At 46.8% G+C, this 143100-nt stretch overlaps 7 protein-coding genes across 13 annotated transcripts in view; 4 read left to right on the top strand and 3 right to left on the bottom strand.

Moving 5' to 3' along the window:
- LOC142501504 (uncharacterized) overlaps positions 1-28685 on the bottom strand; it is a 34590-nt gene extending 5905 nt beyond the window's left edge. The window contains exons 1-2 of one of the 2 annotated variants that reach the window (XM_075611482.1): positions 28404-28685; positions 23221-23303 (exon numbers count right to left, since the gene is read on the bottom strand). The gene's annotated coding sequence lies outside the window, so the exon portion shown is untranslated. Of the gene's footprint in view, positions 1-23220; positions 23304-27795; positions 27844-28403 lie in introns of those variants that run through there. The other variant, XM_075611481.1, reaches the window with a different exon arrangement.
- Positions 27918-51707, top strand: PTBP1 (polypyrimidine tract binding protein 1). 3 transcript variants are annotated; one of them, XM_075611485.1, is made up of 15 exons: positions 27918-28024; positions 30633-30663; positions 35786-35855; positions 38039-38211; positions 38740-38886; positions 39914-40084; positions 40478-40588; positions 40757-40928; positions 41288-41359; positions 42109-42254; positions 44440-44473; positions 45231-45323; positions 47150-47366; positions 47873-47950; positions 48879-51707. In XM_075611485.1, exons 1-15 carry the CDS (start codon positions 28017-28019, stop codon positions 49009-49011), a joined length of 1656 nt encoding a protein of 551 aa, XP_075467600.1. In that variant the 5' UTR covers positions 27918-28016; the 3' UTR covers positions 49012-51707. The 3 variants fall into 3 exon arrangements, with proteins under 3 accessions (XP_075467600.1, XP_075467598.1, XP_075467601.1); XM_075611483.1 differs by having other exon boundaries at positions 40757-40949; XM_075611486.1 differs by lacking the exon at positions 27918-28024 and adding an exon at positions 28094-28241 and having other exon boundaries at positions 40757-40949.
- On the bottom strand, positions 51381-67294 carry PLPPR3 (phospholipid phosphatase related 3). 3 transcript variants are annotated; one of them, XM_075611479.1, is made up of 9 exons: positions 66576-67294; positions 64579-64676; positions 62182-62367; positions 60198-60327; positions 59857-60052; positions 59219-59276; positions 58364-58537; positions 57839-58012; positions 51381-57341 (listed from the first exon to the last, which is right to left on the bottom strand). In XM_075611479.1, the coding sequence occupies exons 2-9, from the start codon at positions 64657-64659 to the stop codon at positions 56223-56225; spliced, it is 2118 nt and encodes a 705-aa protein (XP_075467594.1). In that variant the 5' UTR covers positions 64660-64676; positions 66576-67294; the 3' UTR covers positions 51381-56222. The 3 variants fall into 3 exon arrangements, with proteins under 3 accessions (XP_075467594.1, XP_075467593.1, XP_075467595.1); XM_075611478.1 differs by having other exon boundaries at positions 64579-64706; positions 66576-67293; XM_075611480.1 differs by having other exon boundaries at positions 64579-64706; positions 67062-67293.
- A 14168-nt stretch (positions 67295-81462) lies between these two features.
- On the top strand, positions 81463-91650 carry LOC142501506 (myeloblastin-like). Its single transcript, XM_075611487.1, has 5 exons — positions 81463-81649; positions 82008-82161; positions 83210-83351; positions 88200-88433; positions 90865-91650. Exons 1-5 carry the CDS (start codon positions 81583-81585, stop codon positions 91012-91014), a joined length of 747 nt encoding a protein of 248 aa, XP_075467602.1. The 5' UTR covers positions 81463-81582; the 3' UTR covers positions 91015-91650.
- An 18171-nt stretch (positions 91651-109821) lies between these two features.
- LOC142501502 (myeloblastin-like) lies at positions 109822-112618 on the top strand. The gene is made up of 5 exons (XM_075611477.1): positions 109822-109955; positions 110314-110467; positions 110813-110954; positions 111112-111345; positions 111690-112618. Exons 1-5 carry the CDS (start codon positions 109889-109891, stop codon positions 111837-111839), a joined length of 747 nt encoding a protein of 248 aa, XP_075467592.1. The 5' UTR covers positions 109822-109888; the 3' UTR covers positions 111840-112618.
- On the bottom strand, positions 112619-138667 carry LOC142501500 (serine protease ami-like). Of its 2 annotated transcripts, none has more exons than XM_075611474.1 (5): positions 138508-138667; positions 138199-138355; positions 137677-137827; positions 131555-131812; positions 112619-112935 (listed from the first exon to the last, which is right to left on the bottom strand). In XM_075611474.1, exons 1-5 carry the CDS (start codon positions 138563-138565, stop codon positions 112747-112749), a joined length of 813 nt encoding a protein of 270 aa, XP_075467589.1. In that variant the 5' UTR covers positions 138566-138667; the 3' UTR covers positions 112619-112746. The 2 variants fall into 2 exon arrangements, with proteins under 2 accessions (XP_075467589.1, XP_075467588.1); XM_075611473.1 differs by lacking the exon at positions 112619-112935 and adding an exon at positions 130850-131164.
- On the top strand, positions 126824-130847 carry LOC142501501 (myeloblastin-like). Its single transcript, XM_075611476.1, has 5 exons — positions 126824-126986; positions 127345-127498; positions 127832-127973; positions 128134-128367; positions 129867-130847. The coding sequence occupies exons 1-5, from the start codon at positions 126920-126922 to the stop codon at positions 130014-130016; spliced, it is 747 nt and encodes a 248-aa protein (XP_075467591.1). The 5' UTR covers positions 126824-126919; the 3' UTR covers positions 130017-130847.
- Positions 138668-143100: the final 4433 nt, after the last annotated feature.

Here is a 143100-nt window from a genome sequence, read left to right as displayed (position 1 = left end):
CTCTCTGCACTGCCTGCCCTCGCGCCGACCTCGCGCTTGCGCTGCCCTCCGTCACCGCAAAAATGGTAATACCGGACTCATATGGGTCCGGTATTACGTCCGATTTTATACCGGACAGGCAACAGAATTACCGGCCTGTCCGGGTGAAAACCGGACACCTGGCAACCCTATCCCTGTCACGTAAGCCCTAGTAGCTACAGACAGTGACAGGCTATCCTATGGGGGGTTTCCCCTTCTCATACTGACTCTCTGAGAGACAGGAGGGAGGTGACATAGGAATCTGTGTACAGCCTATCATGGTGCAGATCCTGTGCCCTCCTCTCTAAGCCTCAGGGAGGAAGTGACCAAATTATAGGAAAGAGCTCAGCTCCTTAGAGGGGAGTGAGAGTGCAGTCCAGTCCAGTTTCCCCCTTCATGGGGTAAGGATGTACAGTCTCCTCCCGGCTGCGAAAGAGACATGCTTTCAGCCCCTCATGGGCTGATTGCAGCAAGAACTAATATAGCAAGGCCTCAAGATTGCCAGCAGGCCACCACCATTTAGAAGCCTGGGACTTACCCTGACAACTAATGCATTCGCTGTAATGACATCAACAGTGGCAGCTACAATAAAGCATCCCTTTTTATACTTCTGGCTAAGTGGCAGTCTATTGGACAGGAGTATGGGAGTAAACACTGTTATAGTGGGGACTGCTTTCAGCTCTGCTGAAGCCTACTATGACTGGAGGCGCTGTCACCAAGGAGAAGAACACCAAGAAGCATCGTAAGCTTGTCCTGTTTCCCCATGTAATCGTGGAACTCTCAGCATCTCCTGAGCCAAACAGGTACAGAGCATCATACAGACCCTGTAGCAAGGCAAGATCTCCCTTGTATCCCTGATCATCCTGACCTCTCCTACCCCGACCCGGCTACCTTGACCTATCTACACTCCAGATGCGCCCTCGCGGCTGTGGGTTGGTGTTTATCAAATCCCCACCTCGGCCTTGCGGTCACACCTTATTTGTGGTGAGCGCATCGTTACACTAGGATTGGAGAAGTCGGATGGTCGTTGTGTAGCCGAGGTCAGGTGTCAGAGAAGGCAGCGGTCTGGGTACAAGCTGAGGTCAAAGGTAGAGAAATCAAGACAGAATGCAAGAGCAACAGCAGGGCAGCAGGATGCTTGAGGCAAACACTTCGAAACATAAACAGAAGTTTATGCTCAGCCAAATTGGAGGAGGATTTGGTGAGCATAAATAGGGCAGGGAGCCAATAGCAGGTTAGTACAAGGCTGCAGGGTAATGAATGAGAACCGCCCCCTCAGATGTATTCAGTTCACCGATAAGCAGGGGCAGGAATAAGAGCAGGTGCAGAATAATCGATGTTGTTAACCCCTCGCCTGTCCCTGGGGATGCAGCGTCGGCGTGGAGTGTGAGCAGGAGCGCCCTTTATTGTGTCACGGGACGCGGTGTGGGGCGGAGCCTAGGTCCAGTCCTGGTAGTGGGAATGTGGCGCTTGTGCGACAAGCGTCACCCATGAAGTCACGGGGCAGGGCCTAAGGCCGATCCGTGAGGTGTCCCCCTGACTGACAGCACGACTCCTGTGCAGAGCCTCAGAGTGAAGTGCGTCACCCCACCCATCGCAGGGCACGTCACGGGGGCGGGACCGAGGTCCAATCCTCACATTAGACACAAAAATACAGTATGTACAGGGGCTCCAAGTGGTCACATCTCCAGCTACTTACAAATATGGAGAACGTATGCAAGTACTGGATGTCTGAAACAGTGAAACGTTTGGGTTTTATGCCATCCCAATGCTAAGCAAGCGGATCACAAACTTTCCACACAGATTCTGCTACCTTGTGTGTGGTGCAAATACCTGTTATGGTCATGAGAGCTGAGTCTGATCTGCGATAGTTGGAGATCAGGACAGGCTTAGGTTCTTCTCTGAGCTCTTCTCAGGGTGCTTAGCGCCTCCAGCAGTAGTGGACTCCAGGGTGTTCGGAGGTCAGCCCCCACTATTGCACTCTTTCTTCCTCTGCCCAAGGACTGATACTCAGACTGAGGTACATTATGAACAAGGTCTTTATTGGGGACATCCACTGCAGATCTTCTAAGGCCTCGGTCCCGCTGCGCTTGTTGGCGCGGGCGGCCATGTCGCGAGTTCCCCACCAGCAGGGGAATCCTGCTGAGCCGGTCCCGGTCCCCCCTGGCGGCACAGAGCACTACACGCTGTGGCGCGTCAGCCGCTAGGGGACACAAGAAAATGGTGATGTCTAGCGTTGACGCGTCACGTGGTGTGGCTGTGAGCCAATGGGGAGGGGAGGCTTCGGGAGGAGGAGAGGCTTCGGGGATCGGGGAGGAGTGTGGAGTGAAAGCGTGAGTGCCTGTCTGTGTGTGTGTCTGAGTGCGTGCGTGCCTGTCTGTGTGTGTGTATGTCTGAGTGCGTGAGTGCCTGTCTGTGTGTGTGTCTGAGTGCGTGCGTGCCTGTCTGTGTGTGCCTGAGTGCGTGAGTGCCTGCCTCTGTCTGTCTGTGTGTGTGTGTGTATGAGTGCGTGAGTGCCTGCCTGTGTGTGCGCGTGTGTGTGTATGAGTGTGTGAGTGCCTGCCTATGTGTGTGTGTGTGTGTGTGTATGTATGTATGAGTGCCTGCGTGTGTGTGTGTTTAATACTTACCATCAGCAGCTCCAGCCCGAGTCCGTGGAGGGAGGGGGGGGGGAGAGTAGCGGGTCCCTCCGCTCAAGCCACGCCCCCCCTCCCTGTCAAACCTCCCACTCCCACCCACCTCCCGCTCCGGCTCCCGCTCCCTACAGACCGCATATCGCGGTCTGTGTATGTCAGCGCACCGCCTGTCTGCAGTGCGGGCGAGCGGACTCTGGGAGCGGGGCCTTAGCCTTACAGCGATGCAAAGTCTCAAGAGGCTCCATACCTCTGATTGGGGCTCTGCCCCTGTTAGTATTGGGCATCTGTGGCTGAATGAGATGTTCCCCAAAGGCTGCAGGTGAGCACACACATCCCGCCATGGGAGAGTCTGATAGCTCTACTGCTTCCTCTCTCCTCCAGAGCAGGAACAGGACTGACACTCTAAATTTGGCATTCCCCTAATTATGACAGAAGGAGTGGGCTCATGGTCTATACCTATCCCTGATAGGCTTACACAGGCCATGAGTCACCACCTTACTCCTGTCCATCATAGAGGAGCATGGGTGGGGTCACAAACCCATAAGATTAACCCCTTACAGCCTGCAGCTAGCAGGACTTACATAACAGGGCGGGGAAAGATAGGCAGAATGACATACCCTGTTACATATACATATATATATATATAGTGGTAATAACGGAATAATTTAATTTTTCAGAAGCTCTGACAGATTATACAGCATTATATAAAAGTATTTACAATACTGTGTGTGTGTGTGTGTGTGTATATATATATATATATATATATATATATATATATATATATATATATATATATATATATATATATATATATATATATATATATATATATATATATATATATATATATATATATATATATATATATATATATATATATATATATATATATATATATATATATATATATATATATATATATATATATATATATATATTAGACAGAGAAATAACATCTGACATGATAATATCAGAGGACTATAAGCTCTCACAAGCAGGGTCCACATTACTTTATGTATGTATAGCCATGCATAATAATGGTATATTACTTTCCTCTCTGTTGGCAGTAAGTCCTGAAAAGAACAGGTATGCCAGCAGTAGTTATGGAGGTTTTCCCTCACACCCTGGTGAGGTGCCCTATGTATGGATGGGAGTGGCTGTATGCTCTGAGTCCCTGGATAGTGACATCAGGGATGCGCCTGCCTCCTGAAGTATATAAGGCCCAACACTGTCAGTTAGTTACAGTGTGTTCCAGCAGCTGTGGGAAGTAGCTGGTAACTTGTATTTTCCTGCATAAGGGATTGTAGGAACACTTTGTGACCCTAGTGCAGTAACTAGCGGTCCGGGTTGACCAATCAAGCCTGTCTAAGCCACTCTGTGTCCAGGGACCTGGCACAGAGAGGGTCTCCCTAGGAGAAGAGGGAATCCCACTTCAATACGGGAGGGCGTACCTGGCAAAGGGACAGCACGGAGAGATGTGCGGCTAGAGCCGGCAGCTGCATGGGGCAGTCTGCTACATCCCAATCTACAATAAAGATGACCTTGTTAACGAAACCCCCACTGTGTGAGCGTGAGATTACTCAGCAGTGGCAGTCACCACCAAGAATGAGTTCCTCACCAGGACCATCTCCCTGCGGAAGCACAGATCCTGATGAGGTGGAGGCGCTGCACATGATGTAAGTTGAACTCGCACCCACTACCTCAGCTACCTGTCCTGATGACATCCCCTAATACCAACACGCGGGAGACTCAGGAGTCCTGTTGCCTACAGGTGCACCACCAAACACAAACACGTAATAGGGGTTGGTTAGACTACCCGGGCCAATGTGAGATTGGGGGGGGAAAACCTGTTACATATGTGTTTGTGCTTGTTGGTCCTTGTTTGGTATATCATGCTGTTTATGTCATTTATAAAACTCTCTTCCCTCACTGTACCACGCTGCAGAATATATTGGCGCTTTATAAATAAGTGAGAATAATATCGGAAGCGCATAAAACGTGTTTAGCTCTTGCGTATGTTGGGGTCTCCTGCGCTGTTCAGGACGACCTGCAGAGGGAGCTGTATATTCCTGAATGAGTAGACCGGCAGTGCACGGCCCATACAGGAAATAACTCAGCAGTCTGCAGTGCTAACCCCTTCCTGATACCAGTGTGACTGGATACATTGCACAAGGTTAGGCTGTTAACAATTCAGTTACAGGAATATCCTGAAAACCTGACCTGTTGGTGGCCCTTGAGAACTGGAGTTTCCCACCTCTAGTTAAACACATAGAATGTTAGTATCAGGCCTCACCGAGCATGTCCTGTTATTTGTAAATACAGGCATACCCCGCATTAACGTACGCAATGGGACCGGAGCATGTATGTAAAGAGAAAATGTACTTAAAGTGAAGCAATACCTTTCCCCACTTATCGATGCATGTACTGTACTGCAATCGTTATATACATGCATAACTGATGTAAATAACGCATCTGTAACAGGCTCTATAGTCTCCCCGCTTGCGCACAGCTTCGATGCAGGTAGGGAGCTGGTATTGCTGTTCAGGACGTGCTGACAGGCGCATGCGCGAGCTGCCGTTTGCCTACTGGGCGATATGTCCTTACTCGCGAGTATACTTAAAGGGAGTGTCCTTAAACCGGGGTATGCATGTAATGCTTTTCTTGTATTAAATGAGAACACTACTGAACTTCTGTGATCACCATGATAACCTTTAGATGGACTCCCCGCTGGCGCTGAGCGCGCACATGCTTAGAGCACAATTGCGGGCTAGCTGAGCAAGCGGGAAAGTTTAAAAAATGTATTTACAAAAGCGCAGAGTGTGTGCCCGCACATGCGCGCGCGCATCGCTTGAGCCGGAACTTGCATATATATATATATATATATATATATATATATATATATATATATACAAGTAACCGCGCCAAGCACCGCCCGCTCAGCGAGCTCAGCACCAGCGGGACTCAGCCTTAGACTGCAATGGACTCTAGTTTTAGAGGTTCATTGTAAACTCCCAGACACTTAATATTTAAAACGTTTATATCTCCTAAACAAAGCACCGGATTAGAAAAGGTAAGAAGAGATTTTAGAAGTTAAGTAAACAAAATATGCAACACAAAAATATGTTGATCAGCGCAGATTGCTGCTTTACGTTTTGTGTATCAGTCGAATTATTGATTTTGGAATAGAAGGTTCTGAACTTAAAATTACTTTTTTTTCTCTAGATAATTTAACCCTACAGCTGCCAAAAAGACCTGCAACATTTGCTCCTTTCCTGGATTTGCACACATGCTATTGCAGGCCCGCTGGCCGCAAATGGGGTTGAATAACCTGGTAAAAAGGAGTAGAAATGTAGAAAAACTGTCACAGAATGAACGAGGCCTTTAATTGATGAACCAAGTTCAAATGCTAGTGTCCGCTATTGTTGTTACGCTACTCTCTCGGTGCCTCCGGCAATAATAGATTGTTAGGTCATTGAGACAGAGCTCATCGAGCCCGCAAAAATTCTATGTACAGCAATGCGTGCACTGTCAGCATTATATATAATAAAAATATTCTTATTATTAGAATGCTTACTGGTATTAGGATTTTTATTATAACTAATATTATTATTACTACCCCTTTTTTTGTTGACAAGCAGTAAAAGCCATTAGTAAACAGAGCTTGGCAAGTACTAAGGATGGGTCAGCCTGCAAAGTTCTGGCACCAGCCAATCCACGGACCCAAAACATCTGCTCCCTGAGACCTCATTAACACTATATCCTTGACTCATTCTTTGCAGTCAAGTAGCCCCGGAACAAGAAGACCTTTCATTTGCAAAAGGAGCTTTTGTGCGAAGAACAAGAATGGTGCTACGAATATGTGGTGTTTTGTTTTTTTACAGCTGCGGACCTGCAGTGATGGTCTGCAGGGAGCCTTAGGCGGCCTAATTACTTTGTGCAGGGAAACCAGAAACGAGATGTGTGTTAAGAGATATCGCTACCCGTGCTGAGATGTTCTTTCTGCTGCCGTGTAACTGACGTCATGCAGTGGAGATGGGGACACAAGGTAAACATTGATGCACCATCACGGAGACGAGTATGGGTCTTCTGGATGCAAAACTCATACATAAAACAGTACCAGATTATGAAAGGACGAGAAAGAAATCGCACTAAAATAATTAGGATTTCTTCATATGGTTCTGTTCTTTTTTACAATTTATTTTTTGGGGACAAGTTTTGCCCCCTGAGATAACTAACCCTTTGCTATCAGATGGGACAAGTTGGCATTGCAAAGCTTAGTCTGATTTCTGACAATGAGGAGTAACATTGTACGAATCCCTGACAAACCGTTTGTTGTAACAACGGATTCACTTTTTCTTTGCCTATTTTACAAATAGCATTTTTTAATAAAAAACTGATTTGCCTCTTAGGCCCCAGCTAGACCCTAAGTCCCCTCAGCGAAGTGCTACAGGGAAGGCCCCAGATAGGGACGCTTCCCCTTAGTATATCCTAGTGCTGTTGTACCGGTGACCGGATGGCCACGCGGTGCCCTGCCGTTTGGGACCAGGCCACAGGCCACAGAGACATTGTGTGAGACCTTCCAGCTGGAGCTCGCACCTCACACAGCGGATCGGAACTCATAAGGAGAGAAGAGATTGTTGGAGGCCCCACGTCGTGGGACCAGAGTGATCCTCTGTCTCACCAGCCGCACCTGGGTACAGGAGTGCCCAGGCAGGTATAAAGTGCACCAACAGTTCACAAGGGTAGTGCTACCTCATACATTGGGTGGGACTGATATTGGGAAGGACACCATGGTTATTGGTGCCACCATACCCTCCGTACTTTGGGGGGGACTGCAGAGTGTTGGGCTATTGAGTGTATTCTGGGGGTTACCACTGTTATCGTGTTGCTATTGTTACTATATTTGTGTGTCAGTAAACCGTTGTTATATACCTGTGTGTATTATTCATCACTGTATTGGTTCCTGTGAAGGGTTATCCCGCCAACGCTGGGATCCCTCATAGGTGGAGGCGCTGTACCGAGAGAAGAGCTCACCCCAGGCTCCCAGTGGTGGAGGCTTAGGCCTCCTGTGAGCAACAGGTATATCAGCACTCGTAGTTCCCTTAGTCATAGGGAAAGGGGGCTACACTTACACTGCATCTGATCTCAGACGCGCTATTAAAGAGGGTTGGGGTTCCTTACAATGCATCTGATCTCACACGCGCTATTAAAGAGGGTTGGGGTTCCTTACAATGCATCTGATCTCAGACTCGCTATTAGAGAGGGTTGGGGTTCCTTATAATTCATCTGATCTCACACGCGCTATTAGAGAGGGTTGGGGTTCCTTACAATTCATCTGATCTCACACGCGCTATTAGAGAGGGTTGGGGTTCCTTATAATTCATCTGATCTCACACGCGCTATTAGAGAGGGTTGGTTTTCCTTACAATGCATCTGATCTCACACGCGCTATTAAAGAGGGTTGGGGTTCCTTACAATGCATCTGATCTCAGACTCGCTATTAGAGAGGGTTGGGGTTCCTTATAATTCATCTGATCTCACACGCGCTATTAGAGAGGGTTGGGGTTCCTTACAATTCATCTGATCTCACACGCGCTATTAGAGAGGGTTGGGGTTCCTTATAATTCATCTGATCTCACACGCGCTATTAGAGAGGGTTGGTTTTCCTTACAATGCATCTGATCTCACACGCGCTATTAGAGAGGGTTGGTTTTCCTTACAATGCATCTGATCTCACACGCGCTACGTCGGGGTTTTGCAGAATTTCACAATATAATTATAGGGTTCCTTAACCAAAAAAAGGTTGGAAACCACTGGTCTAACCAGGAGTGCACAAACTTTTGAGTTTGTGTCCTCTGTCTGCTCTCCCCCCTCCTTACCGGCTTTCTGGAATAGGCGACGTCATATGATGTCACGACGTCATGTAGCAACGCATTGCCATTTGACGCCGAGTTGTCATGGCTATGCGTCACCGAAGAACAGGCTGAGAGCAGGTAAGAGTGTTATAGAGGCCTTGCGCCTCCTCCGGCATTTAATTTAAATGTTGTGGAGAAGTGCACAGGACCTCTAAACGCTGCACGGCCCCCCGAAAATCTTACGCCCCCCAGTTTGCGCACCCCAGGTCTAGCCTTTAAACCCTGAAGTTCCGGAAGGGCCTCAACACAATAAAAGAAAACATAGGAGGCTCTTTTAGTGAAGTTACAAAAATGCATTTACATTGATGCTAATGGATTTAGTCAAGCAACAGCTTTTCTCCACCTGCAAATCAGCTTGTGTCATATATAACAGCAGTGCGCAAACTGGGAGGTGGGAGATTTGTTTGGGGGGGCGCGGGCGGTTGCAGAGGTCCCGCGCTCTTCCCCCAGGCATTTAAATGAAGTCGCGTGAGTCCCCTGCAACAAAAAAAAACTTACCTGGATTCAGAAGCGGTGACGCATCTCCATGGCAAAGCGGTGTCAAATGATGCTGCGCGGTCGTGACGTCACAGGCGTGAAATGACGCCGTGGATCACGTGACCTTGGAACGTCATTTGACGCAGAGGTAAAGGTAGGAAGGGGGGTCGCAAGCTCCGGGGCAGGCAGAAAAAGGGGCGCAGCCGTAAAAGTTTGCGCTCCCCTGATATATAACACGATGGATCAACTTCTGCTTCGGTTATTTATTTGTAGTTTTTTATTTGTGTCAACAAATCTCTGCATCAAATTTAATAATGTTTAAGTTTCATGTGAGGCAGATGGATGGAAGAGGAAATGTCGGCAGACATTATAACTCCAGTGATTTTCTGTGTCTCACTAATTTATAGACAGTCGACCTTATAAAAATTAAATGTTGGAGTTGTTTGGCCCAGAGCCTCCAAATCTTACAGATTTTGGTCCTTGGAGGATGACATCTCTATCTTAGCCTGCGCTTATAGTGACTGCGACGCGATGTCGCGGCAAAACAAATGTATTGCCGTCGTTGCGTGCGCTTATAGTAAGCACGACGCGACGCTGGCGGCGCGAATTTCTGAAGCCGGTCAAATTTGATTTTTCAGAGGCTGTCGCCACATGTGACCGCCTCTGAACCAATCAAAGACCTGGTCACCTGCGACGTCGCTGGAAAGCGAATTACAACTTTTGCTAGCGGCGGCGGTGACGTCATCCGTTGCGTCGCCATCACGCGCACTATAAGCGTGGCCTTAGACCATGTGCGTGATAAATATACGCCAGGAGAAAGCCTTGCGCTGAGCACAAGGAGAAAGCGAGACTTTAAAGTACGTACTGATGTAGAGTAAAAACTATTATTTTCTTGGAAAAATTAGGAAAACAGAATCCCAGCTTTATATCGGGTTGCTCCTGGAAATGGAGCCTGTTTGTGTGAGCTGACTTGGACACACAATCCTCCACACAAAGGAGGTTTTTCTGGCCTGACCTCAGTGAGCAGATGACAAGCTCATGTTTCAGGTAGCGATACCTGTAATCTGACAGGTGAGCGGTGCTGAGAGCTCAGGAATAATGTATGAGGGCTCCATTCAGTTTCTGTCTACACTGCACACCTGCCGCATGTCAACCGCTAGCCTGGTGTCTTACACAATGCCAGCTCGAGGGGCGGGGGGGAGGGAATTTAATCATGGAAAAAACACGGCAGCTTCAGGAATATTGTATTGAAACAGGTTTTGCAGTGTGCTAAAAGACAATGACCAAATTATTCAGGTACCAACCAGGAGAAGGGCATTACTGGATTTGGTGATAACAAATATTCAAGGAAAACAGTGATAATAACAGGGTCTCATTTGAAATAAATAAAACCATATTACAGGGGTTCAACAAAGACTCTTAATTTTAGAAAAGCCAATTTTAATAAACTAAGGAATAATCTACATTAGGATCTATTTGGATTACACTGGTGCAGGAGAAAATGTGGAAGATAAATAGGTAGTCTTTAAAACACTGTTAGATAAGTACGCCCTTGGGTAATAAATATAAAAGAAAGTCTAAACCAATGTGGCTAAATAAACAGGTAGGGGAGGAAATGGAAAATTAAAGGCAGGCGTTTAGATTCTTAAAGTCAGAAGGGACGGAGGAATCATATCAGAATGATAAGGAATGTAACAAAAGTTGCAAAAGGGCAATCAGATTAGCATAAATGAAAAAAAGGATTGCAATAGAAAGTAAGATCAGCCCTAAAAAGTTAAGTACCTCAATAACAAAAAATATTATAAAAGAGAATATAGGACCATATCGATGGGCAGGGAAATTGTTGCACCTAAGGAGAAGGCAGGGACATTAAATACATTATTTGCTTCAATATTTACCAAGGAGGAGTCCATTGCAAAAACATAGCAACAGGAGGAAGCCACAACCTCTATATTAACAAACAATTGGTTAACAGAGGAAAAAATTCAAAGGTGGCTAGATAAAATTAACGGTTCTTAAGGAGTGAAATTCCGTAATAGGCAAACCCGTTATATATAATATTCAAGGCCTCCATTTCCACAGGCTGAGTAAGATTGTATGTATGTATGTATGTCTTTATTTGTATAGCGCCATAAATGTACATAGCGCTTCACAGTAGTAATACATGTCATATAAATAACAAATATAAATAACAGATCATGGGAATAAGTGCTTCAGACATACTGTAAAAGTAACATTAAGGAAGGAGTCCCTGCTCCGAGGAGCTTACAATCTAATTGGTAGGTAGGGAGAACGTACAGAGACAGTAGGAGGGAATACAAGTAAGTGCGTCTGCAGGGGGCCAAGCTTTGTGTCATGTGTCCATGATTATCCAGTGCTACTCATATGCTTCTTTAAGCAGATGTGTCTTAAGGTGGGTCTTAAAGGTGGATAGCGAGGGGGCTAGTCGGGTATTGAGGGGAAGGGCATTCCAGAGGTGTGGGGCAGAAAGTGAGAAAGGTTTAAGGCGGGAGAGAGCTTTAGATACAAAGGGGGTAGAAAGAAGACATCCTTGAGAAGAACGCAAGAGTCGTGATGGTGCATAGCGAGAAATTAGGGCTGAGATGTAATGAGGGGCAGAAGAATGTAAAGCTTTAAAAGTGAGGAGAAGAATGGAGTGTGAGATGCGGGATTTAATCGGAAGCCAGGAGAGGGATTTCAGTAGGGGAGATGCGGAGACAGATTTAGGAAAGAGTAGAGTGATTCTGGCAGCAGTGTTTAGGATAGATTGTAGGGGAGACAGGTGAGAGGTAGGAAGGCCGGACAGCAGGAGGTTGCAGTAATCGAGACGTGAGAGAATGAGGGCCTGAGTCAGAGTTTTAGCAGTTGAGTAACAGAGGAAAGGGCGTATCTTTGTGATATTGCGGAGGAAAAAGCGACAAGTTTTAGAAACGTTTTGAATATGAGAGGAGAATGAGAGAGAGGAATCAAGTGTGACCCCTAGGCAGCGTGCTTGGGCTACTGGGTGAATGATCGTATTTCCAATAGCAATGTGGAAGGAGGTAGTAGGGCCAGGTTTGGGAGGTAGTATAAGGAGCTCTGTTTTTGCCATGTTAAGTTTCAGTCGGCGGATGGCCATCCAGGATGATATTCCAGAGAGGCATTCAGAAATTTGCTGTATAGCAGATTGATGTAAAGCCGACGTGGTGCCTATATTTAAAAAGGGAGCTAGACTACAACTAGGGAATTACAGACCTATAAGCCTACGAAGGTTTAGTACGGGATAACATTCAGGAATACCTAATGGATAATTAATTATTAGTAATAGTCAGCATGGATTTATTAAGGATAGTTCGTTCCAAACTAACCTTACTAGTTTCTTTATTGGTAGGAATTTAGATCAGGGTAATGCAGTTGATGTGGTCTACTTAGATTTTAAAAATGCTTTTGATATGGCACCACACTAGATGTTACTGTACAAAATAAAGAAAATGGTTCTAGATAAAATTATCTGCACATACATTTAAAACTGGCTTCAGGATAGACAGCAGAGAGTTGTCATAAATGGAACATTTTCAGGGTGGACTAAAGTTGTAAGTGGACCACCTCAAGCATCGACACTGGGACCCCTGCTTTTTAACTTGTTTATTAATTACCATGAGATTGACATAGAGAGCAAAGTCTCCATCTTTGCTGATGACACTAAATTGTGTAAGGTAGTAAAATAAGAGCAAGATGTAATTTCTCTGCAAAAGGACTTGGATAAACGGGAAACTTGGACAGGTAAATGGCAGATGAGGTTTAATACAGATAAATGTAAGGTTATGCATTTGGGAAGCAAGAATAAACAGACTACTTGCAAATTAAATGGGACAAAATTAGGTAAATCCTTGATGAAGAAGGATTTAGGAGTGCTTGTAGACACCAGGTTTAGCAATAGCGCTCAAAGTCAGGCATTGCATAAAATGTGGTATGTGCAACAGGAAGAAAACGCAAATCTAAAACACTTAATTTGAAAATAATAATAAAAAAACTTAAAGTACAGATGTTTATATCACCATGTAAGGGAGATGAAGCTAGTAGAAGGGTCTTTCTCAACAACCCTTAGGTAGACATCACAAGAAACTCCAACACGCAAACTCCCCTCAAACATGTAAAAAGAGAAAAACTCACATGCCCCACGTATAAACAAGCATTTAGACCACTCTGGGTCTGACAGTGTCGGTGTCCTAATCAAGCTCGGCTGGTGTTCAATCTCCTGGTGCGTCTCACTTCTGGGTTTCCCCGGCGGGTGACGTCACGATGGCAATTTGACCAATGGAAACCTCCAATTCCAGCTGCTTTGATGGGAGCGACAGAGAAGGGCACGGCGGCGCTTGTAGTTCTCGCGGTTCCAAGGGACCACCCAACGCATTTTATTTCATCCGTGGGAGGAGAGTCCACTCACTGTTCGCGTTTTTTATGTAGGTTAAATAAATTGTTTTTATTTTCTCTTTGCTGGTGAGTTTCCATATTTTTTCACCTTGTGGAGCAGCTGTTATTTTGATCTATTTTTTGTTCCTAATTTGCATTATATATTATACATTGTCAAATGCTTTATATATACACAAATAATAAAAAAAAGTAACAAAAGAAAAGTTGGAAAGTAGTATTACTGCTTTAACGAACAAGCTAGGCACATTATAAAGTGCTTGAGACAGAGCAGGAATTATGGTCCAAAATGCTTAAATAAAATGTTTCCTGATAAAGGATGGTCGCTAGGAGGACTCAAAAAATGAACTAGTATAAAAACATATAGTTCAGGAGTGCGAGCAGCTGGATCAATGCGTTATCGATTACATAATCAGACAGGGGCGTTCTCGTCTTCGGGCGTGCGTTTCAGCAGAAGGACATTTACAACACACACTTTGAACCAGACTTTGAACTCACTTTATAGAATCTTAGTGTTTCAGATTAGATTACAACAGTTTAACACATTAACGAGCTACAAAGGGAAAACGCCCATTTCTTGTTTACTGAATATGAACCTACCTCGGTGTATCTAGTACTTGTTGACATAATACAGTGACATCAATTTAGTTAACATCACTTGATTGTCTACATTGTGCTTATTATATAGTGTTAAACTACATAACAGACTGTGACGGTAGGGGATAACCAGGCTCTCAAATAAAGGTAAAGCCCGTTTGGTTACCCCTGATCGGTGTATAAGGGTCCAAGAGAGTTAGCTCTTGGGCCCAGTAACATTGCAACTTTCCAATGAATGACATGTAATAAAAGTATTTGATGTGTTTTTCTCTTTCCGGGCATGCCAGGGAGCAGAGATTGCTAGGGTATGGGTTTCAAGTGGGGTTTTGCGGAGGAATTGTTGTCAGAATGTGTAGGTTGGGGTCCGGAGTTTTGTTTTCCCCATAAATGTACCCGGAAATCATGCCTGATCCTCGGATACATGTAGGCACATTATTCCGGCAAAATCTCCCCTTGAAAACGCAAGTGTGGCTCGCCACTAGGGTACCTTGCTTCAGCAGCGCCCAGAAAGGTGAATGAGGCACATGGATGAATAGGTATCCCTGTAGCTGAGGGAATCCCTAGGTTAAGAGGGGTACCCCAGGTAGTGAAAAGGTGACCCAGAACCAGTGTAGGGTTTGCGGGTGCCCCAACCGTATGTAAGGTTGAGGGGGGGGCTTTGAGTCTATAAGATAGTGTATGGGGAATAAGGCAGCTAGGAATAAAATTACAAACATCTTTCTTATTCTGTCCCCTATACCCAGAGACTCAGGAGTATATTAAAACAGATACCTTAGTGTATTAAAATATACTTTATTCATGTACTGTAATGTAATGTGCTTTTACATTCGGAACCCATGTCCAGACAGGCTGCCCGAGCTAACCCATAGGCGCCGGTAAGTCTGCTGGACATAGAGTTCAAAGCCTTCAGAGGATGCCAGGTGTGTGATATGCAAATGGGCAGCGGAGAAGGGTGAAGTACCAAGGTCCGGAGAATAATGGCAGTCGTCCGGGCTGCCATTTGTTCTGCCAGACCTGGTGGAGCCTGCCCCAGCGGGTGGCATAGAGATAGCCAGGGACGGAAGTGGCAAACTTGCGCATGTCTCTTGGCAATTTCATATTTCCTGCTGACCCGGCTTTTCTAGCCGGCTTGGCTCTGATTGGGTGCTGGGAATTTTCCCACGCGATGATTGGCTGCTAAGTTTTGTGAATGAAACCTCTGAGCCAATCATATTCGAGTCTTCCAGTAGTAAGAGCGCGGGCGGGCTTTTCAAAGTTGCTCTTGCGCGAATAGCAGAGCAACCGGCTTCGATTTCAAGCCAGGAAAGCCTGCCCGCCAGAGACTAAGTCCCGACTTTTGCGCCCAAGTTCTCAAAATCAAACATAGCGGACGCGGCTGGGATTTCATGCCGATTGGAGTTCCAGAAGATGATTGGTGGTAACTCACGGTCAAGAAAGTCCAAGTTCGCAGAAGAGAAGGGATCGGTGGTGTATGGAACTTCACGCCGATTTGAGTTCCAAGGAATTCCGGGCTAAGTTCCGGTCAGGGTAAAACTCTTATTTAGTGTTCCCTGCACCTAGGAAAGTCTAGTTTTCGACCCCAGAGCCCCAGTAAGTGTGTCTTTTGGTCGGTATTTTGTGTTCCATTGTGTGTAAGCGAATTTGTGCGAATAAACTTCAATTTATTTAATTACCTTGTTTTGCTCAGTGAATGATCCTGGTAAAAAGGTGTAAATTGCCTGGTCTCCCATGACACAGACTTACAATTGTTCACATTTTCATGGGGATTGAGCGAGAAATATATACGATATGATGAAACACGAAAGGGGCTCTTATTTTCCAGAACACTGTGTATATTCATACAAGAAGTATGGTGTTATAGGCAGCACTCCAATTTTAAACTAAAAATAGAGTATGTGAGGTGCAGAGGAACAAAGAGAGGGACCCTGGACATTCCCAATACTAATATAGAAAATTGGTGGGTGTTCTCAGCACACAAAGAGAAAATAAATGTTAAAATAATAGTTCAACACTGTGTTAAATCAAAAACCGAAATTGTATTTGTAATCAAACAATTGAACGCAATATATACAGTGGCGGATGCTACATGAATTCACACATCTATGGATCAAAGTATACAAACAGAGGAAAGCCTAATCACAGGGTGAAAAGATTTTCCAAAAGAAAAACCAGGACACAAAAAATTATTAATACAACAAATGACTTTACTAAAAAATGAATATTATAATGATATTTATCTAATAGTGTCACCATTGATGCTGTATTTATTCATTCTACCTCTTCCCATTCTCTCTCTAACCTTCTCCCCGTTCTCTCTCTACCTTCCCTTTATTCTCTCTATCCCTCGCCTCCCCCATTTTCTCTCACCCCCCATTTTCTCTCGCCATTCCCCTCATTCTCCCTCCCCTTCCCTCGTCTCTCTCCCTTCCCTCCCCTCCATTATCTCTCCCTTCCCTCCCCTCCATTCTCTCTCCCTTCCCTTCCCCATTCTACCTCTCCCATCCCACCCACCATTCTCACACTTTCCTCCCCCTTCCCAACCATTCTCTCCCCATCCCCCATTCTCTCCCTTCCCTCTCCCATTCTCTCCCTTCCCTGCCCCCAGTCTCTCTCTTTCTCCGCTCCTCCATTCTCTCTCACTCCCCCCCCCATTCTCTCTCCCCCCTCCCCTCTCTCCTCTCTCCCTCCATTTTCTCTCTCTCCCCTCTCCTCCATTCTCTCTCTACCTCCCACCCCCATTCTCTCTGACCTGCACAGACACACAGCTACTGATCTGCATAGACACTCACACAGACAGGCCAACACAGGCACACAGACACTGACCTGCACTGACCATGCACAGACACCCACACAGACTGACCTGCAGAAACACAGCCACTGATATGCAGACAGACCTGCACAGACACTCACATAGCCACTAACCTGCACAGATACACACACAGCCACTGACCTGCACACACTGAACTGCAGACACACACACAGCCACTGACCTGCACACACTGACCTGTACAGACTTTCACACAGCCACTGACCTGCACAGACACACACACACAGCCACTGACCTGCATACACAGAACTGCAGACACTCACACAACCACAGACCTACAGTCAGACCTGCACAGACACTCACACAACCACTGACCTGCAGACACACACACAGCCACTGATCTGCATACACTGACCTGCACAGACACACACACAGCCACTGACCTGCATACACAGAACTGCAGACACTCACACAGCCACTGACCTAGTCAGACCTGCACAGACACTCACAACTACTGACCTGCACAGACACGCACACAGCCACTAACCTGCATACACTGACCTACACACACACAAATACACACACACACGAAAACAGGGACATTTTAAACATTTTCAAATAATTGTCGTTGCACCGGGACATGTGCAGTAAATCCGTGACTGTCCCGGCTAAACCGGGACGTCTGGTCACCCTACCTAATCGGCATAAGCGGGAGGGAGGGGAGGGAGGGGAGGGAGGGGAGGGAGGGGAGGGAGAAAAGGGGAAACAAAAAAAGGGGAGAAAGAACAAATAGGGGGAAAAAATGCCAAAAGGGCAAAACAAGGAGCTGATGTGGTGGAATAAGGCTGCGTCCCCCGTGCCGCTGATCGCGCTCATGCTTGAGAGTGGTGACGTCACCAACTCTCCAAGCATGATTGTTCGGCTGTCCGGCAACTTTTTTGGTAAGCGCGAGTGGGGGGGCCGGGGGCGTGGCCGAGCAGTGACTGGCGCTGATTGGCTGAGGAGGTAATGTGACCCTTCAGCGCACCTCAAACACAATTTGATCTGTCTCGGTAAGCGACTAGCCCCCGCGCGCACACCACGTGAGCGTGGCCGGACAGATTAAAATGGATTGTGCTGACCACGCTAAGCGCATGGTCAGCTGCCACATACTGCGTGCAACTGCACAGATGGACAAACATCACTGATCGTGTTGTCACATATGGCCTATACATTATATTTTTTAAGTGGTATAGTGGTCGTTCTGCTCAATTGTACCTTCTTAACATTATTCATTAGGACTTTTACCTTGAACTTATTGCTTGCTATTGGGCAGACTGAGTATAGGGTTAGTGATTACCTAAGAGGCCATATCTTGGAGTGCTTTCTAGCTAGTGACTGTACAGATATCACCTGTGACTTATTTCTCTAGAGGTTGTTCCCACAATAGTCCTCTCCCTGTCTTGGAAGTATATCTTGGTAGATCTTGGTAGAAAAAGAGTGTTTTTACTCCAGAGACTTTCAAGAGCAGTATATATAAAAAAAAAATCTCGGCCTCATTAAAACATTACTGTGCGGGATTCATGTTGGGGGATTGTTTTTGTATTAAAAATGTATAAAAAAGAAAGAAAAAAAAACACTTCCTGGAGTGCTACTGCAGAAAGTTATAACCAAAAGCAAAGAGGTCTGTCCCATCCCTTTGGAATTGAAGAGGTTAATTGCGGTTGTAGTGACTCCGTTATTTTTACGGAGGGAGACCCTTGTGGTATGGGCTAAAGGGAAGTACCAGGGTTGTGATTGAGTGTCTGTTCTCTCTGTGTTGGTTGTGATTGTGTATGTGCATGTTGTGTCTGTGTTGGTTGTGATTGAGTGTGTGTTGTGTGTTGTGATTGAGTGTATGTATCTGTGTGTTGTGATTGTGTTGTGTCTGTGTTGGTTGTGTTGTGATTGGTTGTGTTGTGATTGAGTGTGTGTTGTGTCTGTGTGTATTGTGATTGAGTGTGTGTTGTGTGTTGTGATTGAGTATGTGTGCTGAGTCTGTTGAGTGTGTGTGTGTGGGGGGGTCGTAATTGAATGCAGCGGTGCGCAAACTGGGGGGCGCAAGATTATGTAGGGGGGGCGCAGGCAGCGTGCGGCGAAACCTGGTGTGTGCAGGGTGGCAGAATGTGCGCGGGAGGGCAAAAAAGCTGTGTGCAGGCGGCCAAGAAGCTGTGCGCGGGCAGGCAGCCGAAGAAGATGTGCGCGGGCGGCCGAACAGGATAGTGCAGGTTGTGGCCATGTGATGGTGTGTGTGTGCACGCACAGGGGCTTCGGAGGTACGGGGGAGGAGTACGCCCCAGCGCTGTGATTTCAAACGCCCCTCCTTCCCGTGTCTGCCCTGCAATAGTGCTGTGGTCCTGCTCTCCTCCTGTTACGCCGGAGTAGCCCGCAGACCAGACCTGTCCCTAGAACTGAGGTGGCAGGTATGAATACACACACCGACAGAGCGAGGGACGTGTCCGGGTTGTGGTATTAGATGGTGCCAGGCCAGATGGGGTGTATTGCGAGAATACTTGCCGATACCGTTTTCCCAGAAGAATGGTCGTTGCCGTTGCCAAGATCAGGGGTAGGAGATGTATGGAGGAATCGAGATGAGTGCCGAGGTCGAAGAGAGCCAGAAGGTACTTAAACAGGAACAATCCGAAGTCGAGAGCCAAAGGGGGTAGTCTGCCAAGCCGCGTCTAAACCGAGAGAATCAAAGAACAAGCACTGTGAAACACCCATACAAAAACTATGACGAGCGAGGAAGCACAGAACAGAGAGGGTATATAAAGCTGGACCAGCCAACCAGGAGAGGGGGCGTGCCTGGAGGAGCCCAGGGAGCTTCAGTGCATTGGCTGCTGTTCTTAGAGCTCAGGTGACACTCAGCAAGAGCCAGATTGTAACCGTGCGGTGTTTGGGGGCGGAGCCTGAGTGGGGATAAGTTCAAGGGCTTTTGTGTGTGCACTGTAAGTCCGACGTGTGCATGAGAGGAAGCAACGTGGGGTGCGCACGTGCGTGCGGGGCGGCGATTCCGCGCCGACGGCTGCGGCGCAGAGCGAGGAGGAAGAACCTCGTGGAGCGTCCCACCATGCCGAGGGGTAAGTGATGAAGCTGAAGGGGGCTTGCGTGGTTGTAGTGGAAGGGTCTGAGCAGTGTAAGGAGAGAGCCGTGAGCTCCGCCTGAGACGCTGTGTGCTCACATTCCTAACACCTCCGCTGGCAACCTGCTTCGATGCGATCCTCTGCAAGTGAAAGGGTCGTCTGCCACTATATCAGTCATACTATGAATGTACAGAAATAATTTAAAAAAAAAAGTAAAAACACAACATTGAAAACGGAAATAAATAAATAAATAATACATAATACTGTTGGTAAGAGAGCAGGGAGAATAAAAAGGCAAATGGGAGAAGGAAAAAAGGGAGGGGAAGGGAAAAAAAAGGGGGGGGGAGAGAGGGAAGGGAGGTAGCAAAGAGGTGGATGAATGCCCCCCCAAAAGGATTGCCTTTGTGCATGTACTCTCTCCCAAGCTTGGCGCTTGGGGAGACAAACAAAATAGACTTTGAAGCGCGCTCAGCAGCAGTCAATGCGCACACACAACAAACACACACAAAAATAGCCCCAATCCACGCCCTCCCGCTCGTGCTTGCAAAATTATGCAGGACACCCTGTGCTCATGCTTGGAGAGTTGGTGATGTCACCGCTCTCAGCGGCAGCATGGACGCAGCCTAATTTTGCAAGTGCGAGCTGTTGAAATATGTAAGTATTTAGACATACAGTATTTGTATTTACATTGTATACCGTTTAATAAAGGGTTTTTTTCATGTGATTTTGATTACATCAGGCAGGGGGGGGGGCAAGAAATTTAATGGATGAAAAGGGGGGCTCGGCATAAAAAGCTTTCTCACCCCTGCCTTAAGGTTTGAGGAAAGGAGATTTCACCAGCAACAAAGGAAAGGGTTCTTTACAGTAAGGGTAGTTAAAATGTGGAATTCATTACCCTTGGAGACTGTGATGGCAGATACAATAGATATCTTCAAGAAAAGGTTGGACATCTTTTTAGAAAGGAAAGGTATACAGGGATATACCAAATAAGAAAACATGGGAAGGATGTTCATCCAGGGAGTAATCTGATTGCCAATATTGGTGTCAGGAAGGAATTTATTTTCCCCTTATGAAATATCATTGGATGATATTTTCACTGGGGTTTGTGTTTGCCTTCCTCTGGATCAATAAACTGTAAATACAAATATAAGATAAGTATCTGTCATCTTTATTTAACATAGGTTGCACTCGATGGACATATGTCTTTTTTCAACCTCACTAACCATGTAACTATATATGATTCCACTTTATGTTCTTAAGCAACTGCAGGTACAATCATAACCACTCCTCGGAATAAGGGAGGCCAAACCACTCGAATTTCATCGACTTCTATCCCTTTGCGGTCAAAGGAGCTGCATGTTATTATATCGTTCTGTGTGTTATTTACTCTGCAAGTAATTATATCGCTCTGTGTATTATTCACTCTACAAGTTATTAAATCACTCTGCATGTTATTCACTCTACATGGTATTATATTGCTCTGCAAGTTATTATATCGCTCTGCAAGTTATTAAATTGCTTTGTGTGTTACTCACTACAAATTATATCGCTCGGCATAATATTAAATTGCTCTGTATGTTATTCACGCTGCAAGTTATTAAATTGCTCAGCAAGTTATAAGTTTCGGATGTAAAAAAATGCCACCCTGAGGCATCTACCTGGTGCCGTCCTCATCCTCCAGCGCCGCGCCATGGCAATGCCATGCCACATTGACGGCCGCGCATGCGCGATCGGTGCTTGCTGGCCGCGAATGCGCATGCTGCCTCAAACTTTTGCCGCCTTAGCCCAGAGCCAATCAGGCCTAATGGAAAATCTGCAAATGCATGTTATTACAACGCTCTGCATGTTATTCACTCTGCAAGTTATTCACTCTGCAAGTTATTACATCGCTCTGCATGTTATTCACTCTGCAAGTTATTCACTCTGCAAGTTATTACATCGCTCTGCATGTTATTCACTCTGCAAGTTATTCACTCTGCAAGTTATTACATCGCTCTGCATGTTATTCACTCTGCAAATTATTACATCGCTCTGCATGTTATTCACTCTGCAAGTTATTACATCGCTCTGCATGTTATTCACTCTGCAAGTTATTCACTCTGCAAGTTATTCACTCTGCAAGTTATTACATCGCTCTGCATGTTATTCACTCTGCAAGTTATTACATCGCTCTGCATGTTATTCACTGCAAGTTATTCACTCTGCAAGTTATTACATCGCTCTGCATGTTATTCACTCTGCAAGTTATTCACTCTGCAAGTTATTCACTCTGCAAGTTATTACATCGCTCTGCATGTTATTCACTCTGCAAGTTATTCACTCTGCAAGTTATTCACTCTGCAAGTTATTACATCGCTCTGCATGTTATTCGCTCTGCAAGTTATTACATCGCTCTGCATGTTATTCACTCTGCAAGTTATTCACTCTGCAAGTTATTACATCGCTCTGCATGTTATTCGCTCTGCAAGTTATTACATCGCTCTGCAAGTTATTCACTCTGCAATATTCACTCTGCAAGTTATTCACTCTGCAAGTTATTACATCGCTCTGCATGTTATTCACTCTGCAAATTATTACATCGCTCTGCATGTTATTCACCCTGCAAGTTATTACATCGCTCTGCATGTTATTCACTCTGCAATTTATTAAATCTGCAATTTATTAAATCGCTCTGTATATTATTATTTTTATCTGTATGTTATTCACTCTGCAAATGACAATCATTCTGTATGATGTGCACTGTGTGCCATTATATAGGTCTGCATGGTATTTGCATGTTAATATATTGCTATTAATGCTTTATATTTCTCTGCATGTTTTATATTTTGCATCTTATTATATTGCATTGCAGAGTTGCAGGCTGCTGCGGTAGTTAAGTGGTTAATGACTGTAGCACTGCTAAGAATCTATCAGCTGCAAACCCATACTATGCAAACCAAAGCTAGCCCTTCTTACAAATACAGTGTCCACTCATCTCCAGAAAGACAAGAGCAGAAGGGAGACAAAATAGCACCAAGGCCCTTATTCTATCAAGTGTGAGAGCGCCGGTCCAGTACAATCTCAGGGAAAGCCCCTTAGAAGTCAATGGGGATTTATAAGATAAGGGCCAAAGAGTCCAACAGTGAAAGACTCAGGGTCTAATGACCTTAATATGTACATCTGTGAAGACAGGAAGGAAAAAAGGAGTTATATGACTTTTCAAAAACCTCCACTCCATGTTATATAATTAGCTACAGGAGGGAAGCGGAGGAGGAGGTCTTCATACATTGACATGTTGGTGGGTGCGTGGAGCAGCTTACCGGCACAGGAAGGTGGGAGAAAATACAGTCACAGGATTCAGTTTATTTTTGCGATGAGCTCTAGGAAGAGGCAATCTAAGCACCTTTAAAAAAAAAAAAAAAAAAATTACCTTTATTGAAAACTATAGTACCTAAGGTGCCGATCAATTGGTAATCCCATGATCAATCAGCAAAATCCTGTTTCCCAGTGTTCATTAAATGGCTGCCTTCCAGTTTCAAATGAATCCTTCAGTAAGTGTAACTCAGCAGCTACAATGTATTCTTATATTACTAAGGTAATATTATCTATTGTTACAGTTTACAGCTTAAACTGCTGGGAACATTGGCAACAAATGATCACAAACGTGAAAGTGTTACAAATATCTTGCACTGCTGGGGAGGTGGGCTAAAGCAGGGGTGCGCAACATTTTCTGGGAGCTTGGTGCTTACAGGGGCCTACGCTCTTCCCCACAACATTTAAATAAAATGCCGGGGAGTGCGCGAGGCCTCTCTATGACCCTTACCATCTCTGTGTCGCCATGACGGAGTCAAATGACAACGTGATATCAAATTATGCCAAAGGGGACGCGAGCAGGCAGGGGGTCGCAACCAAAAAAAGTTTGTAGACCTCTGTGCTAAAGCACGCTATAGAAATCAAAAGATTCTCAGTATATTAAAACTCAAAAATGGCATCAAGAGTTTAATTATAAAATTTAAAAAAAGGTAGTATTATCTAATACTACCGAACTAATAAAAAAAACGCATGTAGGGATATTGCTTGGATCACTCCTTTAAAGAAATGTGTTGTGAAACTGGAAAATGTAGTGACCTGTGATTTTACTAAGGCTGGGTGGTCCTGTCAACTTTCTATACATTTTAAGTTCCTAAATTAAACATTTGCAGGACTCTTCCACTGAATTCATCAGCGATGAGGTCATTTTGTGTACACCCATGTATATAAATTGTTGCCATCCAGATAAACAGAACATCCTGCAGAGCATGGGGGGAGGGAATCATTGACTTTAATGTCTAACCTGCCACAGTAGACTGTGGACCCACTGCTTTGCAAAGCAGGCCTCTTCGGCAAGCAGGGAACCCACATCTTGAGCACTGGTGGGGACCTATCCCAGTTAACCCCTTCACTTCCCAAAGGTCCAGACTCGCATTGCAATGCATTTTTTTTTTTGCAATAGAATAACCTTTTTATTTTCTTCTGTTTTTTTTGTTTTTTTACCCTGATCACGAAATGCACCGGAAAATCCCTGAGCAGTGTTGGAGAAATGTCACAATGATCAATATAAAGCAAAATTGCAGCAGCATTTTGGAACCCCTTTAAAGCCGTGTGTTATATATCCCCTGAGCGCTGTGAATAGTTAGAACAATTCTGCAAATATATGGAACACATCTTATATTAAAAAAAAAACGGCAACTAAAAAGTAGAGGAGGTGTTATATGGTGAAGCGTTCAGAGTTACAATGCTTGTTCATACGTGGAGTTCCACCTTTAAAGTTTGGGCAGAGCAAACCTGCTTGTAGAGAAGTAATAAAACTCTGCTCATTGTTCCAGGGCAAATCTCAGATTGCAAAATCCTGCTGATACTACTTCTCTTCCTGTACTCTGAGAAATGTTCTTTCTTCCCGTGGCCCTCAGACTAATGGGGGGGGGGGGGGGGGGGAGGAGAAAAGGTTTATTTGTATAAATAAATGTTCAATCTTCAGGCCAGGGAATGCAAAGTATGCTGCAGGATTTGGAGACAAACCACTTTGTGAGGCCAGAGGAAGGGAGGGGGGAGGAATAGATGGATGTAGCCTTCTTTGGGGTCGTTTTAAGTCACAGTTTTTCTCATGCAGTCTCTCTCTCTCTGCGCAAGGAGGGGGGTTTAACCCTTCCACTGCCAAAGGGGTACACAATGCATTCGGGCCTCTACTCCCGCCTCCAACCAAACGTTGCTTATTTTAGAGGTCACATAACTTCTAACCTTCAGATGATGCATCCGTCTAAACCTGATTAATTTTTTTCCTGTATCTAAATTCTGAAACTGTCCTTGGGGCCTGCAATTTATTGCAGTACTAGAGCCCTCTGTCAGCCAAAGGGTTAATGCAGGACACACCCAAATAAACCAACTTTGTCTACAAACTTTGAGGGTTCAGTTTGGGGATGGGGTTCTTAAAGAAGCTGCTTCTGGTAAAAAAAAAAAAGGAACCATTTTAGCTTGCTGAGGACGGTAACACTCCTGTTTTTCAGGCAGTGGGACCCTTCAGGGTAGAACAGAATCCATGAAATGAAAGGAAATCCCAGCAGCCCTCTGTTGAGGAGGAGGGAGGGGGGGAAGGGGCATTATCAAGGCACATCTGAAAACTATTATTGTCCTTGTAGAAGTTTGCTGCAAAAACAGGATACAGAGAAACTAATCTCTCCAAGATGAGCAGAGCTAAATAAGGACACATGCAGAGGGGTCCCCAGTACGCTAGTTCCAGGCCGCTGGGGCAAAGCTCTGGAGTCAACCGAGAAAGAGCAAAACTGGGTATCGTGCCAGACGCCCACTGCAGGAAATGAGTAAGAGGATAGAATAGTGAGCTGGGGGGGGGATCTACAACATGCTGAGCGTTTTCATTGTGTCTGATCGGTTTACCAGCTCCCACCGCCTGCCCAAGACTCCGCTGTGTCGCTTGGAAGCTTCTTGGCCCAGGAACTACCCACTTGTACATCTATCCCTGCATCATTGTACCTTTTTGTTTCAAGTCTCCCTCATTCCTTAGGGATGGGCAACTCCAGTCCTCAAGGGCCCACCAACAGGTCAGGTTTTCAGGATATCCCTGCTTCAACACAGGTGGCTCAGTCAACGATTGAGCCACCTGTGCTGAAGCAGGGATATCCTGAAAACCTGACCTGTTGGTGGGCCCTTGAGGACTAAATTTGCCCCCCCCCTGCTCTAGATTGTCAGCTCTCAGGAGCAGGGCCCTCATTACCTTCTGTATCTGTTTGTGCAAGTTTGTCCGTAAGTGTATGTAATTCTGTTCATGCAATTATCACATATCTGTACCGCACTGTGGGATATGTTGGCGCTTTACAAATAAACTATAATAATAGAAATCATTGAATGGTCCATCTGTAGTCGCTAGCTACTTGTGTATATATACAAATTATGGCGGCGCGAAGTAAGAAATCAAATAAAATGTATATTGATCTTTGCTATATGTCACCCATGTTTATGAAGGTGTGTCTGCTTTGTTACAAAGCTGTGTTGTTGTTGTTATCAAGTTTTGAAAATGCAACGCTCTAGTGCAGGGGGGCGCAAACTTTTTTTCCTGCCCCCCCCTCCCTGCTGGTGGTCCCCTCACCTCCGCACTGGCGTCGTGACGTCACGTTGCCATAGCAACGTGGCGTCACATGACCCTGACGCCGCGTTGTCATGGCGATGCGTGTGAGAAGCCGCCGGAGCCAAGGTAAGTTAGGTTTACAGAGGCCCTGCAGCTCCCCCGGCACTTAATTTAAGTGCCTTAGGGAAGCGTGCTGGGCCTCTGTAAACCCCACTCTCAGTCTTGCGCCCCCAGTTTGCGGACCGCTGCGCTAGTGCTATCTTACTGCTTCTTCAGTGACCGTTATTCTGCTATAAACTGCAAAATATTTTATGATATGGTTTAGCTGTGTGGTTTGGGAAGCTCTGTACACGTGAAGAAGAGACCTGTGAGGTTTGGGGAGCTCTGTACATGTGAAGAAGAGACCTGTGAGTGTTGGGAAGCTTTATACACGTGAAGAAGAGACCTGTGAGGTTTGGGAAGCTATATACACGTGAAGAAGAGACCTGTGAGGTTTGGGAAGCTATATACATGTGAAGAAGAGACCTGTGAGGTTTGGGAAGCTATATACACGTGAAGAAGAGACCTGTGAGGTTTGGGAAGCTATATACATGTGAAGAAGAGACCTGTGAGGTTTGGGAAGCTATATACACGTGAAGAAGAGACCTGTGAGGTTTGGGAATCCCTGCACACATGAAGAAGAGACCTGTGAGGTTTTGGAAGCTCTATACATATAAAGAAGAGACCTGTGAGGTTTGGGAAGCACTGTACATGTGAAGAAGAGACCTGTGAGGTTTGGGAATCTCTGTACATGTAAATAAGAGACCTGTGTGCTTTGCGAAACTCTGTACACGTGAAGAAGAGACCTGTGAGGTTTGGAAAGCTCTGTACATGTGAAGAGACCTGTGAGGTTTGGGAAGCCCTGTACACTTGAAGAAGAGACCTGTGTGTTTTGGGAAGTTCTATACACATGAAGGGGAGACTTGTGTGGTTGGGGAAGCTCTGTACACGTGTAGAAGAGACCACCTTTTCTATTGCCTCCATAGTTTTTCAATTTACTTTTATGCACTATTTTATTTGGTAGTCTTCCCTCACACATTGTACAGAATATGTTTGTGCCATATAATTAAACATGTATGCGTGTGTATATAAACTGTTTGTAAGGTAAAATGATCTATATTTGATGTGAGATGTGACTGTATGTACTGTATATGTATATATTTATACACACAGCATATATTAATATATAATGAGAGCGCTAGTTTTTTAATGGGCTGAGCTCGCAGCGGTGACGCACCTCCTCCTCACTTTAGCGCGGCGGGAACAAAAGAGGCGGGAGCGCTCTACGGTGACCCCGCCCATGGGAGGTGACTGACACCTCTGCCGACCAATGGGCAGGTAGCAGCACTGCGTCAGCGGGCGTCGCCGCCATTTTGTGAGTGTATATGAGGAGGCAGACGCTTCCCGCTTGGTTATTGCAGCGCCTCCTCTCCCTTCAGGGCGGGTCTCGATTGTGCAATGGAAGGGTAAGTAACCGTAAGGCAGCGGGGAACAGCGGGCCTCACCATACCCAACTAGAGCACGTGCCCCACCCTCCCCCGAGTCATAACCCCCTCAGACAAGCGGGGTTACACGGTGGGGCTAGCACCTCCCCCTCCCGGGGGTACACTCGGTGACTGCAGTGGTACTGGCTTAATGGCAACAAGTGGTTAAATACGACATTTGGGTAGTATTGTATTTACAGTAAGTGGTGTACTAGTTGTGTTGGGGGATATAGGTGGGACTATGGATATTGGGGTAATGCCCGTAGTGTAACCCCGTAGTGTATTGAGTATGATTGGGCATTTGTTGATGTAGCAGGAGTAATGGTGGGGTATTGTTGGTGGGCACTCTTTGAAGTATTACCTGATAGTAATGGGTTTCGATGCGTTACTCGCTAAAGTTACCCCCCCCCCTCCTCTCCATGACTAAGTCGCCCTCACTTCCTCCGCCTCCATCGTTCACGTGGCATTCTGGGGTCTATGTTGTCCCCTCGGGACTCCTGTATAGACTGGGGGTCACCACGGTGTCCTGGAGGGGTAGCTCATGTCCCCCTAAGGTTCCTGGGAGCCGTTTTATCTAATTACCCCAATGTCCACCTCTAACTTGTGCCCTTCAGTAGTTGGGTTTCTCCCAGACACCCCTCGCCTCAGGGTGTGGGGGGGAGGGGAGGGGGGTAGTAGGTAATAGCTAGGATCAGTGCTAACACGTGTAACGTGACTATATAAGCCCCGGTGTTTCCAGTGCACCCCCATCAGCTAGTTTCCATTTTGATTTGCATACGTGGTTCTTGTGCCTTTCTTTTTTTGCCCTGGGGCCGCTTAACCCCATCAGTGCCGCAGCGCTTGATTGTCCATCCCGCCTTTTTTTGTGATAGGATTCGGTTTATTGCCTTAAGCCTAAATTGTTAATAAAAAAAATATATTGGTTACTTAAAGACGACGATTCTTCCCTTGGGCTGATCACATCGTGTCTCCTAGCGGTCTCCCACCATGTCGTGAGTTTGCCTTATGTTGCAGGCTCACTTCAAAGCCCCCTATCGCTTTATCTCGTGTCTGTGCTCTTATCCACTTCTTGAGGTGATGAGGGTGACATTTTCAGGGAGGCGATGAGGGTGACATATTTAGTTGAGGATAGCCTCATGGTTGCCTTTTTATTGTAATCTGCTCATGAAACACTTCGCGGCTGCTGCTCACACGTGATGATGATTCAGGGTCGTTGGGATGATGCCTTTGTTCCCACAAATCTTGGCTCTTCTATCTCTCCGCTTCAAAACTTTCTCTTTTCAGTAAAGGGTTAACCTTTGCAAGAACTTTTGGATTCTTTAGTTTTATACTTGTGAGCAATAGTTTTAAATCTACGTGCAAATACTAGCCAATCCTCCCCACCACTTTCAAGTGTACGATATGGATTAAAATATCTAAGGTACATGTTGTGTACTAAACTTGACTGTTGCGTGGCATAAACTATCCCCCAAATTCTGCTACTGGAAGTGTTGTGGTATTTTTTTTTAGTCCCAGCTGCAAAAAGTTTCTGCACAGTTTTAAGCCATGCCCGGCTATTGGTGAATAAATTTGACCATGGTATAGCAGATAATTAATTGGCTTTGTGTGGTAGATATTTGTATTCATATGATGTACTGTCTTGCTTGGTACATTACATGGTTTACTCGTTATGTGGTAAAGGTGTTGCATGGTTTGGTGCTGCAGAAACGGCACATGTGATTAGTGAAGTAGGTGTTTATTTTCTATTTAAGATTGCTCTGTGGGACTGTGCTTGCTCACATCCTGTGGCTGTTGTATGTAACCCACATGTATCTGGTTGTGCAACTAGACTCCATTTTGTGATGTTGCTCGTAAGCCCTGGCAGTTTTTTTTATTTATTATAACTGCGTGAGCTTTGAACTGTCCATAAACAAACAAGTTCTGTGTGAGTTCAGAACTAGTTTGTCTAGTACTTTGTAACCCAGATAACCACTTGGCAGAGGCTATTTCCTGTAACTTTCAGCAAATATCACATGCAATGGCTGCTTTATGTAAAACATTTCCTGTGTATTGAGGCTCTTAAAGAAAGGGGGGAGGGAGTGAAACCAGCTTTGGAAACCTGATATGCTTGTTCTGGCTTTTTCTCTGCTTACTACTTTTTTTTTTTTTGAGCAGCTCGATGGCTTCTCATTTTGTCAGTTGACCTAGCAAAACTGTTCTGGGTGATCCTAATTTTGGTTTGTGCTTAATGTCCTCACTCCTGTGAACTTTTGTTATAAATGTAGTTGCATGGGTTTTTAGCTGTCATGCTAATGTGGCTCAAGACTGAGCACTGGTTTAATCACATTCATGTGAAGAATGTCTAGCTTTGTTTTCAATCTTTATTGGCATGATGAAATAAGAGTTAAGTAAAGTTGAATGCAACTATACTCCTGAATCAATCCCCTTTACTGGCAAAATGAAATTGTGATGCATCTTTAATAAACTTCCATTGTAGTTCTCTTTATCCTTCAATGTTTTTGCAGTATTTTACAATGAGAATTATGCAGCTCTCATTGTAGGCATGCAAATCTGTGACGCATCTAATGGCATTCTTCTCCCTTTATTACAGAATTGTCCAAGATATACCAGTTGGTACAAAGGTAAGATTTCCTAATTCTGTGTAGTGATTGTTATTTTTGTGTCTGCATGATTCGATTATTTAATAAAATAAAAAACACAATTGAAGTGGACAATGTGGCACTTAAGCCTTAATGTGTTATTGGTATTTGCTTTTAAAAATGAACAGTGTGATCCTGTATGGGGCATATGTGAGGCTTTGGGCCTGAGCAAGCAGTCCTCTTATTAAACTATTTTGTAAACTTGGTCCTTTGCTGGTTATTGTGTCTGCATTTGCAGGCCCCATATGGCAGCAAAAGTTTTTAAATGGTACAGGAGCAGCCTGAGACTAATCTAGTATTTGGATGTGTTCCCATTTGATGTAAATGTGGGTCTTGTTGTATAACATTGCAAACTTCAAATTGCCCCTCTTAAATCCCCACGGCTTGTGTTTATCACATAAAGCTGTCTTCCAGTTTGTACAGGGATTGCTTGGCCAGAACTTGGATAGTTGCTCAGTTGCCATGACATTGGTAATTACTGATTATTTTTTGGGCTGCTTGCCAGGAATGCAGTCTGAGATTCCAGTCCCCTTCTGTGGCTTCAGTTCAAAGGCTGCCACAAGCTGTCTTGTGTTACCAGGCCTGACCACACATGTAAAGGTCTGTTGTACTGATATCCCATTATTGAGTGCAGCCCATCCCAAATTATGGTTTAAACATGCCTGGGTCTGCATGATGTGGGATTTTTTTTTACTTGTGCCACGCCCCCTCTGTACTCTGCAGTGTGGAGACTTAAAGTTCTATTTTTTTTGGTGAATGTTTTCCATGACATCTCTTGCATCAGGCCTCTAATATAAATGTGTTCAGTTGACATACCATTTGGGGATATTTCTTGGTAGAGGCACTGGTTTTTATATAACTTTTGCTTTGCATGATGTGTGGACAGGCTTCAAACTGTCCCTCCACTAAAGATCTGTTGACTGCAGTCTTGTGATTCAACTAAATAGTTAAAGACTTTGTAATTTTTACAAGATCTTACTCATGCACTGTGTTTGTAGGGCAGAAGTTTTTAAGCTCCTTTAGACCATTTCGCTCCTTAAATCATCTTGTAGCTCTGGAGATTAAAGCTTTTGCTGCCTAAAACACCAAAAATGCATTGGAAATCAGTGTTGCAGGCCCCCCTGGCACCAAAAAAGTTAATGTTCCCTTCTGCTTGGGGCTAATTTCTGAATGGGAGTGTCTGCATTAATTCACTTTTCAAGCTCTGGAATTTGGAGCCGTTTAAACCTGCCCCACCCTGTATTCATAGCACAGGTTTGTTTTTGTAGGTGTCACCATAGCAGTCTTTTGTTTGAACACAGGTCTTATGGGGGAAGGGTGGCACTACAGCCAACTCACCACCTCATACTTGCTGCCACTTTTTTTTTTTTTTTTTTTAAGTGGCCATCTCTCCAGGAGTGCATGTTTTTAAAGCTTTTTCTTTGCAATGAAATGCAAGGAATGTTGACACCTCTATATGCCTAGTTGCACACAATGGAGATGTTAATTAGCACACATTGGTGTATTTAACACATAGTTGAGGTAATACAAAGGTGTAGTAAACCCACAAAGGGCACAAAACAGTGCATTTAAAAATGTCATATTCAGTGTGGCCAAGGAAGTTAAGCTGTTGCTATGTTAAAGGCTAGGTCCCTAGTGACCACGAGCGTGTGCGGCGCACACAAGGTACAGCCCTCTATGGGGTCGGCCCCATGTGCGATGCGCGACCACATTTGGCAAAGACACAGATTTTCTTTGCTAGTTGTGACAGAGCGCTGGCAGCAGTTCAGCCAATGAGGACAAACAAGCCACGTGATGTCATGGCTACACGCAGCCTGGAGTCCACCAGGTCTTGAGGCTTCTGGGAACGATTGCCTCCATGCACTGGGGCTGCAGCCGTATGTCTAGTATAACTCGCTACAATGATTGCGTGTGGGTCTGACGTTGATGTGAGCGTTGGAGCGGCAGATCTGCGGAACGGCGTGAAATTTGTCTCTTCGTGCTGTTGGCATGCCACGTGACAATGTAGGCCAATCACAGTGCCGCCTAATGCTGTGACATCATGGCCAAACCCCGTAGCTGCACATCACCATTGTACTATAGGTACAAAACGCATGCATCACGTGCACCAGCAGTTACTATAAAACCAGCCATAGAAGTGTACACTCGGACCCCGTAAAATACTAAGGACACCTCTTGGTAAGATTGGGCTAGTGCAGACTTGGTGTTTTTTGTTCTCTACATAAGGCTGCGGCCACACTAGCACTGAGCGTGCTGACCGCGAGGTGCTTGCTGATGATAGTTTCGGCACGTGAAATTGTTCTGTCCTTGTGTGTGGGCACGGATGCTCACCCACGCTTGGCACTTGCGTAAACAAGACTACATGCTCAACTTACCTGCAATGCCCCCCCACGCTTGCGAAATAGCGCGGTCACGCAGCACTCATGCTTGGAGAGCTGGTGACATCACGGCTGTCTAGCATGAGCGTGGTCGGTTCTAGGGTTCCAGTGACTGGTAGCGCATTGTCTCATGGCTTTATCAAGTGTTTTTGCTGGTGGAGCTCTACCACTTCAGAGCAAGGAGTGAGCTTGGTGTGTGGGGTTCTTGACCTTTGCCAGATACTATACTGTCCCTGTGTATTGGGTAAAGCTTGTGCGACATCGGCACTTGTGCCTTGAATGTCTGGCTCCAGAAAGAAACCTGCAAATGGTGCACGTTTGCATTTGTGCTGTTCAATTAATGTTGGGGGGGGGGGGGGGTGCGCTCGCTATCTTTCAAGAGGCCGCCACGGCACATCAGAATAAATATCGGACGTCCTATGAGACGGCTGATATCTTAAACTGGAACTGGCTTAGCCAACAAAAAAAAATATCAAGGGGTTTGGTTAAGTTGGTTATGTCTGGACGGTGATCCATTATGTCCGCATCAGTGTTGCCCTTTTAAACATTAAATCAGCCAAGAAAATTAAAGGTTTTAATCTATGGAAAGACCCTGAGCCAGTAGTGGCCTTGTGGCAACTCGTTCTTCAATCCACCAGACCAGTGCAATTTTTGCCTGTGGTGGCCTGCCCAGGACAGCTTTGTACATTCCAGGTGTTACCCAGAATTATTCTTTTGCTGTTTGTAGACAGTTCTTATGGTGTTTTTTCCAGTAACTTTGGCTTTGTTTTAGCCTGGCCACTCCCAGTTAAGGGAAACGGTGTGCTTGTTACATGATCTCACACGTCCCTCTTGGGTTACAGTATCTGTTTAGTCTGAGGGAAGAATAAGATGTGCATTGTCACAGATGGACCCTTGTCGTATGAGTTTTCAAAAAGAGGTCTTGAGATTCTGAATGGGTTGGTACTCTAAACATCTATATTTCTGTGCCTTAATGTAGAACATGAGAATCTTGTATTGCCTACAATGACTTATGTCACTTTGTCATTGTACAGTATGAGATGGTCTGTAATCTGAAGGTAAAATCAATCTCTGTGGTCAAAGATGCAAGAAAAATAGTTTTTGCTTCAAACCAGCTTGGCTCCTTAATGGCATTTTGTTTTTTCTAGCAAACAATCTGTGGGGCTAGCTCCCCTTACTGGGAGGAGCAGAGACTAGAAATGGACCTTTTAAATCTGAGTGGCAAGAATAGCAATAGTTACAAAGTGAGCAGTTTCAAAACCTGGGAAGTAGACGGATCCTCCTTGGTCACATTGAGGCAGGGAGGGGTAGATTTAGCATTTATAAACAAAAATAATTAACAAGAAGCCTATGTTCTTCGTTGACGTGTCACAACACGTTTCAGCAAAGCTGAATCCTGTTTATATTCGGGTCAAATGTTTTACATTAAACTTTCCTGGCATTTAGTTTCTAAAACGCTTCAGTATAACATCTGCCTGTAGAGCGGCACTGAATGCAAAATGCAACATAATCGGGTTGCAATGCTCATTGAGCAAGGAATTGCAAACTTGCTGTGATCTACAAGAAAATTTGCTGACCTTTGGCTCTGCTCTGTCCCTTCTTCCCTGCCCCTTAGTCTGTCCACTCAGTTCTTGCAACCCAGATGCTTTGGAGTTTATCCTCCTATCTATAGTTGTGCATGTATGTGAGGGGGGATGAATTAGCTTTGAGACCAAGACCTGCTGTTTTTGTAATTAACCTTCAATCTGTCCCCTGGCTAATGGTTTAGGAATCAAAGGAAAAGACTAGTCTAGTGCCTTTGTGCGCAAACTTTTCAGTTCGCGCTCCCCCTTGCCTACGCCCCCGCCTTACCTGCTCTCGGGCTCCACACGTCATATGATGTCATGGTGACGTGGCAGGGAAGAGCCGGCTGAGCAGGCAAGTGAAGTTGCAGAGGCCTCATGCCTCCCCGGTATTTAATTTTTATGCTTTGGGGGGGAGGGAGGAGGAGGAAGTGTGGGGCTGTGTTTTTTTTTTTTTTTTTTTTTTTGCTTTTTTTTTGCTTTTTTTTTTTTTGCGCTGTTCACTGGAGCACTGAATGAGTGATCAGAAAAGTACACCAGGTCACCAGATACAGCTTGATGACAATCTTGAGTTTCCTATAACTGGCTGAGTGGCCTCATTTCAGTTTCATTGCAACTGAACAAATGTACTACGCAGGAGGGTTGGTGCTGCTCTAAGGGAGCCTTGAAGCTCTGGAGACAATGTCTTAATCTCTGGAGCCCTCCCACTGCTGGAGGGGTCAGTAACATGCAGACTGCTTCAGCAATGTGGGATAGTGCTGCAGTTTTCTGAATGTCCAGTTTTGTATTTTATGTACTGGATGTGCCATCCTGCCTGAAGTAACTCTATATTGAGTTTCATAAACAAATTGGCGTATTCTATAAATGTCTTGGTATGATATAAAACTTCCTCAATTTGGATGCAAATTTATACTTTTTTTTTTTTGGTATGTGAAAATAAATGACTAAAATGCCTGACGGTGCATTGATATTTTACATTAGCAGTGCGGTAAAGGTTCTGCCAAAGAATGTCCTTTCCATTGACACATGTCACACGTTTCAGAACTGTTGCTTAAAATGAAAGGTGGTAATGAGACTCCCCTTTAATGTACTATTTTCTTTTACTCTGTGCTTTCTTAATGTAGAAAATTACTGTCATCTTACACAATTTATTTTCTCTTCCAGCGGGGATCTGACGAGCTTTTCTCTTGTGTTACTAACGGACCATTTATCATGAGCAACTCTGCTTCTGCAGGTAAAGTCTCTTCTGCTCCCATGGTGTGATGCTACCTCTGAACTGTCTACTTCACTTTAAACCTTTACTATTTTCACTTTTATTCGTGTATGGGAGTGGTGCAGATTGTTTCCATGATATGGTTTAAGAATCCTTAATGAGCTGTAAGAACAATTTAAAGGAACAGTTCCCTATTTTTGTTTCAATGTATAGGAATCCCTGTCTCAGGAGCTAAAGTACATTAATTTCAGCTCCTGTGACCGTGGCTTCCTGATACTTACCAGGGGAAGTGCTGCCAGTATTATCCCCTCCCAGGGAAAACAAAAAATGTTGTATAAATCGCCTGCGTGACTCTGAATTTACACCTCGCATTAATGTCTTTGAGTTTTGGTGGAGCAGGTGATTCCCAGAGCTGAAATGAACACTGTTCAGCTCTGGAGACCTACAGCTTCTTATACATGTGGGGTTGCAGAGGGAACTACTGCTTTCAATAATTATTTTTTTTATTATTAAATGCTCAGTCTCGCACATAATATACTTCATAACAGTAGGAAGGCATATTTGCTTTATCGTAGCTCAAATGTTTTAAAGTTGATCTGTGGTCTGAAACTTTCTAAAGTGGAAAATCCTGACTTGCACAACAGGAACCTATTTAAAAAAAAAAAAAAAATCGCTCTGGGGTTCCACCCAGTTCCCAAGACTTTTAAAGTAGTGAAGGTAGCAGTGTTTTTTAGTTGGTCCGGTCAACAACGTAGTCTGACTTCCTATTTAACAGCCAATTAAATCCAGTGTAAAACCAGGAAGTGATGCTAGTACCTTCGCTGGTAAGGCTTGCTAGTACCTTCGCTGGTAAGGCTTTTGGGAACCAGGCGTCACTGGAGCTGTGTCCAGTTCAAGGCTGTGTATATAAAGGAAGGTAAAAACAGCTGTTAAATAGAAGTATCTAAATCTTCTGTACACTAATCTCCTGGAGTAGGTGTCACATAACACTTATGAAGTGCAGCTTTATCATACTGACACTGAAGTCTACCACTTGTGATTCTGCAGAGGTGAAGACTTGTGAAGTTGCTTTATCTCCAGGGCTAGATAACAAGCATACACAAAAATAAACCCCAGACCCCCTGGTGTGATGGAGTTGACGTGTGGATACATTTAACACCTCTGACAGTTTCATCTGTGTTCTACTTCATTCAGTTGGTTGAGACTAGGGTCTGCTCCACATTCTTTAGGCTTTCAGTTCACAGATCCCCTTAAGTAATGAAAGATTAAGCATTTTATGTTAAGTCCATTGCAGATACTTTTATAGCCTAGTGGCTTCAAATCTGGAACCAGCCAGATGTGCCTGCAAAATGCCCATCAGGCAAAGTGTTTACCAGTCTTTTGGAATTAAGCTGTGTTGATTACAAGTTACTAATCAACTGAAGCTGATGGATTTTTAAGCTCCTGTGCAGGTTTTAGGTATAGACCAAGATACTTTGGACAGTTTCATCTTGTACAGTACTATATTGTATCTTTAGTTTATGCTGGAACCATAACAAGCTTAAAAAGGTGCACTTGCTTTCCTCTTAACGGAGGGGCAGACTGAACCACCTGCATTCACCTTCAGTTTTGGCACGGAAAGTTTGGTGTTCATGCTGTATTTGTAACTTAAAGCCTCATTCCCCCATATTTTGGCATTTGTTAAATTGTACAGGTAGTCCTCGCTATCCGTTTCACTTGACAATGAATGGCATATCCAACACTTTACAATGTCTCCCTGTGGGCCGTCTTTCGATGCCTGAATGTGTTATCCGACGCTCACCGCCAAAGATTAACATGGGACTCGCGTTACAATGGTTTCACTATCCAACGCTACTTCCAGAACGGAGTCCGTTGGATAACCGAGGACTGTCTGTATATCAAGCAGTCTGCTTATATTGTAGCTTTGGCTTTCCATTGTTTATTTGAATAATGTTGCAAAAACACTAGTGCTGTGACTTGTCATACAAGACTGCTTGATAGTATATGTAACTTGATAGTTTAACACTTTCCCAGGAAATCTAGTGCTTGAGTTACCATGAATCCCACATTTAACAGTGCTTTCCCTTAAAGAACATGCTACCATGTGTGGAGACTATGTATATATTTGCATACAATGCTTTGTATGTCCTTTTCAGAGGTGAAAGTTCAACTAGTTCATGTTCTAATGGATTATCTTTCTGCAGCTAATGGAAATGACAGTAAGAAATTCAAAGGTGACAGCAGAAGTGTAGGTGCTGGCTCAAGAGTGATCCACGTACGCAAGCTGCCAGGAGACGTCACTGAGGCTGAAGTCATATCCCTTGGACTTCCATTTGGCAAAGTTTCTAACCTCCTGATGCTGAAAGGCAAAAACCAGGTAATGTCCTGATTACCGTTGGGGTCCAATTGGACACACTCCTAAATACTTAAACCGCACCAGTGGAACAAACTAGCTATGAGGTTTGCTCAGCAGAAGAATGTTGGTTAGGCAACTCGTCTAAATGCTACATGAGAGTTTTTTAGTCCTGACCGTGTAGGTAATGTTGCACAATGAGTGATGGTGACTTGCCCAAGGTTGTAAGGTACTGGATTTGAAACGGCCCCTCTGCTTAAAACTCAAGTCATTGTTTTGAGTCGTGAGTTTTACTTGGAGGCACTCCAGTCTGATTTTTAAGTTGATGGTATTTCCATACACTCCCTTTTCCCCAAGTGATGCTTGATTTTCTGAAATTGAACACCTTACGAAGGTTGTGGTTAACTAAAACCAATTTTGCCGCTGGTGGGAATTAGAAGTTGCCTTCCAGTCACCTTGTACAGTATTCAGTGCTACTTGTTACTGATGAATTGTGTGCGCACCAATATTTTTTTATTTAATTTTTTCCCCCATCTGTTTATCTTGCTTTAGGCCTTTTTGGAAATGAACACCGAAGAAGCCGCAAACACTATGGTCAGTTACTACACCACGGTCACTCCAGTCCTGCGAAGCCAGCCCATCTACATCCAGTACTCCAACCATAAGGAGCTGAAGACTGACAACTCTCCCAACCAGGCGGTGAGTGAAATGTTTGGGCTGCCAAGTGACAGGCTCCCAAATGAGGTCATCCTAATACTAGAGGAGCTTCCTGTGCATCATGCAATGTTGCCTCTGTAATTAGTCTATGTACTGTAATACTAAATGGCTCATAACAGAATTTACCAGTAAATAACTTTAAATGTACCAACTAGTTCATTCATAGCTATAGTTTGTACATGCACTGCCAGGCATCACAAGCCTTCTTGACCTGCACCATTTAGTCATATTTCAGGACTGGAAGCTCAACACTTAAGGCCCTAAACCTATTTGCAAATGTTGAATCAGATATTCAAGAGTGACACTTTTTTTTGTTTTATGGTTTCTTAAATTGGCTAATATTGGCATATGAACAAGTAAAAGCGTATAGCATGCATTTGTATTGAATGTACGCACCAATACAAAAATGATTACCTTGTAAGCCATTATCGATGCATCAAAAGTGCAGTTTCTGACATGTAGCACCTAAAACCGGTTAGAATCTTTTTTAGACTGTCAAGTTTCCCTTTTAATTCTACTTCAAGCATCACAAGCATTGTGACTAATGTGGGTGTCAATGAAATAGCAGAGTAAGTTTTAATTATCTCCATAGACATGTAGGTTTTGCAGCACTTCAAAATTAAAAGCTGTAGTAGCTGTTTTTTTGTTTCTGTAGATTAGTGAGTACGTTACTAAATGTTTTTCCTGCCATGTGTAGGGTAAAGCACCCTTTTTTTTTTTTTTTTTTTTGTAGCTCTGTGTTGCACACATCGGCAGGCTATCTGCAGTTTGTTGTTTTGTGCCTACGTTGCAGTGTTGGCAAAGCCCAGACCATTCAGAGCCAAAGTAAATCCAGTGTAGTGTGGGAGGAAACTGCTTTCTGAGAAGCAGAGCAAGTCAGTAGTGGCCTTGTAATAAAGCACATGTTTCTGGTCTGAAAGCCGCATGGCGAATTAATATCCCCTGAGCACTTTTCCCAGGCTGCCCTCTGCTAGCAGTCCCTTTTTAATAGACTGCTTTATATTCACAGCGAGCACAAGCTGCTCTGCAGGCAGTGAACTCCGTGCAATCTGGTAACATCGCACTGTCTGCCTCTGCTGCTGCGGTGGATGCCGGCATGACCATGTCTGGACAGAGCCCAGTCCTGAGGATAATCGTGGAAAACCTCTTCTATCCAGTCACACTGGACGTTCTGCAGCAGGTAAGGGTGGATTTGTCCTGCTCTTTACACACTGGTGTAGACTGAATCATCTAAATAAGATTAAAAGCCAATTCATTGCTGTTAAAACACCCCAGCATGTACAAGGCAGCTAAGCATCTTACCTGCTTTACACTCTAGTGTTTGGACCTGTGTGTTTCCTTGTGCTTAAAGTAACACATGAACTGTTGACTGTTCTCCTGTAATGATGCTCGTGTTGTAGGCAGCTCTGGCACAGCAGCAGGTGTGCTTCAGTCATATTTGACCTACTTTACATGGTTTTGGATACTTGCTGTGTCGCAAGGTTTATTGGAGAGGTTTATTTGTATGCCAGCGCAGCTAAGAGCAGGCCTAGCTAGGTCAGTCTGTTTAAAAAATCTTTATTTTTCTCAATAGATTTTTTCCAAGTTTGGTACAGTGCTAAAAATAATCACTTTCACAAAGAACAACCAGTTTCAGGCACTGCTTCAGTATGGTGATCCCATGAGCGCCCAGCACGCCAAACTGGTGAGTATCCGTTCTGCTTTGCCGCATTACCTCAATTCCTGTAATTGTGTTAAAATGTTTCCACGTTCATGTGTAACACTATCCCACAACGCAGCAGTTTACAAATCTATGAACACCTATACCCCTGTGTAGCAGTCAGCAGCATATCCTTTTTCATGTCTCCCGCAGTCTCTTGATGGGCAGAACATATACAATGCTTGTTGCACACTGCGCATTGACTTCTCCAAACTCACCAGCCTGAATGTCAAGTACAATAACGATAAGAGCCGTGACTACACTAGGCCTGACCTGCCCTCTGGGGATGGACAGCCATCACTCGACCAGACCATGGCTGCCTTCGGTGAGGGAGCTTTTAACATCTGTATGTTGGGGAAGGGGGGTTGTCACGTTTATTCTGATCATGTGTTTAAAGAAAATGCTATCATACCCCAAGATGCCTGCACTATTGCAGTATTGCCCAAGAAAAAAAAGCAGTTTTGCTTGTACCGTACAGATTCAAATTCACCATAGCAACATTTATACGGTAGTTAACAAAGGACTAACAATTGAAGTATCAGGAGAGGAACAAAACCACACTTAAATGGTTTCATAATTCTCATTGGATTGTCATTAAAAGCATCAATTCTGGAAGTAGTGTGCACTTTGCAACACTTCAGTTGGGTTAATATGCAAAACAGGTAACTTTCTCTTAATATTTAGGGGCTCCTGGACTGATTTCTACCAATCCTTATGCTGGTGCTGGATTTCCTCCTGCTTTCGCTATTCCCCAAGGTAACTTTGTTCCATTACTTCAGACTCCCCATTCGTGTCACTAGGCCCTGTCCCACAACAGACTTTCACGAGGTGTAAAGCCAAAAGGCTTTCCAAAGACAAAGGCCCACCTATTTGTCTGTAAAGGCAATTAACACTAATGCCGACTACTTTTTAAGTGAAGCAAAATCTGTTTTAAGACCAATTAAAGTACAGCACTTGTTAGTTTTCTGCACAGCACTTGTTAGTTTCTCTCCCCCCCCCCCCCCCCCCCCCCCAATCTTTGACATGAACTAAAAAAGCTGCCACTTGGAAAGGGCTTAGGCCTCGGCCAAGCTCCCCCTGGCGTGCTGAGGCGCGCTGAGGCTCAGGGAAAGCGGGTGCTTTCCCTGTGCGCCGTCAGGGGGCGGGCCAGTGACGTCACAGAGCTGGTTCACCCTCATTGGGCGAACCGCTCACGTGACTGGCCCTGCGCTCCGGCAAGCGCTTGAATTTAAAAATTACCTAAGACCTACGCTTCCGCGCGCTTGCGTAGGCGAGCCCCTACTAAAGCCGCTCTCGTTGCGGCTGTAGGGGCTCACAGGTAAATGCAAGCGCGGCTCAGCGCGTAAGCGCTGGCCGAAGCCTTAAACCAATTCTGATATGACTAGTATGAAATTAAAGGAATACCCTTACAGAGCATAGACTACAGACTGACTGCAATCCTACCTACACCTCTTCGCACAGTGCAGCAGGCCACAACCTAAATCTACATTGTCTCGTCCCCACAGGTTTTTCTGTTCCAGGAGTCCACGGAACTCTTGCACCTCTAGGTCTTCAGTCAGCAGCTGCTGCTGCGGCAGCAGGCAGACTGGGCATTCATGGCCTTGGTATTCCCGGGAACTCTGTCCTTCTGGTCAGCAACCTTAATCCAGAGGTTAGTGTAAATATTAATTCATTACCTGTATAAACTCGAGACCACCCCATCCTCACTCCAAGAAGCTGCTGATATAATGCTTACAGCTCTTCTAATTTACAGTACATGTATTATCTAAAGTCTTTGACCCAAAGAGCAAACATTAACCCTTCAGTTTCAGATACTTTTAGTAGCAATGAACTGACACTACTACTCTGAATTCCCTTCCTTGGACCTAATTTCTGTGGCCAGACAGCACTGTAGAACTTGACCTAAACACGTGTGGTGCCATGTTAATCTTGCTATCAGAAAATGACAATGCATAACACTGTTTTGTACGCAACAGTCAACATGTGTAACACTTTAAACTGGCCAACTTGGCTTTCCACCTCCCCTGTGGCTTCTTTGCTGTGTAATCTCCATGACCGTAGTCTGTTCTCATAACTGCTTAACTTTCATATTTTTCCCGTTCAGTCTCTATTGCAGGCTTATCCTAGTAAGTTGTGGGATGGCTTAAAACAGCAGGTTCACTCATTACATAATTGCAATTGGGGCCTGTGTACAAACTACATGTGATCTCCCAGTTTAGCATGTTCAACTCCCAAGAAACTTGGCATTTTCCGAATTGTTCCTAATCTTGTACATCTTTTTATGGTCCCAAGCATGAATCTGGCTATATACCCTTCAGTGCAGCATTGAAGCCAGGATATTGCAGCAAGTGGTCCATTACCTTTTTTACTCTTAATGGATACTGCAAAAAGATAAGCAGAGATGTAAAACGCTTCTCTAGAACAGGGTCAGGCTGCATGTGCAGATGTAACCTACTACCATGGGCTGCAAGGGATCATATCTAGAGTCCATACAGAAGCCTAAAACTGTCAACCCATTGTGACATTGCAGCCAATGGCACAGGTTTCTTCTGTATATGAGCTGTCAGTCCTGTATGAAGTAATGCCCTGTGTTTAAAAATTAGGCAGTCCAGCATTTCTTGGGCTGGATACCCAGTAGGGAACTGAACTAACAAGACTGCCCTGCTCATGTAGTAATTGTGTGTAGATCTTTTTGCAACCAACAGAGACAATATCTGAGAGGGCATGCCATTGGATGCATTGGTAGTAATCTGTTACTTGGAACAGAAGTGTGCACAAAATTAAGTTTGAGTAATTCACTACAAGCTCCTTGACTGCTGTCACCAAACTTAATTGTAACTAATTTGTGTGGTGTGATAAATTCAGTCCCACAGTTGTATAGGTGTCTGAAATGCCAAACAGTGGTGAAGCTGGTTTTAAAATTTTGAGCAGGATTCTGACATCTATAAACCACTACAATTCAGGTACAAGTGCTTGTTCCATAGGGGCCAAAAATGATATTGGAAATTCTTTGGTACAAAGCTTTCCTTTCCTAGAAGTCGCAAGGAGCCAACACTGCCTATAAAGCAGATGCACTTTTTTTGCCAGCCCAGTGATGGCAATGAACTAAAACATTTTTGATGAACTAGAAGAAAGTTGTGTATTTAACTGTTGACAAATGTTCATGTATTTTTACATAAGGAGTGGATAGTCTTCTCTAACATAAGGATAAGGCAAACAATTAGGCGTTTGACTTGCCTGGTCCTAGATGGGAGTGCGATTACTTGTTTCCCTGGCAGTAAAAGTTATTTATTTTTGATTTAAACCGGCACCTCTGCCCTGCTCTGATATTGTCTCCTGTTCTACATAGTGTTGCTTTTCCTTTATCACTGTTTTTATTTTTCCCCACTAGATTAAAGCCTAGTAACTGTCTTTAAACATGGAAAGCTTTAAATCTCAAACTTATGAACTCCTACATATTCCTTATATATTTACTGACCTGTTTTTGCTACTTTTTTGTTCTTTTCCTCCCATTCCCTCCCTTTTTTATTATTTTTTCACCCCTTGATCCGGAATTTCTTTGCCAACTGACTGCACGGCACCTTCTGCTTCCTGTTGTTGCTTGAAACAAACATTATTAAACAAACAAACAAACTATCCCTTCCAAAAACAAACACCCTGCTGTCTGGATCCAACCTATATCCTTCAAAATTAACCATCTTGAATATCATCCGTCAACTGCTCCCACCACTCCGGTGACACCTTCCTCGTGGACAATTTCTGCAAGCTGTGCTCTTCCCTCGGTTCCTTTCCTCTACCCCTCTCCCTCCGCTGCCTTGCTCTGCTGTCCTCTAAAGAGAGTTACACCCCAATGCCTCTTTATTCTTTTCGGTATGTTATTTTTCGCACTTTATTACTATTTTCAGTTTATTTTAATTGATTCTTTTTGGTTTTGGGGTGGGTTTGCATGCACGGTTTATTTACTTTTAAGTTTTTGTGCTGGGTGGTGTGTGTACAGACAGTCTTTAAATGTGCAGTCTTGCCTCTAATGGTACAAAACAATCTGTTTACCCCTAATGGCAAACTTCTTCAGCTGCTCAATTAGGAGTAAACCCAGATTAGCTGTATTTTTTTTGTAATCTGGGTTTATTCCTTTAATATCTGATCTGTATTTTTGGCATTTAACAATACAGATTTGCATTCCAAATTATAGGCATGTGTAATAAACTAACAAAGTTTAGTTTAACTTGTCAAGTAGGACTGCACCTTTAAATATCTGGGCATAGATAGTAGCATGCCAGATTGGGAGGAGTGCCACTGGAAGCCCATGCAGAGCAGTGTTGGAGGCCGCACTTGCATTACTTGCGCCTTGTTGCTCTATGTTGAACATATTGGGATTTTGCCAGTAAAGAATAAGGCAGTAGCCACCAACAAAAAAAAGCACACAATTCCATGCATTTGGCTGTCCCAGAGATGTGGGTTCAATTTAAAGCATAGCTATACTTATTAGCAGTTGGCTACTGCCACCTGTGTGCAATGAAAGGGTTAAGTGTTGGTTATGAACTGTGCAGTGAGTTTTGGTTTTGCTGTGTTTGGAGCGGAGTACATTCACCATATCCTGAACACCCTATCTCTCTGCTGTTTCAAGGAGTGTATGGTGATGTGCATAGGGTGAAGATCCTCTTTAACAAGAAAGAGAATGCTCTTGTGCAGATGGCAGATGGAAACCAATCTCAGCTGGGTAAGTGCTGCACTGCCACCTAGTGGCTGCCTACAAATCACATGCTCATCACACTGGGCAGCCTCTAAGCCTGCGGCCAGGCAGGGAACGGGCGCTCATGCGCTGCGCCCTGCTCACGTGACGCGCTTGCAAGCGGCAAATTCAAGTTTGCTTGCTCTAATGCCTGGGACCCGGTGCGCTCGGCGGCGCGGGCGGCCACATGCGAGTTCCCCACCAGCAGGGGAATCCTCCCGAGCTGGTCCCGGTCCCCCCTGGCTGCACCGCTCACTACACGCTGTGACGCGTCAGCCGCTACGGGATACAAGAGAATGGTGATCCCTAGCGTTGACGCGTCACGTGGTGTGGCTGTGAGCCAATGAGGAGGGGAGGGAGCGGGGAGTAGTGTGGGGGGAAAGCAGTATGTGTGTGTGTCTGAGTGCCTATCTGTGTTTGTGTGTGTGTGCGCGTGTGTGTCCGAGCCCGTGGGGTGGGAGTAGCGGGTCCCTCCCGCTCAAGCCTCCTGGCTCCCGGCTCCCGCTCCCTACAGACCGCATATCGCGGTCTGTGTCTGTTAGCGCCCCGCCTGTCTGCAGTGCGGGAGCGCTGACTGAGGGAGCGGGGCCTTAGCCTAAGCGCCGAGAAGGCGCTTGCTCACGCTGGCCACACATTGCCGCAATGTTTGCCTGCCCGCTCATACCCACTCTGGCCGAGGCCTTGGGCCACGCTCCCCACTGTGCGTGCACTCATGCTTGAGCGGTGACGTCACCACCTGAAAGCATGGGCGGTCATCGGTCTCCGCTCCTTCCCCCCCTCCCTCTCCTTCTCCCCCCCTCCTTCCGCTCCTTCTCCCCCCCCTCCTTCCGCTCCTTCCCCCCTCCTTCCGCTCCTTCTCCCCCCCTCCTTCCGCTCCTTCTCCCCCCCCTCCTTCCGCTCCTTATCCCCCCCCCTCCTTCCGCTCCTTATCCCCCCCCCTCCTTCCGCTCCTTATCCCCCCCCCTCCTTCTCCCTCTCCTTCCCCTTCTTCTCTCCCCCCCCCCCCCCCCCCCCCTCGTGATTGTATGGTTCAGGCTGCTGTGATTTTGTTTTGGGACTGGTGCTCTTTTATTGGTCAGTCATGTGAGCATTCTCGGCACTTGGAAATCAAATTTCCTTGTCTCCAAGCACTGAGCTTTACAGAGCGCGCGCCGCTTGAGCATGGTCCTACATCTTGCGATTCACTGAAGTAAGCCTACGGTCTGATAGGCTGTGTAAGCCAGACATTTGTATACTCGACCGTGAGCGGTGGCACAGCAGACCAGAGAAATTACAAGAAAATGTGTATTTTTGCACTGTTGCTGCGCCACGTGACGCTATGAACATTCACCGCGCAGCCTAATGCTTTGTCATAGCCACACCCCCTAGCGGCACACATCACAGCTTGGCCTATACAAAAGTGCACGCGCACCAGCACCTTCTATATAACAAGCCATAGTGTTATAAAGCAATGGGCTAGATATCTTGCCTGACAATGTTTTTGGCTTGGAACTATCCTGCTCACTGTTGGCTCCTTAGCATGCGGTGCTTGTCACATGCTGGACTTGGATTATTGAGTACATAAAGAAATCAAACCTTTGTGTGAGAATTATCGGCTACATACATTAACAGTATTTGCATATCCGTAACTATTTATTTTGGTATTTGAGCCACCTTCAAACTCCCTATTAACATTTTAGTGTGCTCCTTCCATTAAGTTTAGACTTGCAATAACTGATGTCAGAACTGTACAGATGCTACTCTGGAAATGAGATGGTGATGGAGCAAATCACACGAGTAGTGGGGTTAACTTCCACTCTTAATTTATAATGCAGCAATGAGCCACTTGAATGGTCAGCGGCTTCACGGGAAGCCTGTTCGTATCACTGTGTCGAAGCATCAGACCGTCCAGCTGCCACGAGAGGGTCAGGAGGACCAGGGCCTGACCAAGGACTACAGCAACTCTCCTCTCCACCGCTTCAAGAAACCAGGCTCCAAAAACTTCCAGAACATCTTCCCTCCTTCTGCCACCCTGCATCTCTCAAACATCCCGTAAGCAGTTCTCTCATACAGCAGCCATGACATTTTGTGGGGAAGTTCCTTTAAAATTCACATTATGCGGGAGAGGGGAGGGAGAGAGGGGAGCCTCTAATCCCCTCATTTTACCTGCTGGCGAGATTTGGCAGTATCTCCCCCTTCGGCATTCATCTGCAAATTTTGTGAAAATGGGACCCTACGTGATGTCGCAACGTAAAGTTTCCATGGGAGTTAAAGGGGGACACGCACCACGCTGCCGTGAAGTCTTGCCAGCAGGTAAAATGCACGTGCCCCAGGCGAGGGGGCGTGTGCATTTGTCGAGCTATGCTCATCTTTATAAAACTTGTGTGGTACAAGACTACTTCAGAATATTGCTGTGTAGTTATATACAAAGCGTGCATGCCCCTCTAAGCAATTAAGGCGGGGTGTTTTTGTCTGGGAGGACAGGTTGTTTACTGAACTTTTGCTCAGGTGCATGTGTGACTTTACAAGTCAATTCCTGACTCTGCTTCCTCCCCTAGGCCTGCTGTATCTGAGGAAGATCTGAAGATTCTGTTTTCAAATGATGGTTACACTGTTAAAGGATTTAAATTTTTCCAGTAAGTGCTGATTTTTCATTCCTTCCTCAACTGGCCACGAAACTGATTGCTGTTTGTCTTGTGACATTAATGCACTTGTGTAGAACGTTTGTCCTGTTAGCACTTTACCGTGCTGTCCACAACCTACAACAAAAGGCAGCAAAGTTCTTAAATGGTCTTTTTCCTCGACGTGCCTGTAATTGTATGGCCAAAAAAAAAAAATCACTAATGGTTTATCCTCAAGGCATGTCTCGACGTTTAAGATTATAGCCTGAAAAATGTTGGCTGCAGTTCTTCCAAAGACCAATATGGACCAATGATATGGTCTGGCTTCCTCAAACATAGCATTAATGACACTTGTAAACCTGGCAAGTGGGGACATGGGTGGTTTGTGATATCACTGAACCAGGGTTGGCACATGCAAACCCCCTTACCTTTTTATAGGTACTCCACCAAATGCATGACATGCTAGATGAGTAAAGCACTTGACAAGTACCAATTCATTGAGTGCAAATACAATTCTTAATATTCCATAACATCTGTAACCTCAATTACGTTAATTGTATTTTTTGTGCAAACTAAATTTGAATCGCACCTTTTTAATACACATGTTGCCAGTTGGCTTAAAGCTGCAGTTCAGGCTCCCTTTCTAGGTTTTTTTTTTTTTTTTTTTTTTTTAAAACTACTTCAATAGTTTCAATTGTGCAATCTCTATTTACCTAAAAAAAAACTGCATAGCTGCTGGTCAATTCGTTCTCCGTCTATTGATTGGCAAAGTTTGGCGACATCTTTAAATATGGGGAATGTAAACTGTTGCTATAGGAACAAGCATGCTTGTTAAAATAGAATACTAGAAAATTGGTCTTTCAAAGTTGTTTTAGCATTTTTTTGGTTAAACACATGCAGGATATTGCATGAACTGCAGCTTTAACACAACGTCTACTTTCAGGAAGGATCGTAAAATGGCGCTGATCCAAATGGGCTCAGTGGAGGAGGCCATAGAGTCCCTGATAGAACTCCACAACCACGACATGGGGGAGAACCACCACTTACGGGTGTCCTTCTCCAAATCCACCATCTAAGGAGGGAGCACGAGCAGCAAGGAGAGGAGGAAACAGACTTTTACTGCCCTGGGGTGACCTCTGCAAGAGGGCATTCCCAAGGGCCAACTTCCATCATTCCAGAAAAAAAGCCACTTTATGGAAAAGAGAAATGCAGCTGAAGTGACCTTACATACCAGATATATTTTTATTTTTTAAAGAAATCAGTTTACCTGTTTTTAAAAGGTGTTAAACCAGAGGTGCAGTGATTGGGAGGGTGGGGATCTTCTCCTTAGTGGGGTAGATGCAATGGGAACTCAAGGCCACATCCCCTTTCAGTCCTTGTGAAATACCCTTAGTCTTGTAATCACGCCTACGGACCAAACAGCCTGACTCCTGCAGTGCCTTATATAATGTAGCCACTCAGGCCAGCTATAAGTCTTGCTGCACAATGGGACCCTGTAATGTAACGCCAATCTATCCTACACACTTCTCTGAAGGTTGCTCTGGTACAGCCACCGGTTTCATAATGCCCTCGATTCCTTTGGGATCCATAAAGGGTTTAAATCTCCATCCTGTCCCTACACCAAGAGGCATATGGAGGAAATATGAGGTGTGCATGTTCTGTGAATCCTTCACTTGCCCCTGCTATGCCTTTTTATCTGGCTTACAGACTTGCTGATAGAGGGACCAGCTGGGTGTGCAAGGTAGATTCTGTTCATAAAGGGTATGAGCATTAAAAGCACCTCGCCCAAAGTCACTGATGCATAGATCTAGAGCTTAACAGGAGTCGCAGCATCTAGCTTTCTGTGTTGGCAACCTTTCAGTAGCAGGTGCAACTTTCTGGGACCCACACAATGCATGTAATCAGGCGCTGTAAAATACTGTTGACCAAAATAGCTCCATGCCTTTCTGGTTGGTGTAATTTTTTTTTTTTTGTAGGATTTGTTTAATAATGGCATAATTGCGCAGTGTCTATGCTTTCTTTCATACTCCTGCATACTGTATTTTTATTTGTGTTTAAGTGAGACGTTCTTCACTTTCTCAGGCAAAACTGCTGTGGAGGTGGAAACTGCGGGAGGGAGCCTGTTGCATTATAGGCACTGAAGGTGGAATGGTTGGTCTCAAGCTTGCAATATAGCGTGCTTCACTAGTTACAGAAGGACTGTGTACATTCCTTACCCTTGAGTTAAACATATTCTGACCCTCTGCCTCGCCCGCATCCAGCCTTCATTAAGCCGTAACCATGCCTTATTGTTTCCTCACCCAGTTGAGTGCAAATCCATGGCCACTTGTTTTTTTGTTTTGTTTTAAGCCATTGTGGACCAAAATTGTTCATAAACGAGGACTATTGATTTAGTCAATACCTTGCACCTCGCTCCCTGTGCTGCCGCTGGGTTTGCCTACTTTCATGTGAATGTTTGGCTGCCGCTTAACTCTTTTATGCCAGAGGAGCCCTCTGACACTCAGAGTTCAACATATGTTTGCTTGCTTCAAACTGAAGATGAGAAACTGTCCCATTAGACTGAAGGTGCATAGCTGTATGCCAATGCTTAACCGGTCCTGTCTGGCATTTGTATTGGGAATTTTGTACCGTTAATACCAACACTCCTTAACTTTTTTTTTTTTTTTTTTTTTTTTTTTTTTTTTATAGTTGTCCCTTCTAACACCAGAGGGGCTAATCTCTTGAATTACAACCATTCCTGACACTGCATGTTAGATGACCTTTACTGTTTGCAGTGCTACCCTGGCCAAGGCTAAACGTGTTTTATTTGGCAGCACTTCCTGCTGGGTTTGGTTTTAAGTTTAACCCATTAAGCAGTTGAGCATTCATCTAACTCCTAAAGTGCCTTTGTCATGACAAGCCACTCCTGTCACACTTACACAAGCATGCATTGAAATCATGCACATTGATCCTTCTGGTGAGGGGTTAAAAAATGGCTGCCTCTGTTTGCATCTGTGCCAGCTCTGCTATATTCCTTGTCCTGTTGCGGATCTACAGGGTTAAGAACATCACTTAAACCAAGGACTCCAAGGGGGATGCAACACATTGCAAATCTGCAAAGGGTGTTGCCTCAACACTTAAGTCCCACTGTTGCCCAAACAGTCCCCAATCACCCAGATGTATAGTGCCTTATTGCACCACTTAAGAGCACGATTGGTCACTGCTGATAAGCTCCCTGCTGCCCTTAACCCACTTGCTGCCAGAGGAACCAGCAATGCATTGCAATGTGCTGCTGGTCACTGGCAGGGAATGGTGTGAATCACTGGTGGTCTGCAAAGCTTGTGCCTCCAATGTTGAAAGGGTTAAGTGTGCTGGGTCTCAAGAGAACTAGCATTTACTGTGTGATCAGAACTATGCAGGTGTTGCCCAGTATACATTTCAGTCTGTATAAAAGTGACTAAGTGTAAATATCTGTAGCTTTTTATATACCGTTCAACTGAAGCTGCAAAACGATGGGTTTTTTTTTGTTTTTTTTTTTTATTGGTGGTAAAACTGTATATTTTGATAACCTTACCGAAAGATTCAGTATTGTGGGGAGCTGGGATGCAGGGCTGACCAACACATTACACAATAATTCCATTACCTCTAATCGAATGTTTGTATCAAAAACAAATTAAAACTATTTTATAAGAAACCTTTGTATTTTCAGTAGATGTTTATTGAATCAGACTGTAGCAATCTGTTATCAGCCAGTATGTATTTGGGCTTATAAATAAATTTTTTTTTTTCTTTATTCTCCTGTTATTTCCTATCTTTTGTGCTGTTCCTTGCTGCTTTCTCCTGTTTAATACAACTACAGTTCCTACTTTTTTTTATTTTTTCAAACTTTACCCCATGATATCTTCATGCTACAAACTCAAAGATGGGAAAAATTGCACATCCATACTTGGGAAGTCACCGCTGAACTTAAAGATCAATACCTCCTTTTTTAGCAAGGTACAAATATAATAGACTACCAATTTGCATTGCTGCGCAAATCAACAGGTGTAATTTTCTCTGCAATCCAAGAAGAATAAATACTTGCAGCATTCGATTATTTTTAAACCAATTGCCTTAAACTGTCCAATTAGTTCTCCTGTGATTTGATCAGCAAAATCCTGGTTCACTAAATGGCAGCCTTTCAATTTCACATCAATCTTTGTTGGTGTAACTCAGCAGCTCTTATTACTTATGTAACATTGTTAGTTTACAGCTCAAACTGATCATTTATTGCCAATATTCCCAGCAAACAGGAAAGTGTTGCAAATATATTGCACTGCTGAGGTGAGCTAAAACCTATAGAAGGCAAAAGATGTGCAGTATATGAAAATCATTCAAAATGGCATGTGTTTGATCTAATACTGCAGACGCGATTTTAAAAATAATAGAAATTTGCTTGAATTGTTGAATTAAAGAGGCAAGCAAAGTGTTTATTACACACGCGCTCTGAACCCCCTTAATGTTGTCCCTGGGGACCCCCTTGCTACCAGAGATACCTGTCTCTGAAGGGGTGTTGCTACTCTTTTTAAAGCGGCATAATGGTGGGCCGATAGGAATGGCCAACCGGATGTCACGGCTGCCTATTGGTTTGCAGGAGCTTTGGAAAGCTGCCATAATGTGAGCCCTGCTATTCAGCCAGAGCAGCTACTGGCACCCTCTATACAGATGTATCGCCAGCAGCAGGGGTTCCCTGGAGCTAAAATTGTGTTCAGTGCTTTGCCCCCTGCTTCAAACCTGTCAAAGCGCTAGGCTCGCCTCTAAATATGCAGCCACACTTGTTATCAGCAGCGGATTAAAAAAAAAATGCCATCCCTAGGCACTTGCCTGTGTATTTACTGTGGCCCGCCTGCTCCTTTGGAATCACAGCATCAAATAACACTGCAGACGCCACAAACATGGTCGCACGTTGCCATGGAAATGCAACATTTGATGCTGGAATTCTGAAAGGCGCAGAGGAAGTGGCCGGCACAGGCAAGTACCGTTATGAGGAGAGCGTGGCAAAACTAGTGGGGGGAAGAGACCATTTTTGCCACACAAAAATGTTGCCGACAATGGGAAAACCTGACACTGCTTGCCATTCAGATCCAAGTGGATACTGGCATTTCTAGAATGTGAATGGCTTAATATCCTGACCTGGTACTAGGGGATAGAGCAGTGTTGAATCTATTCTATCTGATCATTTAGCTTTTAGTGCACCCTTTGTAGAGTAGGCTGCCGTATCCAGCATTTCCCTATCAGACTTGACTTCTTTGCCGTCATGCTCTGCTGGCAGTAAGCGGTTACTATGGCCACACCTCCGATACCTCGCTCCCTTGGGTAGTGACATCTATACTGCTATGGAAATGCCTTGTTCCCAATAATTAGAAAGCTATGCTTGGCATACCCAAAACAGTGGGTCTTCTAATCGATGATTGATTTTAATGCAGGACAGGTGCACAATGCGTCTTTTTACAGATACGGCAAGTGGAAATTTGATAGAATGCGCGATCTTGAAATGTAGAAAAATAAATAAAATATTCCACTCTAAAACATATTTCTCCATGAAAAGGCCTGTGTGTGTGTAGCCTGGTATGTCACCTTAATGCAATGTTATAATAATCCACCTTGCCCTGGTTGGGTGTGGCCATGCTGGGCTCATTGAGCAAGGGAATGATGCTCATGGTCATGTCACTGGGAATTTGATGCAGTGATTGCAAGTCCAGGGTGTGGGTGAGATCACGTTGACATACATAGGATTCCATCATGCCCCCTGGAGTCTTGGTTGAGGTGTGCAAGTGTTGTTTACATACCCCATGTAAGACTAGGGGGCATGATGGAATCCTATATATTGATCATAGTGGTTTACAAATACATTTTACACTATATTCCTTGGTAACTGCTGCATTATTTTGCCAAAAATGTAAATCCTGTCCAAGGTATAACTCGCCATGTGCTACATCTTCACTGTATTTCTTGATTTATTTTTTTATTGATGAAAATCACAATTTGGTACTCAACTGAGCATGACTCCTTACCCACTTTGTGTGTTTTAATGTCATTTGTCTCCTCACCCAATTATGCTGGCACATAAAAGCCGAGAGGCTTGTCCCTTTTATTCCCCTCTAGTTTGTCGTTGCTAACTGATCATACAGTACAGGTTTATAGATCTCTAAGTTCTCAAAGTCTTTGTACAGTGGAATTTGTTTTTACTGGTTTCTTTTTGGAACCATTCGTGTCACTAAATGACACTGACTGGCCCTGCGCCAAAATTTGCACACAGCCCATGAAACTACACAAGCTGCTTTTGATGCATAAGCGTTGTCATGTGGATATGTTTCTGGTGTCTTTTAAAGGAAGGGGGGTGGGTGGAGGAGTGAGTTGTCATGGAGGCAGCAGCAGCAAATACAGCCTGCAGAGTGTGAAGCATTAATCATTTTAATGAGGAGCGCTACATGTCTCAGCTGGTTTCTGGGAAGAATGGGGAGGTAGGAATGTTACTGGAAAACTGGCTTTGTGGGGTCCCATCAAATGAACCCCTTCAGTGCTAGAGATGCACCTCAAATTTAAGAACACTAAAACCGGCGTTGCAAAGCCGCTTTTTGCCCATTAAATAAGATGATCAAACAGCCTGGGACCTTCCTTGTAGGGTGGGTGCTGTCGCAATGATGTATGCATCTGCATAGGGATCCCTTGATGAATCAGTCTGTAAACAGCTTGTCTAGATAGGGCTATGTACATAGACACCCAGGCTTAATCCTTTAGTAGAATCCTGCCTATCCCACTTCTGAACGCTTCCTATATAACTCGCCACAGTCTCTGCTGGGATATGTCCCATGCATCCGTAACACTTTTGGGAAAGGCTCATAGTACAGGGGGGATTTATTTATTTCACGTTTCCCTTTTATTTAAAACCCAACAATTTACAAAACGCAGAAAATCTGTGGTGTGGGCGGGAGAGGTGCAGCTAAGATTCGCAGTACAAAGTCGGCGAGTTTTTGATGACTTGGTGTGTTAGTCTACCGGCTGCAAAACTGGGTGTGTCATTTTTATGGACTGGGAACCCCAAAATCTCACGGGTCCCTGAAAGTTGTGCAAGGGAACCGCAGCAGATTTCAGGGATGCTCACCGATTGCGTGGCTTTCATTTTACACATCCACCCCCATCCCAGTTCGAGAAGTCAAGTTTTACAGCTTGTCCTCTATAATCCTGACCACACACACGCTCGCCGCTGCCTGCACCCCTTAAAACATTTTCAAGGTCGTGAATATATTAGGAATATTTATAAAAGATGTGAAGAGGGGGTTGAAGATCGTGTTGGTTTCTGCAGTGCAGGTGGCTGGATTAACCCATCACTGCTGACGGGCCTACAGAGCAATGCTTTGCATGCCGTCTGGCAGTGAAGGGTTAAGGCACGCCTGTAATGAAAACCAGCGTTATGTTTGTATGTTATATTACATTGAATGATGCACATCTCATTAATACAGCTCCCTGCATCTCTCCTTTTCATTTTTTTTTTTTTTTTTTTTTTTAAATTCAGTAGTGCCTTTTGCGCCCAGGTGGCAGCAAAGGGTTAAAATGATACCCCTCTACTTTGCGATTCATCTGTCTCTTGTAACCTTTTGTAACTTGGTACAAATCATTGCAGTAACAGTCCCCTTGTTGCATGCATTCTCCTAACAACTAATCCAATTGGTGGATTATACCGGTATATTCTGCGCCTGACAGTGTGGGACTAGAAACTAATTCTGTAGCACCCAGTCGGTCCTGTCACGACAGGCCTTGGTTTCTTACCCAGATTTGACCCAGTGCAGGTGAAAACGCAGGTTTCCCTGAAATGTTTGTCTCCCTAGATTTGTTGCTAGTTTAATCTTTTGTACATTTTCCGATGTCTCAGCCACTGAGGATGTTGAGAGGGAATCATAGTCACTTCCTGGGCAAACAGGAGAAAATGTATGTGTCTTTGGTAATGTTATTTTCTATTTAGACCTGCGACAAAGCTTTTGTGGCACGCGCTGTACAAATGGGAAAAGGCGAGCTTGAAATCCCTACGGCAATTCCTGTATGGAATTTTGTGTCAGACAGACTAGAGAATTTTCAGGGAGCCATGATGTAATTTCATGTACATTCAAGACGGGATCGCCATGGAGTTTTGACATCACTTCCTGTACAAAGAATTTTCCTGTGTGGTCCTATTGGGCAGTGTTTTGCTTCTGTTTTCTGTAGTGTCACCTTCCTATCACAAACATGCCAAGGTATTTACAGGTGTCCACTTCTGCCTGCCTCCTCCCTCTCACTCCTTGAACCTTTGGCTCTGCAGCTTCTTATAGAATGGTTCTTCCCCCTCCTCGCTCCCCTCCCTATCAGCCATGTGTGGTTTCCTCCTCAGGCTGGCATCTCGGCTGGATGAGATCACCACACCTTCTCCAGCCATGGGGATTGGCACACCACCAGCCACGTTGACAGTGGGCCCGTAACGTGGCTCCGGGTCAGGTTCCAAGTCGCTGATGGAAGAGCCTGGCGACACGCCAGCTCCTTTGGGGGTCCTGTATCCACGGTACTCCTTGCCCAACTCGTAGCCTCCCCCTTCCTGAATTTCCCCACATTTCTGCCCAGCCTTCCACTCCCAGGGCCCATTGCCTGAGGAGAGGTGGACCACAGGGTGATGGGGCGCGTGTGCATCAATGGTGACAATGCTTGAGCTGTCTCGGTCAGAAGGTGAGCGGTACTGGGATGAATCGGAGCTACTGGTGGTGGAGGAAGAAGAGGTCTCTGAATGTTTGGGGGTGCCGGACACCATAGCAGCTGCCGCCTGCTGCTGTTTGGACAGGGCAATGACCTGCATGAGTCGGGGAGCATTGGTAGAAGCCCGTGGGGCGCCACCCTTCTCTGCCATCATCATCCACTTGGCTCGAATGGCGGAACTGCCCTTGGGGGAGCCAGCCACCCCGGCACCAGCCTGGTTTTCTTCTGGGATGTGGAGAAGCGGAGGGGCTGCGGGCCGGGGCTGGATGAGAACTCGGGGACCACCGGGCCGAGCCTGCACAGTGGGGTACAGCGAGGGGGGCACGCGCTCTGGATCTGGTTCATCAAGGGCAATGCCTGAGGTCTCAGAGGCTGCCCGCCGATGCGCCTGGGCCAAAGCCACTTCCTCGCCCAGTGTCAGGCTTCGACCCTCCAGGGTCTTCTGCTTCCACTCTTGGCCAGCACCACGCATTCGGGAGCTCTCTGCGGGGACGTGTATGGTCATGTGACGGCGGGCGGGGTCCTCCATGGACGGTGTGCTGACCCGTGGGAGAGTGTTACTGAAGGTCACCATGTTCTCTTTACCCATCGGGCTCCTGGGGGCCAATAAATCTACATCCACACTGGCACGTTTGAGGCTGCCCAGCGAATTCTTCTCGCGCTGGACCTGACAAGGGCAGGAAGGTTATTAACACCAGGCGATCAGGAATGAACTGTAGCCACTTTGTTCAAAATGGCTTAAAAATAAATGGTGGTACTGTGTTGTAAATGTATATAACATTGGGGTAAAGCTATTTTAACCATATTTTGAAAACATTTAGATGGTATCTGAAAGGGAGATAGAGGATTCCTAAAACAAATTATCTTTACATTTTTTTTAAAGTAGTATTGCAAGGTTGTACACATGTTCAAAAAAAAAGTTTTTAATGCACAAGAAGACCCAGAAAACAGATTGCTTGAAATCATATTAACCCCTTCACTGCCTGAGAGGCCTGCAGTCTCTCACCCTGCAGAGGGCTGTTGGCCTTTTGTGAGTGAAGGGTTAAAACATAAACCAGCAGGGACTCTGCATGAGAGAGCAGCCTGACCGCAGACACCCATATAGGGCAGTGGGTTGTTGGGAAGAGGGGGCAGGGAGGCTCCATGGTGGTGCCCGGTGCTTACCTGGCGCTGGGTGCACTGGGTCCGCGGGGTCAGCTCGTCGGTGCTGGATGATTTGTTCTGGTGGTATACGGACTCATGACCACGCTGGGTCAGTGCCCGCAGGGGGTCCTTGGTGGGGGGGCTGGGAGAGGAGTCCTCGGAGGATGCGCGGAAGTTACCCACAGCGTGGTACGCCTGGGAGAGAGACATCCCAGTGAGGAACAAAGGCACCCAACAACCCTCTCAACCTTCAGATCTCTAGGACTACTTGATGAACTGCGATGTGTAATGATGGTGAGTATCTCTATACACTAATAATGAGCATTCTGTGTGTATAATGATGCTGAGAGTTGGTATACAGTGATAATGAACATGCTGTGTTGTATAGAGATGTGGAGTATCTCTGTACACTTTCAACCCCTGCTCGTAAACATAATGATATCCATATGCATCATATTGGGATACTCGAGTATAAACTTGACTGCTCCCTGATCCCAGGTTTACGACTCCACAATTAGGCGCCCTCTTCCCGCCAGACTCCTGTACCAGGTAGGCAGCGATGCCAGCTCCGATGAGGAACCCTGCGTATACGTCTACAGGGTGGCTGCGATACTGTGTGATCTGTGTCAGGCCGCAGACCCCCGCTGCAATGGCGAAAGCGAAGACCAACAGCGGCTTCAGGAGCTTCGTACTGTCCGAAATGATAGAGTTAAAGTACATCTGCAGAGAGCCGGGGAAAACAGTGGTCCTGAGTTATTAGATCCCTCTGTATGTTATACCGTTCTGCGTGTTAGTATGATGTTGCTCTGCGTGTTATTATATCCCTCTGTATGTTATACCGTTCTGTGTGTTAGTATTATATTGCTCTGCATGTTAGTATATACAGGCATACCCCGCATTAACGTACGCAATGGGTCCAGAGGATGTATGTAAAGCTAAAATGTACTTAAAGTGAAGCACTCCCTTTTCCCCACTTATCGATGCTTCGGTGCAGGTAGGGAGCTGATATTGCTGTTCAGGACGTGCTGAGAGGTGCATGCGCGAGCTGCCATTTGCCTTTTGGGTGAGGTGAATCAGCGTGTCACTACTACGGCGGTCTGTAGGGCAGAATAAGTGTGCGTACTCGCGAAGCGAGCGTACGGACACGGGTATGGTGCTATTGAAAATATGTCCTTACTCGCGAGTGTCCTTAAAGTGAGTGTCCTTTAACCGGGGTATACCTGTACCTCTGTGTGTTATATCGCTGTGTGTGTTGTTGGTGTATCGCTCTGCGTGTTATGATATCGTGTGCTAGTATATCGCTCTGTGTGTTCGTATATTACTCTGCTTTGCAATGCATTGCTGGTCCTCCCAGCAGTAAGAGAGTAAAGACGCTGCAGAGTTGCTGTGAGAGGCACTCACCGAAACGTAGATAGCGGCAAAAGCTGAAAGCGTGGCATGCTGGGAGGGGAACGTCTTCCTGGGGACGGGACAGAAGAAGAAAATTGGGAACTAGAAAAGTATGAGAGAAATCACTGATATTTTACCCACTTATTCCACCAGCAGGCTCTGGCATGAATTTAAAGCTCTGTTTACTCTTAACCCTTTTACTTCCAGGTCCTGTAAATCTGCTGCAAAATTGGTACAGAAATGAACTCAAAGTGAACACCTAACTAACTCCTGCAGCAGGCGGTCAGCACCCATGGTGTTAAAAGCAGATTCCTGGTTGTGTTGCTAGGATACAATTATGTTACCTAGCACTGTTCCCTTGTTACTGGTTATCCTTATAAATAACACCTAGTGATACTTTGATCCATGTAAGATAGAGGTGCTACATCACATGGTTACAGTGTTGCTAGGGTACAGGCCTCTTACCAGCATTGCCTAGTTACAGTCATGCTGAGTTCTCATCTTGTTGCCAGGATACATGTAAAATAAAGGTACCACGTCACCTGGTTACTGTCACATTGAGAGCTCAGCATTGCTAGGATACAGCTGAGTTAGCAAGGATGTTGATGCCTCGTTGCTAGGTTACAGGTCAGCACAGTGGGTGAGGTTACCTGGCGGACAGGATGGCATGCTGGTCGCTGCCTGTGCAGATGTCCTGAGTGATGTAGGAGTTGCTGCCGCACGAGGTTCCCAGACGGGTGTAGTTGGGCTTACAGACGGTCAGGAAGAAGGGGGCGTGGTAGCCCGTGGCCAGCTGAATGACGTCGGTAACTAGCGCTGTGGCACAGAGTCCAAAGACGTGGACCCCTGGTGGAAGGTCAAAGAGAGGCCTTATTTTTAGGGTCACATGTGGTAACCCAATTGGGGAGCCTGAGGGAAGCACCCTAGTCACTGTTAACCCCCTACCCCGTCTAGAAACCTGCAGTGTATATATGAGTTGAGTACCACATACCCACAAATCGAACCGTTCTGCGCAGGAAAGAGTTAAAGTTGCAACCCCCAGCATTGATACTTCCCTCGGAGCTGCCTCGTCCCCTCAGCTTGGCCTGCACACAGTACAGGACTCCTTCCCCGAGCATGATCTGGGGGAAGAAATGGAGGCCCTGTGACAGAGACAAAGGCCTCTCTTCCACTCTCCTCATCTCCCCAGAGATAATCACAATAACGTGGGGGGTGGAGTGGCGGAATAAAGTATTTGGGCTGTAAGGTGTCTTATGGCATAGCACTGCTTCATAAATATGGCCAGTCTAGTCTTCTCTCTGTCTCTCTCTGATTGGCTGTATGGAGTGATGACCCGCCCCCTCTGCGTACCATCACAAAAAAAGCCCCGCATAAATCTAAAATAAAAACTAAAAAGAACGCCAAATGAAACAGATCTAAGGAATAATTTCCTGGGTTAGGGGGGGTCCAGCCCTAGACCAGAAGATGGGCCAGAGCAGAAGTCGTGCCTAATTTCTGCAAAAGTTCCCTCCAACGTGTGGGTGGACCTGCCTCACCTACACGGCTCTGTGCTACATGCCCCGCTGTTGGAACTATGGGTACTGCACCTCCCGCCTAATTAATGTAGCCGTTAGACCAGTGATAGGCAACATGATATACCGAAAGGGCTACACGTGAGGCCCTTGAGCCCTGTGCTCACAATTTATATTTTCATTTGAGATTATATATATATATATATATATATATATATATATATATAAAATCACACGGGCAGAAGGGACATTGTAGCTGCGGGTAGGGGCTTCTCTGTTTAGCTCAGTGGTTTTGAACCTTTTTTGGTTGAGGAGGAACCCTATAATTTTCAAATGACCTGCAAATTGCAGGGATCCCTTTAAGGGTGTCTGGGGGAACCCAAGGGTTTCTAAGAACCCCTGTTGAAAAAACACTGGCTTAGCTGCTTATTGCAGGCAGGTGAATCCTGCCCCGCCCCTCTTCTTACATTGGGACCCAGTGATTAGCACAGGAGCAGTATGTATCAGCGCACTGTCACTAAGCAGCTGATGGAGCGGGGAGAAGCTACGATCCACGCCAGCTGTGCCTTCTCTTCCTCTGTGCTAGGTAGAGAAAGACAATCACGTTACTGGAGGGGCCAGCAGCTGGAGACAACAGGTGAAGCCCTGGAGGGCCACCTGCTGCCCACCAATGCTTTATACCAGGAGTGACAAACTCCAGTCCTCAACGGCCACCAACAGGTCAGGTTTTAAGGCTATGCCTGCTTCAGCACAGATGACTCAATCAGTGGCTCAGTCAATTTATTCATTTCTAACAACATTTATTTCTTATCCAGGGTGCTGTACATTAGTTAGTAAAACAATGGTGGGGTTACATATGGAACATTTCATGTGAGGGGCATAGAGTCATTGTTAAGATATCTTTGTGGTGGGCAGGGGTGGGAACATTATGATCGTGCTATGGGCTAGATGCATTGAGAGCTTTCTTGGCTGGTGGGCAGGGGTTGGGGAGGGGGGGAGGTAACGTGTCTCTATTTAATCTTGTCGATTAGCATGGTGATGGGTCTGACAGTGAGGATAGTGGACAATTCAATGACTGAGCCACTGATTGAGCCATATGTGCTGAAGCAGGGCTATCCTTAAAACATGACCTGTTGGTGGCCCTTGAGGACTGGCGTTGGCCACTCCTGCCTTAAGACTCTCTGCTCATGTGCATTTCATATTAGTTGCTTAGGCAGCTAAGTGCAGTTATTAACACTGACGTTCACTTGTTAATTACGTTCATGTGGTACAGACGTTAGAATGCTTGCAAAATGTTGAAATATAGTCATTGTTTAGTATTTGCATGTATCTAAAATGATTGGACAATAAGATTGTGCTCTGGCCCCTTCGGAGAACTAGTTGAAGAGCCCTGTCCTGCAATAAGTTGTATAAAAATAAAACCTGCTGTCCAACCACAGAGAGGCCGGCAAACGCATTACTTACGGAAGCCGCGGGGGCAGCGAATGCGAGACTGAGCAGCATGAGCAGGGGGATGAGCTCCTCGTTGCTTTCCACGTACGGCATGGAGAGAGTGCGGTCGTAACATTGGAACCCGCCCTGCGCCGGTCGGAAAACATCCGTCAGCTCCAGGAAGTAGAGGGAGACGATGGAAGAAGCCACGATGGGGAGCTGTGGGAGGGGGAGGGGGAGGGTTTGAGAAGAGGTGATTCTTTCTGTGTGTTTTTTTTTTTTTAATACTCGTGAAGTTGTAGGTTTGTGATCATTTTTAAAATGGCTGCTGTCTGGGAAGGTCAATATTCTCCATGTTTTTCCCCTAACAAAAATGTTTTTGGGGGTTGCTCTTATAGGGTTTACTGGAAGTTTAAAGGGTCAGAAGCTTGAAAATGAAATATTGAATAAGTAAAATGCAGCTGATTGGCACCTTATTTTTAGCAGCAACTTTATTTCATATAGCGCTTTTCTCCCAATGGGACTCAGAGCGCGTCACTATAGCGCGCAGTCTGCAGCACATAGGAACCCCACCCCTGCCCAGATGAGCTTACACTCTATGTTTCTGACAGAACACAGGGGTTTCCCAGCACTTGCTGACGCAAAATGAAACAGACTTGTCTATATGTTTTGCTTTGGACTATCAGTTTATTGTGGTTGGGGTCTGGATATGGACACAGGGAATTAGGGAAGTACCTTTGGTCTGTGGGACCTTAGGGAACTGGCCTGAGGAAGGGGTCTTAACCCTGAAACGTTGCCCCCCCTATTTTTCCTTTTCCCCTTTCCCATACCTCTCTGTGTGGATTTCCCCTATTGTTTCCCTGTGGTTTCCCCTTACATTTACACTTAGAATCGCGCTTTCTTTGTGTTGCTACGCTCGTGTATGACATGTTTCCATTTTTATAATCTTGTGCTTCTATTATTACATTTTGGAATTGGCATTATTCTATTTCTGTTATCATTTTGCAGCAGTGAGTGCTGGGAACCCCTGTGTCCTGTAATATTGTTTGGAGATCTTAGGGTCTTCCCTGTAGCCATTTTCGGTTGTAATATTATATTGAGTGCTGACAGTCTAGCTCTTTGTTTTACTCTATGGTTTTGGTGCCGGAGGCACAGGGAGATAAAGTGACTTGGTCAAGGTCACAAGGAGCTGACACCGGGAATTGAACCAGGTTTCCCAGATTGAATCTCAGTGTTATTGTTATCAGTCCGCGCCTTTACTCACTGAGCCACTCGTCACTTTTAAATACTTAAAAAAATGTTTTTTACAAAAGTTTAAGTAATTGAAACATTTCCTGGTAACCAAAAATGATGTTTCTGTTTTGCGCTCTTTATCAAATGTCTTCTGGTTATCAGACTGCCAGTGCACAGAACTAGACATGGGTTGTCCTCTTTGTGCGCATAGTACTTACAAAGCTATCATTAGTCAGACACAAGGACCAGGTATGATTGAATTCAGTGCTCCCGGAGAAATGTTAATCATTCATTTTTAGCAGGATGCAGATAAGTACAATTGTTACTTTCCGAGGGGACTGAATCTTTCTATAAAGGTGATTACGGACTGAGACGTTGTATCATTTAAAAATGGGACTGGCCCTTTAAATCAGTGGAGGATAAGAACTGTGGACACTGAGTCCCCTCCCAGATATTACCTGCATTATTCCCTGGCTTCTCCCAGGGATTTAAAGCAGCAAACTCCCCCAGAAGCCTCTATGAGTTGAACTCATAAAATATATAATATTAGTATTTTGACCCACTGAGCATATTCTGCTGTATTTAAAAAAAAAAAAGTGTATTCAAAATCATGATATTCTTTTTCATCTTTTGCTTCTGAGGTTACTATGGCAACCTGGGGAGAACTCCATTTTAAGCTCCCCAATACTTATTTAAAACGGTTAAATCTGCGGAACGGATCGTCAGATTCGACAAATGAAGGCAGCTTTGGGAAGGGCACCCAGAGATCTCTTCAAGTAAGTGCCAAAATAAAATTACATTGGCGGGCGGGGGGGGATCGATCCTTGGGACTGACATCTTCATTTAGTGCCTATTGTCGTTACAGTTAGGGCCGCCAGGTGACTTCTCCAAAAATACTGGACACGATGCTGAAAGGTGTTATGCGCTCTGCGGACGCATGCGTCCTGTTCTCTCAGGGAAATCCCGCGGCCCCCCCAAGTCGGTCAGATCACTATGACACATACAGGTCCAGTATTACCTCTCATTTTTTAATGGACAGTGTGTCCAAATACAGGACCATCGGGTTCAATACCTGGCTACCCTAGGTAGAGTAGGTGGCTCAGATGGGGATTGATGTATTGCCCCTCCCCTCCCTTCCACCCTTACCTGAAATGATCTCCCTGATAGTGAGAGCGCTCACCCATGAAAACCACTCACCTCCACAAAGTAGAAGCAGGGTAGGAGAGTCATGCTGTCCTTCGGGGGCCGAGCTTTGCTCTTCTCTTTGGGGGAGATCATGGCCCCCTCTGGGGTGTCTGGAGAAAGGGGGAGACCCTTTAGGACACCTATGAGGAGAAACCTCTTCAGTATTGCAGATCCGCAGTATATTGCCCTATTACCCCCTCCGTTCTACAGATATGCTGAGCATTGCTCCTTTAACCCTTCACTGCTGCAGACCTGCAGTGCATCCATCTGGTAACTCATTCATTGCAAGTGAGGACTGCAAACTATTACTTTGTAACTAGCTCACTGCGCTGTGAATGTCTAGTCTGCTCCTGGCAGTGAAGGAGTTAAACGCACCCACGCCCGCACACAGCTGTGACAGTGTCCCTGCTCCCCTTGGTTGGGGTTTGCTGGGTCACGCCCCCTCCTGTGCCCAGGTTGAATGTGGGTAATATGAAGAGACCCGGGTGACAGAGTTACCAGGTCACACCCAGGCCTGTATATTGTGGGTCCTGGGAGAGGGGTCTGTAAACCCTTGCATGATAAAGTGGCTACATTGACACTGCAGAACAATTGTCTGCAAGGTTATTTTAGCTCTGCATGTGTTAACTCTTTCAATGTATTGCAGAACATGCAGTGATATATTAAATATACAAAGTTGCAAACAGTACCACCAAAGAACAATATATAGGAAATCTCTAAGATGTGGTGATATACTACCATGCAGAGGGATAAAATAACTTGCACAGAGATGTAACTTGCAGAGCAACATAATAAAATGCCAAAACATATATTAACATGGAGAGTGATATAATACACAGAGATATAATAACATGCAGAGCAATCTAATAGCATGCCAAGAAATATATTAACATGCACAGCGATAAACACAGAGCAATATAATAATACGCAAAGCAATATTAACACGAACAGTAATATAATAGCATGCAGAGCGACATATTAACATACAGAGTGCTATAATAACATGCAGAGCAATATAACACAAAGAATGATATAACGTGTGATATATTAACAGGCAGAGAAATATAATAACAGTACGCTATAATAACAGGCAGAGATAACAAGATGCAGAGTGATATAATAATACGCAGAGTAATATAATAACAAGCAGAGATAACACACAGAGTGATGTAATAACACACAGAGGTATAATAACAAGCAGAGTGATATAATAACACGCTGAAGTATAATAACACGCAGAGATATATAATAACACGCAGAGAGATATAATAACACGCAGAGAGATAATAACATGCAGAGATATATAATAACACGCAGAGAAATATAATAACACGCAGAGAGATATAATAACACGCAGAGATATAATAACACGCAGAGCGATATAATAACACGCAGAGAGATATAATAACACGCAGAGATATATAATAACAAGCAGAGGTATAATAACACGCAGAGAGATATAATAACATGCAGAGCGATATAATAACACACAGAGGTATAATAACACACAGAGAGATAATAACACACAGAGATATATAATAACACGCAGGGAGATATAATAACACGCAGGGAGATATAATAACACGCAGGGAGATATAATAACACGCAGGGAGATATAATAACACGCAGGGAGATATAATAACACGCAGGGAGATATAATAACACGCAGGGAGATATAATAACACGCAGGGAGATATAATAACACGCAGGGAGATATAATAACACGCAGGGAGATATAATAACACGCAGAGAGATATAATAACACGCAGAGTGATATAATAACACGCAGAGATATATAATAACACGCAGGGAGATATAATAACAAGCAGAGGTATAATAACACAAAGAGGTATAATAACACACAAAGCAATGTGTTGCTGGCCCCTCTGGCAGCGAAGTGTACAACCTTTGCACCAGACATTGTAGAGACTAACAATAGCCCAGCCCATTAGTGCCTTATTGCAGGAGAGGGACAGGTGTGTCCCCCGCCTCCCAAGAAATACATTTACCTGTCAGAGGAGGAAGGAGCAGAACAGATAGAGAAGCATCAGATCATCCCAAGGAGAGAACCAGGAACAAAGGGAACGGAGAGACAGACAGACGGGGTGTGGGGAGGGGGGGAGATATGGGGAGACAGAACCAAGGAGGGAGAGAAGAGGAGAGGGAGAAATGGAGAAATCGAGAAATCTCTATATTCCTCACAATACTCAGGGAGAGAGAGAGGCAGGTATAGAGAGGAGAGGTGAAGAGAGAGTGAAAGAGATGGAGAGAGGGGTAGCGACAGTGAAAGAGAAAAGGAGAGCGAGGTGGAGAAAGAGATGGAGAGAGAAAGAGGTAGGGAACATTGAGAGAGACAGATGGATAGAGACAGTGAAAGAGAAGGAGAGGCAGGGACCCTGCATATGATGCTACACTTACAATAGTCTCAGGGACATAGAGAGGCAGAGACCCTGACACTGACCTGAGAGGGGGTCATCCCCTACTCCGACACTAACCTGATGCACTGACCCTGCTCTAATAACAGGTAGGATTGAGGACAGAATCCCATCTAACCTGCTCCCTGACAGACACACACAGCCCCTAGCATGCCAGGGAAAGAGGGATGGAGAGAAGGGGAAGGAGGGTGAGCCAGAGGGAGAGAGATGGAGGAGAGGTTTGTGGAGAAATAGGGAGAGGGGAGTGTGTGGGATAGAGGAGGAGACAGAGAGGGAGAGGCAGAATCTCTGCAGCTCACACAAAAGCCACCAGGATGATGGGGGGAGAGAGAGAAAGAGGGGGAGGGAGAAAGAGCAAGTGTGTGTTTATAGGGGTATGTTATATATACATATACACACAATACAGTATAACATTTTTCTAGGTGTGTTTGTGTCTATATATGAGTGTGTTTCTAAGAGTGTGTATATATATATATATATATATATATATATATATATATATATATATATATATATGTGTGTATGTTTGTATATGAGAGTGTGTATAGAGGTGTGTGCGTGTTTGTTATTGTAACACCAGTTAGAGAAACGCGTGAACATGTGAGTTCATACACACACACATACAGTTGTGTGAAAAAGAAAGTACACCCTCTTTGATTTCTATGGTTTTACATATCAGGACATAATAACAATCATCTGTTCCTTAGCAAGTCTTAAAATTAGTTAAATACAACCACAGATGAACAACAACACGACATATTACACTGTCATGATTTATTTAACAAAAATAAAGCCAAAATGGAGTCGCCATGTGTGAAAAACTAAGTATACCTTATGATTCAATAGCTTGTAGAACCATCTTTAGCAGCAATAACTTGAAGTAATAGTTTTCTGTATGACTTTATCAGTCTCTCACATCGTTGTGGAGGAATTTTGGCCCACTCTTCTTTACAACGTTGCTTCAGTTCATTGAGGTTTGTGGGCATTTGTTTATGCACAGCTCTCTTAAGGTCCAGCCACAGCATTTCAATCGGGTTGAGGTCTGGACTTTGACTGCGCCATTGCAACACCTTGATTCTTTTCTTTCTCAGCTATTCTGTTGTAGATTTGCTGGTGTGCTTGGGATCATTGTCCTGCTGCATGACCCAATTTAGGCCAACCTTTAGCTGTCGGACAGATGGCCTCACATTTGACTCTAGAATACTTTGGTATACAGAGGAGTTCATGGTTGACTCAATGACTGCAAGGTTCCCAGGTCCTGTGGCTGCAAAACAAGCCCAAATCATCACCCCTCCACCACCGTGCTTGACAGTTGGTATGAGGTGTTTGTGCTGATATGCTGTGTTTTGGTTTTCGCCAAATGTGGCGCTGTGCATTATGGCCAAACATCTCCACTTTGGTCTCGTCTGTCCAAAGGACATTGTTCCAGAAGTCTTGTGGTTTGTTCAGATGCAACTTTGCAAACCTAAGCCGTGCTGCCATTTTCTTTTTAGAGAGAAGAGGCTTTCTCCTGGCAACCCTTCCAAACAAACCATACTTGTTCAGTCTTTTTCTAATTATACTGTCATGAACTTTAACATTTAACATGCTAACTGAGGCCTGTAGTCTGAGATGTAACTCTTGTTTTTTTTTGCAATTTCTCTGAGCATTGCACGGTCTGACCTGGGGTGAATTTGCTGGGGCGTCCACTCCTGGAAAGATTGGCAACTGTCTTGAATGTTTTCCACTTTTGAATAATCTTTCTTACTGTAGAATGATGGACTTTAAATTGTTTGGAAATGGCCTTATAACCCTTCCCAGATTGATGGGCAGCAACAATTGCTTCTCTAAGATCATTGCTGATGTCTTTCCTCCTTGGCATTGTGTTAACACACACCTGAATGCTCCAGACCAGCAAACTGCTAAAACGTCGGCTTTTATAGAAGTGGTCACACTTGCTGATGATCAATTAATCAAGGGCATTTGATTAGCAGCACCTGTCTGCTACTTAACATCTTAATTCCTATGGAAGCAGTTAGGGTGTACTTAGTTTTTCACACATAGCTTCTCCATTTTGGCTTTATTTTTGTTAAATAAATCATGACACGGTGTAATATGTCATGTGTTGTTGTTCACCTGAGGTTGTATTTACCTAATTTTAAGACCTGCTAAGGAACAGATGATTGTTATTATGTCCTGATATGTATAACCATAGAATTCAAAGAGGGTGTACTTTCTTTTGCACACCACTGTATATTCAGGGTTGCTTTGTGGGAGAACTCGGCTCTTGCTGCTAAATTGATTTATAGTTTATATTTTCAGTTATTATTTTATTGTAGAAACTTTTTCCCTACAACACACCACCGTGTGTGTGTGTCTGTCTGTGTCTCTCTCTCTGTCTCTCTCTCTGTCTCTCTCTCTGTCTCTCTCTCTGTCTCTCTCTCTGTCTCTCTCTCTGTCTCTTATATATTTATATATAAATAATTTTATATATGTATATAAATACATGTGACCAGCTCATGTCCTTGTTTCCATAGAGAATTCCCAAAGCTTCAGAGGAACAAAAGAGATGGCGGGGGAAGGGAGGGGAGTTGCACAGCCGTGAGTACAGTCTGGGGTGTGACAGTCATGTCTGTTGTACATTAGCTATATTTGCGCAGAGCAGTGAAGGGGTTAATATGGAGCAGCTCCTGAACATGCAGAACTGCTGTAACATGTCCACATGTGTGTTACATGTGACAAGTGATGTGTGGATGCTCATGAAGGTGCTGAGTGAGCTGAGCATGTCAAGCATTGTGTCCCAGTTACCTAGCAACGGGAAGATGTGTCTGCTGCCTCCTGGGTACCTGCCTTCCTCTTCCCCGCCCCCACAGGGGCATCACCAGCACCATGCAAAGAATAGAGGCCTGCAGAGCGTTGCACCACGGCTATTTAATCCTTCTATGTCTAAAGGCCTGCAGAGCATTGCAACACTGCTTTCTAACCTTTTTATGTCTACTGATGTCTACAGGCCTGCAGAGCATTGCAATTCTGATATTTAACCCTGTCATGTCTAGTGGCCTGCAGAGCGTTGAATTCTGTTATTTAACCCTGCGTTGTCTAGAGGCCTGCAGAGCTTTACAACGCTGCTTTTTAATTGCTTTTCATTCCTAGAGGTCTGCTTTTTCCCCCCAACTGTTTATTTAGTATTTTTCAAGGGATACAGAATGAAGAAAGGGACACAGAAGATATAAATGCATAATAAATGGCATCATATGATTTACAGCTTATTGGGGGTAGGGAATAGGGGGAAAACACATATGGGATGTTAAGGGGAATACAAACAGTGAAGAAAATAAAATCAAAATAATTATAATTTCTGGGCCCATCCGCCCACCTATAGATTCCTTACATCTTAGGCTGCACTTATAGTGCAGGCTACATTGACGGCGACCGGTGACATCGCCATCGCAAAAGTTGTAATTTAGTATTTGCGATGTCGCTGGCTGCAAGGGGCAGTGACGTGAGGCAGAGGCTATGTGATTGGCTTATTGCAGTCACGTGGTACGGCCGTCACAGTAAATTATTTTGGGCGCGCCATCGCGGTCGCGATTTTGGGTGCGCCGTCGCTGTAGCCGGCACTATAAGCGCGTCCTTATATAGAGAATCAACGGGCAACATTTGCATTGTTGCTGCTCAACCTCCAACATATCTCACATCAGCAAATCCACACCAAGATCAGGCCTCCCCCCCCCCCCCATCTCTGCAACCAACCGTGGATCCCATACTAATTTCTGGGTTCTCTCCCTCAGGAATGTTGTAATTTCAAAAATAGAGAGGATGTACCACACCCTATGTTTAATTGTACTGATATCTGGCACCTCTTGCTTATTCTATAGAGTTGCAATATAACATCTCGTTGCTAGAATGATGTGCGAGGCAAGTTTACAAGTGTTTTTGGTCAGGTCCTGTGGGGGTCTACCCAGCAAGGCAAACCAGTGGTCTAGGGTCAGGGGCCTACCCAGCACTGCACCTATCAGAGTGAATATCTGCTTCCATAGGGGAGCTATTATTGGACATGACCACCGGGTATGTGCCAGGGATCCTCATTTCCCACATCCTCTGAAGCATAGTGGAGATCTTTCCTTATTAATAGCATGTAGCCTAACTGGGGTCAGATACCACCTGAATAGCATTTTGTACGAATTTTCATTGAGGACCATGCATAACGAGCTTTTTGCTGCTGCCTCATATCCCACTGACATTGCAAATGCATTCAATGATTACTTTGTGGGGTGTGCCACTAACTTATTAGCAAAACGCAGCCCAAACCACAAACCTGAATCTCATCCTGGGAGTACCCCTATAGTCCCTCCCCCTCCCAGCACTGCCCACAATTTTCAATTTGGCCTAGTATCTGAAGAGGAGATTATACAAGCGCTCCTCAAACTAAAACTAAGCAGCCAATGTGGACCTGACTTACTACAATCTAGGTTCCTACGACTTGGTGCCCCAGCCATTGCCAAACCAATTGCGTCCATAGTCAACTCTATCCTGTCTGCAGGCCATATCCCTAAGACCTGGAAAACTGCCAGAGTTGTCCCAATCTTCAAAAGTGGGGAGAAAAACACTGTCTCAAACTACAGGCCAATCTCACTTCTCCCAATTCTATCCAAAGTCATGGAAAAATGTGTCCACTCCCAATTAAGCGATTTCTATACCAAGACAAATTTCCATAGCCAATTCCAATCTGGGTTTCGTCCCAAACACTCCACCGTAACTACCCTGCTAAAAGTTTGCAATGAGATCCAGTGTGAAATAGAACGGGGACAACTCACTGGTGCAGTATTCCTAGATTTTGCAAAGGCTTTTAACACAGTTGATCATGCTATCCTGCTTAACAAACCCCAGAGCTCTGGAATAGGGAAGCATGCTTTAAACTGGTTTCAGTCCTACCTATCAGGAAGATCCCAACATGTGTCCATGTCAGGCTCTAACTCCAACCCCCTGGATATCACCTGTGGTGTCCCGCAAGGCTCTGTTCTGGGGCCCCTACTCTTCTCAGTGTTCATTAATGATCTTCCCACAGCTTGTAAGGAAGCCTCAATACACATGTATGCAGACGACACAATCCTATATGCACAAAGCCATAGCCTCTCTGACCTTCAACACATACTTCAGTCTAACTTTTTGAGACTCGTAAACTGGATTTCCCAAAACATACTGTTTTTAAACACTGACAAGACTGTAACAATGGTGTTTGGGACCAAGACTAAATTTTTAAAGCTTCCAGTGACTGAGCTCCTGATTAGAACCAACGCTAACACCACCCTAACCCCTGTCACTAGTTTTAAATACCTGGGCTTATGGTTTGACTCCCACTTAACATTCGGGATGCACATTGATACCCTGACAACCAAGACCTATGCCAAACTAGGGGTACTTTACAGGAACAAATCCTCCCTAAGTCTCCTGGTCAGAAAGCGTATTGCACAGCAGATGCTAATGCCAATTATTGACTATGGAGACATAGTATATGGCTCAGCACCTCAAACCCACCTTGGCAAACTTGACACCCTCTACAATTCAATTTGTCGTTTTGTTCTCCAATGCAACTACAACACACATCACTGCGATATGCTGAAAGAACTAGATTGGTCATCACTAGAGTCTAGGCGCAAAGTTCACCTTTCCTGTCTTACCTTTAAATTCTTCATGGGCAAGCTACCCAGCTATCTGAACAAGCTCCTCACCCCTACCACTTGCAGCACTTATCACCTGAGATCAGACTCCAAAAGACTGTTCATGGTCCCAAGGCTCAACAAAGTATCCGGACGTTCCTCCTTCTCCTACCATGCACCCCAAAACTGGAACAACCTACCAGAGACTCTCACATCCACCACCAGTTTAAGTTCTTTCAAATCTAAGGCTGTCTCACACTTTAATCTGGTCTGTAACTGTTTCATACACCCATAATATATATTTTCTTTAACTATGCACGCAATGTCTTATATATAATGTATACCCTGTTCATTTATGTAACTGTATTTGTAACCATGTATTATTTGTTTTACTCTGTGCCCAGGACATACTTGAAAACGAGAGGTAACTCTCAATGTATTACTTCCTGGTAAAATATTTTATAAATAAATAAATAAATAACATCTTGTCCCACTCGTCTATATCTGACGTCACTCCCAATTCCTCCTCCCATTTTAACATGTATGCACACATGTCAGCGTGGTCGGTGTTCAGTAGCATTTGATATATTTGTGAGATCATCCCATGCTCTAAATATCCAGACTTCTATAGAAGTTCAAAATAGGTTCATAGTCTTTGCGGAATAACCACAGGAGAGACTTGACTCCTGTCAGAGAGCAGAATTAGTCTACGATGTCCACCCACCCCCTTAAGGCCCGTACAGAATTCCACAGGAGGGTCTGACCCAGTCTAAAGGCCTGGTAATAGTGCAAATAGTAATGGAGAGAATGGGCAACCCTTTCTTATGCCATTCTCTTTATAGATTTGGTCAAAGAGGTACCTGGCTTCGTACTCCAGGGAAGAAGCTACCTGAAAACACCATCTGTGTCAGGACAGCAGAAGGTAGTTCCAGTCAAGCCTGTTGACTGCTGTTTCAGCATCTAGAGAAAGGATCATTGATGGGGAAGTGACATCTGGGCTTTATGGCTCAGATCAACAGTTCTTTTGACATTATCTGGGCCGTGCCCGGAGGGAATGAACCTTACCTGGTTGTTCTGGACAAGCTGACTCATGAATTCGTTAAACCGATTGGCCAACATGTTGGCGTATAGTTTGGTGTCTGAGTTGACCAGAGATATTGGGCGACAGCTGGTGCAGTTGAGAGCATCTTTTCTTTTTTTAAGAATAAGCACAATACGTTGCGGTATCACATGATGTCACGATGCCATGCAGTGTCACGTTGTCACGGCAACGTGACGCCATTTGAAGTCGTGGTGCACCTTAGGAGGGGAGATGCCAGGATATGCCACCATACCAGGTAGATACTTACAGAGGTATCGCGTTTTCATCCGACAAAAGTTAAACTGCGGGGTGATGGAACTGCAATCAAGGTGGCCCTGGCCCTCCAGCGGCACCAGCTTAACCAAAAGCTCCTCCAACTTCTTCAGTCTGCATCTTTTCCTATGTGAGGCGATCTCGATAAGTGCGCTTCTAATGAATGCTTTGTGCGCCTCCCAAATAGTTGGGAAAGCAATATCTTGGGTACAATTTGGCTCAAAAAATAATTTGATATTCTCCACTAATTGTATAAGGGGATCTCGGGTACACAAAGCAGTGACTCATTAAAGTGCCACTGCCGTGTCATCCCTGGGGGGGAGGTGGGGGAGAGAGAATGGACAGATCGGGGATGATCAGTTCAACTATATATAGCATGATATGACCATGTGATATTGTGTATACCAGCCTGGGAAAGCTGAGGGATTAGATTTGCGTCTACTAAAAAGAAATCAATCTGGGAGTAGGATTTAGAAGAAGGTATAATTTCTGACCGAGGTGTTACGTGAATGCCAGACGTCTACTAATTGGTTGGCATGTGTATAATAGGCATTGTGACGGTAACTTTGTGACAGGCTATAATAATACACCAAATAACTGGGTTGAACTGAACGAGGCTTAGATATAATAAAGTATATTTATTCCTTAAATAGGTGAACACAGCAATATAGTACAATTAACAGGCAAGAAGGTAACACTTACTTGGGGTTGGGGGATGAGAAGTATCAGATAGCAATTCTCCAGCAATCAGGTAACAATCAAGATGGTATTTGAAGACAATGGATATAGGGTTGACCACAGTTTATATATCTTTGTAACCCTATTCCTAACATTGAGTACAGGCTTTTGGATAACAATTACCTGTATCCAATCTTTAACGTGGGAACACAGTTTAACCCATGCCCCCCAGCTAGTTAGCCCATGCGCACTGGGACCCTGAGGGTCTCATTTCTGTAGCCCCACATTTACATCAGGGACGCCGTCCAGTCTACCAAATGGAATATCTGTCAGGATCTTCTTTGTTTGGAAGTGTAAGATATGACACTCACAAACCACTCCAGTTTGACGCTTCTCCGCCCTCAGGTAAACAGTGAGGGTGGCAAAATCTTTTGAACAGCACTTCTCTAGACATTGGGTCCGCCCCTCTGACCATCTGCTTCCCTTTGTGTAAAGGAATCTTCGCGGGTTTTTATCCCCGCCTTGGAATACAATATTAAAAGTGAAATACAAACATATTAAAATCTTCGGTTCCGTTGGGTCCAGTGGGTCCAAACTGCCAAGATCTCAATGCCGGAACTGGGACACCATATGGTCCAAGTTTCAGCCCGCTGCGACCTTCAGAACCGGAGATACACAAATGCTACTTAAACCGTTTCCTATTTTAATACAAAATTCTCCACTGTAAATTAAATCACGTTTTTTCACTAAATCCCCATTGAAAACAACGGGCTCCGCCGCCATAGACTTTCAATGGTAAACCACCGCCATTGGCGGCTATGGGAATCCGCCACCATAGACTTTCAACGGGGCATCGCCGCCGTTGAAGCCTATGGGGTTTCTCCGCCATAGCCGGTCAATGGGAACCGGCCGTCATTGAAGTCTATGGGAAAAACTCCCGAACCTTTAAGGTGGTCCATACTCCGTCGGGTTGGTCAGAGAGGGTCAAGGATGGTTCTGCAGCCATGCCGGAGCAGTGACTACAGGTACCCCAAACCCTGGCCCTCTGAACCCTCCAGAACCGGAGATATGGGCTTATGATTTGTAGCGTTTCTGACTTAGTTGCTTTCTTGTGCTGCTTCTGCCGCCGCCATTGGAACCTATGGCGCGACCCGCTCTACCAGCACAACCCGTTCCGGGGGTCCTGGATTCTGGGACCCGGTGCTGGTCGAGTGAGGGGAGGCCTAGGAACTAGGGGCAAAAATAATTTTATTTCTGGGTGCCCTAGAACCTAAGATTCCCATGCCACTTGACGGTGAACTTGACTAATCAGTGATCAAAGCTCTTTTTCAGACATTGTGTCCGCTTTGCGGTTTTGCGGTTTGGAAGGCTGCCAACTCGTTCCTGGAAAGCGCCGTCGGGGAATCTCCATTGAAGTCAATGAGCCCATTGACTTACAGTGGAAAACCGCCGCTCCTCCTCTCGGACGCCACCTGCTGGTCTTCAAGGGAAACAGGTCCAAAACAGCTAGATCCACCATTGAAAACAATGGAGCTTCAATGGCGGCCTATGGGACCCTGCAAAATGGTGCCTGAAAAGGCGGGAAAATTAAACAAAGGGCTATAAGCACTATACAACTATTAACCCTTGCCCTCCCAGATGGATCCCAGTGTGTGTGTGTGTGGTGCAGACACTGACATAATAATAAAACATGGGAACATACATTTTCATGATATACACTGGCGACACACTTTATTCGAGCTTGGCTAGTCCCACGAATTCGGGTATACCCGGGTGTATTGAGGTTTGTGACTGTTTTCTGCCCGAGTACATTGAGTTATTTTTCAGGCAGGGATTGAAGCATTTTATTCCCGCTGGCTGCAATACTGCACAGTATATATATATACACTGCATTACAATTCATGAATTTATGCCATCTGGTAGACACGCGAAGCATTGCAGCCTATTAAATCCTAATCATCCTCATTTAACAGATCAGCCGCCCATCAGCCAGGCATGAACCCAGGCTGGGAAAGCAAATGCAACGGGGCTTGTCAGAGGTGAGGAGCGGCGCATTCCAGGTATCTGCCAGGTACATACCGGGTATTTGCTCGAATAAAGTGTGTCGGTGCAGTAACAAGGTGCAAACCACATTCCTGGACCGCAGTCCAGTTAACCCCTTGTCTCCCTGGTGAGGTCAGGGGGTGGCCATATGGGGTGCAACCCCTTTAATACCGGGCCAAACCCTCTCTCCCTCTACACCTCCCCTTCTTAATGGGTGACCTGTGGCACACTGGCCCTAACGGGGAGTGGGGCACTGCGGGCACCATTAATGAACTCAGTCTCAGAGGGATAGTCCTGACGTGAAAGTCCAGCAGCATTGCTGTTTTCACTACCCTTTTTGTGCTGAATGGTAAATTCAAACTCTTGCAAAACTAAGCTCCATCTCAGCAACTTGGCATTCTCCCCTGATGCCCTCTGCAGCCAAATCAGGGGGTTGTGGTCTGTGATGACCGTGAAAGCACTTCCATATACATAGGGCTGGAGCTTTTTGAGTACCCACACAATGGCCAAGCACTCCTTCTCAATGGTGGCATAGGCCACCTCTCTGGGGAGTAGTTTTCGGCTGAGGTACATACACCACAGGGTGCTCTCTGCCGTCGTCCCCCACCTGGCTCAACACTGCTCCAATGCCATAGTCCGAGGCATCAGTCTGTATAAGAAAATGTTTGGTATAGGCTGGGGCAGCCAGTATGGGGGCCCCACCAAGCGCAATTTTCAGTGCCTGGAAAGCAGTTTCACAGGCAGGAGTCCAGGTAATAAGCACAGGCAGCTGCTTCTTGGTCAGATCAGTCAGGGGTTTGGCCAGGGCGCTGTACTGTGGGACAAATTTCCTATAGTACCCTGCGGTGCCCAAAAATGCCATGACCTGTTTCTTGGTTTTTGGGACAGGCCACTGAACTATGGCTTCTACCTTGGCTGGCTCTGGTTTGAGGTGCCCTCCACCCACCCTGTGCCCTAAGTACAGGACCTCTGCAATCCCTACCATACACTTAGTGGGTTTCAAGGTAAGCCCAGCCTCCCTGATCCTATCCAGCACCGCAGCTACATGTCCTAAGTGGGATTCCCAGGAACTACTAAAAACAGCAATGTCATCTAAGTAAGCCCTGACATAGCTCTGCATCCCTTCCAGTAACCTATTGACCAGGCATTGGAAGGTAGCCAGGGCATTCTTCATCCCAAATGGCATCACTAAAAACTCATAGAGGCCACTTGGAGTGATGAATGCTGACTTCTCCCTGGCCTCCAGGGTCAGTGGGATTTGCCAATAGCCTTTGCTCAAATCCATGGTGGTCAGATACTTTGCCCCTGCGAGTTCATCCAGTAACTCATCCATGCGGGGCATGGGGTAGGCATCTGACACCGCCCCAGCATTGAATAAGCAGTAGTCCACACAAAACCGGGTGGTCTTGTCCTTCTTAGGGACTAGGAACTACCGGGCTTGCCCAAGGGCTCTGGGACGGAGTAATTACCCCTAGGGTCAGCATCTTCTCTATCTCCCTCTCCATACTGGTCTTGACCTCTGCTGACACTCTATAAGCGTGCTTATGCAGAGGCTGCAGGTCCCCTGTGTGCACTGGGTGTTTTGTGAGATGTGTGGTCCTTGGCATGTCAGTGAAGAGGGCGCTAAACTTAGCTAGCATGTCCCTGGCTTCTCCCCTCTGCCTAGCACTCAACTGTGCCCCTATCTCCACCTGCTCTACAGTGTGTCCCTGCCTAGCCTCCCCTAGGAGATCAGGCAGAGCATTGCTCGCCGGATCCTCCAGCAGTGGGCTGCAAATGGCCATTACTGCTCCCATACTCGGTGCTCTGTACTCTTTCAACATATTAATGTGATATGTCTTGTGCCTCTCAGGCTCTACCTGTACAACGTAGTTGTACTAATTCACCTTTCGGATAACCGGGTACGGTCCCGACCAGGCAGCCATTAACTTGTTCTCCCGAGTGGGTTTGAGAACAAGCACTTGCTGTCCTGGGATGAATTCCCGGCTACGGGCATTCCGGTCATACCATCGCTTCTGCTTGGTCTGAGCGGCCCTGAGGTGGTCCTGGGCCACCCCCATGAGCATCTCTAACCGGTCTCGGAGATCTACTACATACTGGATCACTGAAGCATCAGTAGCAGTAGCCTCCCCTTCCCACCCCTCATGGAATAGGTCCAGAGGTCCACGTACCCTGCGGCCATATAGTAGCTCGAAGGGGGAGAAGCCTGTAGATTCCTGCGGTACCTCTCGGTAGGCAAACAGCAAGTGCTGTAAATGAATCTCCCAGTCTTTCCTCTCCACCTCTATATAGGTCCGAAGCATCTGCTTCAGGGTCCCGTTAAACCTCTCACATAATCCGTTCGTCTGGGGATGGTAAGGGGTAGTGCGCCGGTGCTGTGCACCGCATGCATCCCAGAGACAATGTAACAGTTCACTCATGAACTGCGACCCCTGATCAGTTAGGATCTCACTAGGGAAACCTACCCTAGAAAAAATGTTCAGCAAAGCTGCTGCCACTGTCTTGGCATCTATGGTGCCACGCGCTACCGCCTCAGGGTACTGGGTGGCAAAATCCACCACCGTGAGGATGTAGCGCTTCCCTGACCTGCTAGGAATCATAAGGGGTCAACCTATGGCGCGACCCGCTCTACCAGCACAAGCCGTTCCGGGGGTCCTGGATTCTGGGACCCGGTGCTGGTCGAGTGAGGGGAGGCCTAGGAACTAGGGGCAAAAATAATTTTATTTCTGGGTGCCCTAGAACCTAAGATTCCCATGCCACTTGACGGTGAACTTGACTAATCAGTGATCAAAGCTCTTTTTCAGACATTGTGTCCGCTTTGCGGTTTTGCGGTTTGGACGGCTGCCAACTCGTTCCCGGAAAGCGCCGTCGGGGAATCTCCATTGAAGTCAATGAGCCCATTGACTTACAATGGAAAACCGCCGCTCCTCCTCTCGGACGCCACCTGCTGGTCTTCAAGGGAAACAGGTCCAAAACAGCTAGATCCGCCATTGAAAATAATGGAGCTTCAATGGCGGCCTATGGGACCCTGCAAAATGGTGCCTGAAAAGGCGGGAAAATTAAACAAAGGGCTATAATCACTATACAACTATTAACCCTTGCCCTCCCGGATGGATCCCGGTGTATGTGTGGTGCAGACACTGACATAATAATAAAACATGGGAACAGGGGAACATACATTTTCATGATATAACAAGGTGCAAACCACATTCCTGGACCGCAGTCCAGCTAACCCCTTGTCTCCCTGGTGAGGTCAGGGGGTGGCCATATGGGGTGCAACCACTTTAATATCGGGCCAAACCCTCTCTCCCTCTACAGGCACCTGTGCTTTTTAACTCTTCAATGTCTAGAGAACGTCAGAGCATTACAATTCTGCTATTTTACACTTTGATAGCCTATTTGACCCTTTGCCTGCAGAGCATTGCAGCGTTGATTTTTATCTTTAATATCTATAGGCCTGTAGAGCAGTGGAATTCTGCTATTTAATCCTTTGATATCTAGAAGCCTGCACAGTGTTGCACCACTGTTATTTAAACCCTTTGATGTCTAGAAGTCTGCAGAGCATTGCAATGCTGCCTTTGATGAGTAGAGGTCTGTAGAGCGTTGCAACACTGTCACCTAAACATTTACTGTGTCGAGGCATGCAGAGCCTTGCAACACTGCAATCCGTTTGATGCCTAGAATCCTGCCGCACATTGCAACACTGCTATTTAATGCTTTGATGTGTACAGGTCTGCAGATCATTGAAATTCTGCCATTTAACCCTTTGATGTCTAGAGGCCTGAAGAGATTTGCATTGCTGCTTTTTAAACCTTGCGTTCCTAGACATCTGCGGAGCATTGCAAAACTGTGATGTAACGCTTTCATGTGTAGAGGCCTGCAGAGCATTGCAATTCTGCTCTTTAACCTTTTAGTTCCTGGAGGCCTGTAGCGTGTTGCGACACTGCAGTTGAATCACCTCAGTGAAAGAGGTCAGCCTCTTTATTTCTTCTCTGGTTCAGCAGACAAGAGGTTAACCACGCCAATATTAAAAGGGTGAAGCATCCTGTGGGGGTCCAGGAGCTTCTGTATCTGCAGATCTCTGACCATGAGGGGGTTAATCTGTAGTGTCCATAACAGACTCTGCTTCCTGTGTGGTCAGAACGTACAGCTCAATTGGGACAGAGCCCGACTCTGCAAACTGTGCGGGGGACGCAAAGAGAGAGAGAGCTGCACCCCAAATATGTAATTTTCACCACAACATTGAGGAGTGGGAACTGCACCTCAGATGGGTAACTCTGATTCATCCCACTGAATGGAGCTGCACCCAACAATCTACAACCTGCACCTCTGCTCTGTCCCCACAGGAATGTACCCCAAGGAGCGGCTCAGTGAGTAAAGACACTGAGTGGCACTGAGTTTGAAGCAGGGGAACCCGGTGTCGGCTCCTTGTGACCTTGGGCAAGTCACTTTATCTCCCTGTGCCCCTGGCACCAAAAACATAGATTGTAAGCTCCACGGGGCAGGGACTGTGTCTGCAAAATGTCTCTGTAAAGCGCTACGTAATACTAGCAGCGCTAGCCCTGACTAGCGGAGCTGCAGCCTTAACCCCCAATTCTGTATTTTCTCCCATCCAGACAGAGCTCAACTCATATCACAGCACCCGAACTCTGTAACTCGCACTCCCTGCTTACAGCTGCCCCTCAATATAAGGCACTATGCTGCACCCCCTTTCCCCGCCCCATAACTCCTCTCTTCCCCAGCACTGTTGCAGTTCTCTCATTGTGGGTTAGGAAATGTCAGCAGATATGAGCGGTTAGTTGTGTAACTGCAACGGTTGTAGTGCAGGTATAAAGTCTGTGGGAGCCGGGCCCCGGGAGACAGAGCCATGGATAGGATGGGGTCCCTCCTGCTGACTACGGTGGTACTTCTGTGGGCATGCAGCGTGCACGGGGGTGAGTGTTTGCACAGATCTGTGTGTATAAGTGTGCATATGGCTCAGTATGTGTATATGAGGTGTCTGTATAAATATGCAACGAGCCGTGTATGTGTGATTTGCACAAATCAGTACTGTATGTGTATGAGTGTGCAAGGCTCAGTCCATAAATAAGAAGTGTTCAGAGACACTATACCTGTGCATAGACGTTTACGATCTTATATTGGTGCCTGGTGCCCAAGGTCACAAGGCGCTGACACTGGGATATGATCCAGGCTCCCCTGCTTTCAGTCTGGGCCTTTTAACCCTTAATAAGTGTGCTTAGAGGTGTGTGAGGAAGCCTGTGTAGCAGGTAGTAACATCGTCTCTCCCTGCAGGCTCCCTGCGCTCCTGGATAGTGGGGGGCAGAGAGGCAGCCCCCAATTCTCACCCATACATTGCCTCACTGCAGTTCAAACGTCATCACTTCTGTGGGGGGTCCCTGATTGCCCCCCAGTTCCTGATGACAGCAGCTCACTGCCTGACAGATATGTGAGTACCTGGGAATTTGCTACTGACAGTGAGCAGTTAACAGCCAACTCGGTCTGGGGGAGAAGTACTGTTACAGGCAGTCCTCGGTTATCCGACACAATGCGTTACTCAAAATGGCGTTGGATAGCGAAACGTTGTAAAGCGAAACACGTTTCCCCATAGGAACACTGTTTAAATGAAAGGTTCCGCTCCTGAAGGCATTTTTAATGCTAAAATACACAAAATATTTTATGTGTGGGGTATTGGACATGGGGTGGGATCACCCGGTGTAGATGGGAGCGTCCTGCGAGACGCAGTAGTTAGTGTCTCCTCTAGAGAGGGACACCTGTTGATTTATGAATAAGTATATGCTATACAGTAAAGTCATTGGTTATTTTACATGCGGTGTGTGGAGTGATATATATATATTTGTCCTGCGAGGAACCACTCCTCCTCTGGCGGGAGCCATCGCAGGTGGAGGCGTTGCACCACGAGATTGTGTTATATGTATGTACCCCAGGCTCCCCGAGCGGAGGCTTAGGCTCCTGAGAGCCACACAGGTATACACAGCAGGTAGTAGCGTCTGTATTCACAGGGAATACCCGTTACATATATATTACATACACATAAACAACTTTGCAAAGCGTCGTAAGAGCGTTGGATAAGCCGTTTTGGCGTTGTAAAAATGAACATAGGTATGCATTGCAAAGCGTTGGATAAGCCATTTGTTGTAAAACGAAGCGTTGTAAAACGGGGACTGCCTGTATACACTGTGACTTGTGTAGAAATGCGTGACATCACAAGGTGTGTCAATCAGTGACATCACAAAGAGTTCTGATGTCACAAGGTGTGTGTCTGTGTGCTTAAGTGGCATATTTCCATGTCTGTGTGTGCTTTCAGAGCTGTAGGTGCACTCACACGTATGTACAGTACGTGTACGTCAGTGTTCCAGTTTTGTGTCTGTGTCCTTCCTGTGTGTCTGTGTCCCCGTCAGTGTCTCTTACCCCCATGCTGTCCCCTCCCGTGTGTGCCTGTATCCCACCTCTTCCTGACACTCCTCTGCCCTCAGGAACCCCTCTCTTGTGTCGGTGGTTTTGGGGGCTCACTCTCTCCGCACCAATGAGCGTTCCAAGCAAACCTTCAGCATCTCGCAGGTCTTCCAGAATGGTTTCAATCCCCAGACAATGCAAAACGACATCCTCGTTCTGAAGGTAAGACCCCCGAACTGTGCGAGAGAGCTGTGCTGCCGGGCAGTGACCTGCCAGAGTTGAGCCCTGACAGGTATGGAAGGGCAGCGTGACCAAGGTGCCAAGGTCCTCACTATGCTCTGTGGATTAGGGGGTGGAAAAAGCTCCCCTCCCCGTGGTTGAAGGTTCTAGCTGAGCTTGGTAGCTCTTCCCCCCTTCCTTTTGGTCCTGTGTTCCTGCCTCTGGATCTGGGCTGTGGAGACCAGGATAGGGGACAGGGTGGGTGGGGGGTGAAGAGGTTAAGGAAATAAAGTAGGGGCCAGGGATGACCACTGGGAGAGGGGGAGGAGGGAATGGCAGCACTTAAAACGAGGAAATGTGGAGCGACAGTCACTAGCCGCTCTGGGGAGAGAATAGCACCTACCCACCCTTTCTCCCTTGTGGGTGTATGTATGTGTATATTTATATATATAACGCACTTTCCCCCCCCCCCAATCGCAGATAGGGACCCTGTGGGGAAATCTACATGCATTACCAGGTGTGGTGCAATACCTGTCAGGCTCACAGGAGGCCTGAGCCTCCGCTGATGGGAACCTGGCGTGTATCCCGGAACGATCCTCACAATATAACAGCGCCTCCACCTGTGCAGGATCCTAGAGTATAGAATAACCCCTGACACAAGACCCACATATAGTAACCACATACACCAGTCTATGGTTAAACAGTTTACTATATGAAGATAAGTACAACACAATTACATCAACATCACAATAGTGTCACTCTATAACACTGACCTCCTAGGGCCATAAACCCACACCCATTACCCAAGAGTCCCACAACCCCACCCAAGTGTGAGACAGTGCTGCCAACTAGATGAGGTGTATAGTTGGTGCACTTGGTGTATACCTTCCCGGGGCTCCTGCACCTGGGTATAGCAGAATAACAGCAAGAGGATCCATCTGCGTCCAGCGCCGAAGTCTCAGCGATGTCGTCCTCTTCCAAATAGGATGGTCTCCCTCTGAGTGATCTCACCGTACAGAGATAGTCTCTTATATTTAGTGAGGTAGGTCTGGTCCCAGACCACACTTGTCAGGGTCTCGCAGTACTGTAGCTGTGTCCCTGAACTTAACACACTACTAAAGGGGCAAGGTCCCTAACTGAAGGGCCTTCCCTACAGCAGCCACAACATAAGATGAGTAGGGGCCTAGGGGGGGGGGGGGCTCTGGCCTAGTGCAGGAGCCATTTGCTCCCTGCACATATACACCCTCCCCTGTCTGTGTCCCAGGTCCTACTGACTAGCATGGTGTGAGTGAGTCATATCCATATTCTGTGAACAGGAGAATCTGTAATCCCTATTGGCTGTCTGATGGCATGTGATAGGGGTGAAAGGGCAGTTCCCAGAGGCTTCTGGGTAATGTAGTGTTGGTTGGTGCAACGCACAGCAAGAAAGGTGGTAGCAGGTCTGGCAAAAAAAATTCTTTATTACAGGGACATAAAAAACGGAAGGCTGCAACCTTCTACGCGTTTCGTGCAGTCAAAATGCACTTTATCAAGAAGTGAGTTAACATGATATACATCACACTATATATAGGAACAGTCTGCCGATTTGGCGCCAAAATCACTAATTGGTAACATCATGTTGATTGAAAATATGTCATCAAGCTGTGCAAGCGCCATGCAAAGAGTCATTTTGGATCTTCATGCTTAAGACCCGTTTTCCAGATGGAATTAACATTGAATGGAGCATTAATCATTTTTTGAGCCAAATTATTATTGAACAGACTTTTATGTAAACAGTCTTTTTCTTTTCTTTTCCTTGTACTATATTTTCAGATATCTTAGTACAATCTATGGTTATACCTCTCTTGAATTTACTATTGTCCCACGAACAACAATGATAATTTTAGATTCTTACTCTGATCAAATAAGTATAAAATATATACATCAAAACAAGTTATCAAATATAAGGTTAGATTGAGTCAGATTATTGCATTTATAAGCTTTATTAAATGCTATTACAAATAATATCTAGTGCAATTCAAACACATTTCTCCAAGTAGAACCACACTTTCGTTTATGGATAAGATAACTGTGTGTCACTGTATATGGCTCTTCTTTTTTCATGATTTTGTAAGTATTGTATGTAAAATATTAAGTAGTCATCCTCTGTACTACTGGAAGGCTGTACATATGTTTTTAATATAGGTATAAGTTAGAATTAAAAAAAAATTATTTTTATTTTTATTTATTATTTTTTGTTTTTAGATTTTACAATTATTGGATGTTTTGTAAATATATGGTACAGTCTGCCTGATCAGGCTCATCAATTCAGACTAGCTCATGCGTTTTTATGGTTGGTGTGTCCTCCCCTGTCAGTGGGGTATGTTAATGGGTGTCTTCATAGCTTATGAGGCAATCCCATAATTATCCCCGTTTTTGTGGGTGGTTACACCAAATTATCAATCATTATGTATTCACGATTTCATATAGAGTTATGTATGCGCATGCGCGAGTATTTAGGACCTTGGTGGCTCCATCTCGCGGGATTTTGGGTCTGTTTTTTGACAAATTATAATCTGCGCATGCGCGATCAAACGTGGCTTGCTTGAGGCGCATCTCGCGAGATTTGGTCCTCCATTGCCCTGCGGTGCGTGTCACCGAGCAGGTGAGTTTGGAGGCAGACTTCTCGTAGTGTGATCAGGTAATTAACCGTTTTTTCATGGCGCTTGCACAGCTTGATGACATATTTTCAATCAACATGATGTTACCAATTAGTGATTTTGGCGCCAAATCGGCAGACTGTTCCTATATATAGTGTCATGTATATCATGTTAACTCACTTCTTGATAAAGTGCATTTTGACTGCACGAAACGCGTAGAAGGTTGCAGCCTTCCGTTTTTTATGTCCCTGTAATAAAGAATTTTTTTTGCCAGACCTACTACCACCTTTCTTGCTGTGCGTTGCACCAACCAACACTGCACTGGATTTCTCCCTATTGGCAACAGCACGCAGACTGAGAGGATCTCTGGTGACAATTATTCGTGAGTACATACCTGGGGCCAGCCCAATGAGGTTAGGGGGGGGTGTCTCTGTGCATCTACCCCTGCCTTCAGGGCAACTGGAGCCCTTTTTTAGGTTTGAAACAATATTCATGTCCCAGAAGTGTACCTCTTATATTATAACCTGATGGGATTTCATGCTTGAGCACCACATCACCTTTTCTGGGTAATGTAGTCTTTTGTGGACCTCTTTAACATTGGGGCCGATCACAACTGCGCATGCGCAACTCTATAATGGCTGCCGTTGCTCTCCTGGCCCTCAATGGCTCAGACTCTACCTGTAATGGCCGCGCTGACACGTCTGCACATGTGCGACGCCTTGCACATGCGCGATTCTGCGCGCCAACCCTAACATGGCCGCTGGACACCTTTTGCGCATGCGTGATCCTTCGATCATGCGCAAGTACATCAAACATGGCGGCGCCCTGACGCACCCGCCCCTGCAGCTGCCCCCACCGGGATGAGGGGGAACCAGAGGACCGGGGAGCCAGTGGGGACCTGGCTACACACACACACACACACACACACACACACACACACACACACACACACACACACACACACACACACACACACACACATACACACATACACACATACACACATACATACATACATACATACATTTACTAGCTGAAAGTACCTGGCGTTGCTCGTGAATTTTAAGGAACCAACCTCATACCTCCCACTCCCCTCCTACCCCCTCTTCTCATCCCCCCTACCTCCTTCTCTCTCCCTCCCATCACTTTCCTTTAATACCTTATGATGTCCCCAATTATTTCCGACTCGTTCTCCTCCAGCATTTACGTTCTCCTCATGTGCCAACTGACTTGCTCTCTTTCTTTGTAAACTTTATAGCTATCTGACTCTCATTATCTGCCACCAGGCTATCTGCATTATGATATCACCAGTATGATTTCACGTGCCAGATATATAACCTACTAGGTACAACAGTGGCTTGCCACCAGGCTATCTGCATTATGATATCACCAGTATGATTTCACGTGCCAGATATATAACCTACTAGGTACAACAGTGGCTTGCCACCAGGCTATCTGCATTATGATATCACCAGTATGATTTCACGTGCCAGATATATAACCTACTAGGTACAACATTGGCTGACTTGCTTGAAAAATTGTAATAACTCATAGAATTAAAAATAGAATGAATCCAATTGTATCCAAACATAGACAAAAACCTGCTTCTTTATCTCAGGAACCATCATGCGACATTTGATTACGATATCTTAATAGGTGTCCAACTGCATAGCGAACAGACAAACAACTTTCCAAAATATATAGTAGATATGATATGACAGTTATAGCATGGGCATGCTTGTACTGTCATTGGGGTTTTAGGGCATGTTGGGTATTATTGTCACAGCTGTGTTAAGGCTGTTTCATTTGGGGGGTTATATTCGAGGATTATGAGGACCGCTGGTGAGGAGCTGTATCCACTGGGCAGTGGGTACAAGGAACTGCCTCACTATGGTCGATTAAGTTTTAAGGAGCCAGGTGCCTGGCTAGGAGATGGGGCCACAGCTGGGCACTGTTGGTCTCTCAAAAGGTTTGAGGACTCTTGCTGGGTAAAGTGGTTTATATAACATTGTGGTTTAATGTGGCCATTTTAACCACAAACTTGGGGTCTGTGGTTATTTCATACTATGAATGGAAGGTTTTGGTTGGGAAGAAGAATGGTGAAGGTGGGGGTGGGGCTTCTGGTCAAGCTCTGCTGCTGAGTGAACCCTCTTGCAGTGAGGAAGGCTAATGTTGTGAGTCTCAATGGATGTGCCTTTTTCGCTCTTCCCAGCTTGACCGTGCAGTGACTCTGAACGCTAGTGTGCGGCTGGTGCGCCTGCCCCGTGCCAATGAGACCGTCCCCGCTGGCACCGCGTGTGTGACTGCAGGCTGGGGGAGGCTGAGCTCTGAAGGAAGTTTCCCTGACCAACTGCAGGAGCTTAACATGACTGTGGCTGAAATGGATTCGTGCCGCCCCACCAACATCTGCGCTGGGGTCTTCATGCGCCAGGCGGGCATCTGCTTTGTGAGTCATGGGTGGTGACCAGAAAACTGACCAAGGGCCCCACAGGAAATAGACTAAAGGCAGCGCAGGAGGAGAGGGCTGTGGGAAGGAATCAGCAGGAATAGTAGTGAGGGCTGCAGGGTAGGATGGAGGTGCAGTGACGTGTGTGTTCTGTACAGGAATAGTAGTGAGGGCTTCAGGGCAGGATGGAGATGCAGTGACTTGTGTGTTCTGTACAGGAATAGTAGTGAGGGCTGCAGGGTAAGATGGAGGTGCAGTGACGTGTGTGTTCTGTACAGGAATAGTAGTGAGGGCTGCAGGGCAGGATGGAGATGCAGTGACGTGTGTGTTCTGTACAGGAATAGTAGTGAGGGCTGCAGGGTAGGATGGAGATGCAGTGACGTGTGTGTTCTGTACAGGAATAGTAGTGAGGGCTGCAGGGTAAGATGGAGATGCAGTGATGTGTGTTCTGTACAGGTATAGTAGTGAGGGCTGCAGGGTAAGATGGAGGTGCAGTGATGTGTGTTCTGTACAGGTATAGTAGTGAGGGCTGCAGGGTAAGATGGAGGTGCAGTGATGTGTGTTCTGTACAGGAATAGTAGTGAGGGCTGCAGGGTAAGATGGAGGTGCAGTGATGTGTGTTCTGTACAGGTATAGTAGTGAGGGCTGCAGGGTAAGATGGAGGTGCAGTGATGTGTGTTCTGTACAGGAATAGTAGTGAGGGCTGCAGGGTAAGATGGAGGTGCAGTGATGTGTGTTCTGTACAGGAATAGTAGTGAGGGCTGCAGGGTAAGATGTAGGTGCAGTGATGTGTGTTCTGTACAGGAATAGTAGTGAGGGCTGCAGGGTAAGATGGAGGTGCAGTGATGTGTGTTCTGTACAGGAATAGTAGTGAGGGCTGCCGGGTAAGATGGAGGTGCAGTGATGTGTGTTCTGTACAGGTATAGTAGTGAGGGCTGCAGGGTAAGATGGAGGTGAAGTGATGTGTGTTCTGTACAGGAATAGTAGTGAGGGCTGCAGGGTAAGATGGAGGTGCAGTTGATGTGTGTTCTGTACAGGAATAGTAGTGAGGGCTGCAGGGTAAGATGGAGGTGCAGTGATGTGTGTTCTGTACAGGTATAGTAGTGAGGGCTGCAGGGTAAGATGGAGGTGCAGTGATGTGTGTTCTGTACAGGAGTAGTAGTGAGGGCTGCCGGGTAAGATGGAGGTGAGTGATGTGTGTTCTGTACAGGAGTAGTAGTGAGGGCTGCAGGGTAAGATGGAGGTGCAGTGATGTGTGTTCTGTACAGGAGTAGCAGTGAGGGCTGCAGGGTAAGATGGAGGTGAGTGATGTGTGTTCTGTACAGGAATAGTAGTGAGGGCTGCAGGGCAGGATGGAGATGCAGTGACGTGTGTGTTCTGTACAGGAATAGTAGTGAGGGCTGCAGGGCAGGATGGAGATGCAGTGACGTGTGTGTGTGTTCTGTACAGGAATAGTAGTGAGGGCTGCAGGGCAGGATGGGGGTGCAGGGCAGGATGGAGGTGCAGTGACGTGTGTGTGTGTTCTGTACAGGAATAGTAGTGAGGACTGCAGGGCAGGATGGAGGTGCAGTGACGTGTGTTCTGTACAGGAATAGTAGTGAGGGCTGCAGGGCAGGATGGAGGTGCAGTGACGTGTGTTCTGTACAGGTATAGTAGTGAGGGCTGCAGGGCAGGATGGAGATGCAGTGACGTGTGTGTGTGTTCTGTACAGGAATAGTAGTGAGGACTGCAGGGCAGGATGGAGGTGCAGTGACGTGTGTTCTGTACAGGAATAGTAGTGAGGGCTGCAGGGTAAGATGGAGGTGCAGTGACGTGTGTGTGTGTTCTGTACAGGAATAGTAGTGAGGACTGCAGGGCAGGATGGAGGTGCAGTGACGTGTGTTCTGTACAGGAATAGTAGTGAGGGCTGCAGGGTAAGATGGAGGTGCAGTGATGTGTGTTCTGTACAGGAATAGTAGTGAGGGCTGCAGGGTAAGATGGAGGTGCAGTGATGTGTGTTCTGTACAGGAATAGTAGTGAGGGCTGCAGGGTAAGATGGAGGTGCAGTTGATGTGTGTTCTGTACAGGAATAGTAGTGAGGGCTGCAGGGTAAGATGGAGGTGCAGTGACGTGTGTTCTGTACAGGAGTAGTAGTGAGGGCTGCCGGGTAAGATGGAGGTGAGTGATGTGTGTTCTGTACAGGAGTAGGAGTGAGGGCTGCAGGGTAAGATGGAGGTGCAGTGACGTGTGTTCTGTACAGGAATAGTAGTGAGGGCTGCAGGGTAAGATGGAGATGCAGTGATTTGTGTTCTGTACAGGAGTAGCAGTGAGGGCTGCCGGGTAAGATGGAGGTGAGTGATGTGTGTTCTGTACAGTAATAGTAGTGAGGGCTGCAGGGCAGGATGTGTAATATCACTGTTAACCTCCCTTCTGTCTCTCTCTCCCCATGCAGGGTGACTCTGGGGGTCCTCTCGTGTGTAACGGGGTCATTCAGGGCATCACCTCCTTCATTACTGGAACCTGCGGCAACGGTGTGGCCCCCGATTTCTTCACACGTGTGGCTCTCTTCCGCAATTTCATCGATAACGCGCTCAACAGCTAACACTCTGGAGCCCGAATCCCGCACTCACTCGCTGCTCAATACTGCTCTCCCACTACCCACTTCCTCCCAGTCACTTGTTGCCCCCTGCCATTCATTTGCTGTTCTCCCACCCTCAGTTCTCCATCTGCAGAGTATCACTCTTTTTTTTAACCTTTACGAACAAGCAGTGCAGAGTATCGCTGCTTTTCCCACCCTCCTCCCTGGCAGTAAAGGTCTAACCCTCTCTCAGGTCTGTGCGAGAAGCTACACAAGGGGTTAATAGGTCAGGAAATCCCCCCTCCCTCCATCCATTGTGGTTCATTCCGTTGTGTCATTGCAATGCATGGTACTATACCACTCTGCCTCCTCTGGTATTGCAGAGCTTAACCCTTCCAGATCCGGGGCAGGCAAACAGAGTATTAAGATCTCTGCAATGTATTTATGGGTATTTTTCCTATTAACCCCTTTGTTTCCTCTCACTCTGAAATCCTACCAATGCTTTACAACTCCAGACAAATATCAAGATAAGAAAATACTTGCTGGGCTCATAAAAGATGGACGAAACTATGAGTCACACTGAGCTGCTTCAGAACCTGGACTCGCAGCAGACTGGAGTTTGTGCTTTGATATATTAAAAGTTACAAACAGTAAAGGTGATACATGGCTGATTGTTTTCTTTACTTATAACTCCTGTACATGTTTCTAAGTCGTGCTGTGGGCCCGGCCCCGCCCGCACGTTACCCCTCACATATGCACGAATAACTGCAGCCATGTCACAGATACCCTCAGGCTGGCACAGTGGGGGCGGCCGTACTGTGCTGGGTGGCATTGTGCATGGTGACCTCTATCCAGGATGCATAGGGGGATATGCGCGTGTAGATGCCCGGGCACTTGGCGTTGCCACACTTGCGGTACCCGCCGGACACGATGCCCACTGCGACCCCGTCACACACTAGCGGTCCCCCGGAGTCTCCCTGCCGGAGAAGGACAATTGTGAACCGGCGACATTTACCCGAGACTGGACTCGAACCGTGTTTTCCCAGCCCCAGAGAGCAGACGCCCCCTGCTGGTCACTAGCACCCCCAGCCCCTCCTGTCTCCCTCTGCACAGTGAGCAGCACAGCGAGCAGCACAGCAACTTCATTTTCTTAAATGCTGCTCGGGAATTTGTAGGTTTGACCCTTTATAAAATGGGAGATATCAATATTCTGTATTTTTTCCCTAAAAAAAAAAAAAAATAGTTTTTAGGGGCTGCTCTTAGGCTGATGCTTAAATGGCTGTCTAATACACCTGCAGTTCACCTTTTAACTTTTCATTGCAAGGGAGGACTGCAGACTATTACTTTGTTACCAGCTCACTGAGCTGTGAATGTATAGTCTGCTCCTGGCAGTGAAGGAGTTACACATGATAACACACCCATGCCCGCACACAGCCAGGGTGCCACCTTCAACTGAAGGCCAACCCAGAGATTTTTTCTTTCTTTAAATATAGTATGTGCCTCCAGCAGCGTCTCCCAGCATCCTCTGGTGTCCTGCCTGCATTGCCCCCCTGCAACCACCTTCAATATGGCTGTGCGGCCATGACAACGGGGCGCTACGTGACGTCACAACGTCACGCGGCGTCAAGTTTCCATGACAATGTGGCGCCGCATGACGTTGTGTTGTCATGTAGCGTCTCGTTAATAATCAACAAAAACAATTTAATGCATAATAAAAAATATATATAATATATATAATAACGACGCACTCCATGTTTGTTCTTCCATTTCAGCACATTTTCTGCGTCATATTACATCGTTATTATATATATATATATATATATATATTATATTTTTTATTATGCATTATGCATCCACAGCCCCTCCCCCGCATCCACTTCCCCCACTCTGCATCCACTGCCCCCTCCGCATCCACTACACTCCCTCCGCATCCACTGTCCCCCCTCCGCATCCACTGTCCCCCCTCCGCATCCACTGTCCCCCCTCCGCATCCACTGTCCCCCCTCCTCATCCACTACACTCCCTCCGTATCCTCTGTCCCCCCTCCACATCCACTGTCCCCCCTCCGCATCCACTACATTCCCTCCGCATCCACAACACTCCCTCCGCATCCACTACACTCCCTCCGCATCCACAACACTCCCTCCGCATCCACTACACTCCCTCCGCATCCACTGTCCTCCCTCCGCATCCACTGTCCTCCCTCCGCATCCACTGTCCTCCCTCCGCATCCACTGTCCACCCTCCGCATCCACTGTCCAGCCTCTGCATCCACTGCCCCCCCTCCGCATCCACTGTCCCCCCTCCGCATCCACTACACTCCCTTCGCATCCACTGTCCCCCCTCCGCATCCACTGTCCAGCGTCTGCATCCACTGTCCCCCCTCCGCATCCACTGCCCCCCTCCGCATCCACAACACTCCCTCCGCATCCACTGCCCCCTCCGCATCCACTGCCCCCCTCAGCATCCACTGCCCCCCCTCTGCATCCACTGCCCCCCTCAGCATCCACTGCCCCCCCTCTGCATCCACTGCCCCCCCTCTGCATCCACTGCCCCCCCTCCGCATCCACTGCCCCCCCTCCGCATCCACTGACGCCCCTCCGCATCCACTGACCCCCCTCCGCATCCACTGACCCCCCCTCCGCATCCACTGCCCCCCCCTCCGCATTCACTGACCCCCCCTCCGCATCCACTGACCCCCCCTCCGCATCCACTGACCCCCCCTCTGCATCCACTGACCCCCCCCCTCCGCATCCACTGACCCCCCCTCCGCATCCACTGACCCCCCTCCGCATCCACTGACCCCCCCTCCGCATCCACTGACCCCCCCTCCGCATCCACTGACCCCCCTCTGCATCCACTGCCCCCCCTCTGCATCCACTGCCCCCCCTCCGCATAGAGGGACAGAGGGAAGGGCGTATCTTTGCAATGTTACAGAGGAAAAAAACCCAGGTTATAGCTACATTGTTAATATGCAAGGAGAATGTGAAGAAGGAGTCAGTTGTGACCCCTAGGCAGCGTGCTTGTGATACTGGCCCTAGGCAGCGTGCTTGTGATACTGGCCCTAGGCAGCGTGCTTGTGATACTGGCCCTAGGCAGCGTGGTTGTGATACTGGGTGTATGACAGTGCTGCCAACAGTAATGTAGAAGGGGCAGTAGAGGCTTGGGAGGAAGTATGAGGAGCTCTGTCTTAGACATGTTAAGTTTGATTTGGCAAGGGGGCCATCCAGGATGATATTGCAGAGAGACATTCAGAGGCTTTGGTCTGTTCAGCAGGTGTACGGTCAGGGGTTGAAAGATAAATTTGTGTCATCACTGATATTTGAACCCAAGAGATGTGATAAGATCACCTAGTGAGAGTATGTAAAGAGGAAAGAGAAGAGGTCCCAGGACAGACCCGTGGGGTACTCCCAGAGAGAGATTGACAGAGGAGTTGGCAAATGAGACACTGAAAGCACAATGGGAGAGGTAGGAGGAGGTCTAGGAGATCCAGCCCTGTTACGGATACCAAGAGTATGGGCAATCTGAAGGAGAAGAGGGTGGTCTACAGTATCAAAGGCTGCCGACAGGTCGAGTAGTATGAGAAGAGTGTAACAGCCCCTCCCCCGCATCCACTACACTCCCTCCGCATCCACTGTCCCCCCTCCGCATCCACTGTCCCCCCTCCGCATCCACTGTCCCCCCTCCGCATCCACTACACTCCCTCCGTATCCACTGTCCCCTCTCCGCATCCACTACACTCCCTCCGTATCCACTGTCTCCCCTCCACATCCACTGTCCCCTCTCCGCATCCACTACATTCCCTCCGCATCCACTACACTTCCTCCACATCCACTACACTCCCTCCGCATCCACTACACTCCCTCCGCATCCACTGTCCACCCTCCGCATCCACTGTCCCCCCTCCGCATTCACTACTCTCCCTCCGTATCCACTGTCCCCCCTCCACATCCACTACATTCCCTCCGCATCCACTACACACCCTCCGCATCCACAACACTCCCTCCGCATCCACTGCCCCCATCCGCATCCACTGCCCCCCTCCGCATCCACTGCCCCCTCCGCATCCACTGCCCCCCTCCGCATCCACTGCCCCCCCTCTGCATCCACTGCCCCCCCCGCATCCACTGCCCCCCCTCCGCATCCACTGCCCCCCCTCCGCATCCACTGACCCCCTTCCGCATCCACTGACCCCCCTCCGCATCCACTGACCCCCCTCCGCATCCACTGACCCCCCTCCGCATCCACTGACCCCCCCTCCGCATTCACTGACCCCCCCTCCACATCCACTGACCCCCCCTCCGCATCCACTGACCCCCCCTCCGCATCCACTGACCCCCCCTCCGCATCCACTGACCCCCCCTCCGCATCCACTGACCCCCCCCTCCGCATCCACTGACCCCCCCCTCCGCATCCACTGACCCCCCCCTCCGCATCCACTGACCCCCCCTCCGCATCCACTGACCCCCCCCTCCGCATCCACTGACCCCCCCCCTCCGCATCCACTGACCCCCCCCTCCGCATCCACTGACCCCCCCTCCGCATCCACTGACCCCCCCTCCGCATCCACTGACTCCCCCTCCGCATCCACTGACCCCCCCTCCGCATCCACTGACCCCCCCCTCCGCATCCACTGACCCCCCCTCCGCATCCACTGACCCCCCCTCCGCATCCACTGACCCCCCCTCCGCATCCACTGACCCCCCCATCCGCATCCACTGACCCCCCCCTCCGCATCCACTGACCCCCCCCTCCGCATCCACTGACCCCCCCCTCCGCATCCACTGCCCCCCCCCTCCGCATCCACTGACCCCCCCTCCGCATCCACTGACCCCCCCCTCCGCATCCACTGACCCCCCCCCTCCGCATCCACTGACCCCCCCTCCGCATCCACTGACCCCCCCTCCGCATCCACTGACTCCCCCTCCGCATCCACTGACCCCCCCTCTGCATCCACTGCCCCCCCTCTGCATCCACTGCCCCCCCTCCGCATAGAGGGACAGAGGGAAGGGCGTATCTTTGCAATGTTACAGAGGAAAAAAACCCAGGTTATAGCTACATTGTTAATATGCAAGGAGAATGTGAAGAAGGAGTCAGTTGTGACCCCTAGGCAGCGTGCTTGTGATACTGGCCCTAGGCAGCGTGGTTGTGATACTGGCCCTAGGCAGCGTGGTTGTGATACTGGGTGTATGACAGTGCTGCCAACAGTAATGTAGAAGGGGCAGTAGAGGCTTGGGAGGAAGTATGAGGAGCTCTGTCTAGACATGTTAAGTTTGATTCGGCAAGGGGGCCATCCAGGATGATATTGCAGAGAGACATTCAGAGGCTTTGGTCTGTTCAGCAGGTGTACGGTCAGGGGTTGAAAGATAAATTTGTGTCATCACTGATATTTGAACCCAAGAGATGTGATAAGATCACCTAGTGAGAGTATGTAAAGAGGAAAGAGAAGAGGTCCCAGGACAGACCCGTGGGGTACTCCCAGAGAGAGATTGACAGAGGAGTTGGCAAATGAGACACTGAAAGCACAATGGGAGAGGTAGGAGGAGATCTAGGAGATCCAGCCCTGTTACGGATACCAAGAGTATGGGCAATCTGAAGGAGAAGAGGGTGGTCTACAGCAGCGGTGCGCAAACTGTGGGGCGCGACCCCCAGGGGGGGCGCGACACTGCCGACGGGGGGCGCGGGGTTTACAGAGGTCCCGCGCGCTTCCCGAAGGCACTTAAATTAAGTGCCGGGGGAGCTGCAGGGCCTCTGTAAACCTAACTTACCGTGGCTCCGGCGGCTTCCTCCCTGTGTCGCCATGGCAACGCGGCGTCAAAATGACGCTGCGAGGTCATGTGACGTCACGTTGCTATGGCAACGTGACGTCATTACGCCGGAGCGCGGGTAAGTTGGGGTTGGGAGGGGGGCGCGGGAGTGAGGGGACAGCCGGCAGGGGGGCGCAGGGGAAAAAGTTTGCCCCCCCCTGGTCTACAGTATCAAAGGCTGCCGACAGGTCGAGTAGTATGAGAAGAGTGTAATAGCCTTGCCTTTGGCAGCATGGAGGTTGTAAAAAAAATGGCGGGGGGGGGGAGGGATAAAGGATTCTAATCAATCTGGTACTTCAGGGGTTAATGTGGCTACAATTTGATGATTGAAAAAATACAAAGAAATGTTTATATGGCCTGTTAAACCCTTGACCAGGCCTGTGTTGTATGGCAAATATATATATATTCACCACGCTGCTCCGTGTAAAGAGCATGCTGCTGGTGAAAAGATTGGCCATACATATGTGAAAAAACGGAAAGGGAATCCCTGCGCTTCTCCCATTGGGACAGCAATAAATGGGGAAACAATTATGCAAAGTTAAACCTAAGTCTGTAAGACAAAGGAGACTTTTGGTTACATCCTTTGATCAAATAATGACATGTCTGCTAAACAACGTCAAGGTAAGTCCCAATAGCATGTCCCTATGCTAAATGCATACAAATGTTCTGTGAAATTTACCCTGACGGGGTTAATAAAATACGCGTAAGCTTATGTAACTTAGTGCAATTAAAAACTGGTATATACTAGTGAAGATACTTACACGTATGCAAGTAAAGTGAAAAGTGAATTTACAGGGACCTTACTGGGAGATTATATACCTTGAAAAGGAGGGACTAACCTCCCACACGCTGCTCAATAAGCAGTTACAGGTGGATTGGCTAAATACATTAATCACACCCTAATAGTGGTGCCTAGCGTGCTGCTAAGGATTTAATTCGGCCCAACAGAAAATGTAAAACAAATGTATATATTCACAGCGCTTCTCCGATGATGATGTCGCTCATACTCTAGCAATAAAACGCGTAGGGCTATTGCCTTTGGACTGTCTGTTAGGAACCAGTCCTACTTTGACTGCGGAGGAGAGCAGTGGAACCAGGAGAGCACTAACTATTGTGCCGGGGGACCATTGTGTGGACGCACATTCTCGGAGGTACCCGGATCTGCAAGCGGAAGGACGTCACACATTTCCAGCCATGAGTTTCAGCTACAAACCAGCAGTGGATCCATAGGATTTCCTTGTTCAGTTCCAATGTGCATGATCTACCTATTTTTTGTGAGTGGCCTGATTTTAGCTTGTGTATGTTAAAACCAAAGCTTATTGACGCTATGGAGTGCGCGCTGTCCCATTGTGTTATATAATAATTAATTAGGGAAAAGGGATGGGGCTCTTGCATCAGCCTAATAGGGAAGTGTCACGTACGGCACACCTGTGAGCACGTGACCTGCATACGGGACAAGGGTTAATACTCCGCTAGCAATCGGTCCCACTTTTCACCTCGCAATGGTCCCTGAAATAAGCAACATCTCCCCCAAATCCATCCCCATATACCACCTGTCACGAACTGCACACAAGTGGGCACGTAACCTAGATATGCAACTAAGGATAATACACACGGTTACTCTAGCCAACTCACCTTTCACCACGCAAGGTACCGCCAATGAGTTAACATTAACCCCTTACTCAATTGGAATCATATCTATATGCTTCCACAACCCGAGATAGTTATGCAAATAAAAGATGTAAAATTAATATTTGCCAGGTCCCTGTTTATAATAGAATAACTGCACTTAACACACAAAAATCTCATGTAGCAATATGTGTCCGAATATGTAAATACTCCCTCCAGAGCGTGCAAAAGTTCATTCAGAGCCCAAAGCATTACTTATTTTAATATATATAAAAATACAGTGCTTACATTGTTACATACTGTACATATACATAGTAGATGAGGTTGAAAAAAGACGTACGTCCATCAAGTTCAACCTATGCTAAATTTATACAACAGATACTTTATCTTATATCTGTACTTACAGTATATTAATCCAGAGGAAGGCAAACAAAAAAACCCCAGTGTCATATCATCCAATGATATCTCATAAGGGGAAAAATAAATTCATTCCTGACTGAATAGTTCTTTTGAAAGCTCCTTGTATTGTCCCTGAATATATTTGTATATAGTTATCATATCCTCTCTTAGGCGTCTCTTTTCTAATGTAAATAAATCTAATTTAGCTAGCCTCTCCTCATAAGTTAGAATGTCCATCCCCTTTATTAATTTGGTGGCTCTTCTCTGCACTCTCTCTAGTTCCATAATGTCTTTTCTAAGGAGTGGGGCCCAAAGTTGTACTCCATATTCAAGGTGTGGTCTTACTAATGCTTTGTAAAGGGGCATAATTATGTTTACTTCCCTTCCATCCCTTGCCCGTTTTATGCAAGATAAGGTCTTGTTTGCCTTTGCATCTACTGCATGACATTGGGCAATATTGCTAAGCCTGCAGTCTACAAGCACTCCTAAATCCTTCTCCATCAAGGATTCCCCCAATTTATCCCCATTTAATTTGTAAGTCGCCTGTTTATTCTTGCATCCCAAATGCATACTGTAACCTTACATTTATCTGTATTAAACCTCATCTGCCATTTACCTACCAACGTTTCCAGTCTCTCCAAGTGCTTCTGGAGAGAAATTACACCCTGCTCTGATTTTACTACCTTACACAATTTAGTATCATCAGCAAAGATGGAGACTTTGCTCTCGATGCCAACCTCAAGGTCATTAATAAACACGTTAAAAAGCAGGGGTCCCAGTACCGATCCCTGAGGTACTCCACTCACGACTTTAGCCGAACCTGAAAAAGTTCCATTTATGACAACCCTCTGTTGTCTGTCCTTAAACCAGTTTTCAATCCAGGTGCATATATTATTACTGAGTCCAATTTGCTTTATTTTATACACCAACCTCTTGTGTGAAACCGCATCAAAAGCTTTTGCAAAATCTAAGTAGACCACTTCAACTGTATTACCCTGATCTAAATTCCTACTTATCTCCTCAAAAAAACAAATAAGGTTAGTTTGGCATGATCTATCCTTCATAAATCCATGCTGACTATTACTAATAATTTTGTTTTCCATTAGGTATTCCTGAATATTATCCCGTATTAAACCTTCGAGTAGTTTCCCCACTATTGAAGTCAGGCTTACAGGTCTGTAATTCCCCGGTTCTGATCTAGCTCCCTTTTTAAATATAGGCACCACATCTGTTTTACGCCAATCTTGTGGTACTGGGCTTGTGGAAATAGAGTCCTTGAAAATTAAATATAATTGTTTGGCTATTACTGAACTTAACTCCTTGAGAACTCTTGGATGTATGCCATCTGGGCCAGGTGCCTTATTTACTTCCTGGTAAACACAGAAGCAAATAATTTGTTTAATATCTCTGCTTTTTCATTATCTCCAATAATCTACCTACCCATCTCACACTGAAAGGGTCCTATATTTTCTTTTCTCATTTTTTTGTTATTAAGGTACTTAAAGAACTTTTTAGGGTTGACCTTACTTTCTATTGCAATCCTTTTTTCATTATCCATTTTTGCTAATTTAATTGCCCTTTTGCATTTTTTGTTACATTCCTTATAATTCGATACAATGTCTCCGCCCCTTCTGACTTTAAGAATCTAAATGCCTTCCTCTTCTTGTCCATTTCCTCCCTACCTGTTTATTTAGCCACATTGGTTTTGACTTATTTCTTTTATACTTATTACCCAAGGATATACACTGATAAGTGTGCTTTTCTAACAATGTTTTAATGCTTAGATTACAGAAAAGGGATTACAAGAACATACAATTACAATAAATGCAGAACAGTTTCTCAAAATAACAGAATAAAACATAAGCAGGAAGCCCTATACACTACATTACCATATATCAGGATTTTCTCCCAGAGAGGTCACTGGCGAAGTAAATATGAGAAATCATGTGTTTGGTCAAAAACACTCCCCTGTTGAAATCTTAATTCCTAATACATTACTAAGACTTAAATATTCTTTTTCCCCATGGAAACAACATAAGCCCACCCCTGTCATAAATCGGCTGTGAGATTGACAGTTTTACAAAAGATTTTTTTTTAAAAACCTCTAAAAAAACTACGTTTAGACCTGCCACAGGGTATACCCACACACATAAATAACTTCCCTTCTTTAAATCTTAGACACACATGAGTCACATCAATAGATTCAGGCGCATGTGGCGAACACAATGAGACTAAACATGGATGTCTTAAGCCTACATTGGAGCAACAGATGTCCATTTGTCGCACCAATGTAGGCTTAAGACATCCATGTTTAGTCTCATTGTTGCCACCTCTTACCCATGTAGTGTGTGTTACAGTTTAATTTGTCTTCTTGTCACGGTGACATGCATGCACCGACGTACGTTTCACGTATTACATGCTTCGTCCTGGGTGCCGCCACTTTGCTACGGAGCTATAGGCTTTTGTAGATGTCGGCTGCCATGGTTGATTGAAGGTGAGTTTAACCCAAACAATGCAGGAGCATATCCTTATGTTGATGGCTGGTGTTCACGCAGTGATAAAACGGAGGGCAGAATAAGACCAGAGAAAACAGAAAGTAGGAAAGGAATGACCCTAAAATGAAATCTTGTCCTTGTTGGAACTAAGACATTGAATAGTTCTAGAGGGACAGTATAAATCAACATGTGTTACTCATGTATACTGGAAATAAATCTAGGTGCTTAACAATGATAGTGATCTCTATATCAGTGGTCTGATAAAGCAGGGAAAATAGACAGAAATAGAGGGGATTAGCCAGAAAGTATTGAAGAAGTACAGTTAGATCATTGTAGGTACTGAGGAACAGGGTTGCCAAAGAGGTTCTGTATAAGCATAACTGCTTGTATTAAATACTGAAACTCAGTCAGAGTGGTTAGAGATAGATTTGACCATTGTTACAGTTGTCTCCACTATCAGATAAAGGGAAAAAAGACAAATCCCTCATTTAGACCTTTGCATGAGAGGTTGCCCAGGCTGGAAATCCACCTGGATTCCCTTTTCAGGAGTTCCAGTCTCCCCTTCTAAGTCCTACAAGTAGGTGTTTAATACCTATGAATTTGAGGATTTTTCAGTCTCTGTTGTATGCTTTGAGAATGTGTTTAGCTAATGGGGTGTCGCGATGGTTCCTTATTGCACCCAGATGTTCCAGGACTGCAATATAGCTGGTGACTCGTTTAGCAGACATACTTTTTCCTACAAACTCATACTGCTTGGTAGATGAACCTCACAGTTCTACAATTGATAAATTGACTAATTGTAACTGTGTCGAGTCATCCCGAGTGTAGAAATGCTTTGTGGGCAGGGCAAAGTGATGCTTTACAGCCCTGGCAATTGAAGTTGCTCATTGATATATTTGTCAACAATTTGCTTTTGGTTGGGGCTTCGAAGTGGCTGTGAACCAGCAAATCCCTTATGTTAGTAGCCCTTCTGCTGATCAGCGTTGGTCTTGGCTTCAAGACCTGGCTTAGATCATTGTCCTCACAGAGGATGTGCCAGTGGTTGCTCAGAATTTTATTGATTTGTAACAATTGGTTGTTATAGGTGCCAACAAATCAAATAACGTTCTGGTCAGCAGGCGGAGGTGGTGGGTTTGTCAATCAGGAGGGAACTGCGAGTAATGTATCTAGCTCTATTGTAAGCTCTGTTTATAACTTTGTTGCTGTATCCTCGCTCCTGGAATCTTTGTTTCTCAAATTTTCAAATTGTTGGAACAGTTCCTTCTAACCCTAAGGAATATGACCTGTAGGGATGCCGGTCAATTGTGATCTTGGATGGTGGATGTCGAAACGTAGTAGGCTGTTGGTAGCTATGGATTTGCGGTGTATGGTAGTTTCCAAAAGACCTGCCTCACCCCTTGAGATTCTGAGATCTAGGAATGTGATGACTTGTTCGCTTATCTCGTGGGTGAGTTTAAGGTTGAGGTCATTTGTGTTCAGAATTTTGACAAACTCAAGGAACAGTACCTGTGTCCCCCTCCATAAGATGAGAATATCATCCATATACCTAGCCCATAGTATAATGTGCGAGATATATATGACTCATTGATCTCATTAAAGACCAGTTCTGCCTCCCACCAACCGAGATAAATATTGGTGCACGTGGGGCACAGGTAGTCCACATCGCGGTTCCTCGTATTTGATGGTAAATTTTCTTATTATATATACAACTGATGAGATATCGCTCAAGCCCAAATAACAGTTCCAGGTGCATAGGGAGTAATATCAGTAGAAACACCAAAGAAAGTGACCGAGGTCACAATAGTCCCCTTAACATGCACTCATGGTAAATAAGTAATAGGATACTAAAGGATAAAGTATCCACAGAGAGAACTGAAATGTACCACTTGACCACGTACTCAAAGTAAACAATGGTGGTAGGACGCCTGAGCTGTGAAAAGCAAAAATAATACATTTTTAATAATAATCCATAACAACGCCGAAACACAATGTGAAAGTATGTATCCGTGAATATAAAATTGGAATAAAATTATTCCCCAGGTGGGAACAGTGTGTAGGACGATAGCTAGTAGCAGGGAAAAAAATGTATTACATAAAGTGATATAGCAATAATGTTTCCCACCAGATGGAACTAAGTATGTCAACACAAACACTTCCCTTCTTAGTAACTACTACTGAGCACGCTCATGTGGTATGGAGCCCCGTTTGCTTAAGTTAGATGTAGCACCAAGCCCACAGCAAATGCATGGCAAGTATACATAGCGTGACTGGAGTGTATGTGTAAACAATAAACAGTGATGCGCCAATATACCACAAATGCAGTAGATCCTCATCTCTCTGATTGTCAATATGAACACGCACATTCAATTACACAGTCAAAGCATGTATCATTGCCTGACTGGAAAATAAAATGAGTATACAACCGTATATACTGCCGGGGCTGGAGTTCTATACTCTTTCAAGACACCGTCCCACTCATGAACGCCACCAACGTGACGTCAAAACGCCCCGACGCACGTTTCTTGTGACATATCACACTTCTTCAGGGGGGAAGAGTAACACACTAGAGGTGTCCATACGCCTATTATACCTTGAGGGAGAGGAGGAGTCTGTGACAAGCAGCCAATCTCTCTAATCGCCACATGTACACTGTAAACAGTGGCGGGTATGCAATATCACGGTAGTCAGGTGATCATGCGGAGGTAGCAACAACTGTAAGAGGTGCAGTCAACAAATCAGCTCTATAGCACAGCAGTGTTAATGATATATGTATGACTTACTATGTACCCCTCGTCCCTGTAGGAGTCTAATATAGCATCAAATGAGCATAAAGGGAACATTTTGGGACACAGTAGATAAGAGTACAAATTAAAGACCAAAAGTGAATACATGAGGCCATGTGCAAATCAAGAAAAAGTTTATTTATATACTCCATCCCAAGGGACACAAAGAGTCTCTCAAAATACATTGTATCCCCAGATCCCTTTGCCCGTTTCCTGATGGATAATGGAATACTGAACACACGTGTGTGACAAATGCACTAGAAATAAATATATTTGTGTGAAAACAAATAAGGATGTCTTGGCAAATGGATACACATCATATGCAGGCTAGATCTAAATGTAAAGTGATAGACTGAGAGTCTGTGCATGGTGTACAGTGTACCCAGAGTCTAAATACACAGATCTTATGTGGCAGCAAATGAGAACAGATATAGCAAAAATGGGACCCGGTTATTAACCAAAAAGGGGCCAGCTGTACGTGGATGAAATCGTACACAGGTCAGTGATGTAGAAATGTACTGACCTATAGGACCCGAGGGACAAAACGAGTCTCAAATATTATACTGGATCCCTGGATCCCTCTACCTGTGTCCTAGTGGATGAAAAGATGTTAGTTACAATACCAGATAACAACTCAGATGAACGAGGAGTAAATTAAGCCCTCGTTCATTCTATGGGGTGCTAATGTACCCAAGATATGAATCCATCTGCATTCATGTTGTAATAATTTGCAGTCCCAATTGCCTCTACGTGGGCCCCATGGGACATGTTCTATCCCTGTGAATCTTAGGACCCCAGCAGCTCCTTTATGTGTATCATTCACATGCCTCAAACGTAGAAACTGGCCTGCAGCTATACTATTAATCATATAATTTGGATGGTGACTACTAGCCAGAAGTAGACAGTTTGTGGAGGTGGGTTTACGAAAAATTGTACTCTCTAGCCTACCATCCTCATTCTTAATGATTGTCAGGTCCAGAAAGTCAATACTTTTCAGATTAAATTGGTAAGTAAGGTTTGGGTTCAGTTCATTAGTATTCAATGTATTGATGAAATGATGTAACAGAGTCTCTGTACCATTCCAGAAAAGCATAACGTCATCTATGTACCTCACTAGAGCAGGATATGCTCTGTAAACACCTAATTATCCTCCATGAACCCCACTGTATCCTCCCACCATCCCAAGTAGAGATTTGCATAGGTGGGAGCGCAAGTGGTGCCCATGGCGGTGCCTTGCAGTTGATATATTTTGTTATCAAACAAGAAGACATTTTTAGTGAGGATGAAATCCAATAATTGAATGACGAATGCATTGTGAAGGATGGAATTTCCGTCATGAGCCCTGAGGAAATGTGAGACAGCCTGTAGTCCTATCTCATGTAAAATACTTGTGTAAAGGCTCTCAATGTCAATGCCGACTAAAAGTGTATGCTGTTCAACAGTGATACCTTCTATTTTAGACAAGACATCTTTTGTGTCCTTCAAGTGAGAAGGGAGGGAACTGACAAAGGGTCTCAGAAACCCTTTGGTGGTACCTGGTGGTAGGATCACTGGATAAGACCTTATAACACCTTAAGTCTGAGAGAAGTCGCAAGCCCTCTTTTACATATGCTTCTTTGTTTAGCATAACTACATTGCCCCCTTATCAGAGGGCTTAATGCCGATAGACTCTTCATTTGCCAGATCCATCAGAGCAGTGTGCTCAATAGGGCTTGGATTATATTTGCCCTCTTTACCAGTAAATTACATAATGTCGTTTGTTACCAATTTGGTAAAAACTGGGGAATCATTTTATTCCAATTTTATATTCACTGTTACATACTTTCACATTGTGTTTCGGCGTTGTTATGGATTATTATTAAAAAATTATTATTTTTGCTTATAACAGCTCAGACGTCCTACCACCATTGTTTACTTTGAGTACGTGGTTGAGTGGTACATTTCAGTTCTCTCTGTGGATACTTTATCCTTTATTATCCTATTACTTATGTACCATGAGTGCATGTTAAGGGGACTATTGTGACCTCGGTCACTTTCTTTGGTGTTTCTACAAATGTTCTTATTATACAGAAAAGAATTATGGGTTAGTATGAAATGCAGCAGGTCTATTATGAGTTTGTTGTGATTCTGGAAGTGAAGACTTCTTGTCGTAAGAAAATACGTAAATGCGTGATCCCGGCCGTGGGTATTATGGAAATGTAGAGTGCCTCTACATTAAGGCTAACCAGGATAACTTCCTTCGTCTATGATCACATCATTGAGTCTGTTGAGGACATCTTTTGTGTCATGCAAGTATGAAAGTTATACCTCTGCACTTGCCTCCTACCTTTGGTTTCAGAAGTCAAAAAGAGAGGTGGCTTTGACTTTCTAAGGGGCCCCAGAAACCATCCGGGAATATTTTCATACTTTTGTTTGTACTACAGTCCTTGCTTACAGTTCCTGCAACAGCTTGAGCAACCGAAGCCAAAAGCAAGAACAAAGTGCAGACGTGACCATAATCAAAGGGCAAGACATCCCGGCAGAAAAGCTACACTGCACTGGAGAAAGCCACAACTCCACAGTCTGATTGGGGGGACTGCGACAGATGGTGACCCATCTTTGGCTCTGTGACCAAAGTCTACCCCACCATGTGTGCAAAATGGTCACGCAGAGAAATAAAAAGTCTACAGAGACGCCAGTGATAGGTACGAACTCTGCAACTGAACTCTGCCCACTGGTAAGACTACAAGCTAGGGTTCTAGCATATATGGAGAAAATCGCTGCAATAGTGCCACCTGTGGTTGGGGGGAAAAATACACCTGATACAGCCAAAACAGAGGGCAAAATGTGGCGGTCTTCCGGAAACAGTTTCACAGTTTCGGTACAGAGCGGGAGGTCTTTCGGGAAGAGGTTCATACTCTCAGTACAGAGCTGTATGTCTCTCACCAGGAAGCCAGCGATCTCAGGACAGACTTGGTCATCTTCCAGAATGATGCTTTGAATCTCCACATAGAGCTGGAAGGCTCACACCAGGAGATCACCAGTCTCCACGCAGAACTGGAAATCTCTAAAAAGGAATTTCACAGTCTCGCAGCGGAGCTGAAAGTCTCTCAAAAAGATGTCCGCAGTCTTAGATGGACAATATAAATTCAGTCCAGTTACTGTACACACAGGGCCCAAACCAGTTTTCTCCTGATGAATATAGCTGCTACAAAGATTCAGTCTTTGGCTAGATTAAGACAGAATGGGGTTAGTGATCACGCCCCTAAAGATGCAAGCATAGTTACCCACTCGTCTTTGCAACAGGAAAAAGAATAAGACTATAGGCTGGCGAACAACAAAAAGGCTGATGTACTGTAATTCAGGAATCCTAAACAAGCCACAAATTACCCCTCTACGGATAAGGGGCTGGTACTTTCTGCGGGTAAGCCCGTGAGGGATAAGGAAGCTGTAGGCCGAGGTCCCCCGGTATGGAAGGAGCTTCTAGATGCAGTAGAGATAACCCACCAGACATCACTTGGGATTTACCTACACATTGAAGAATCAGTCAGCTTAGTAAAAGTAATGTCAAGACGATAAGTCCACTGACTACCAAACATAGATGCCACGGGGGTCAATCAGAGTGGATAAAATCTCCGCCCAGGTTGAACGACCTGGACCAAACACAGGTGATCACCCTTGTCTCAGGGAAGAAACAAATTATACAAAGCAGGGGAGAACTCGTTGCCAAGCGAGTAAAAAAGACTTGGTAAATTGGAAAAAGGAGCTTGAACCTCGAGTCATCTACAGAGTTGATGAATCTAAGCACATCATCAAAAGACTGTCCTTGGAAAAAGCAAAGGAGCCTTGGTCAAGTTGGACCGTAGTTGGCTCGGTTCATATTTTGTTTTTTGCACACCTTCCTCCCCCTAAGTTGGGTTCCCCTCCCTCTCCCATGCCCACCCTAAACACAAAGAACCCCAAGAAGTGGTGGCAGCTCCCCCTCGGATCGTAGATCTTCCCATGCGGTCCTAGATCTCGTCTATTTTAGGTAAGCATTAGTTCAAAAAGCAGCAATTTTTGTTAAAGGAATTTAAATGGGTTGAGGTTTTGGACTTGGTATTTGTTTTGGAGCTCTTGGAAGGACAGTATTTCCTCTTTCTTCAGCAAGTCTGCTACCCTTCTAATGTTGGAGTCTCGGAATTGTTGGAATTGTCTCTGAGAACACCCAGGCGGGAATTCTGGGTTGTCAAAAATGGGGGTAAGTTGAGAGGGGGTGGTAGACAGAGCGTATTTCCCTTTATTTCTAAACCAAATGCTCCAAGTGCACCTCATTGCACCCAGGTCGTACCTCCTAGACCCTTTCTCCCTGTCTTTCCGGACCCACAGGATCGCTGACAGGGGTAGCTGGGACGCATAGTGCGATTCTATCCCTAACCAACATGCCGATGCCGGGTTGTTGTTCCAGGTCACTGCATGACGTAACTGGGCCGCCTGATAATATTTAATCACATCCGGTACCCCCAATCCTCCACCCTCTCTGGGGGATAATAAAACTGCTCTTGGGACTCTTGGCTTTCGATTATTCCATATGAAATTGAATATCTGAGCTTGGACATTTTTAAGCTCGGGTGTGGGGATGGCTATGGGGAGGGTTTGGAAATAATATAGGAGTGTAGGAAGGATAGTCATTTTGGTTGAGATTATCCTACCGAACCAGGATATGTGGAGTTTATCCCAGGTTTCTAGATCCTTTTTAATTTGGTTAAATAACGGGGGGGGGGGGTAATTAGCCTGGTAGAGCGAGTTATAAGAATTTGTTATTTTGATTCCAAGATATTTGATATGGGAGGTATTCCATCTGAATTTATAGTTGGTTTGGAGTAACTTCCACGTCGGCTCTATTAGGGAGATATTTAGGGCTTCAGATTTGTCTGTGTTCATTTTGTAATCTGACACTCGGCCAAATTGGTCCAAGAGTTCTTGGAGGTTGGGAATGGAGGTATGGGGGTCCGTGATGGTCAGAATTACATCATCCGCGAATAGCAGGATTTTATGTTTGGTTTCAGCGATTTTAATACCTTGAATTTTTGGGTCGTCTCTAATTTTGGCTGCTAGAGGTTCTATCGAGATTGCAAATAGTAGAGGTGAAAGGGGGCAGCCCTGTCTAGTGCCATTTTTAATCTGGATTGGATTCGTTAGCCCCCCCGGGGAGTTTTATATATGCTGTGGGGTTTTGATAGAGGACTCTAACGCCTTCCAGAAATGGGCCACTGAAACCGAATTTTGACATTGTTTGGTCTAGGAAGGACCACTTGATTCTATCGAATGCTTTTTCAGCATCGAGACTGAGAATCATTGCTTGGGTTTTGTGAAGGTGCACGTGGTCAATAATATCTATAATTTTCCGGGTGTTGTCGGATGCCTGCCTCTCCGACACAAAACCCACCTGGTCGATGTGAATTAGTCTGGGGAGGATTGGGTTTAATCTGTTAGCTAAAATCTTGCTGTAGATTTTGAGGTCTGTGTTAAGTAGGGAGATTGGTCCCCCACACTGTTTAATCAAACTTCACATGGACATGTTTGGGATACTTCATTGAGATTAAGCAGAAAATTATTTCGAAAAAATTTGGGTCTTTACATTTTGTTTTGCCTTTTTTGTTACAACACTCGAGCCCCAGAATCTGATCTGGATTTTCAAATACTGTTGCAGTTCTCTCATTGTGGGTTAGGAAATGTCAGCAGATATGAGCGGTTAGTTGTGTAACTACATCGGTTGTAGTGCAGGTATAAAGTCTGTGGGAGCCGGGCCCTGGGAGACAGAGCCATGGATAGGATGAGGTCCCTCCTGCTGACTACGGTGGTACTTCTGTGGGCATGCAGCGTGCACGGGGGTGAGTGTTTGCACAGATCTGTGTGTATAAGTGTGCATATGGCTCAGTGTGTGTATATGAGGTGTCTGTATAAATATGCAACGAGCCGTGTATGTGTGATTTGCATAAATCAGTACTGTATGTGTATGAGTGTGCAAAGCTCAGTCCATAAATAGGAAGTGTTCAGAGACACTATACCTGTGCATAGACGTTTACGATCTTATATTGGTGCCTGATGCCCAAGGTCACAAGGCGCTGACACTGGGATATGAACCAGACTCCCCTGCTTTCAGTCTGGACCTTTTAACCCTTAATAAGTGTGCTTAGAGGTGTGTGAGGAAGCCTGTGTAGGAGGTAGTAACATCGTCTCTCCCTGCAGGCTCCCTGCGCTCCTGGATAGTGGGGGGCAGAGAGGCAGCCCCCAATTCTCACCCATACATTGCCTCACTGCAGTTCAGACGTCAGCACTTCTGTGGGGGGTCCCTGATTGCCCCCCAGTTCCTGATGACAGCAGCTCACTGCCTGACAGATATGTGAGTACCTGGGAATTTGATACTGACAGTGAGCAGTTAACAGCCAACTCGGTCTGGGGGAGAAGTAGTTATACACTGTGACTTGTGTAGAAATGCGTGACATCACAAGGTGTGTGAATTGGTGACATCACAAAGAGTTCTGATGTCACAAGGTGTGTGTTTTACGTGGCTTATTTCCATGTCTGTGCATTCCAGAGCTGTCTGTGCACTCACACGTATGTGTGTACATGTCCGACTCTTGTGTCTGTGTCCCCATCAGTGAATCTCTCCCCCTTGTTGTCCCCTCCCATGTGTCTGTAACCCTCTCAGTATCCTGCTTCTCCCTGACACTCCTCTGCCCCCCAGAAACCCCTCTCTTGTGTCGGTGGTTTTGGGGGCTCACTCTCTCCGCACCAATGAGCGTTCCAAACAAACCTTCAGCATCTCGCAGGTCTTCGAGAATGGTTTCAATCCCCAGAGTCTGCAAAACGACATCCTCGTTCTGAAGGTAAGACCCCCGAACTGTGCGAGAGAGCTGTGCTGCCGGGCAGTGACCTGTCAATTATTGTGCCACTTACGAGCTAGCTCTGCTGCTGAGTGAACTGTCGTGCAGTGAGGAAGGCTAATGTGAGTCTCAATGGATGTGCCTTTTTCACTCTTCCCAGCTGGACCGTGCAGTGACTTTGAACGCTAACGTGCGGCTGGTGCGCCTGCCCCGTGCCAATGAGACCGTCCCCGCGGGCACCGCGTGTGTGACTGCTGGCTGGGGGAGGCTGAGCTCTCAGGGACGTGTCCCCGACCGACTGCAGGAGCTTAACGTGACTGTGACGGGAATGGATTTGTGCCGTCCCAACAACATCTGCACTGGGGTCTTCATGCGCCAGGCGGGCATCTGCTTTGTGAGTCATGGGGGGTGACCAGAAAGATGACCTGGGGCACCACAGGAAATAGACTAGGGGCAGCGCAGTGATGTGTGTGTGTTCAGTACAGGAATAGTAGTGAGGGCTGCAGGGTAGGATGGAGGTGAAGTGACGTGTGTGTTCTGTACAGGAGTAGTAGTGAGGACTGCAGGGTAGGATGGAGGTGCAGTGACGTGTGTGTTCTGTACAGGAGTAGTAGTGAGGGCTGCAGGGTAGGATGGAGGTGCAGTGACGTGTGTGTTCTGTACAGGAGTAGCAGTGAGGGCTGCGGGGCAGGATGTGTAATATCACTGTTAACCTCCCTTCTCTCTCTCCCCATGCAGGGTGACTCTGGGGGTCCTCTCGTGTGTGACGGGGTCATTCAGGGCATCTCCTCCTTCATTACTGGAACCTGCGGCAACGGTGTGGCCCCCGATTTCTTCACACGTGTGGCTCTCTTCCGCAATTTCATCGATAACGCGCTCAACAGCTAACACTCTGGAGCCCGGATCCCGCACGCACTCGCTGTCCCCACACTCATCCCTCTCTGCGACACCCAGTATCTTGTTGCCCCTGCCATTCATTCGCTGTTCCCCTACACCCACTGCAACACCCAGTCACTCCATGCTGCCCCACTCACTAGTGCAAAAGAAAAGACATTTTAAAGATGGCTGCATCTGCAGAGGATCGCTGCATTTCCTGCCCTCCTTGCTGGCAGTAAAGGTCTGACCCTCTCTCATGTCTGCGAGGAGCTGCGCAAGGGGTTAATATGTCAGGAAATCCCCCCCCCCCCCCCCCCTCTATCCCATGTCATCCCGCTGTGTCAATCAGTAGGAAGTTGGAGGGGGACAAACCTACTGCACCCCACCCTACTGATAAGAGGCCAGATGCTTTTTACCCCTTCAGTGCCGGTAGGGCCCGCAATGCCTGGTTCTATACCGCTGTGCGTGTTGTTATATCGCACTGCGATGCATTGCAGCGCCCTCTGGTATTGCAGAGCTAAACCCTTCCAGATCCGGGGCAGGCAAACAGAGTATTAAGATCTCTGCAATGTATTTATGGATATTTTTCCTATTAACCCCTTTGCTTCCTCTCACTCTGAAATCCTACCAATGCTTTACAACTCCAGACAAATAGCAACATTAGAAAACACTTGCTGGGCTCATAAAAGATGGACGAAATATGATTCCCACTGAGCTGCTTCAGAACCTGGACTCGCAGCAGACTGGAGTTTGTGCTTTGATATATTAAAAGTTACAAACAGTAAAGGTGATACATGGCTGATTGTTTTCTTTACTTATAACTCCTGTACATGTTTCTAAGTCGTGCTGTGGGCCCGGCCCCGCCCGCACGTTACCCCTCACATATGCACGAATAACTGCAGCCATGTCACAGATACCCTCAGGCTGGCACAGTGGGGGCGGCCGTACTGTGCTGGGTGGCATTGTGCATGGTGACCTCTATCCAGGATGCATAGGGGGATATGCGGGTGTAGATGCCCGGGCGCTTGGCGTTGCCACACTTGCGGTACCCGCCGGACACGATGCCCACGGCGACCCCGTCACACACTAGCGGTCCCCCGGAGTCTCCCTGCCGGAGAAGGACAATTGTGAACCGGCGACATTTACCTGAGACTGGACTCGAACCGTGTTTTCCCAGCCCCAGAGAGCAGACGCCCCCTGCTGGTCACTAGCACCCCCAGCCCCTCCTGTCTCCCTCTGCACCAGTGATTCCCAACCAGGGTTCTGTGGAACCCTGGGGCTCCATGAAGCAGTCTCAGGGGTTCCTCCTACGGACCACAGACCCCCCCCCCCCTGGGGTTGAGTTTTTTGGTATGTATTTTGTAGGGTTGATTGAGAGAGAGTGGGGTAATTGACGGAAGGTAGGGGTGAGTGAGAGAAGAGAGGGGCTCGGGAGTGAGGAAAAGAGGGAGTAAGAGTGAGATGCAAGGGATAAATACATGCAAGGCGGGAGGGGGGAGAGTTAATGAGACGGATGGGAGAGAAATACATGGGTAGAGGGTGGGAAATAGAGGTGGCTCGTGAGGTGTGAAATTTTGTGACTGACCCCTGTCGAGCCTAATATGTGTCAGCCAGATAGGGGTTCCCCGAGATTTTTCGTTATACTTCAAGAAACAAAAAAGGTTGGAAATCACTGCTCTGCGCAGTGAGCAGCACAGCAACTTCATTGTCATAAATGCTGCTCGGGAATTTGTAGGTTTGACTCTTTATAAAATGGGAGATATCAATATTCTGTATTTTTTCCCTAAAAAAAGAAAACAGTGTAGCCAGGTCCCCCCTGCCTGCCAAGCCCCCTCCCCCTCTCACCTTCCTGGCGATCGCGGGTGCCGCCGAGCCCAATGGCGGTCCCGTCGGCCGATCGGAAGAGTGGGGGCGGTCGGATCCTGCTCGGGGGTTGCCGGGGACGCGTGCGGCCGGTTGCCAGGGCTGCGATCGCGTTGTTAGGGCTCCCGGCGCTCCCGAAGCAGGGCGGCGAGGGCGTCGCCATCTTCTATTGTTGGTGCATGCGCAATGAAGATCTCGGTGCGGTGGCCAGCAGGGAAGTTCGCACATGCGCAGGAGACGCGCGCGAACGAGGGCCAATCAGGAGAGGGCTCACAGAAGGGACTACATCTCCCATGAGCCTCAGGAGTGCCCCATGTGACCCCAGGGAGCCAATAGGGCTACAGCATCTCCCTGCAGAGGAAACTAGATACTTTTCGCGGGGTTTGGAGCACGTTAGTCAGTCGGCATCAGGAGCAGCCAGGGGAAGGAGGTAGGGTGCAGGAGTCAGTGACTCCCTGCACTAAGCCAGCAGCCCCCTAGGCCCCAGATAGCCCTGAGTCACCAATAGTATTGAGTGTTGTAGGGACAAGCCCCAGGTTAGGGACCCTGCCCCTTACTACACAGAGTCAGTTAGGGACACAGCGGACGCTGCGCGTCCATCCAGAGGTTTGGGCTCAGACCTCCGCTGCCGCAGCCTTCCGAGTGGGATCGCCCAGGACGGTAGTTCCTGGATTCGTCAGCCTTCGGATCCTTTGTGAAGCTCCTTGGCAGGCCCGGGCACTGGAGTGCTCGGCAGGTAACCATCAACAAGTGCACCAACGATCCTATATATATTATATTCATACGGGACTAGTGACTGCGCAGTCACACATATCATCTCCCTTTAAGGGTGCGGGACATATTGTGTGGGGTTACTGGACACGGGGTGGGATCATCCGGTGTAGATGGGAGCGTCCTGCGAGACGCAGTAGTTAGTGTCTCCTCTAGAGAGGGACACCTGTTGATTTATGAATAAGTATATGCTATACAGTAAAGTCATTGGTTATTTTACATGCGGTGTGTGGAGTGATATATATATATTTGTCCTGGAGGAATGTGAGGAACCACTCCTCCTCTGGCAGGAGCCGTCGCAGGTGGAGGCGTTGCACCACGAGATTGTGTTATATGTATGTACCCCAGGATCCCCGAGCGGAGGCTTAGGCTCCTGAGAGCCACACAGGTATACACAGCAGGTAGTAGCGTCTGTATTCACAGGGAATACCCGTTACAACAGTTTTTAGGGGCTGCTCTTAGGCTGATGCTTAAATGGCTGTCCAATACACCTGCAGTGCATCTTGTAACTGTTCATTGCAAGGGAGGACTGCAGACTATTACTTTGTTACCAGCTCACTGAGCTGTTAATGTCTAGTCTGCTCCTGGCAGTGAAGGAGTTACACATGATAACCCACCCATGCCCGCACACAGCCAGGGTGCCACCTTCAACTGAAGGCCAACCCAGAGATTTTTTCTTTCTTTAAATACAGCACTTACCTCCAGCAGCGTCTCCCAGCATCCTCTGGCCTCCTGCCGGTATCTCCCCCCTGCAAGCCCCTTCAATATGGCTGTGCGGCCATGACAACGGGGCGCTAGATGACGTCACGTCACGCGGCGTCAAGTTGCCATGACAATGGGGCGCCGCATGACGTTGTGTTGTCATGTAGCGTCTCGTTAATAATAATCAAATAATAATCAACAAAAACAAGTTAATGCATAATAAAAAATATACATAATATATATAATAACGACGCACTATATGTTTGTTCTTCCATTTCAGCACATTTTCTGCGTCATAGTGCGTTGTTATTATATATATATTATATATTTTTTTATTGAAGTGAAACTTCTTTAGTGGCACCTATTCTGATGGAGTAAAACGGGAGTTGGGGGCGAAATGTGAAACGGAAGTGACGTGACGACGTGACGACTCCCCCCCCCCCCGCGTCTACTGTGACATGCGGCCGCCGGCGCCACTCCTAACAGCCGCCGCTCCCCCCCCCCACACCCGCTGTGACATGCGCCACCGGCGCCGCTCCTAACGGCTGCCGTTACCCCCATACGTCGTCAGCTGCCATGGGTATAGCAAGATGGCTGCTGCAGAGCTTCCGGTGCTAGAGTGAAAGGTGTAGCAAGAAGGCAGGCGCGGGGATTTTTAATCAGACTCAGTGAGCCGCTGCTCAGCCTCTCTTCTCCCTCCGCTTCCCTGTGTCCCGCTGACTGGGCGCCGCCGGGGCCGGAGGAGAGGAGCCCAGGGATCATGGAGGGTAACCGGGAGGAAGCAGAGCGGTGTGTCGCTGACATGCCGAATTGCCGATGGACAGGAAGGGAGGAGGGAGGAGGGAGCGAGGGGGAAGGAGGGAGTGATGAGATCGGACCTGGCAACGATGTCCACATTAAAGGATATCAAAGGAAGAATAGGCTGGGGAGAGGGACATCACATTGAAAACATCACAGTCCTAGTGATTCTGTGTGTGTGCAGCGAGTAGCAGGACAGGGCAGAAGTGGGTGTGCATTTCCTGCCCTGGCAGCCAGCCGTTCAGTGCCTGTGTGTGTGTATGAATAACGTACAGTCAGTGTGAAATGCTGCTGATGCTGCTTCTGATGGTGAGATATAGCTGCATGCAGCTCCTGGTGTCCTGTGCTCTCTGCTAATATGCACTAAAGGAACCATCCAGACTGGCATGAGCCTTCAGCAGAAATCTCAGTGCTAGTAAATACTCAGGGTTAAGGAAATAGCAAGGTATCTGTATGACAAATCTCAACTGTCAACCCAAATGAAATATAACATTCTTCTGTGTACTGGAAATATCTGATGTATACAAAGTCAGCAATATATCAGATTGTAAAATGCAGTGATCACAGTAGTAATACAACCTCAGTGGTGCTGTGCTTGACTGCAGGAGAGAGCACAGTTATTTCAGCAAAGGACACTATAATAATGGTACTAATTATACAAACATGGTGTATTCATGCAGAATATAAAGGGTGAGACTAAAAACACATCTCAGTCACCCGCACACTCACAGTCACCCGCACACTCACAGTCACGCACACTCACACGCACACTCAGTCACAGTCACAGTCACACGCACACGCAGTCCCACACTCAGTCACCCGCACACTCACAGTCACACGCACACTCACAGTCACCTGCACACGCACACTCAGTCAGTCACACGCACACGCACACTCACAGTTACACGCAGTCACAGTCACACTCAGTCACACGCAGTCACACGCACACACGAGGAATTCACACTTAGTGCAAATAGCTAATACAGGGGATGTGTGCCGAGCACGAGCATTCTAAGTCAAATTTATTTGCGTTTTGTCAATGAAATTGTATTTTGATTTTTAATTAAAACATCACCAACACAAATACAATTTCTGTGACAAAAGTCAAAGAAGTTTCACTTACTATGCGCGTGCACAGCACACAGTTTTTTTTATGCATCCACTTTCCCCCCTCCTCATCCACTGCCCCCCCTCCACATCCACTACACTCCCTCCGCATCCTCTGCCCCCCCTCCGCATCCACTGCCCCCCTCTGCATCCACTACACTCCCTCCGCATCCACTTCCCCCCTCTACATTCACTGCCCCACTATGCATCCACTGCCCCCTCCACATCCACTGCCCCCCTCTGCATCCACTACACTCCCTCCGCATCCACTTTCCCCCTCTACATTCACTGCCCCACTATATTCACTGCCCCACTATGCATCCACTGCCCCCTCCACATCCACTACACTCCCTCCACATCCACTGCCCCTCCGCATCCACTGGCCCCCCTCCGCATCCACTGCCCCCGTCTGCATCCACTACACTCCCTCCGCATCCACTTCCCCCCTCTACATTCACTGCCCCACTATGCATCCACTGCACCCTCCACATCCACTGACCCCCTCCGCATCCACTACACTCCCTCCACATCCACTGCCCCCCCTATGCATCCACTGGCCCCCCTCCGCATCCACTGCCCCCCTCCGCATCCACTGTCCCCCCTCCGCATCCACTGTCCCATCTGCATCCACTGCCCTCCCTCCGCATCCACTTCCCTCCCTTTGCATCCATTGCCCCCCCCCTCCGCAGTGAATTGCCGGAAGTGTAAACGATATAATATAATAGCTTTAATTACACTATATATAACGCCTCAGTGGTGCCCAAATCGTCAGGATTTAAGCCTTCTTCCCTGAAGTGGCATATCGCCACGAAACGCGTTGAATTTTCCTGTACTAAATTGAATCACTAAGGCTTAAATCCGGACGATTTGGGCACCACTGAGGCGTTATATATATATATAGTGTAATTGAAGCTATTATATCGTTTACACTTCCGGCAATTCGATCGTCATTGTTTGGCGTGTCGGCGGTGAAACCAGTGACCTGCTGCCCATGCGCATTGTGCAGAGTGTCCTCAGTTGGTGGTTGGAGTATACCGTTGCCAAGCACGTCGATCCCTGTGACGTCATCTCCTAAGGCCCGTTCTGAAGGCTGCTGTTTTCTAGCGGCACGGCTGCTGAATAGGAGAAAGGAGGGGGATCCGTGCCTGCATATCTATGGACTGTGTACCCACACTGAAAGAGATCATTACCACTACAAGGAGGGACTGAGTTCGAAGGGACTTACCTTCACGAAGACTGAGAGGTCACCCACCTACCTGAGGTGCATCCCATGGTTCCAGAAGTCAGAGACTGCTACACTGGGGGCGTGGAGTGAGCAATCCTACCGAGTCCTGTGACAGCGACTGGTAACCCGTGCCTTGATACACGGAATGCTTGTTTTTAACTCTTTGATGTACGCAGATATATTACCCTATAAATGTTTTGACACTGTTTTTACATACTTCACTATTGCGTTGTGCGCTGGTTTTTTTCTTGTTTTCTCTGTAATATAGGGGTGTTGAGCCACCCTGATACCAACAGCAGCAGACGCCAGCATTTGCACATAATACTTCACAAGGTTGTGTATGACATTCACTATGGTGATCACTTTCACAGTGGGTTATCAATCAGTATTGATTTAATTGGATGATTATTGGTTGCTCACGATACACGTTTTTTTCTGTTGCCTCTTACACCCCCGGCCTCAGTCCAGACCAGGTCAATTGAGCAGCTGAGTCCATGGATCCACAACGTGGTCCCACGTCGCGATCGGACGAATCCTCTTCTGCTCTAATCTGCAGGTGGTTACCTCTGGAGGGGTTTCTGCCTCCGGAGTGTGCAACAATAAAATATTCTCTGGTGATGTATGCCTGGATCTGGTCCCAGACCGCAGGCTATGCTTCACAGCGTGGCATAATAACTGTGCCCCTGACACTGCACAATACAGGGGAAGCGTCCCTGCCTATGGACTTTCCCTGCAGCAACCACAAGATGAGTCTGAGTGGGGCCTATCTGTGACCTAAAGGGGATAATCTGTCTCCTATAGTAATTGTTCCCGTCCACCCCCTAGAGGGCATGGACTTGTCCACTAAGGCTGACTCCCTGCTGGCGCTGAGCGCGCTCATGCTTGGAGAGCGCTATATATGTAAGTCCCCGCCGCAAGCGCCGCCCGCTCAGTGCTAGCGGGGACTTAGCCTAACAGTCCCATGGCTATGATAAGAGCCTCAGCGGAAGCTGAGGCATGTCCCGTAGAGGAAGTGGGTACTTCAGAGTACATCTTATTACAGACCTCTTCCATCGTAGCCTATTCTGGATCCAGGCTCACTTGTAGCATGTGAGAAGATCCATGTAGCTTAACTCTTCCACTTTCTAAAGCACACAAAGTCCTATTTTCTTCAACTTTATTGAGTGGGGTTAGCAGAAGTATAAAAGTACTTGAATGTAGATCATGATAGGAAAGGTCTCTTGTGAGGAGAATTTGCTTTTGTGAGATGAAGGTGCTTCTCTGAGGGGAAGGTAAAAAGGAATCCCTTTCTAAGGGAGCAGTGGAAGATGTGTCTGCTCACTTTGGCTGCTGTTCAAAAGAGAGAGCACACTTTCCTTCCAGACAGGAACAAGCCAAGGGGCATAAAATATACAGAGAAGGGCAGGGGGAGAGGGCTAAACCAATCTCAACTATGAGCATTGGGAGGTTGTCAGAGCAACTGACTGGTGGCATGTGGAAAAAGTAATATGTAACAACTATGTTGAAATTCACACAGGAGCACTGGATGCTTGGAACATGGAAAACATGCAACTTTCCCTGGAGAGAGCTGACAGTGTGAGAGCAGAAAAATATACAGAAAATATACCATCCTGTTCCAGGACATAGCCCCCTCGCTAGCTAAGGAATTTTTGGACCTGGTCTACAATAGTGTTTTATCAACATTGCGCGGGCCCGCAACAGATTTACATCCCACCGTAACACCCCACATCTCATGGTCCCTGCCCACAATGCTATCAGGCACCTTGGTAGGGTCAATATCTTCCTCACACATACACAATATATATGCAATCTTATTATTGCAGCACAAAATATTTCCCCGAATTTGGGCCTGTCCCCACGGGGGGCCTGCCCTGAGTACTCTATTGATACTCGCCTCCTCAGTTGTATCTGGGTCTGTTAGAATTAGCGCCTTATTACAGTCTGGGCCGTCCCGTGAACACCAATTGCTTAAAATGGCTGCACTCAAGATGCAGGTATATGTGCACGAACACTGTAACGTGGTCTTAAAGGCAAGTTCCCCTGAGAGTGGGAGATGCCATGGAGTGAGCTTTTAACCATTGAAATGTGGGAAGGGGTGAGCTTCAATTAGGTAGGAGGTTGCCACCCTCCAATCAGCTAAGACTAGCTGAACAAGAATTATAAAACATACAGAACACCTACAAGCTCATATTAAACCCCCAAAATACTCACAACATATATATAAGCATATAAGTTTCACAGAGGAGTGCTACTGAGCATGGCAATATATATATTTAAAACCAGAGACATAACATAAAACACAGACAAAGCTCAGTGCACATCCAGAAAAACTTATATACGGTACAGTGGCTAAATATACATGTATAAATAACTAATAAATAAAATGGTCTTTTAGTTTAACATTTTGGCCAAATTGTTGTAAGCCCTTGAGCCAACTGCACAGCTCAGCTCCACTCTCAGGGGAACTTGCCTGCTTACAGTGTGATTGTGACAAATCTATTGCAGAGTGCTTTTCCTGGTAATGTACAGGTTAATAAAAGCTTCAATCAGACTTAGAACTTTTGCAACTAATATTGACAGATTTACTATAAATCATTCTTCCTGGCAATGCACAGGTTATTAAGAATCTATATTAGTGTTAGGGACCCTTGAAACGTGGTCTGCCGTGCAGTTGGCTCAGGGGCTTACAACAATTTGGCCAAAATGTTAAACTAAAAGACCATTTTATTTATTAGTTATTTATACATGTATATTTAGGCACTGTACCGTATATAAGTTTTTCTGGATGTGCACTGAGCTTTGTCTGTGTTTCATGTTATGTCTCTGGTTTTAAAGTTGAGAAATAATCAGGTTAGTTCCCCAAGTTGTTGCCGGGTTCGGCGGCCATTTTAAGTTGCTCGTGTGGCTGTATCAGCGGAGGCCTCTTACTCCAGGGACACGGTTGCTAATAATTATAAAACTTTATACAGAGCAAACTATCCCAAACTACTAAAAACGCTGAGAGATGATACAAGAACTTGGTCCACATACAATGTCTCCTGGATCGGCAGGATATATTGTATTACAATGAATTTAGTTCCCCGTATCCTTTACCTATTATTACCAATACCAGTAGTATGGAAGGATATATTTTCTCTTCAATCTTTGATCTCCAAGTTTGCCTGGAGATACAAAAGGCTGAGAGTAGGGGGAAGGATTTTATAAAGACCAACATCTGCAGGGGGACTAGCCGTACCTTGCTTGTTATCTTATTACAAAGCGGCACAATGATCTCAAATGTCCCAGTGGCATGTTGACCTGAGCCTTAAAGGCTGGGTGGCATTCGAGAAAGAAGTATGTGCGCCAGTGGAGTTAAGACTATCAAGGAGCCGCTTTCCTCAATGACCAACTCGTTAGCAATCTGGGAGGCATCTAAATGTAAATGCTCGTTAACTGACAAAAAGACTTTAATGACTCCCATATTTGACAATCCTAACTTTGCTCCGGGCCTGATCAGCAAAGATTTTACAATTTGGAGGCAGATTGGGGTATACGAGACTTAAAGATCTGGAGGGCAGAATCAGTATTAAAACATTTGAACAAATGAAGTCAGAAAAAGCCATCCCACAGTCAGAATTTTTAAGGTATCTCCAGATCCGCGCGTTTTATAACAAATTTACAGCCCGCCTCCCATTAACAAATTCTGAAAAGCTCTGTATTTTAGAAACAGACACGAGCGAACTCACATCTCAAATGTACAGACCTGTTCTGGCCCTGTATATTCTAGAAAATTGAAGTATATGTCCCAATGGGAGGAAGACCTAGGTGAGGGCTTAGAGGATGAGGTATGGGATGAAATCTTTATGGCGGCAGCGAAGATTTCGATTTGTACGACATTAAAGGAGAACGCATATAAAGTTTTAATGAGGTGGTATCTCACCACACTAAAATTATCGAAATTTGTCCCAGATTACTCACCATTGTGCCCAAGACAAAGTGGAGAACAGGCAGACTTGTTACATATGCTGTGGTCTTGTCCTCAGTTAGTGCCCCTTTGGGAGCAAATGAGAAATTGGCTACAGAGGATGTTAGACCTCACAATCCCATTAGACCCATGGCTGTTTCTATTAAACAGACCAACGCAAGGGCTATCAAGGGTTGAGTGTAAACTAGTTGCACATTTTGCAACAGCAACGAGGTGCGAGATCGCAGCATTATGGAAACAGAAAGAAATTCCTAAAATTAGAAATAGAATTTGGTTTGTTTGCAAGATGGAAAAATTAACGAGTTTGGTTAATGACACGGGCTCTAAATTCCAAAAAGTTTGGCTATGTTGGTTGGCACAAACAGATATCCCAGGGGTGAATCGTGATACAATTATGCTTTGATTATGTTGAAGTGCGTTCTCCGTTGACTGACAGTCGGATACATAAGTGTAAATAGGTAGGGCTTAGACATAGTATGAGATGGGGAAGACTGGGGCCACATGGGAAGTATAATTCCTAGTCAGGATGGAGAGAGTTGCTACACGTGACACAGAAAATGGAAGAGTGGACAGGGGAGACCTCCTCCCCCTTGTATTTTATATTTGGGGCTTTATGATTTCATTTGATATTGGCGGATGTACAAGATGTAACATTTTTTGTATGCTGTTCTACAATTCAATAAAATTTGAGTTACAAAAAAAACCAAACTGCTGCAGATGCCGCCCTAGTGAGGGGATCAGTTTGCTCTCACTTCCTGGTTCCGCATACAGGGCAGTCTGGGAGCCGATGTTGATGCCAAGTATGACCCGTTGTTCCGACGTCTTCCTCCCCTGGGGTTCCCCTCACTGACGTCCTATGGATCGGAGGGTCTGCGGCACTGGCATCTTCTCTACTGCTCTAAGTCGCCGACCAGCTGTCCTCCATGGCACGCTGAGTGTGCGCTGAGAGTGCGCATGCAATTGAAGTCTGTGGAGGATCCCCTGGGCTACTGCAGTGAGGCTGGGGCTGCATGTCCGTGTTCAGCTGATGAGCTCAATCCTGTTTGATTTGAGGGGAGGAAGAGGTTGGTACAACGGGTCATTCTTGGCATCAACATCGGCTCCCAGACTGCCCTGTATGTGGAACCAGGAAGTGAGAGCAAACTGATCCCACACTAGGCCTGCATCTGCAGCAGTTTTTAAAGACACCATATCCTAAGTTCCATATCATGAGTGCATTTTTATTTTGTTTTAATTTTTGCATATCATATAAAAGATTTTATGCCATGCTGCGCCACTCTTCTATTTTTTGCGCTTTAACTCTTGACCACATCGGTCACTGTAGCTCTCTGCTCCCGCTGCAGTCTCCGGACTCTCCGACCGGCCAGATAGCACTCAGCTCCACGCAGATCTGACTCAACATGGCCACCCCCCTTTTTGAAAGGTCCCTCTCCTTCATTGCCCCACCTCTTCTACAGCCGTTATTAGTTGCCGCTCTCATGTCCATCACAGTCACATGTCCAGAGCACATCGGAGAGGACCCTGCCAGGGTGGAGTGTGAGTGTGTGGAGCTCATCACACGGGGTTACATATGTGTGTGTAAATCACTTTTTATATAAGTACGTGTGACCAGCTCGTGTCCTTGTTTCCAAAGAGAATTCCCAGAGCTTCAGAGGAACAAAGAAATCTGGCGGGTGGGGAAGGGGGTGGTAGATGTACAGCTGTGAGAACAGTCTTGGGTGTGACAGTCATGTCTGTTGTACATGAGCTATATTTGCGCACAGCAGTGAAGGGGTTAATATGGAGCAGCCTTCTGAACATGCAGAACTGCTGTAACATGTCCACATGTGTGTTACATGTGACACGTAATGTGTGGATGCTCATGAAGGTGCTGAGTGAGCTGAGCATGTCAAGCATTGTGTGCCAGTTACCTAGCAACGGGAAGATGTGTCTGCTGCCTCCTGGGTACCTGCCTTCCTCTTCCCCGCCCCCACAGGGGCATCACCAGCACCATGCAAAGACTAGAGGCCTGCAGAGCGTTGCACCACAGCTATTTAACCCTTCAATGTCTAAAGGCCCGCAGAAAATTGCAATTTTGTTATTTAACCCTAAAATGTCTATAGGCCTGCAGGGCATTGCAATGCTGCTTTTTAGCCTTTTCATTCCTAGACGACTGCAGCGCATTGCATCTATGATTTAACGCTTTAATGTCTAGGAGTTCAGAGCGTTGAGATTTTGCTTTTTTACCTTTTGATAACCATTTAATACCTATTTGACCCTTTGCCTGGAGAGCATTGCAGCGTTGCTTTTTATCTTTCACGTCTAGCCTGTAGAGCAGTGGAATTCTGCTATTTAACCCTTTGATATTTAGAAGCCTGCACAGTGTTGCAACACTGTCACCTAAACATTTGCTGTGTGGAGACATGCAGAGCATGGCAACATTACTTTTGAACTATTTCATTCCTAGCGGTCTGCAGAGCATTGCAACACTTCATGTTAACGTTTTCATGTGTAGAGGCCTGCAGAGCATTGCAATTCTGCTATTTAACCTTTTAGTTCCTGGAGGCCTGTAGCGTGTTGCGACACTGCAGTTGAATCATCTCAGTGAAAGAGGTCAGCCTCTTTGTTTCTTCTCTGGTTCAGCAGACAAGAGGTTAACCACGCCAGTATTAAAAGGTGAAGCATCCTGTGGGGGTCCAGGAGCTTCTGTATCTGCAGATCTCTGACCATGAGGGGGTTAATCTGTAGTGTCCATAACGGACTCTGCTTCCTGTGTGGCCGGAAGTTACAGCTGCAATTGGGACAGAGCCCGACTCTGCAAACTGTGTGGGGGACGCAGAGAGAGAGAGAGCTGCACCCCAAATATGTAACATTCACCCCAACACTGAGGGGGGAGAGCTGCACCCCAAATATGTAACATTCACCCCAACACTGAGGGGGGAGAGCTGCACCCCAAATATGTAACATTCACCCCAGCACTGAGGGGGAGAGCTGAACCCCAAATATGTAACATTCACCCCAACACTGAGGGGGGAGAGCTGCACCCCAAATATGTAACATTCATCCCAACACTGAGGGGGAGCTGCACCCCAAATATGTAACATTCACCCCAACACTGAGGGGGGATAGCTGCACCCCAAATATGTAACATTCACCCCAACACTGAGGGGGAGCTGCACCCCAAATATGTAACATTCACCCCAACACTGAGGGGGAAAGCTGAACCCCAAATATGTAACATTCACCCCAACACTGAGGGGGAGAGCTGAACCCCAAATATGTAACATTCACCCCAACACTGAGGGGGGAGAGCTGAACCCCAAATATGTAACATTCACCCCAACACTGAGGGGGAGCTGCACTCCAAATATGTAACATTCACCCCAACACTGAGGGGGGAGAGCTGCACCCCAAATATGTAACATTCACCCCAACACTGAGGGGGAGAGCTGCACCCCAAATATGTAATATTCACCCCAACACTGAGGGGGAGCTGCACCCCAAATATGTAACATTCACCCCAACACTGAGGGGGAGCTGCACCCCAAATATGTAACATTCACCCCAACACTGAGGGGGAGCTGCACCCCAAATATGTAACATTCACCCCAACACTGAGGGGGGAGAGCTGTACCCCAAATAGGTAACATTCACCCCAACACTGAGGGGGGAGAGCTGCACCCCAAATATGTAACATTCACCCCAACACTGAGGGGGAGAGCTGAACCCCAAATATGTAACATTCACCCCAACACTGAGGGAGAGCTGAACCCCAAATATGTAACATTCACCCCAACACTGAGGGGGGAGAGCTGAACCCCAAATATGTAACATTCACCCCAACACTAAGGGGGAGCTGCACCCCAAATATGTAACATTCACCCCAACACTGAGGGGGGAGAGCTGAACCCCAAATATGTAACATTCACCCCAACACTGAGGGGGGAGAGCTGCACCCCAAATATGTAACATTCACCCCAACACTGAGCGGGGAGAGCTGCACCCCAAATATGTAACATTCACCCCAACACTGAAGGGGGAGAGCTGCACCCCAAATATGTAACATTCACCCCAACACTGAGGGGGGAGAGCTGCACCCCAAATATGTAACATTCACCCCAACACTGAGGGGGGAGAGCTGCACCCCAAATATGTAACATTCACCCCAACACTGAGGGGGAGAGCTGCACCCCAAATATGTAACATTCACCCCAACACTGAGGGGGAGCTGCACCCCAAATATGTAACATTCACCCCAACACTCGGCCAGACCAAAACGCGCTGAACATGTTAGTGAATCGCGCCTTTGGCTTCACTTTTTAACGGCAGAGCAAATACATTTCAAGCAGCCGCAAAAACGCGTTGCTTAGTGCATAGCCCCCTTATATAGGGAAGCCGGGTAGGCGCTATCTTCATTATTTAGCCTTTAATCAAAACCCCACACTGTTTAATCAAACTTCACATGGACATGTTTGGGATACTTCATTGAGATTTTTTTTTTTGCCTTTTTGTTACAACACTCGAGCCCCAGAATCTGATCTGGATTTTCAAATACTGTGACAGTTACAGCCCTCTCATTGTGGGTTAGGAAATGTCAGCAGATATGAGCGGTTAGTTGTGTAACTGCAACGGTTGTAGTGCAGGTATAAAGTCTGTGGGAGCCGGGCCCCGGGAGACAGAGCCATGGATAGGATGGGGTCCCTCCTGCTGACTACGGTGGTACTTCTGTGGGCATGCAGCGTGCACGGGGGTGAGTGTTTGCACAGATCTGTGTGTATAAGTGTGCATATGGCTCAGTGTGTGCATGCGAGGTGTCTGTATAAATATGCAACGAGCCATGTATGTGTGATTTGCACAAATCAGTACTGTATGTGTATGAGTGTGCAAGGCTCAGTCCATAAATAGGAAGTGTTCAGAGACACTATACCTGTGCATAGACGTTTACGATCTTATATTGGTGCCTGATGCCCAAGGTCACAAAGCGCTGACACTGGGATATGAACCAGACTCCCCTGCTTTCAGTCTGGGCCTTTTAACCCTTAATAAGTGTGCTTAGAGGTGTGTGAGGAAGCCTGTGTAGGAGGTAGTAACATCGTCTCTCCCTGCAGGCTCCCTGCGCTCCTGGATAGTGGGGGGCAGAGAGGCAGCCCCCAATTCTCACCCATACATTGCCTCACTGCAGTTCAGACGTCAGCACTTCTGTGGGGGGTCCCTGATTGCCCCCCAGTTCCTGATGACAGCAGCCCACTGCCTGACAGATATGTGAGTACCTGGGAATATGCTACTGACAGTGAGCAGTTAACAGCCAACTCGGTCTGGGGGAGTAGTTATACACTGTGACTTGTGTAGAAATGCGTGACATCACAAGGTGTGTGAATCAGTGACATCTGATGTCACAAGGTGTGTGTTTTACGTGGCTTATTTTCATGCCTGTGTGCATTCCGGAGCCGTCTGTGCACCCACACGTATGTGTGTACGTGTCCGACTCTTGTGTCTGTGCTCCCGTCACTGTATCTTTCCCCCTTGCTGTCCCCTCCCATGTGTCTGTAACCCTCTCAGTATCCTGCTTCTCCCTGACACTCCTCTGCCCCCCAGAAACCCCTCTCTTGTGTCGGTGGTTTTGGGGGCTCACTCTCTCCGCACCAATGAGCGTTCCACACAAACCTTCCGCATCTCGCAGGTCTTCGAGAATGGTTTCAATCCCCAGAGTCTGCAAAACGACATCCTCGTTCTGAAGGTAAGACCCCTGAACTGTGCGAGAGAGCTGTGCTGCCGGGCAGTGACCTGTCAATTATTGTGCCACTTACGAGCTGGCTCTGCTGCTGAGTGAACCCTCTTGCAGTGAGGAAGGCTAATGTTGTGAGTCTCAATGGATGTGCCTTTCTCGCTCTTCCCAGCTGGACCGTGCAGTGACTTTGAACGCTAACGTGCGGCTGGTGCGCCTGCCCCGTGCCAATGAGACCGTCCCCGCGGGCACCGCGTGTGTGGCTGCAGGCTGGGGGAGGCTGAGCTCTCAGGGACGTGCCCCCGACCGACTGCAGGAGCTTAACGTGACTGTGACTGGAATGGATTTGTGCCGCCCCAACAACATCTGCACTGGGGTCTTCATGCGCCAGGCGGGCATCTGCTTTGTGAGTCATGGGGGGTGACCAGAAAGATGACATGGGGCACCACAGGAAAGAGACTAGGGGCAGCGCAGTGATGTGTGTGTGTTCTGTACAGGAATAGTAGTGAGGGCTGCAGGGCAGGATGGAGGTGAAGTGACGTGTGTGTTCTGTAGAGGAGTAGTAGTGAGGGCAGCAGGGTAGGATGGAGGTGAAGTGACGTGTGTGTTCTGTAGAGGAGTAGTAGTGAGGGCTGCAGGGCAGGATGGAGGTGAAGTGACGTGTGTGTTCTGTAGAGGAGTAGTAGTGAGGGCAGCAGGGTAGGATGGAGGTGAAGTGACGTGTGTGTTTTGTAGAGGAGTAGTAGAGAGGGCTGCAGGGTAGGATGGAGGTGAAGTGACGTGTGTGTTCTGTAGAGGAGTAGTAGTGAGGGCTGCAGGGCAGGATGGAGGTGAAGTGACGTGTGTGTTCTGTAGAGGAGTAGTAGTGAGGGCAGCAGGGTAGGATGGAGGTGAAGTGACGTGTGTGTTCTGTAGAGTAGTAGTGAGGGCTGCAGGGCAGGATGGAGGTGAAGTGACGTGTGTGTTCTGTAGAGGAGTAGTAGTGAGGGCAGCAGGGTAGGATGGAGGTGAAGTGACGTGTGTGTTTTGTAGAGGAGTAGTAGAGAGGGCTGCAGGGTAGGATGGAGGTGAAGTGACGTGTGTGTTCTGTAGAGGAGTAGTAGTGAGGGCTGCAGGGCAGGATGGAGGTGAAGTGACGTGTGTGTTCTGTAGAGGAGTAGTAGTGAGGGCAGCAGGGTAGGATGGAGGTGAAGTGACGTGTGTGTTCTGTAGAGGAGTAGTAGTGAGGGCAGCAGGGTAGGATGGAGGTGAAGTGACGTGTGTGTTTTGTAGAGGAGTAGTAGAGAGGGCTGCAGGGCAGGATGGAGGTGCAGTGATGTGTGTGTTCTGTAGAGGAGTAGTAGTGAGGGCTGCAGGGCAGGATGGAGGTGCAGTGACGTGTGTGTTCTGTAGAGGAGTAGTAGTGAGAGCAGCAGGGTAGGATGGAGGTGAAGTGACGTGTGTGTTTTGTAGAGTAGTAGAGAGGGCTGCAGGGTAGGATGGAGGTGCAGTGACGTGTGTGTTCTGTAGGGGAGGAGTAGTAGTGAGGGCTGCAGGGTAGGATGGAGATGCAGTGACGTGTGTGTTCTGTACAGGAATAGTAGTGAGGGCTGCAGGGTAGGATGGGGGTGCAGGGCAGGATGGAGGTGCAGTGACGTGTGTGTTCTGTAGAGGAGTAGTAGTGAGGGGTGCAGGGTAGGATGGAGGTGAAGTGACGTGTGTGTTCTGTAGAGGAGTAGTAGTGAGGGGTGCAGGGTAGGATGGAGGTGAAGTGACGTGTGTGTTTTGTAGAGGAGTAGTAGTGAGGGCTGCAGGGCAGGATGGAGGTGTAGTGACGTGTGTTCTGTACAGGAGTAGCAGTGAGGGCTGCAGGGCAGGATGAGTAATATCACTGTTAACCTCCCTTCTCTCTCTCGCCCCATGCAGGGTGACTCTGGGGGTCCTCTCGTGTGTGACGGGGTCATTCAGGGCATCTCCTCCTTCATTGTTCGAACCTGCGGCAGCGGTGTGGCCCCCGATTTCTTCGCACGTGTGGCTCTCTTCCGCAATTTCATCGATAACGCGCTCAACAGCTAACACTCTGGAGCCCGGATCCCGCACTCACTCGCTGTCCCCACACTCATCCCTCTCTGCGACACCCAGTATCTTGTTGCCCCTGCCATTCATTCGCTGTTCCCCCACCCTCACTGCAACACCCAGTCACTCCATGCTGCCCCACTCACTAGTGCAAAAGAAAAGACCTTTAAAGATGGCTGCATCTGCAGAGTATCACTCTTTTTTAACCTTAACAAGCCGTGCAGAGTATCGCTGCTTTTCCTGCCCTCCTTGCATGCAGTACAGGTCTGACCCTCTCTCATGTCTGGGAGGAGCTGCACAAGGGGTTAATATGTCAGGAAATCCCCCCTCCCTCCATCCCATGTGGTACATCCCACTGTGTCAGAAGAATCACAGACTGATCCAATCAGTAGGAAGTTGGAGGGGGACAAACCTACTGCACCCCACCCTACGGATAAGAGGCCAGATGTTTTTTACCCCTTCACTGCCGGAAGGGCCCGCAATGCCTGGTTCTATACCGCTCTGCGTGTTGTTATATCGCACTGCGATGCATTGCAGCGCCCTCTGGTATTGCAGAGCTAAACCCTTCCAGATCCGGGGCAGGCAAACAGAGTATTAAGATCTCGGCAATGTATTTATGGGTATTTTTCCTATTAACCCCTTTGCTTCCTCTCACTCTGAAATCCTACCCATGCTTTACAACTCCAGACAAATATCAACATTAGAAAATACTTGCTGGGCTCATAAAAGATGGACGAAATATGATTCCCATTGAGCTGCTTCAGAACCTGGACTCGCAGCAGACTGGAGTTTGTGCTTTGATATATTAAAAGTTACAAACAGTAAAGGTGATACATGGCTGATTGTTTTCTTTACTTATAACTCCTGTACATGTTTCTAAGTCGTGCTGTGGGCCCGGCCCCGCCCGCACGTTACCCCTCACATATGCACGAATAACTGCAGCCATGTCACAGATACCCTCAGGCTGGCACAGTGGGGGCGGCCGTACTGTGCTGGGTGGCATTGTGCATGGTGACCTCTATCCAGGATGCATAGGGGGATATGCGGGTGTAGATGCCCGGGCGCTTGGCGTTGCCACACTTGCGGTACCCGCCGGACACGATGCCCACTGCGACCCCGTCACACACTAGCGGTCCCCCGGAGTCTCCCTGCCGGAGGAGAAGGACAATTGTGAACCAGCGACATTTACCCGAGACTGGACTCGAACCGTGTATTCCCAGCCCCAGAGAGCAGACGCCCCCTGCTGGTCACTAGCACCCCCTGCACCTCCTGTCTCCCTCTGCACAGTGAGCAGCACAGCAACTTAATAACAGGCTCTTCTCTCCATCACTCCTCCCACCCACTCTCTTTTCTCCCTCTCATCCTCTCCCCCACTTCACTATCATCTTTCCGTCTCTGTCACCACCTTCTGCTCATCCTCACTATCTTTCTCCTCCCTCTATCTCCTCCTCCCTTTCCTATTATCGCCTCTCCCCGTCTTTCTTATTCTCCTGTCCTCTTCTCCCTCTCTCTCCCCCCCCCCATCCCGTGTTCCTCACCTCACATGAGTCTTTCTTTGCTGCTCCTGCACACATCATATATGCAGTGATTACATTGTCGTAATAGTCCCGGCGGTTACACTGATCCCTGCTGATCACCGGCACGGTCACCTCCTGCAGCTTGTCCGGCCTCTTCCCGGTCAGCTTTACTTGTCCCCACCCGGACACCAGGCACAGCGTGTCCGCTGGGACATCCCTGTCCTCTCTCTGGAAGAGGAGGGGCCGCACGGCCAAGTTCACGGGGGCCTTCTCCGGCAGCTGTTTTGGGGGACAATCAGGCGGATTCACCACACATACACAAGTGTGGGATGTGTGTGTGTGTACAACCTGTCTGGTTCCATTCAGAATCTCACTCCTGTGTGTCTAAGTGTCTATAACATTACAATAGATAGTAACCTCTTATGCCGCCTCTGTTAATGTTCTCACTAGCCTGCCACCATTCCCCCTGTCATATCTCACATCCTCTCCGTGTCCACCCTAACTAGATACCATCTCTCTACTATCCTGTATACATACCCTGTATTTCTGTCATACCTGATTAAGAACTTTGTGTGGTATCAACTATCTGTTGGTGCAATTAAAGGTATCACACTACCTACTTATTCCCCCTCCATTGGGACTTTCCTAACCACAGGAAAACCCTTTCGCTGCCTACTCTAAAGTTAACCGCGTTTTCGGGGACACTCCAAAAGAAAAAATCGGGACACAATACTAAATGATTCATAAAACATTAAAAATAAATATTATAATGGTATTTGTCTAATACGGTCTGCAATCATACTGTAGTATTGATTTTTTCCCCCTCGCTCCCTCTCTGTCCTTCTACTTTATCCCGATCCTCTCTCCCGCCAAGGCCGCCAACAGATTTCCCGGGGCCCAAGACTAGAGTTTCAACCGGGGTCCTCCCCCCTCCCATGTCGGCAGTCTTGTGAACCCCCTTTTTACACCTTCGCAAGCCCCCTCCTCTTTCCCCCCCCCCTCTCCCCATGTATTTCTCTCCCCTCCTGACTCACTCTTACCCCCCTCTCTCTCTCCCCCTCTCTCTTCCTCACTCCCTCTTACACCACCTCTTTGCTATCACTCAATTACCTCCCGATCACTCAGTCTCCCCCCTTCTCACACTCATTCCCTCCTCCTCCCCCCACCAGACTCAAAATACATACAACACCCCCAAATACATACTCACAATATTACCCTCCCCCTAAATCCATACTTACAACACTACCCCCCCAAATACTTACACTACACCCCCACAAACATACATACACTAACCCCCCAAATACATACTTACACTACCCCCCAAATACATACATACATACACTTCCGCGACACCCAAATACATACTTACACTACCCCCCCAAATACATACATACACTTCCGCGTCCCCAAATACATACTTACACTACCCCCCCAAATACATACATACATACACTTCCGCGACACCCAAATACATACTTACACTACCCCCCCAAATACATACATACACTTCCGCGTCCCCAAATACATACTTACACTACCCCCCCAAATACATACATACATACATACACTTCCGCGTCCCCCAAATACATACTTACACTACACCCCCAAATACGTACATACACTACTCTTCCCCTCCCAAAATACATACTTACGTTGGGGATGGTCTCAGGCCACCGAGTCCTGGCTCTCCCCATGCTGCTTCGGGCCTCCCTCACTCTCCTGCGTCAGGCCTCTCTCTGATGCCGGTGGCTGCGGGGGGCCCGGCGAGCAACCAGAGATGGGGAGAGCCGGGGCTCGGCCAGTAACCAGAGGCCCGGCAACCGGACACAGACGTTGAGCCCGACCTCTGGCCAAGTCCCAACTTCCAGGGCCAGGCCCCCTGCAGCCACTTGTCCCGGCTCTACCCTCCTGTCGGTGACCACGGTTCCAATGACAGTCACAAATAATACACACACATATACATACAACATGGCCCCTCTGGCAGGTTATGGGCATGAATCTGTCCTAAAATATTTGCCCTATACTAGTATAGGTGAGCCAAGGATACCTACTTTAACCACTAGACCTTACACTAGTGGTTCCCAACCTTTTTTCTCTTGAGGCCTGTAACAGGGACTTATCACTGTTTGAGAGAAACTGCCTCTAAATCCAGCACTGTGCTGGTTAATTGCACACAACCAGACTCCACCTGGCTGATTAGGACTTTTAGAAAAGCCCGATGTGAGAATCAGGAGAGAGATTCCTTAGCTCACATGTGTGCTGACATAAGGAGAAAGATCTCTGCAGGAAGAAAATCTGCAGGCTGCTAAAGAAGTACAAGTGCTGCAGGAACGTCTGAATACCCAGTGTGTCCACGCAAAGCAGCATGAGAAACTGAAGGTTACCCTGAGCATTGCTAGAGGCCAAGCTTTGAGGTCAGGTGACTCACTAAAAGAGGGAGCACAAGAAGGTCCAGAAACTAAGGCAAACAGCTGCAGCCCGAGTGAAGAAATCCGCGGGGCTCCAAAATATAATGAAGAATGTGTCGATGCTCACTCAGAGCAAGCTCCAGAAACAGAATTCTCTAGCTCAGGGGTGAGCAAACTTTTTACGCCGAGCCCCCCTTTTCATCCATGAAATTTCTCGGGCCCCCCTGCCTGCCAAAATCACATGAAAAAAAACCTTTATTAAACGGTACACAATGTAAATACAAATATGTCTAAATACTTACAGTAGCGACATCTTTTATTGCACTAAATGCCGGCGGCATGCCGGGATCTACCCCAGCTGCCGCCAGTAAAAACCGCGCGCCGCCGCGTTTCCCCCACGCACCCCCCCTCCACTTCGCGCGCAATTTACCCCCCTTCCCGACCCCGAACCCGGCTCCTGCTCTGCCCCTCTGCTTCCCCGCACCCCCGCTTACCTTAATTTGATCTCCAGGGGTGTCGGGGAAGCCTGGGGAAGCCGGGGAAGCCGGGCGCGCATGTGACTGTGACGTCACAGTGCGCCGCCACGCGCCGCGGCTACCCGCTTCCCAGACGCATGCAGCCGGCGGCTTTTACTCGAATAAAAGCTGCCGCTGCTGTATTTCAACGGCTCACACTTGCAAAATTAGGCTGCGCCCAAGCTTCCGCTGAGAGCAGTGACATCACCTACTCTCCAAGCATGAGCACAGGGTGTCCTGCATAATTATGTAAACACGAGCAGGAGGGCATGGATCAGGGCTATTTTTGTGTGTGTTTGTGTGGCTGTGTGTGTCTGTGCATTGACTGCTGCTGAGCGCGCTTCAAAGTCAATTTTGTTTGTCTCCCCAAGCGCCAAGCTTGGGAGAGCGTACGCCCCCCAGTTTGCGCACCGCTGCATTCAATCACAACACACATACACTCAATCACAACCAACACAGACGCAACACACACACACTCAATCACAACACTCAACACACAATCACAACCAACACACACAATCAATCACAATACACAACACACAATCACAACCAATACAGAAAAAAACCACACACACACACACACACACACACACACACACACACACACACACACACACACACACACACACACACACACACACACACACACACACACACACACACACACACACAACACACAGCCAATGACAACACAATCATATCACAACACACACACAATCACAACCAACACAGACAACACACACAACACACAATCATAAATCACACACTTTCACCTGGGGGAGGAAGTACTACTGTAAGCATGCTCCGGTCCCCCATGCTGCTCAAAACTGGGGCGGGTAACACAGGAGGAGGGTGGGATGTCTGTGTGCAGGGAAGTCCCCACCCCTGCAGCAAGCCACAGCACAGAGAAAGAAGCAGACAGCACAGAGAAGCTCCGCCCCCGCAGCAAGTCCCCGCCCCCGCAGCAAGCCACAGCACAGAGAAGCAGCAGCACGGAGCTTTTGGCCGTCCGTGCATAGCTCTGCCCGCCCCCAAGTTTCCCCGCATGCAGCCTGCGCCCCCCCTAAATAATCTTGCGCCCCCGAGTTTGCGCACCACTGCTCTAGCTGATGAGCTAAACGTCTTAAAAAGGGAGAAAAGCCGCAGAGTAATTCAGAAGTATTACAAAGCTCTTGTCCTAGCGAGGTTGGAAAGAAAAATGTATCTGCGCAAACGCTCTGCAGCGCTCACCATGCAGACGGCCTACAGAGGAATGAGAACTCGTCGGCTAAATAGCCAGAATCAAGCAGCCGGCCTTCTCCAGTCCATATGGAGAATGCCACGTCAATAAAGATTTATGAACATTATGAAGCAGTGTGTAATCTTACTCCAGTAAAATGTTAGGAAGTGTCTGCTGCAAAGATACTACAAAAAAATGAAGGAAGCTGCTGGTGTGATTCAATCCAGATATAGGTTCTACATCACAACCAAGTAAGCTGCGCGTTGCTATAAGCCCACCCACAATGCCATCTTAGTACTATGATCGGCTTTCCACACAAGTCAGGAAAGAAGAACCGAATTACGACTGAGAAGCGCAATACCAATACAGTCATGCTACTGTGGCCCCATGGCCCAAACCATATTTCTCACACTGAAGATAGCCGCTAGAAAGATATAGTCTTTGGCTAGATTGAGGCAGAACTGTTTTGGTGTTCACACCTCTACAGGTACAACACTAGGTAACTACCCCCACTGGGAAGCCAAGAGAGTCAATCGGTATGGATAAAAACTCCGCCCAGCTTGAACCACCCGTGAATATGGCTACAGAACCTGATGCAGGTGGTCACCCTAAACTCAGGCAAGAAAGGATCGCCCGACGCGGGGGAAAATACGTGACCAAGCAGTCGGAAGAAAGACTGTGTTTGGGAAAGTCCTCCTCGAGCGACTGAAGAGTGCTGAGCTCAAGCACCTTCTTGAGGAGACATTACTGACCTGGAGAAAGGGCTCCAATCCCAGCGGGACTAAGTGTTGTCTTCCTCCATCCTCTCTCATTCAAGACGCAGAGATATCTCGAGTGAGAGTGGAACAATGGTCTTCGGCCGTGGTAAGCCCGAGCTTCCCACAAACAGGGGAGGTATGTAACAGGGACGTATCACTGTTTGAGAGAAACTGCCTCTAAATCCAGCAGTGTGCTGGTTAATTGCACACAAGCAATCAACCAGACTCCACCTGGCTGATTAGGACTTTTAGAAAAGCCTGATGTGAGAAACAGGAGAGAGATTCCTTAGCTCACATTTGGGCTGACATAAGGAGAAAGAGGACTGCAGAGATTTCCTTAGCCCACATCTGGGCTGACCTGAGGAAAATATGATGTCTTGATGCACACAAAAGGACTGTATGCTGACAGCAAGACAAGTGGACAAGACCTCTATACCTGGACACAGAGAATGCCATAGCACACAAGGATGCTGACCCAGGAGAACAGAGAGGCCATCCCCTACAGCTACAGAAACAGATAAGAGACGTCCTTGTTGGACTGTATATTGCACAAATAAAAGCATTTCGTTAGCCACAGAACGGTATCATCTATTTATTTTTTGATTATTGAAGCTCGGCTAACACAGTACTGATACCTCTACATGTATATATATAGTCAGTCTCTTCCTACCAGATGGGTGCTCATACGAACCGACACTGAAGCTCCTGCTGCATGGTGAAGTAAGTTTTTGTATTTGTTACTGCGCAAAAGTAGATCGCTACTTACAAAGTAGAAGAAGTTTATATATATATATATATATATATATATATATATATATATATATATATATATATATATATAGGGTGGTAACCAGCTTAGCTACTCATCCAATTAGAAAGGGCTGGAGTTAAGGTTTAGTTATTCTCCAAAGTGGAGTAGGCCTTTATTTTGTTTGTTTTTGTATGTTTTTCCTTGTTACAGGAACAGGCGCAATAAAGCCAAGATATCATTTCACCATAAACGGTCTCCATTAAATGTACCTCTGCACACATCTCTTACAAGGCCCCTGTAATCATAGTGCTCCGTTGCTCAGGCACTCCCACAACAGGACAGTCAGTGACAGAAGACACCCTAGCAATTGTCCTGCTTTCTCCCTGCTCTGGGAGCCATGTCGCCATTTTGATCCTCTCACGGAACCCCAGCTGAGAAACACTGCCTTATATGTTGGGCCCAGTCCCTCCCACTCTGTGGGTCTTTCCTTACCTGCAGGAGCAGCAGGTCATGGTGCTTGGTGCTAGTGCTGGTGTTGTACAGGGGGTGAGGGATTTGGGCCTGAACTTCGTACTCCAGCTTGGAGGGTTCTGGGTATTTCAGGGAGTGTGCACCTAACACCACATGAAGGGTCTCATTACTCCTGTGGAGAGTGAGAGAGCGTGAAAAGGGAGGAGTGAAGGAGGGAGAGAGAGAAGGGGTGGGGGGAGATAGAAAGTAGAGGGTAGAGAGGAGAGAGAGAAGGGGTGTGAGAGAAAGAAGGGAGGGGTTATAAGAGTGTGAGAGAAAAACTGGGGGCTTATTCTACAAGCTTGAATGGGAGTGATCTGCAGCTTCAGAGTTTATAGAACAAGCCACTAATAAGAGAGAAATGTTGACATATGGAGAGACATACAGAAATACATAGTGATACATAGACATATAGACCTAGAGGTTATATAGCCCGGGAGAGAGTAGTGAGATCCGGTCACATGAGGTACAACACACGTATATCTAGGCATTGGGGATATTTACATGTCAGGAAGACAGTGCGCTGCGCTCAGCACCCACTGTTCAGCGATCAGGAGTCCCCCACATCTGTGTATCCCGTTCAGCTGCACAGACACCATGTATGGCCTGACACTGGGAACAGACTCCTGGCCTCCCAGGATCCGACCTCTGGGGAAGCACTCTGACAGGGAGAAGGGAAGGGTCACAATGCCATGTGTACACACAACCAAACATTACTATTGTATGTCCCTTTTCTTGTCATACACTCCTGGCATATGCTTATTATGAAATCAATAAAAAAAACCTTCTCCCCCCCATATGTTTGACACTCACCATAGGCTGTGGTACTCAGCAGTACTATCAGAATAGGCAGCATCACACGTGCAGCCATGCTGAAGACAGATCCGCTCTCTCTGCTGTCTATCAGAGCATTCCCTCCTATTTATAAGGACAGGGGCAGCCCTCCTCCCCCCCACTGACTGCACATAATCCCAGTTTAAACAGGAAGCAGGAGCCAGCCAACTGAAACAACAAAGAGGGGGAGGGGGAAGGCTTCCACAGAAAGCAGCAGGGCTACGGGTGGGAGTATCACTGTATATTACTGAGTATCACCTATATGCACTAAGTATCACTGATGTAATAAAAACTTTATTTCATATAGCACTTTTCTCCCAATGGGACTCAGAGCGCTTCACAATTACAGTATAGTGCGCGGTCCGCAGCACATAGAAATGTTACACAGGGAGATTAAGTGACTTGCCCAAGGTGGTCACAAGGAGCTCCAACTGACTGATATGCACAAGTTTTACTGAGTATCACTGTGTTTTAATAAGATGTTTAAATATCTGAATATCACTGTGTATTACTTATATTCACTGTGTATTACTGATATGCACTAAGTATCACTGTGTATTACTGAATATCACTGATATACACGAATATCAATGTGTATTATTGCGTATCACTGTGTACTACTGATACGCATGAGTATCACTGTGTATTATTGCGTATCACTGTATATTACTGATATGCACGAATATCACTGTATTATTGCGTGATCTTCCCATCGTTCCCCATTTTCCCAATCGTCCCCCATGATCTTCCCATCGTTCCCCATTTTCCCCATCGTCCCCCATGATCTTCCCATCGTTCCCCATTTTCCCCATCGACCCCCATCATCTTCCCATCGTTACCCATTTTCCTCATCATCCCCCATGATCTTCCCATCGTTCCCCATCGTCCCCCATGATCTTCCCATTTTCCCCATCATTCCTTATGATCTTCCCATCAATCCCCATCGTCCCCCATGATCTTCCCATCGTTCCCCATTTTCCCCATCGTCCCCCATCATCTTCCCATCGTTCCCCATCATCCCCCATGATCTTCCCATCGTTCCCCATCGTCCCCCATGATCTTCCCATTGTTCCCCATTTTCCCAATCGTCCCCCATGATCTTCCCATTGTTCCCCATTTTCCCCATCGTCCCCCATGATCTTCCCATCGTTCCCCATCGTCCCCCATCATCTTCCCATCGTTCCCCATTTTCCCCATCGTCCCCCAATATCTTCCCATCGTTCCCCATTTTCCCCATCGTCCCACATGATCTTCCCATCAATCCCCATCGTCCCCCATGATCTTCCCATCGTTCCCCATTTCCCCCATCGACCCCCATGATCTTCCAAACAATCCCTATAATACCCGATGATCTTCCCATCATTCAACATTGTCCCCCATGAACTTCCCATCTTTCCCCATTTCCCCATCGTCCCCCATGATCTTCCCATCGTTCCCCATTTTCCCAATTGTCCCCATGATCTTCCCATCGTTCGCCATTTTCCCCATCGCCCCCCATTTTCCCCACCGTCCCCCATGATCTTCCCATCGTTCCCCATTTTCCCCATCGTCCCCATGATCTTCCCATCGTTCCCCCTTTTCCCCATCATCCCCCATGATCTTCCCATCAATCCCCATCGTCCCCCAAGATCTTCCCATCTTTCCTCATTTTCCCCATCATCCCCCATGATCTTTCCATCATTCCCCATTTCCCCCATCGTCCGCCATGATCTTCCCATCAATCCCCATCGTCCCCGATGATCTTCCCATCGTTCCCAATTGTCCCCATGATCTTCCCATCTTTCCCATTTCCCCATCGTCCCCCATGATCTTCCCATCATTCCCCATTTTCCCAATTGTCCCCCATGATCTTCCCATCGTTACCCATTTTCCCCATCGTCCCCATGATCTTCCCATCGTTCCCCATTTTCCCCATCATCCCCATGATCTTCCCATCGTTACCCATTTTCCCCATCGTCCCCATGATCTTCCCATCGTTCCCCATTTTCCCCATCATCCCCCAATATCTTCCCATCGTTCCCCATTTTCCCCATCGTCCCACATGATCTTCCCATCAATCCCCATCGTCCCCCATGATCTTCCCATCGTTCCCCATTTTCCCCATCGTGCCTCATGATCTTTCCATCGTTCCCCATTTCCCCCATCGTCCCCCATGATCTTCCCATCAATCCCTATCATACCCGATGATCTTCCCATCGTTCCCCATTGTCCCCCATGAACTTTCCATCTTTCCCCATTTCCCCATCGTCCCCCATGATCTTCCCATCGTTCCCCCTTTTCCCAATTGTCCCCATGATCTTCCCATCGTTCGCCATTTTCCCCATCGCCCCCCATTTTCCCCATCGTCCCCCATGATCTTCCCATCGTTCCCCATTTTCCCCATCGTCCCCCATGATCTTCCCATCGTTCCCCATTTTCCCCATCATCCCCCATGATCTTCCCATCGTTCCCCCTTTTCCCCATCGTCCCCCATGATCTTCCCATCAATCCTCATCGTCCCCCAAGATCTTCCCATCTTTCCTCATTTTCCCCATCATCCCCCATGATCTTTCCATCATTCCCCATTTCCCCCATCGTCCGCCATGATCTTCCCATCAATCCCCATCGTCCCCGATGATCTTCCCATCGTTCCCAATTGTCCCCATGATCTTCCCATCTTTCCCATTTCCCCATCGTCCCCATGATCTTCCCATCGTTCCCCATTTTCCCCATCATCCCCATGATCTTCCCATCGTTACCCATTTTCCCCATCGTCCCCATGATCTTCCCATCGTTCCCCATTTTCCCCATCATCCCCCAATATCTTCCCATCGTTCCCCATTTTCCCCATCGTCCCACATGATCTTCCCATCAATCCCCATCGTCCCCCATGATCTTCCCATCGTTCCCCATTTTCCCCATCGTGCCTCATGATCTTTCCATCGTTCCCCATTTCCCCCATCGTCCCCCATGATCTTCCCATCAATCCCTATCATACCCGATGATCTTCCCATCGTTCCCCATTGTCCCCCATGAACTTTCCATCTTTCCCCATTTCCCCATCGTCCCCCATGATCTTCCCATCGTTCCCCCTTTTCCCAATTGTCCCCATGATCTTCCCATCGTTCGCCATTTTCCCCATCGCCCCCCATTTTCCCCATCGTCCCCCATGATCTTCCCATCGTTCCCCATTTTCCCCATCGTCCCCCATGATCTTCCCATCGTTCCCCATTTTCCCCATCGTCCCCCATGATCTTCCCATCGTTCCCCCTTTTCCCCATCGTCCCCCATGATCTTCCCATCAATCCTCATCGTCCCCCAAGATCTTCCCATCTTTCCTCATTTTCCCCATCATCCCCCATGATCTTTCCATCATTCCCCATTTCCCCCATCGTCCGCCATGATCTTCCCATCAATCCCCATCGTCCCGATGATCTTCCCATCGTTCCCAATTGTCCCCATGATCTTCCCATCTTTCCCATTTCCCCATCGTCCCCATGATCTTCCCATCGTTCCCCATTTTCCCAATTGTCCCCCATGATCTTCCCATCGTTACCCATTTTCCCCATCGTCCCCATAATCTTCCCATCGTTCCCCATTTTCCCCATCATCCCCCATGATCTTCCCATCGTTCCCCATTTTCCCCATCGTCCCCCAATATCTTCCCATCGTTCCCCATTTTCCCCATCGTCCCACATGATCTTCCCATCAATCCCCATCGTCCCCATGATCTTCCCATCGTTCCCCATTTTCCCCATCGTCCCCCATGATCTTCCCATCATTCCCCATTTCCCCCATCATCCCCCATGATCTTCCCATCAATCCCTATCATACCCGATGATCTTCCCATCGTTCCCCATTGTCCCCCATGAACTTCCCATCTTTCCCCATTTCCCCATCGTCCCCCATGATCTTCCCATCGTTCCCCATTTTCCCAATTGTCCCCATGATCTTCCCATCGTTCGCCATTTTCCCCATCGCCCCCCATGATCTTCCCATCGTTCCCCATGATCTTCCCATCGTTCCCCATTTTCCCCATTGTCCTCCATGATCTTCCCATCGTTTCCCATTTTCCCCATCGTCCCACATGATCTTCCAATCAATCCCCATCGTCCCCATGATCTTCCCATCGTTCCCCATTTTCCCCATCGTCCCCCATGATCTTCCCATCGTTCACCATTTCCCCCATCGTCCCCCATGATCTTCCCATCAATCCCTATCGTACCCGATGATCTTCCCATCGTTCCCCATTGTCCCCATGAACTTCCCATCATTCCCCATTTCCACATCGTCCCCCATGATCTTCCCATCGTTCCCCATTTTCCCCATCGTCCCCCATGATCTTCCCATCGTTCCCCATTTTCCCCATCGTCCCCCATGATCTTCCCATCATTCCCCCTTTTCCCCATCGTCCTCCATGATCTTCCCATCAATCCCCATCGTCCCCCAAGATCTTCCCATCTATCCTCATTTTCCCCATCATCCCCCATGATCTTTCCATCATTCCCCATTTCCCCCATCGTCCGCCATGATCTTCCCATCAATCCCCATCGTCCCGATGATCTTCCCATCGTTCCCAATTGTCCCCATGAT

Source organism: Ascaphus truei, chromosome 8 (genome assembly GCF_040206685.1).
Source record: "Ascaphus truei isolate aAscTru1 chromosome 8, aAscTru1.hap1, whole genome shotgun sequence".
Lineage (NCBI taxonomy): Eukaryota > Metazoa > Chordata > Amphibia > Anura > Ascaphidae > Ascaphus > Ascaphus truei.
This window is presented reverse-complemented; position numbering and strand designations above follow the sequence as displayed.

Excerpts from the sequence above, each read along its gene's own strand:
- PTBP1 (XM_075611483.1), top strand. Across the intron at positions 40,950-41,287 it reads TGAGGGAGCTTTTAACATCT|GGGCTCCTGGACTGATTTCT; the intron begins GTATGTTGGGGA and ends CTTAATATTTAG. Across the intron at positions 41,360-42,108 it reads TGCTTTCGCTATTCCCCAAG|GTTTTTCTGTTCCAGGAGTC; the intron begins GTAACTTTGTTC and ends TCGTCCCCACAG.
- PLPPR3 (XM_075611479.1), bottom strand. The coding sequence starts at position 64,659 with ATGATCTCCCCCAAAGAGAAGAGCAAAGCTCGGCCCCCGAAGGACAGC. Across the intron at positions 59,277-59,856 it reads CATGCCATCCTGTCCGCCAG|GAAGACGTTCCCCTCCCAGC; the intron begins GTAACCTCACCC and ends TCCCGTCCCCAG. Across the intron at positions 58,013-58,363 it reads CTGGCATCGCTGCCTACCTG|GCGTACCACGCTGTGGGTAA; the intron begins GTACAGGAGTCT and ends TCTCTCTCCCAG.
- LOC142501506 (XM_075611487.1), top strand. The coding sequence starts at position 81,583 with ATGGATAGGATGGGGTCCCTCCTGCTGACTACGGTGGTACTTCTGTGG. Across the intron at positions 82,162-83,209 it reads GCTCACTGCCTGACAGATAT|GAACCCCTCTCTTGTGTCGG; the intron begins GTGAGTACCTGG and ends CTCTGCCCTCAG. Across the intron at positions 83,352-88,199 it reads ACGACATCCTCGTTCTGAAG|CTTGACCGTGCAGTGACTCT; the intron begins GTAAGACCCCCG and ends CGCTCTTCCCAG.
- LOC142501502 (XM_075611477.1), top strand. The coding sequence starts at position 109,889 with ATGGATAGGATGAGGTCCCTCCTGCTGACTACGGTGGTACTTCTGTGG. Across the intron at positions 109,956-110,313 it reads GGCATGCAGCGTGCACGGGG|GCTCCCTGCGCTCCTGGATA; the intron begins GTGAGTGTTTGC and ends CTCTCCCTGCAG. Across the intron at positions 110,468-110,812 it reads GCTCACTGCCTGACAGATAT|AAACCCCTCTCTTGTGTCGG; the intron begins GTGAGTACCTGG and ends TCTGCCCCCCAG.
- LOC142501501 (XM_075611476.1), top strand. The coding sequence starts at position 126,920 with ATGGATAGGATGGGGTCCCTCCTGCTGACTACGGTGGTACTTCTGTGG. Across the intron at positions 127,499-127,831 it reads GCCCACTGCCTGACAGATAT|AAACCCCTCTCTTGTGTCGG; the intron begins GTGAGTACCTGG and ends TCTGCCCCCCAG. Across the intron at positions 127,974-128,133 it reads ACGACATCCTCGTTCTGAAG|CTGGACCGTGCAGTGACTTT; the intron begins GTAAGACCCCTG and ends CGCTCTTCCCAG.
- LOC142501500 (XM_075611474.1), bottom strand. The coding sequence starts at position 138,565 with ATGGCTGCACGTGTGATGCTGCCTATTCTGATAGTACTGCTGAGTACC. Across the intron at positions 137,828-138,198 it reads GCGCACTGTCTTCCTGACAT|GAGTAATGAGACCCTTCATG; the intron begins GTAAATATCCCC and ends CACTCTCCACAG. Across the intron at positions 112,936-131,554 it reads CAAAGAAAGACTCATGTGAG|GGAGACTCCGGGGGACCGCT; the intron begins GTGAGGAACACG and ends CTTCTCCGGCAG.